Raw genomic sequence first — 124,283 nt, forward strand, 5'->3', positions numbered from 1 at the left:
GCCTAGCGATTATAACAGATATTTAGGGTTATAGTACATCATTCATAGCAATACAGCAATCTTCAACATTTGTCTAATTACTTCACAATGGCAAAAATTAATGTAAATCACCTTTTCCTTAATACATAAAATACTCGACTAAGCATAAAGAAGACTAACATTGATCTTAATCAATAAACGATGCCAATTACTTTACACTATTAAACTTGGTGATTTTTATATTACTGTACAAAAATTTGAAATTTTTTTTCCATGCTTTGTCACGTTTAATAGTTTGCAAACATGTAATTATGCCCTATGTACACACTTAAATCCAGGTTATTAATATATATCAAAGAGCTGTGATCCTAATTATGACAAGTAAGGATGTCATTCATATTCATACCAGAGTCAAGCTCCTACTAGAGTACAATATGTAATGTAAAAGTGAGCAAGAAAAGTGTTTACATATATTTATATAGTATGATATAACATAAGTGTATCCAAGAATTGCCTCCTCATTACAACTGACATTGTGATGTTTCAAGTTACACTGTGATTGTCAGTTTGCCTCTCTGGGCAACCATGCTGTCTTCATTGACCTGAATGTTGGTCTCACACATTGCGTACACTTACACACAATTCTCTATGTATACCACAACACACTTGTGGTAGCACCGCAGAGCATGATACACAGCGATATAGTGAGAATTCAGGAACATGGAGCAGTGGTGGAACATGGAGCAGTGGTGGAGCATGGGATCAAGAGCCCAGAGTGGCAGTTGTACACGAGTCCAACTCGCGTTCTGTGGAGGTGGAGTGCAAGTCCAAGCTCACGAGCTCACATTGTGGCAGTTGAAGGGCAGCAATTGGAGATCAGAGGTTGAGCTCAGCAGTTGACCCCCGTGAGTTGAAGAAAATGGATGTCTTCATCGTCCTCCTTTGTAAATAGTTCTTCCTGAATAAATAAATCAATTATTTTCTCCTGCCAGTAATTGTAGAACTTATGATTATTACAACAGTGTTATTGATTATGGATTAATTATACATGAAATGATGAAGAAACATTCAGTGACTCCCGACTCTATCCATACAACAGCAGATGTTCTGTGAAGTAACATGTAATTATTTATATGCGTGAAACTTTGGGTCAGTAACACAAGTAGCTGATTGAATAGTTGCAGCCTTTGATAGGTGATTAAAATTACCCTGAAGCTGTCTGTCACTATAGGAAATGGCAATGGCACATAACGAGAGCAGAGGCATTTATCAGTTTCCCCCAAGCACCAAAAGACTAAGGTCTCTTCATTTCATTGGCCCATATGTTGTTGTGGGATAATCCTGAGGCTTTCAGCACTCAGCCTTATCATGGAGTTAACCAGATTGCAAATTCTAGTCTCCATTCTAGTACAGTTAAACAAGGAAATCAAGAAGTTGCTTTCTGATTTTCCCCGCTTCTCCACAAGCTTCACTATGCTGTTCCTCACTGAGAAATTCAGCATTCAATCACAAAGAAGGACATGAAGTTGTTGTACCTACCCCTTAGGTACCCACCAAACACACCAGAATAAATTAGGGCTTAGCCAACAGTGTGGAAATTCTTCATTACTAGCAACCTCCCTAGCACTGAAAATTTACTTTTACCATTTTTTTCATGTTTCCGTTATTGCTGGAAATATTAAATAAATACAAATTAAATTTGTTTTCTTTCTGTCTTTTTTATCTCTTGCTTTTAAATTGTTTTGCTTTCTGCACATTATTTTACATTGAGTTAAATATTTAAACTTGCATTTCCTGGTTTCGATTTGCAAAGTGAATTTTAACCCTTAAAGATAAATGAGTCAATGTCAAGTGAGATGCAAAAATTTTAAAGTCTGAATGTCAACTTCCCACTTGTGGATTCGACAGAGGCAGGATAGAAGTTGGGCAACCTGCTCCCAGGAGGCTCAGAGTATCATTTTTAACCTATTTCACAGGTTGAAACTCAGCCAGGGTTTTCAGGAAGATCAGTGGATCAAGAGAAGAGAGGCAATCTTTGGGAAAAAGGTTAAGTGCCCTTGTGCGCCAGGGTGCACAGAGTCCTTCCACCAGCCCCCAAACTCCCTGCTCTCTTGCCACTGGACCCTCCCACCATCAGACCTCCTTCCCCACAATCCAATGAACCTTGATCATTAGAAGGGGGAATCCTGGACAATGACTCAGAGGTTAAATAATGTGGCTCCTGCCTTACGTAAACTTTGAATCTGTTTTCTAGCCAGTAGCTTTCTACCCATGCTGGGGCTGGCCTTGAGAATCTGCCCCTCGTGAAAGGGGTCGGTTACTTTACTCCAATATGCTCACTGATGTCCCCAAAACTGTTGCATACAAGGTGTTTGGATGGTAAAAATGCTTCCTTTGATCTTTGATATTCAGCACTTTTTAGGCTTCACAGTTTTCTGCAATTGTTAACCCTGGATTATGTGAATAAAAAGGTATCATATTTTACAGAAATATTAATCAGGTTTTCAGAATCACAGCATTAATTCAACTAAACAGAAATGCTTTGGGACAAGCAACCTGAAAATGTCTAATGATAAAAGGATGGTTTATGACTGCTTTTATGTAAGAGGAAGGATAACGCTTGAGATCCAAAATAGGCAAATCAAGGTATTTTCTAAAGCCAGGGACAATGGAGGAGTAAAGGATTTGGGTGTCTAATTACACAACTCATTAAAAGCTATGTACAATTGTAAAGAAGAATCAAAAAGGCAAATGGAACATTGACCTTTATCTGAAGAAGCTGGAATAGTGGAGGTTTGTAATTGCAGTTGTGCAGAACCTTGATCTACATTAGTGGTTTGAATGAAGGGACCAAATAAATAGTATCCAAACTTGTTGACCATACAAAGCTAGGTACGAAAACAAGTTGTGAGGATGATACAAAGGGTGGAATTTTTTTCCTAATGGAGACAAAGTGCTGCGGCAGGCAGTTTCCACAGCATGTTTCCCTCTGGGCAGTGTGACGGAAATCACGTCCAATTTCACAGTCGGAAGCTCATTAATTATCATGGGCAAGTTTCACTCTGAATCACATTCATATATTTACAATGTTGGCCTCACTAGCTTGTATTCTCAATTGTGTTCCAGTCAATTTTGAGGCAGCAATCAGGTATAAGAGGCAACAATTAGGGAGGGGATCCATTAGCCTGAATGTTCACTTCCAGGTCTGAAGCATAGAGTCAGGACATTTCCCGGCTCTAGAAACCTGACCTAGGAGAAAATGCCCCGGAAGTTGGGACGTTCATTCCAGGGTGGTGGGATTCTCTGGGACTCAGGCCATGTGACCCCAGAAACGAGTGCAGAGGCTGTCAGGAGTGGAGGTGAGCGAGGCAGAAAAAACATTAAAATAGTAAATAACCATCCAACCCTCACCCCCACACACTCCTCATGTCCTATCAGTGCCAACCTATGATGCTTCATGCACTTCATCCATACCCCTCATGCCCTCCATGTTAACCAATGCCCCTCTACCCAACCTCCATGATCCCTCAAACCCTCCATGCTGACCTATACCCCTCCACCACCTTTCATAGCCCTTTATAGCCCCTATGCTAAAGTAGTGCAAACTCATTCCAACCCATGCCCCCCCACATACCACACTTTGCTCTTACACCTACCATGCCAACTCACCCAGTATTCACCATGAGGATATATCAGGAGTGATTAAATAAAATAAAGTTCTATGTGTCTGTTGCAGCATTAATCTGTTCGGAAAAAAACTCATAAAATCCCATTCAACACATTTATATTCCTTCAACTGCAGAATTTCTAATAAGAACAAATGTTTCATTCAAGTGTTTCATTCCTTGTAAAACAAACATTGGAATTTGTACTTCTACTTCAAAGAGTCTATAATCTACTCGAGCTATCATTCAGACTGTGAAATTAATAATCCTTGGTCTTATGTCAATAGACAGAGTGAAATAGCAAGGAATTGTTTTTCTAACACTCCATGCAGTTTTTTTTAAAGATTTAAAGGGCAAGAATTTTAAATGCCTTGACAGATGCCATTTGACACTTTTGACCGTTCGCCTTGACAATTTTCTTGCTAGTTCCGTTGATTTTATGTATTTTTTTACACACACTCATGTCAAATTTTAACAATCCCAAGGACACCTCATCTCTCACAAATGGAAGTTTACCTCCCTAAAATGGCATCTGACCTCCCTGAGTGGTGTCCTGGTACCAAATCCCAAGGGGCACCCTATCTCTCCAAAAGGGTACCCCACCTCTCCAAAGGACTCTGCTACTATCAGGTCCATTCTGTACAAGATGTGTTTCCCACTCCTGGCTAATGAAAATCAAGACATGACCGGAGGCAGCTGCTATTTTACATGGTTAGCTGCCTCCATGAAAAGCATGTGCGCTAAACCTGACCCGGCCCCATTCCTGCCTCCGTGAAAATGGTAGGCGCATGTTCGAGGGCCAGACTTCTGGATTTGAAGCCTTCTCTGCCATTTTTCACTTTAGTGTCTGCCTAAATTTCCATCACTTCCAGTAGATGGTAGAAGCGCCACTTTTGGATAGTTAAAGTAGTAAGGATGTGAAGCCATTATACTACTCATTTCCACTTCATTTTTGCTTTGCTTTAATCATTATCACCATCAACAACATTATAATATTTCCATCTTAAGTTGCTAGATGCTACATTGAAGATTTTTAAGGACATTTCAATTCAGTTACAGTTCAGATATTATTACTTTTGAGTTATTTTTGGCTATTTTGCCACTGTACCTACTTTGCCAGCCAGTGCTTTGCTAGTTGCCGAGTGTCAGCTATTTCTCCCATTGCTGATAGAAAGTTTCTCTTTGTGAATTCTCTCAATCTTTGTTTCTTGAAAGGAGGAGGAGCGACAGAGAATGCTGTCTAATACCCCACACCAGAGTATATGGGCAAAGGGGTTGTTATCTTCAGCGGTGTCAATCCAAGCATGGGAGTCATGCCACATGTTGTATGCACCCCTGAGGCCCACCCTAAATGTTTTATCAGTGGGTTCTAAAGGTTACCACAGCTGGCATTTCTAAAGAGGTCCTGGGCATTTCCCCCGAGAAAATATTGCATGTATTTACAAAACTCTGTGGCTGGAGTTTTACCAGCACGCCCGCCCTGATTCTGGCGCAGGCGAGGCTCAGAGAATGGCATTCTCCGTTGGCCTCGGGCAGGATCATACAAACCTCGGGTAGACGTGCTGGTAAAATTCTGCCCTGTAAATTGTAGAACATTTTTCACTTCACATTTGATAGCATTTTAATTCAAAAGGGGAAGGGGAAAATAAATTGGATAAATTTTCCGGTTGTATGATCCCAAGTGGAGTCTTGTCTGGCAGGCTAGAATATTGGGAATTCATATGAGTAGCTTAGATTTTTCCATTCATTAATTTTAATGAAGATAAATCATTGGCTTCAAGTAGATGATTTCCTGACATGAGCTGCTAGGAGTGCACAAAGGGAAAATTTATCCTGTTTCATTTATCCAGACCAACAGACCAACCAAGTAATCTCTTCCTTAATGTTGCCTGAACTCCACTATTCACTTAAAAGGAACACCTGCCTTCCTTCACTCACTGCTGACCACAGCACGAGCTCTTACCTGCCTGTATTTTTCACCTCATGAGTGACAGTGGCTGGAATTCTCTGACCTCGCCTGAAACAGGGAATCTCCATTCCCGCTACTATTAATGGAAATTTGGCTGAGCGCCAAATTCTCTGTTCTCACTGTCAGTGGCCCATACAACATTAGTGAATTCCTGTCTGTGTGCGCGGAAATCTTATGGCTGAAATTTTCCAACCTCGCCCATAGCTGGATTTCTCTGGTCCCTGTGAATGGAGAATTGGCTGAGTGCCAAATTTTTGTGGCCCTCACAAGAAGTCTTGGGCATGTTTTTGGAGTGGCCTGTAGTGGTTCCTTCAAAGGCCACAGGTTACAGCGCTTAACACCAGGACACATGTGTCTCATACACTCCATCCTATTTGTCCCTGTAAATTACAATTAGAGTCCTAACAATATTATGTGACCTCAATTTGCTTAATAAAAATGTCTACCTTCTGATACAAACAGGTGCTCTGGCTGCCCAGGAGAAAGTCCTCTTTGAAATGGCAGCAGTTGGAGCATCCCATTAATGGGTGAATAAGTCTACCAACCCATTTTGAGGGTGCTGCCACTCTTGTTACCAAATCATATGTCTTAAGTTATAAGTAATGCTAGTCAAAATTAGGCCCCAAATTATGATGCCCTTAGACAATGTAATTGTGTCCAAAATCTTGAATTGACTTGAAATACAATAGGTGAGGGTTTGCCATGATGCACAGTAAATGTGGAATAAGTTTACAGGTAACATTCTGTATCACAATGTTGAGCAGGAAGCATTCAGCTTCTTATTTTGTTGCATTTCTTGAGGTGCACTTTCTTCTAAGTCTTTAATGTATTAAATTTGCTCTTGAGGTAATGTTTGAAAGAAGATAATTATGATTATCGTTTTTAGCTCTTCACAAACTGGTGTCCCATATTTGTTAATTCACTCGCACCTTTTTTGTTTTACCAGAAGTATTAGAACATATAAACTTATTTTAATGGATGTTTTATTGATATTATTTTCCCCAACCAAAAAATAATTCGTCAGTAACTGCAGTGGCAGCACTTGGCGACAGAGGTCACTATGGGTTATAATTATTACTGCGTTATTCTCAGCACCAAGAGCTCCGTACAAACTCATTACAGTAATCACTGGACTAGAAGTCATGTCATGGGAATGAAAACCGAATTGAAAATTATGCTAAATAATGCAATCAAGGGAAACTCTTAAAGTACTTGAAACATCAAAAGGAAATTTCAAAATGCGACTTCCAAAGTGAAACATTTTCTGTACATCTTTTTTCCTTTTGAAGATACATTTGCAAAGCAGGTGTATCCTGTAACTGAGACAGCAAGGCATTGCCAATGAAAGCTTGCAATCAAAGAAAGATACAATTTACTTGGCGGATACAAAAGGGGTCTTTAAAAATGAAGAGTATCTAATAAAAAGAGAGCAAGGCAGAAATACATAGCTCGGGTAGAAAGTAGAGAAAGAAATACGCCAGAAAATGTTTTTCAAGATTTCACAGCCGGTTATCCAAGCTTCACTCAAACCAGGTGTAATCTCTGGGCCAACTCCAGATGTCAGCAGCTTCACGGAAGGGTAAGTGCTTCTCATTCAGCCCGGAACCCGAGTCCTTTTTCTGACCACAGCTGTCACTAATCTGAGAGGGACTGTTGCTGAGAGACAGCCTTCTGTCAGCCATTCGGCGGAACGGCAGGTGGCACAAGTCAGAGGTCATCTGTTTATTACACGGTAATGTCAACTGTAATTATCCTTTTTGTACAACGAACCCTCATTTAACATAGCCTGCCCACAATCTATTTCCAAAACACATGTCTGCTCCTTTGTGTTTGGACATAGGGCTCAAGCACCAAGCATGACTGAACATTCAAATGTTTGTGCTGAAAATAGGACAATCCTGTGAAGCTACATTTTCAAAATAAGATTGGTTATTTAACCCTTCAAGTATTGGATTTCTTTTCAATGTGAATCGACATACGCAGCTTTCCAAATTTGTTTTTACTGACAGTATTTGGGTAGACTCTCCTTTATGTAGGGGAAGTGGTAGCATAATGATTTTGTTCCTATGTTCCTATAATTATTAGGTTTAAGTCTGAGATAGACACATTTTTATTGAACAGGGGTATCAAGGGGTATGGGCCTGAGACATGGAGTTAGGCCACAGATCAGACATGATTGTATTGAATGGAGGAGAGAGCTCGAGGGGCTGAATGGCCTATTCCTGTTCCTATGTTGCCATTGAACTAGATGCTGAAATTTGAATTCAATAAAAATCTGGAGTTAAAAGTCTAATAATGACCATTGTTGATTGTCATAAAAATCCATTCTTACCAAGGAACTCTGCCTATATGTGACTCCTTTCCAGATCCATAGCAATGAGGTTGATTTTTTTTTAAATTGCCCACCGAAATGGCCTAGTAAACCATTCAGTTCAAGGGCAATTAGGGCTGGCCCAGCCAGCAACACTCATGTTCACTGAATTTAAAAAGACATTATCCTCTTTGCCACTCTGCAACTGAAAGGATGGGTATAAATGATAGACAGAGAGATTCAATATAGTTCCTGTGATTAATCGATGGAAGACATACTTCAAAAAGTGGGAAAGAGTCAGTGTCAATAACCAGTTCCCATTTTGTGTGAGGGTGTGCTTTATCATCTCACGCTTCCACAGAGCAGTCTGGCTAAGAAATCATGAAATTGGGTATTATGGGCTAAATGATTGTTTAGTTGAACTGTGGGAATAATTGTATGTATTTGTGCTCGCAAAACTCCATGCTGGGAACAGATTCACATTTTATGCATATGATACCTCAGGGGCATTGAACTTTATTTAAGCACTGAATGTACCATTATTTAGAAGCAACTTTTGTGACATTCCTCTAAGAAAATGAAACATTTCCAAAGCTGAAAAAATATACTGCTGCTGGGAATGTCTGTGATGACAGTCTTTCTTCTGCAATGTTTATAAGAAGCACTACAACTAAGTCAAGTAGGATTACAGGACAGGTGGTACTGGAACAGCAGTCAAATCATCATCTGCTTGCGCCATCAAATCTCAACTCATTTCATTTTAGCACTTCCTAATATACAAACGGGCACTTTCTCTTCACATTCCCCTCTTATTATGACAGCACTTTGGAATGGTTTCTCAGGCTACCCTGGCAATTCTTGCAGACTGAACCCAGTAAATATTATAGTTACTAAGACTAGGCTCTGACGTTTAAAAGTCATACAGTAATCAATCAATAAGAATTGGCTACTGTTTCAAAGTTATAAAGTTCCCTTGGAGTGGAAAAAAAGAAATTAAATACCCTTTGCTTGAGCATGACCAGTTGTCTGATTGCTTGTCTCAGAGGGGTACGGTGTCATTCCATTTGCACCTTCAATACAAGGCAGACCTATTTCTTCTGCCACTTCAAGACTGGGCAACTGCCTGCAATATTTAAGTGACCTTGTCTCTGGGATCTGGGACAACATCATCATCGGTTGAAAGCAGCTATTGCTTCCTGCTGCTCTCTGGCCAGCAGAATGGCGCCTTTACACTTCACATTGCCTGAAAAACAGGTTGTGCATTTCCAACATTTTTTGTTTTAAATTCAGATATCTAACATTTGCAGCTTTTCTTATTCATCACTAGTGCCTTTTTGATGTTTATTTACACTGATTTATTAATAATGTCAATAAATGGTGCTGCTCCTGAACATTTTATCTGGCTCATAACATGCAAGAGGATGTGACTCTTAGAATGTGTATTCACTTTGAATAAGGCCCTTGTTATCCTTGTGGATGAGTGCATAGCTATTGTGGTCTTGACAGAAACCTGGCTGATAGATTGTAGAACATAAAAGCAGAAAATGCTGGAAAAAACTCAGCAAGTCTGGCAGCATCTGCAGATAGGAAAACAGCCTTAATGTTTTGAGACTAATATGAATGACTCTTCTTTGCAACTGAAGAGAGGTAGAAATGCGATGGGTTTTATGCTTTTGAAAAAAGGAAGAGGGGCAGTTGGAATATAACCGGAGGTCAAGGATAGATTAGAGTGCTTTAATCCTGCATCAGTTTGCAAGACAAAGTACCTTCAGTCCTCCCAGATACAATGCAAAATGGCTGCTCACTGACGAGGGCTACCCCCTCCATACATGCTTGATTACCTCCCTCTCACCAGATGAGGTCAGAGAGACCTCAATCAAAGTCATAGAGCAACCCACAACACCACAGAGGGAGTTATCTGTCTCCTAAAGCAAAATTTTGCTACTAAGATTGCTCAGAGGGATCGCTGCAGTACATGAAGCACATCGGATTACGGGTAGTGTCTTGAGATGGATAGAAAGCTGATTAGCAAATAGGAAGCAAAGAGTTGGCATAAATGGGTCTTTTACCCATTGGCAGGCAGTGGCTTGTGGAGTACTGCAGGGATCTGTGCTAAGACCCCAGTTGTTCACATTATATATTAATGATTTGGAAGAGGGAACTAAATGTATTATCTCCAAATTTTCAGTTGATACAAAGCTGGGTGGGAGGGTGAGCTGTGATAAGGATGCAGAGATGCTGCAGTGTGATTTGGACAGGCTGAGTGAGTGGGCATCATCACGGCAGATGCAGTATGATGTGGATAAATGTGAGGTTATCCACTTTGGTAGCAATAATAGGAAGACAGATTATTATCTGTGTAAATTGAGAGAAGTGAATACTCAGTGAGACCTTGGGGGTGTCCTCATGCAATCAGTCACTGAAATTAAGTGTGCAGGTACAGCAGGCAGTAAAGAAGGCAAATGGTATGTTGGCGTTCATCGCAAGAGGATTTGAGTATAGGAATAGGGATGTTTTACTGCAATTGTACAGGGCGTTGATGAGGCCGCGCCTGGAGTATTGTGTGCAGTTTTGGTGTCCTTATCTGAGGAAGGATGTCCTTGCTATAGAGGGAGTACAGCGAAGATTTACCAGGCTGATTCCTGGGATAGCAGGTCTGTCATATGAGAAGACATTAAGTCGGTTAGGATTATATTAATTGGAGTTTAGAAGGGTAAGAGGGGATCTCATTGAAACTTATAAAATTCAACAGAATTAGACTGGACAGATCAGACAGAATGTTGCTGATGGTGAAGGAGTCTAGAACGAGGGGGTCATAGTTTGAGGATAGAGTAAACCTTTTAGGACTGCGGTGAGGAGAAATTTCTTCACCCAGAGGATAGTGAATGTGTGGAATTCACTACCACAGAAAGTAGTTGAGGAGAAAATGTTGTGTGATTTGAAGAAATTAGATATAGCTTTTGAAGCTAAAGGGGCATGGGAGTGGCTGGGGGGGGGGGGGGGGGGGCGCGGGGGGGAGATCAAGATATTGAATTTGATGGTCAGCCATGATCAAAATGAATGGTAGAGTAAGCTTGATGCAAATGGCCTACTCCTGCTTCTATTTTCTATGTTTCAATGTTTCTTAACCTGGTCAACCATATCAATACTGGAACTATACAAGAGCAGGCCAAAGGCTGAGAATTCTGCAGTGTATAACTGAGAGTCTTCTTCCACTATTGCCAGGTCCTGGAAGTCACATTCTAGGCATTAGCTACTCTTGCCACCTACACTCATTCCCTTCTGAGGCTCATTCAGGAAGGCTTCCTTTTTCCTTGGTGGAAACATGGCCTCTTTCCTGGTCTCCATCTGAACTTCCAGGATGGTGTCACTGAAAGAGAGATCTTTCCTGGTGTGATGTGACCTCCTCCTTGACCCTTGGCATTCCAATGTGATTGTCCAGCAGCCTGCAGTATATTGCTGCTGATCTTACCAGCACCGTATTTCTGGTCCGGTCAGCCTCTCGCCCATTTCTGGCAAGAGGCTGAATAATTGCCTTTGTGGCCCATCAGGAGAGGTTCTCCCCAGCGAGGAAAACACCTGCTCCCCATGAACGGGGAATAGTCATGTTGCCATCGCTGGGAGGCCCCCGGGGAAATCAAGGGCAAGGGGGTGTGCCCTTGGACAATGCCAGCCTGACACTTGACAATGCCCACCAGGCACCTTGGCACTGTGCCAGGGGCAGGGCCTGAAGGGGGCAGGGCCTATGGGAGCTGAAGGGATGGGGACTATGGGGAGTGGGGCCTGGAGGATAGGGAGGGAGGGGGCCCCACTACGCACTCTGCATCATGATCAGTGGGGTGGGGGGGGGAGGAGGAGGGCCCATTGATGCTCTGGTGGGGAGGGGGTGTGGGGGGCACGATCAATCTGAGTGGTGCGGGCTATATTTTCAGATGGTGTGGAGCTCGTGATCAGCCGTGGGCTCCCACAATTGCAGGGATAGTGGGGTGGGTTGAGACTGGCTTCAGCAGCAGAGGCCTGACAGATCTCTCTCCATTTGGCCTCTGCTGTTGCAATTGAACATATGCGGCCACAGAGGTCTGCACATGCCCAATAGCTCCCTCTGCTGCCTGATCAAGCTGGCTGGCAATTTAAGCCCTGCCCTCTGCCTCTAGTAGCTCGAAACAGTCTAGCCCATTTTTTCACGCACTAAGTGCATCAAATTGGGAGTAAAATCTCCCCCAAAAAACGGACATGCAACTCTCCCATTTTCACACCAGCTGGACACTTAGAATCTTTCTTTTAAAATTCCACCCAATTACTGACTTTCTGCAGAACCAGGTTAATCTTGAGAGTCTGGCATTAGAAATCATGGTATGCAAGTGAAATGTTCAGACCTGTTGCATCCTGCATTGGGCCTGAAATGATTGGCTAAATAATCAGAACAGTTTTAAGATGCTTGTTCACAGTTATTCATTCTAACAAAAAACAACCCCCAGCCATGTATCCTGGTAGAGGAAAGAGGATAGGATGTGATTCACACGACTGGAAAGCCCAGTAGGGCCATTTGACCTCAGTGCTGCGTTCAAAAAGTCCCAATTTTTGCTGGTGCAAAGTCTATTTCCTACAGTGTGTGACTTATAATTTTTAAGAATAGATATGAATATGCAAAAAAGGTGGATACAATTTATGGAACTGTTAAGTTGTCAAGTTATTTAAAACCCATGTTCTTTCAATTTGAAATAAACCACAACCTCCTGTGTCTCAGAGTTAAAAAAATTAATAGTCTATGCAATTTCAATAGCTGCTTGTTGACATAAGCTTGCGGGCTATCATTATAGTATTGTTACTGCTTGACTTCTTTCACAACGTTTCATTATCACAGTGAGAAGCATGTGGGTTCACAGTTTGATAATTCCAAGAAGTTATTATATGGTTAGTTGTCTTTGAAGTGGAGTTACTAATACAAATGTTTGTTTCTTTAATCAGGGGTTAAGAAATTGAATGATCTTTTATCAACTTTTTTTAATATAATGTAGTAGATACTTAATTTTAGTACATTTCAGCTTGGCTCCTGAGGTGGTCTTAATGGATACTGGGTGAGTTTGCATGGAGGGTGCAGGGAGAAAAGATGATGGATGGGGGCATGGGTTAGTATAAGTTGGTCGGTTGTCATGGGGCTATAAGGGGCCATGGGGGTGGGAAAAGACGCATAGGTTGGCATGGACTACGTCAGGGGCTATGTGAGCTAGTTGGGGCCATGAACAGGATATGGGCTGTAGGTGAGGGGGTGTGGCAGCTTCAGGGTTGTTTTCTGTTTTATTGGCCATGATTCTCTGGGGCCATGTCGCAGGGGAAGGGTCATAGCATATTTAGCACCAGGAAGAACTCCCTTTCAGATCCACCAGCCCTGCGCCCCAACGTATTCTGGTTCATGCCCAGCAATGGTGTGAACTAGACTAGCATCTGTAAATCATTTAAATATGCAGGGTCAGTTTGGAGCTGAATTCTCCCAGCTCCTGCAATCCTCCGACCCTCGGACACAGCGGGAACTCAATGTGAATCAATACTGGTCTCTACAAACAGAGACCAGTCATGAGGGCCATGCCAGGGGCTTGAACGCCATTGAAACCCCCAAGTGGTCAGGGACATAGTTGTGCACTGCCCTGGCATTGACCCCTGGCCTAAGAGGGAGTGCAACGTAGGTTTACTGGAATGATTCTTGGACTTCAAAGATTAACTTATGAGATTACACAAACTAGCATTGTATTTCTTGCAATTTATATGGTTAAGAGGTGATTTGATCACAGTTCTCCAGGCAATAAGGGGAGCAGATTTGGTAAATTAAGAGAAACTATTTCCACTGCCGGGGGTGCGCCGCTAGGATGAGGGAACACAATCTAAAAATTTAGAACTAGACATTTCAAGGCTAGAATTAGGAAATACTTCTGCACAGACAGGGTGGTTGAAGTTTGGAACCCAATTCAACAAACAGCAATTGATGCTAAATGAATTGATAATTTTAAAACTGAGATTGACAGATAGTTATTAGTCAAAATAATTGAAGGATATGCAACAAAGGTAGGTATATGGGAGTTGGGTCACTGGCCAATCATGATTTCACTGAATGGCAGAACAGGCTCGAGGGGCTGAATAACCTACTCCTGTTTCTATTGTTCATATATTTCTCGGTTGGAGAGCACAGAAATGGAGCAGGAGTTCTAGTTTCGGTTTTAGTTTTAGTTTAAGTTAGATTCATAAGGATGGATGTGACTGAGGAAAGAGAGCTCTCTGGGGAAAGAGGGAAATGGATGACCTTAGCAAGCATTAGACTGGGAGCAGTTGAGTGCCAAGGGCCTAGATGCTGAGGAGGTTAAGGGTGGATCTCACCAAGAAAATTAGGACTGAGGGAATGGGCAGAAACTATAGTGTATGGTGTGAGCAGAGTTGAGGCTGATATGAACTGGTGCATAGGAGGCTCAAATGCAAATTGTAGAATTTTATTTTGTTTAACATCAATCAGATATGTTAAGAATGTTAAGTGAGCTCATTGCAAGTATTTTATTGTGAGGAGTACATTGCAGCATCGGACTCTAGACTAGTACCCTGTTATGTCATTTGTATTCTGCAAGTAAGTTTTGCTAAAAGACATACAAAAGTTTTCCCTTTTACAGTTTTCAGTCATTCTGATCTCTCTCAACTGTTTATCTTGGCACCACAATAGTTTTCATTAAGAGGAGCATAATATGCAAATTCAAATAACAAACTTAATGTGGAAGCATATCCCTTCTATGGATCTTACCATGATATGGTGGAGGGGCTTGTGTGGGCCAGTGAACCCAAGGTTATGTTGTCTGGAGACTAATGCTCCCGGTAGGGTCTCCCTTCATGAACAGGCCTGGAAAGTGGCTCCAGACCAAACGCGACACAAAGCATCCAAGTTCTTAATGATGGATCAGGTGGAAGAAGATCCCCTTCAAATCCCTAATTCTCAGTGGTGGGTGGAGGTGCATCAGGAAGCCCATTCACCTGTCAGCCTAGATCTCCTGAGCCATGGCTCAAGCCACCTCCTGTTAAGTCTCCACATGGGACAGCTACAGGTACAGCAGCCTCCACACATTAAAAGATTCTGCAGGGGGAGGGGAATTTTCCACCCTGTTTTCAGTGTGCCGGGATGGTGAAGGGCACGGAGAATCAAGGGGGAGTCTCAAAATGACTTTAATGCTCGATGGATTTCTGCAACTGATTGTCCCCAATCTCCACCTGTGAGGTAATGGGGTTCCTGCCATGCAATGACAGGAACCCCATTTGAATGTATTAAATATGATTAGTGGGCCTCCCTGCTGAAACATCCCCCCACGGGGGAAAGTGCCCCCCCCCTCCCCCTTGTGGCGTGATGCCATGTCAGCCGGGTTTACAACAGATTTTTAAAAATGGAGAACTGGCGAACAGAATCTGCTGAATACGGACAAGGAAGTACTGGGAAGAGGGTCACGCCTGGACAGTGCCAGGAGCAGTGGGCTTCCATTGGGGAGGTCCAGGGTGGGCGGCTTCTGTGTCTGTGGGGGGCATTCCTTTTTTTAAACTTTTTTTATCTCTCAGGAACCTAAGTTGCTGGCGGGGTAGGCTCTGAATGAACCTGTTTCGCCATCAAGGTGTCGTAGAACCCGCCTCCTGGATTTTTCTTCAGAGTGTTCAAAACATCAGCGGGAAAAGCCGGCAAAGCAGCCAGTGGGCTACACACTGCTTTTCTCACCCGAGCTGACACAAATAAAATGAGAACATTCTGCCCTGTATGCACAGGTTCTTGTCACAGGTTATTCTTCCTTTCCTTTTTCTTCTTGCCTACTCTTTTCTCTCTCTTTTTTTTTTACACCCTGTGGCGACAGGTGAAAGGCGACTAATGTATCTGGCTTTAAATCCGCACAATGGCTGTGATACTTGTATACTTGATGGTTGCTAAGTGCCTGGATAAGACAGTGGTGCTTCTCGGTAACAGATACCATGACTGGGCAGACCTTCATTAAGATGTCATCTGCTCACCCACCATGGTGCCTTAAACATACCCCTTTCTGGCTGGACAACCACATCCAGCAGGATCACTCTTCAGCGATCGAGAAAATAAGAACACTGAAAATCCCTGAAAGAGTCACAAGCTTCGGTGCAGAGGGATCTGGGTGCCCTCATGCACGAGTCGCGGAAAACTGGTATGCAGGTAGAGTAGGTAATAAGGAAAGCAAATGGAATCTTGGCATTTAAAGCTAAAGCAATAAAGTATAAAAGTTAGGAAATGTTCCTGCAACTGTACAAGGCATTGATGAGACTGCACCTTGAGTACTGTGTACTGTTTTGGTCCCCTTATTTGAGGAAGAATGTAATGGCATTGGAGGCGGTTCAGAGGATATTCACTAGATTGATTCCAGAAATGAGGGGTTTGTCTTATGAAGATAGATTGAGTAGTTTAGGCCCATACTCTCTAAAGTTTAAAAAAATGAAAAAAGATCTAATTGAGGTATGTATGATTGTAAAAGGGATTGACATAGAGCTTCCTCTTGTGGGGCAACCTAGAACAAAAGGTCATAGTTTTAGGATGAGGGGTAGCAGATTGAAAACAGAGTTGAGGAGAAACTACTTCTCTCAAAGGGTCGTGAATCATGAAATTCACTACCCCAGAGTGTGGTGGATGCCGGGACATTGAGTAAATTTAAGGAGGAGATAGACATATTTTTAATTAGTAATGGGTTGAAGGGTAATGGGGAATGGACAGAAAAGTGGAGTTGAGGTCAAGACAAAATCAGCCATGATTGTATTGAATGGTGGAGCAGGGTCAAGGGGCTAAATTGCCTACTCCTGCTCCTAGTTCTTATGTTCTTATGTAAGCAGACCCTAGTCTTTATGACCTGGAATGTTTGTTCCTACCATGGACATTGAAGACAGACAAAGATGAACTGCCAGCATTGTAAGGAAACTTGCAAATTTCAAGATTGATTACTCTTAGATGGGCGAGGCATCTTGGGGAAGGTGTACGGTGGCTTCACCTTCTTCTGGAAAGACAAGTGTTCCATGGAGAAACACATTGATTGAGTTGACTTTACCATCTGGAATGTCAACAGGTTGCTTGGGTAACTGGTGAGGTTAAGCAAACAATCATACAAGTCCTCCACCTTTGTCTTCTATTATGGATGCATCACAACTGTGATCAGTGCGTATAGTGTGGTCAGTATTCTGGATCCTGAGGAGACCACCAAGGATCTGTTCATGCAGAATTAGACAGTACCTGATGTGGTGTCCCAAATTATAACAACTAGTCTTCCTCAGAGATTTTAGTGCCAGAGTTGGATGTGTCTGGAAGGGGATGATTGGGACCACGGGGGTAGAATGCTCAGACTCCAAATGTGCTGGGCATGAGCCTCTAATGACCAACTCTGTGCTCCACCAACACAACAGGTACAAGACAATCTGGCAGCTCCCCTATTCTTCAACAATGGCATCTGATAGCTTATGCCATCATCCACAATCAAAGCGGCATCTGCATCACAAACGATGCATGGCATAGATGACTGCTGGACCAATCATTGCCTGGTTCAGTTGATCATGAAATTATGGCCCACCCAATGTCAGCATAGGTAGGCGAAGGCTGCCCATGGGAGAGTCAACACAAACCCCCTCCGGGAAAGGAACATTCAAGAAACCTTCCAGCAAGTCCTTCAGTCAAATGCATCATTCTCCTCCAGTACATCTAGTGCAGCCATCTGGAATGACCTCAAGATGAGCATCCTTTCATCCTGCACTGGGCTCCACCAGTCACCATCATCAGAACTGATTTGATGACCCTGACACCACAATTGAAAATGTGCTTAATCAGAAGAGAGCTGCCCTCCTTCTGGAAAATTTGGCACAAAGTGAGACTCCAAGAAGACCTAAGGAATGCAGAGGTTGTCTCCATCTTCAAGAAGAAAAGCAGAAGTGAATGTGACAACTGCCGATGCATAGATTAACTCACCACCGTCATAGGCAAGATCCAGGCTGGAATCTGACCAGACAACCTACTTCCTCTTTCAGAAGCTGTTCTCCTGGAATCCTAAATTAACGCAGAAAATGCTGGATAATCTCAGCAGATCTGGCGGCATCTGTGGAGAGAAACAGAGTTAACGTTTCAAGTCCCAATGACCTTTCTACAGAACTGCATTGTGAGGCACGGTGGGTCCAATTTTTACCATTCAGTAGATCCAAGAGAAATGACGCAGAAAAACCAAGTTCTTGGCCTATACCAATGTAACAAAGGTCTTCAACTCAATCAAACGGGTCGCTCTCTGGAAGGTCCTGAGCTGCATTGGCTTTCTATGGAAATACGTTGAGGTTATGCAGCTTCTCTATGACAGAATGACTGCCGCTATTCTCTGCAATGAACTGCTCTCTGATGCCTTTCCTGTCAGAACTAGCTTCAAAGATGTGTGCTTGCACTCACCCTTTTCTCCATCTTCCTAGCAGTCATCCCTGACATGGTCAAGGAAACTTCCCACCAGGGGTTCAAACTGAGTAGATTCAAATTCGAGGGGAAGGATTTCAACACCACAGGCTGAAGGCAGTGATCAAGGTCTTGTACACAACCAGATGAGATCTCCACATGCGGATGACTGACTAACTGACTGGCACTCCGTCATTAGTCATTGTGGAATGTGGATTTTGGATTTTTTAAAATGCTGTTTCTTCCTTAGCCCTTTACTTTCCTTATCCCACCTTGTTTACCTTGTACTGACTTCACCCCCTGTCTCATACAGTCCCTCTCTCTCCCCCTTTCCTCCTCCTCTCTCTCCCTTCATGGCAAACATCTTCCTCACTCCGAGGGGTAGCCATTAGTTAGAAACATATCAAAATGTTTGTCACACTGATCTGATTTTTAATTTATTTGAATATGCAAATTCTCAATGACAAAGGTCTCCAATACATTGAATCAGGTTTTGATGTGTTTAAGAGATTAGCCATTGCTCACCAGTATGAAGTTGAATGCTCAAATTCCACTGACATTTTTAAAAATATGCAAACAGATATAATTCACTTCAGTGGTGAGATCACTGCCGACTCGGCCTGACTTTCAGACATTCATATTTACATAGCAACAAACCACAAATGGCAATTCGGAATGAGATCACCCTAACCAATGCATACATTCGGAATCAAAAACATTTTCCAAAAGGTCAATCCTATTTTAGATTTTCTCTTTCCATTTACAAGGACCCCAGTACAACTGAAATAAACAGAGCGCCTAATGCTGAAAAGGGACCAGTTTGTTCATTTAAAGAATTCATCAGGAACCTTTGCTTTCCTGCCAAACAATGGACAGCAGCAGACTTTTGCAAGTGTCTGCCAGATGATTCCCCCTTGTCACCCTGGTAATTGACTCCCATCTGGTGTCTGATGTACACAAAGGTTAGCACTGTGACAGAGGCAGGAGGGCATTTGAGCAAACCCCATTTTATAGAACCGCCCCACCACATGCTGCTCTGGCACTGCTTTGGTCTTTTTGAGTTGATTTCATTGCTTTGTTAATATTCAGCTTCTGATTCATTCAGAACCTGCATTCTGAGCTTCCTGACATTTTGTCTCTTGGTCTTTTTATTCATATAATGTGAAAACTTTGCATTCAAGACAGCTCTTCCATAAATGTACATGATTACACCTGCACAGCAGTTTCGCTGTTAACTGGTGAACAAAAAAAGCCCATTGTTTAGCTCACTTGTTGCCAATGAATTTGGTCATTTCCTGGCCTGGAGCAAGTTGTCTGGTTCGTTAATATCACAGAGGAGATGCATTTTTCTGCAGTGACCTAACTTCCTCACACACTCTCTATTTTCATTGCTCACTACCTCTAAATGGCATGTGCTTCATGCAGCTTATAAATTTTGTTGCCAGAACAATTTTCTGTTCACAGCAACAACCTTTATCTCCCAACATGGTATGTTGTTACTAAGCAGTGCTGATTTACCCTGGTAAGGCCAAGGCTTTAGCAGCAAATGAACTGGCTTTGTAGTTGCATGTCAGAGGTGCTCATCAAGGTTATTGACTTAAGTATTACGATGGGTTTTCTGTTCTTTGTACCAATCCATGCTGCACTCTTTATGTACACAGCTAAATACATTTTTTTGTTTTTCCTGACTGTTCAGTTGAAACTGGCTTACTCTAAAATTGTAAAAATCTACCCTTTTCTCTTTTGCTTGTAAACTGTGGTCTGACACATTATCTTTCTAAATCTTCCAGCTCCTACCTCTTTGACCAAGCTTTTGGCCACATGCCCTAAAGTTTTGTCATATTTTGCTTTATAATGCTCCTGTGAAGTGCCATGGGGTGTTTTATTATATTAAAGCTGCTTATAAATGCAAATTATTATAGATTTAACTGCTATTCTGCATATAATTTGATTTGATTTATTATTGTCATATGTCTTGGTATACAGTGAAAAGTATTGTTTCTTGCATGCTATACAGACAAAGCATACCGTATGTAGAGAAGGAAAGGAGAGAGTGCAGAATGTAGTGTAACAGTCATAGCTAGGGTGTAGAGAAAGATCAACTTAATGTGTGGTAGGTCCATTCAAAAGTCTGATGGCAAAAGAGAAGAAACTGTTCTTGAGTCAGTTGATACATGTTCTCAGACTTTTGCATCTTTTTCCCAATGGAAGAAAGTGGAAGAGAGAATATCTGTGGTGCGTGGGGTCCTTGGTTATACTGGCTGCTTTCCCAAGGCAGCGGGAAGTATAGACAGAGTCAATGGATGGGAGGCTGGTTTGCGTGATGGATTGGGCTACATTCACGACCTTTTGCAGTTTCTTGTGGTCTTGGGCAGAGCAGGAGCCATACCAAGATGTGATACAACCAGAAAGAATGCTTTCTATGGTGAGGATATGCCAAATTTCCTTAGTCTTCTGAGAAAGTAGAGGCGTTGGTGGGCTTTCTTAACTATAGTGTCGGCATGGAGGGGCCAGGATAGGTTGTTGGTTATGTGGACACCTAGAAACATGAAGCTCTCAGTCATTTCCACTTCATCCCCTAGATGTAGGCAGGGGCATATATTGTGCACATTGTATTTCTCCATTCACAGATAGACTTGCTTTATTCAACTGGAACATTCCTGCCGTTCACGCCAGTGGGATCTTCCGGTCCTGCCAACAAGAACCTCTGCCATGGGTTTCCCAGCAGAATGGGGTAGATTCAATAGGAAATCCCATTGCCAGTTGTGGGACCAGAAGATCCTGCCGCTGGTGAATGGCGGACTGCCTCCTGCGGGGAAGTCAGAAAATCCCATTGTTGTGGACAGAGTGAGAGAGAACTGCTGAAATCCCTGTCCCTTTCTCAACTGTCCCTTTCTCAACTGTCCACAATGAGTATACTTCTGAAAGAAAGACATGTTTTTTAAAAACCCATGAGTGTGTGGACAGTTTGAATAATGAGCAGCAAGCTTTTTGTGCACTTAAATAAATGGATTGCTTATTTATGCACTCACTTTGAAATCTGAAGCTATGACACTCAGTCATGCACACAAACACACTTCAGGAAAGTACAGTTGAAGAGAATAGTGTACTTTTACAGATTATAAAGCATGGAGTAGTTCATACTTGTCTTGTAGAAAACACACATTGCAGGCCTTATGAAGAAGATGTCTTCACTCCTGAAGGGTAGCTGAAGTGAATTCAACAGCCAAAGTCCATTTCAGGATTCTCTTGAAGGAATGAATCTTCTGCAGGTCACAAAGTTAGTTGCTGGCAGTCTCAGCAACAGGAAGTCAATTTGGTGTATTGGTGGGCCCAAAAAGGAGCAGGCTTGGAGACCTTACAATGCTATAGTCTTCAGTGCTTCAAGTGTAGATGTTATTGCCCTTTCTACCTTGTCTCTCTATAGACAGCATTTAAGGATTAAAAGGAGACAAGCATGGCTATTCTACCATGTGACTCCTCAATGTTCTTTTTCCAAATATGGTGGTGGTCTTGGGTTGATTAGCCACATCCTGTTTTATTGTTCTGAGACACTCCTTCTGATTTGGGGGTTGGGGGGTGATTAAGACCATCACTTTCTTTGTTGCAAGAGACTTATTCAATTCAGGAATGTCTCCTGATGGTTTCAGGGTTGGTACAGTTGACAATTCTTAGTCATGTATCTTTTTGTCCTTGTGAGGCAGTTTTTGAATACACAAGCCAGGTCATCTGACCTTTGGTAGCCATCTTTGCAACACATTGGCTTTCCTTTTTGAAAATGGCCAATTTCAAAGAGTCCAAACTGAATTAAGCATTTGAAGGTTAGGACTATAATATGTCTTTACAGTAGCTTCTTGTCTCCTTTAATCTTTATCTAAGCTGTCTCCATAAATTATCTTTATTTTCATCAAGTTATTCAAAAATCCTGTAGTTAAATTGACACATTCCATATCTGTACAGTTTCAATGGCAGAAGCCAGGGCATAACAATATACATACCAAAGACATAAGTTCATATCATAAATAATTTTATTTCTTTCATGTGTACAGACCTTTGTCATAACTGTTTTACAAAAAAAGAGTCCCAACAATGTAAACAATCCAAAACATCAGGCCTTAAAATTGGAAGCGCTAATCAGCCCTAATGAAAAGAGTTGTGCAAAAATAAAAAGGAAGAAATTGCATTTGTGAGGCACCTTTCACTACCTCCTGCATGTCCCAAAGTCTTTACTACCAATGAACTACTTTTGAAGTGCAATCACTATTTAATGTAATGAAATGCAGCAGCAAATTTGCACACAGCAAGGTCCCACAAACAACAATAAAAGTAACTAGACAAGCTGTTTTAGTGGTAATGACTGTTGTCCTTGACGCCAGGTGAATAGCACTGTGGAATCTTTTATATCCTCATGAGAGGGCAGATGTAAGTGTGCTCTCCGGAGTAGAGTTTGAAACGATGATCTTTTGACTTGGAGGCATTAAAAGACTTCAATCTAGTGTAAAGTTTTTGCAAGATACTACTTTTTTTTCAACTCTTTCCTAGTTTATTTCCTCACAACATTCGTTAACCCTTAGTTAGATAGCATTCAGCTTCTTGTCTTCTATAATCTTTATCTAAGCTGTCTCCATAATTTATCCTTACTTTCACCAAGTTGTTCAGAAGATGCGCAGTTAAATTGACACATTTCCATCTTGAACTGCGAATAGCTCCTTATCTGAACAGTTTCATTGGCAGAAGCCTGGGAACAGGTTGCCTGTTCACATTCTATGTTGATGGGATGATGCACAGCACAGATAACTAAAAGGGAAAACAGGGAAATGGGCAGGAGGATAACACTGAAATCACTATCTTCCATCTAGGCTTTTCTTGAGGTGAATCAGTACATAATTCTGTGTTTTTTGTAACATTAAACATATTTCCACAAGGTATAACTGGCACAGCAAACTATTGTTTGCTTAACTGGTTTTCTGAATTAAAGCTAAATAGAAGCTGTGCCAAAATCACAGCATGGGTTGTGCACAAGGACAGACAGCAGCTGAATCTTTCCATTAGTGTAACAGACTGGCTGAACAATAGGTCACAAATGCATTGCTTTATGGTACGCTTACTGCCTTTCACACTTGTAAATTAACATTTGTGAACTTCTTATTCTAAAAAGCCACAATTCAAGTACTGAAGCTGGACCCACCACGATGGTAGCATACGGCTTCTTTCTTTGAATTTGTCAAATTTAAATATGTGATCAAGATAAACCTGCTGACATAGAAATTGCATCATTTTGTAAGACCCTCTTCAATGTCTTGTTGCACGACTGAATCCAGTTTTCCCAACAGTAGTTTATTGTTCATTTATATAACATTGAACAAATCTAGTCTTTGCATTTGTTTGGAAGTTAATGGCCTATTTTATTTCATGTTTCTGGTGGGGTGAGCAAGTGGATTCTTAGCTATTCCGATCCTTTGACAATATGGACCATTTGTATTGTTTAACTCATAAATACAACACTTTGAGAACTTTGTGTGGGCAAAGTAAAAGTTATTTTATTAAACAATAATTATGTCCCTTTAGAACTGACGTAAAATATTGAAATTGCCTTAGCTGAATGGGATGTTTAATCACTATTTTGCAATAGGTCAATGATCTATTAAACTTCAATTCTTTAAGTCAAATTTGCACTATTGATAGAAAATTCTTACAACCAGTTAGATACCAAAGTCTGGTACATCGTATGCTTTACAATAATTCATGTGTTATGGGGCATGTTACTTAGATGGGGGATTATTAAAAGAATGGGGTGGGGGTGGGGAGATGTACTCTGTTATTCTTTCAGCTACAAAATACTTTTGTTAACTTTTAAAGAATTGTTGATTTTTTTTTCAATAAAGATTACAATCAACAATATGCGGATTAGACATAAGAGAAAAGTAATCATTACAATCTCAAAGTGCAGATCAACTAATGTTTAAGGTTAGGTATTACCCAGTAGATAAATTACAAAGATGGAGATTAAAGCAGCACTGCTATCCTTTGTGAAAGGGGTTACCCAACAGGCCAAATCCTAATCATCCCCTTTCTGGACACACAAAAGTATCCTGACAAGGGCTAACAATTCTAGGCTCTCCTTCATCATTAAATTATATAATTAGAATATTTTCCAGTTTCTCTGTAAAGTTGTTTTCCCAATTAGTCATCATTTCAAATTATAAATAAAACAGATAATCCTGAAAATAGTAGGCCAGGAGGCAGAACCAAATAGGATCCTTTTGACTCTGAGAACGAAAGAAAAGAAGAATGTGTTAGATAATTAAACATAATTGTGAGAGATTGCAACAAAATGTAGCAACTTTAAGAATAAAGGACAGATGGCCTGGTGTGGGATGGGATGTTAAACATTGTCTGCAATGTATGGGATAGTGTAAAAAGGGGCGGCTTTTGTAGCCCTCGTGACTCAACGTTGAGTTCAGCAGCTTTGAGTCAGAAACAGGGGAATTTATAATGGGGAGCAAAGAAATGACTGACCAACTAAATAAATACTTTGATTCTGTCTTCAGAAAAGAAGGGCACGAATAACGTACCTGAAATGTTGGACAACACAGGGTTTAGTGAGAGGGAGGGACTGAGGGAAATCAGTATTAATAGAGTAATGGTGTTAAGGAAATTGATGGGATTGAAGGCCAATAAATCCCCAGGGCCTGATAATCTACATCCTACGTTACTTAAGGAAGTGGCCTAGAAATAGTGGTTTGCATTGGTGGTTATCTTCCAGGATTCTATAGACTCTGTAATAGTTCATATAGATTGGAGGGTAGCTAATGTAACCCCACTATTTAAAAAGGGAGGTAGAGAGAAAACAAAGAGTTATAAACCAGTTAGCCTGATGTCAGTAGTGGGAAAATTCTAGAGACCATTATCAAAGATTTTATAGCAGGGTAAACAGTGGTAGAATCAGACAGAGTCAGGCTGGATGTGGAGGAATTTCTTCAGCCAGAGGGTGGTGAATCTCTGGAACTCATTGCCACAGAGGGCTGTGGAAGCCAGGTCATTGAGTGCCTTTAAGACAGAGATAGATAGGTTCTTAATCAATAAGGGGATCAAGGGTTACAGGGAGAAGGCAGGAGGATGGGGATGACAATCATATCAGCCATGATTGAATGGCAGAGCAGACTCGATGGGCCAAATGGCCTAATTCTGCTCCTATATCTTATGGTCTTATGGATTTACGAAAGGGAAATCATGCTTGACAAATCTACTGGAATTCTTTGAGGATGTAACTAGTAGGCTTGAGAGGGGAAGCCAGTCGATGTAGTTTATTTGGACTTTCAGAAGGCTTTCAACAAAGTTCCACATAAGGGATTAGCATATAAAATTAAAGCATGTGGGATTGAGGGTAGTGTATTGAGATGGATAGAAAACTGGTTGGTAGACAGGAAACAAAGAATAGGAATAAACGGGTCCTTTTTCGAATGACAGGCAGTGACTAGTGGGGTACCACAAAGATCGGTGCTAGAACCCCAGCTATTCACAACATATATTAATGACTTAGATGAGGGAACTAAAGGAAATATCTCCAAATTTGCAGACGACACAAAGCTGGGTGGAAGGGTGAGCTGTGAGGAGGATGCAGAGATGCTTCAATGTGATTTGGACAAGCTGAGTGAGTGGGAAAATGCATAGCAGTCCTCTGCTTGGTGTTAATCCAAAAATATTATTTTCTTTTGTCTGGCAGAGCTGCACTTCTTGTTGGTCTTCTTTCCTGGTCTGACTCCCTTTGAATCAGTGAATGTGCAAACAGCAAGAACAGCTACTTTCTCCTTTGTGTTTATTGAGTAAATCTTGCAACTTACTTTCAATAAGTTTCAACTTGAGCCCCTTCCCCTGGCAGCTAGTTATGCTTCCAATCCAATGAGGAAGGAGGCACTGCTATACCTGGTTCACTGGAATGAAGTGGGCCAAGAGATCAACTGTCACTAGGAGAACATTAAAGGGACAGTGATCATTGTCTCATACGTTTTAGACTGCGATGGATTAGGACAAGGAACAATCAAGTAAGAGTAATTAACTGGGGGAAAGCCAACTTCAATGGGATAAGAATGGATCTGGAGGCAAATGTTGGCAGCAGGAGCAGTAGCTGATCAATGGGCGAACTTCAAAGGACAGGTGATTCGAGCACAAGCAAGGTATATTCCCTCGAAAGGGAAAGGTAGGGCAAACAAATCCAGAGTTCCCTGGATGACAAAGGAGATCAAAATTAAGATAGGGAAAAAAAGTGTGCTAATGACAGGTGTCAGGTTGATATTACAATTGAGAACCAGGCTGAATATAGAAATTTAGCAAAGAGGTGAAGAAGTAAATAAGAGAAGCAACAAGGAAGTATGAAAAAAGACCGGCAGCTAGCATAAAAGAAACTCCCAAGTCTTTTACAGGCCTATAAATAGTAAAAGGGTGGTAAAAATAAGAGTAAGGCCCCAAAAAGAGGATTTACACCATGCAGGTAGAGGGCATAGCTGAGGTGCTGAATAAATACTTTGCATCTGTTTTGACCAATGAAAAAGATGGTATCCAGACCATGCTGAAAGATGAAGTATTTCAAACATGTGATGGGTTTAAAATTGAAAAGAAGGTGGTGTTGGATAGGTTATCTGGACTTAAAGTTGATAAGGTGCAAGTTCTGGATGAGATGAATCCAAGGATATTGAGGGAAGTGAGAGTGGAAATTGCAGAGGTGCTGGCTATAATTTTTCAGTCTTAAACTCATGGGTGGTGTCAGAAGAGAAGAGAATTGCAAACATTACACCCTTGTTCAGAAAAAGATATGAAGATAAACTCAGCGACATTCAGTTTAACTTTGGTGATGGGGATATTTCTAGAAACAATACTTCGAAACAAAATGAATAACAAATGTGGGTTAATTAAGGAAAGCCAGCATGGGTTTCCTAAGGGTAAATCACGTTTGACTAACTAGCTAAAGTTTTCTGATGAGATAACAGAGAAAGTTAATGAAGGTATTGCATTGGTGCGGTGTACATGGACTTCCAAAAGGCATTTGATGCAATGTTGTATTACAAACTTGTGAGCAAAATCATAGCTCATGGACTTTCAGGGATAGTGGCAACATGGAAACAGAATCGACTAAGTATTAGGAAACAGAATGTAGTGGTTAATAGATGTTTTCCCTGCTGTTGAAAGGTTTGTCGTGGAGGTCCCCAGGCGTCAATGTTGGAACCCTTGCTTTTCCTGATATATATTAATGACCTAGACGTTGGTATACAGGACACAATTTCAAAGTTTGCAGATGATACAACACTTGGAAGCATTGTGAACTGTGAGCTGGATAGTGGGCAAACAGGTGGCACATGAAGTTCAATGCAGAGAAGTGTGAGGTGGTAGGTAATGAGACAATACAAAATAAAAGGTACAATTCTAAAGGGAGTGGAGGAGCAGAGGGGCCATGGTGTATATATGCATACATAATGGAAGATTGCAGGACAGGTTGAGAGAGTAGTTAACAAAGCATATAATATTCTGAGCTTCATTAATAGGGGCATAGAGTACAAGAGCAAGAAAATTATGCTGAATTTGTATATGTCATTAATTGCCCTCAGCTAGAGTATTCCATCCAGTTCTAGGTGTGGAGGCATTAGAGACAATGCAGGGAAGATTCATAAAAATGGTTCCAGGGATGATGAACTTCAGTTACAAAGATAAATTGGAGAAGTTAGGACTGTTTAGAGAAAGAAAGGCTGAGAGGAGATTTGATAGAGATATTCAAAATCATGAGGGGTCTGGATAAAGCAGATAGGGAGAAATTGTTTCCACTCGTAAAAGAATCAAGAATGAGAGGGCACAGATTTAAAGTAATTAGTAAAAGAAGCAAAAGCAACAGTGGGAGAAATTTTATCATGCAGCAAATGGTTAGGGTCTGGAATGCTTCGCCTGAGAATGTGGTGGAGGCAGGTTCAATTGAAACGTTAAAAGGGGAATTAGACAGAAAAGGAAGAATGTGTAGGATTCCAGCATAAGGAAGGATAAATGGTACTCGGTGAATTACTCATTCGGAGAGCCAGTGCAGACAAGGTGGCCTCCTTCTTGCCATAACAATTCTGTGATTCTGAGGTCACATGAGCTTGTCTCTGGGCAGACTTTGTATTAGGTTAACCTCTCCACCATGCCATCTTACCTTGAATTAAAGTACAAAGTTCAAAACATAACTGTCTTATAATTTCCAGTGGTCTTAACAAGTGAAACAGCAACACAAAGACATCAGAGACAGAGTAAACTCAAACTGTATTATTGTCTAACTTGATCCACAACAGCACAGGAGATTGACTAATATATTTCATCAGGCCACTGATGAAATGGCCAGCTAGAGTATTCCATCCAGTTCTAGGTATGGAGGCATCTCTTGCCATAACAATTCTGTGATTCTGAGGTCACATGAGCTGAGAATCATGTGATTTTAATTGTCTGGTGTTTACTTGAGGATTACATTGCGGGGTCTCTCCAGGACAATGTTTGCACCCAGAGAAATGAAAGAGGAAATGAAACAGTCAGTTTGGTCATGGGTTCCTGGGTATTAATTATGCTGAGGAATTCAAGGAATTGTTCCGGCAGACTACTGGCCATGTTGGTTGGGATTGAAACTGTTTGTGGCCTATTCTGGGAGGAATTTTGTGTTCATTTCTAAGAATGTTTGGTGTATTTCTCCAATTCAAGGTCACTTGTTTGTTGTGGGGAGGGCAACACTTTATCAGAGTGGTGATGGTGGGGGCTGGTGGAATGGATAGGGAAGCATTGGCGGGGATTTAGTGACATTTCTACTTGCCTGCTTATTTGGAGGCCCTTCTTCTCCAGAACCATCAGGGATTGAAAAGTTTATTTATTAGTCACAAGTAAGGCTTACATTAACACTGCAATGAAGTTACTGTGAAATTCCCCGAGTCGCCACAGTTCGGCACCTGTTCACGCCAATGCACCTAACCAGCATGTTTTTCAGAATGTGGGAGGAAACCGGAGCACCCGGAGGAAACCCACGCAGACACGGGGAGAACGTGCAAACTCCACACAGACAGTGACCAAAGCCGGGAATCGAACCCGGGTCCCTGGCTCTGTGGAGCAGCAGTGCTACTGTGCCGCCCTGAATTATGCTGAATTGGGTCCTCAAGGTTTGTAAAGCTAAACATGTTCCTGAGTTTTTGTCTCGAATGGCTCAATGTGAAGATGTGACTGGAATCTATGCAGGACAGTTCCCTTTTGTCCACACACCCTCTTGGCTATGTAGATCTATGAAGATTATGCAGGCTGTAGTACAAGTGATGCATGATCTTAGTGTGGCCTTCACACATTTTGCGGTGGGTCATGATGTAAAGGACCTGACACCATTCATCTTGCCATTCCTTTTTCCTGAGTGGTTTCACTAAATACTTCCCTCAGGTTTTCAGTCTTGTCCTTGGTCATGGAGGCATGTGTGGGACACAGGGTGGAGACGTGCTCATAAGAGGCTGCCAGCGGAATGTAGGGAAAGCTGTTTAAGAGGTGTCTTACTGCCAGCATTCAAAACTCTTCTCCTTCTGTTACTCTGGGTATCCAAAAGGCGAGAATAGTGAAGCCAGTGGCTAGCTCACAACACCCTGCATCACCTATTCCAACAATGTCAAGGTCTATCCCTGATATCAACTGTGGAAGGTGGGTGCAAGATAGTTAGTAATGAAAGAGAGAAACTGGTGAAGCACCAAATGGAAAGAGCTGAAATTATTTTAAAAAAGGTATTTCTACCTGCAAATGCAGTTTAGTAGCTCAGATCAGTGGTTCAATCAACTGGTTTAGAGTGTGACGAGCAGCCTGAATAGTTTGGAGCATCTATGGAAAAGCCCACAATTTTCTCTGCTGCTTGTCTTCCTGCCCAAGCTGCAGAACATGATGGAACATGGCCACTCTAGCTTCCTTTTAAGCAAAGAGTTTACTCTTCCAGCATCTTCCACCAGCATAGTAAACCATCAATATTTCTATGATTTATTCTAAATTGTATGTGTAGGCTAAGTAAGAGAATCTAGACACCATTAGCCATGTACATTTTGGCAATGAATACCAGTGATATGAATATTACAATGACAGCAGTGAAACAATGCTAACTTTGTACAGAATAAATGTTTCATTGACTTCAATGTTTGAAATAGAATAATGTAGGCTTTCACTCAAGTTGTTCTTTGGTGATTCTGCTATTCACTGAACATGATTAGCATTTAAAACATATACTTACTGAGAAACACAAACTGCCCCTTTAAAAAAAGAACACCCTCAATCCACTGTCCTTGCAAATACTGTATTATTCATTTCTGACCTCTCTTTACAATTCCAAATAAACCTGTTGGACTTTAAAGTGATGTTGTGAGACTTCTTACTGTCTCTTTACAAAGTCGTTGAATGTACTGTCACCCACTATCCCCCCTCCCACCAACCAGATTGATCTCCCTTGATACTCTGATTCTACTCCAATCAGTCTTTCATGCCCTGTATTGTATCAAAAGTACACAGACAATATTCTTGGTAACTGTCATTATGATACATTATATTACCTCCTCCTCCTTGACCCATCTCCAACCTTCAACACAACATTCACTTCCAATCTCACTCTATTTTCCAGCTCAACACTGATGCTTTTTATTTCACAACTAGGGCGGCACGGTAGCACAGTGGTTAGCAATGCTGCTTCACAGCTCCAGGGACCTGGGTTCGATTCCCGGCTTGGGTCACTGTCTGTGTGGAGTTTGCACATTCTCCTCGTGTCTGCGTGGGTTTCCTCCGGGTGCTCCGGTTTCCTCCCACAGTCCAAAGATGTGTGGGTTAGGTTGATTGGCCATGCTAAAAATTTCCCTTAGTGTCCTGAGATGCGTAGGTTAGAGGGATTAGTGGGTGGATATGGGGGTAGAACCTGGGTGGGATTGCGGTCGGTGCAGACTCGATGGGCCGAATGGCCTCTTTCTGTACTGTAGGGTTTCTATGATTTCTATTCAGTCCGAGCCAGAACATCTGCAGCAACGGTATCTTTTACCAGCTCTGCACTGTGTTCTCCAGAAATCTCCAAATATCCATTTGTGACCCTCCTCCTGTTCCTCATCTACATACTGCCCTTCGCCCATCTCATCCAACTGTTGTTGCTGGGTCATCTTGGAAGATGTAGGATGTCTTACTCCTAGCAAGAGATCTGGCTGGAGACAAAGATCCTTTTTCAAAGTGATCTTTATTTACATACTTAACAATGTACAGCAGGGTGCCCAGATTTTATTGACTTGAGATCTATTTTTTCAACAGTCATCCTAACACAATCTACCAGCACAGTCTCCCCACCCTCCCCCACAGGGACATTCAAACATGTTGCACAATATAGATCCCATACTGCCTGTCTATCGATAAAAAGAAGAAAAATGCACCAAAAAGACCCTTGCCTACTATTTTGCAAAGAGTTCCTCCCCTAAAGGGCATTAGTAAAGCAGGTGGGGTTTTACAACAAGCTAGTACTTTAGTGGTCACTCGTTCCAGAATTTTAAGCTAGTTTAATTCATTGAATTTAAATTCTCCAACTGCAAGATGGGATTTAAACTCTTATCCTCCACATCATGAGTCCAGGCCTCTGGATTACAAATCCTGGGATATAACGTATGTTTCTGTATCCTAAGTAGCAGAGATTTAATGTTTTGTAATATTCAGCTGGCGCTTAGAGTCATAGAGGTTCCACTTATTCCATAGGTCCAGGATGGTCTTTTATTTTTAACATGAATGCAAATAAGTGAGGACAGTTTTGTGCTGTAGATCCTTGGCTCCCACGAGTGCGGTTGAGACCGAAGGATAAAATCTTACGACAATACAGTAAAGGCTACTTGTATTGCAGAAGGCTTTTGCAGTCAACAGGGGGAGGTGGGAGTTACATTTTATCAGCCTGGGTAAAATCTGTGTTCAAAGTTGGAAAACTGATGTTTAACCCACTGCCAACCCAGTTAACAGGTGAAAGTGTTCTAAATACATGCTAATTCCATTCTGCTTTTCGATATATGGGAAGCATCTTATGCAGGATTTTTGCAGCTGTCTTCACAAAAAATGCACAACAGTGAATATATAATTTAGCTTCTGTTGTATCATCATATAAAGTTTACTCTTACCTTTTCCACAAAGCATGTACATGGTGCGCTGTGCACAGAAAGTGCGCAGTCGACTGGAAATCGGCTCTCAGTCGACCATGATCAATGTTTTGGGCCCCTCTGTTGTACAGGATTACTAGGACAGAGCCACTGTTCATCTCTCAGATTCTCTTCTGTGTGACACAATTATTATATAACTCCTTATACACATGCTAAGTAGCTATTGTTTTAGAGTGGCGTTAGAGTTAATCCTTTACTCTATACCTCTCCCCAAGTATTTATCTCTATATTCTTTGTACACATCCTCCTACACTCGCTCAAAATCTCTGTTTTTACACTGGTAATCTTTGCGGTGGTTTCACCACAAGCATGGTTGGTGATCGCCCCAAGCATGTAAGGAGTTTTTTTTTGAGGTTGTTGAGGACCTGTTCACTCCAAATTCATTCTCAGAAGGTCATCATTTCCTGTTTCCATCAATATTGTTTCTGTAGTCATAGTTTCCTCCCAAGGATCAGAGTATGCAGCCCTTCTGACTGATGGTTTCTTGTTCATCAAAATCAAGGCACTCCTATTTCTTTGGATGATACCAGATTCTGTCCGGACAAGATATGATCTTGGTCATAGCAACCTTTCCCTTACGGTACCTTTTTGCTGCTGGTCCCTGGTCTATACCATCTCACCTCTTTCAAGTGCGGACAGGCCTTGAGGCCTTGTCATTTGCTAAAAGTGCAGGTTTGACCTGCTCTATAACCTTCTTTGTTCTGTCAGGTACAGTTGTGCTCCTTTACTGTGTCGTTTGGCATTAATGTGTGAGGAAGGGAAGGAAGTTGGGTTCTTGTCCTATAGCCCATCAAAAACTCACGTGGGCAAAGCCATTCTTCACTCGTGCTAGAGCGGTAGCTGAGCAGGGCTAACTCAAAATCATTATTTTATCTGGAGAGGTTGTTATTGGTACGCTCCGCTCTTTTGGCCTCTCCTATGACCTGAGGGTACCTTGGCATGGACAAATCCATATGATACTGCAAAGGATCAGAAATGCTCATTTGCGAATTGTATTCCATTGTCAGAGATGACAATGTTCGGAATGCCATGCATGGAAAAGATCCTCTTCAGAGAGGCTACAACAGCTTCAGAGGTGAAGCATGTAGCTTTGGCACATCGGTCCAGAGGTAATAATTATCTAAATTTGTAAGAAATACTTCCCCATGGAATTCAAATAGGTCCATACCATGGTCTGGATGGAAAAGAGGAGGTCACTATGGCTCTTTCTGCTCCTGTCTGTGAATGAGACTGGTGACGCAGTTGAAGACCGTGTATTTGATACAGCATAAAATACCTGACCTATGGGTTACTGTCCCCTGGCCCGATACTTGGTAATATCAAAATATCCTTAGTGAATTATCTGGAGGACCTCCAATTGAAGAGCTTGTGGAACTGCCAATCATTCATTATGGACAAAGAGATCTTCATTGAAGCTGATATGACAATAGTGTTCAAAGTACTGCCTCAAGATGAAGTTACTGGAAACATACTCTGACCATTGATCCAAGCAGTAGGTGTGAATCTGCATATCTTCCTCATCTCATATTTGAGCCTCTTGAAATTCTTGCAGATGCTTTGCTGTAGCTGGCAAATATTGAATGGTTAAGATTGTGAAGGTCTCAACTTATTCAGTGAAATGAGGAATTTTCTCTGGTACTTGGGATGAAAGGGTTGTCTTATGAGTAAAGGTTGGACCATTGAAGTTTAGAAGAATGAAAGGTGATCTTACTGAAACATATAAGATCCTGAGAGGTTTTAACAGGGTAGCTGCTGAGAGGAGGGTTCCCTTTGTGGGAGAGACCAGAACTAGGGGACACAGTTTAAAAATAAGGGTCTCTTATATAGTTTATTTATTAGTGGCACAAGTAGGCTTACGTTAATACTGCAATGAAGTTACTGTGAAAATCCCCTAGTCGCCACACTCTGGCGCTTGTTAGGGTACACCGAGGGAGAATTTAGCAAGGCCAGTGCACCTAACCAGCACGTCTTTTGGATTGTGGGAGGAAACTGGAGCACCCGGAGAAAATCATGCAGACACAGGGAGAATGTGCAGACTCCGCACATTCAAGCGGAGAATGTGATCCAAGCCTGGAATTGAACCCAGGTCCCTGGCGCTGTAGGGCAGCAGTGCTAACCACTGTGCTAATATAAGATGGAGATGAGGAGAAATGATTTAATTTTTATGTTTCTGATACTCTACTGTATCATTATACAAGACCAAATCACAAGGGTAACTTGGGATAGGCAACAAATGTCAACCTTGCAGTGGTGCTGACATTCTGAAAATGAATAAAAAATAAACAAAGTATATCCTCAATTTTTTCCCTCTGTCTGTGTCTCTGTGGTTCTGTCTCTGTCAATGTCTAAACATTATCCAACCTTTCTGCCTCTTTCCCACTCTCTTCATATATTTTGGGTGTTTTGTCCCAATACACCCCAGCATTTATTTTCTCCCTACACATGTGAACACTAGTGCAATATACCTGAATCCAACACAAACTGGAGGAACAGCACCTCATCTTCCAAATAGGCATGTTACAACCTTCTGCAGTTAATATGGAGTTCAGTAACTTCAGACTGTGAACTCTGTCCTCCAATTTTTTATTTCTATCAATTTATTTCTATTTCTTCGATTGATTCATTTTTCCATCCCAGCTTTCATCCTGCTTTCCATCTTTTTTCCCCTTACCACCATCTCCAGCCTCCACCCCACCCCCCTCAACCCCCACTAAGGCTATCTGTTTCCTGTTCCAGGTTGTCCTTTGTAACATTGTTTACCTTTGTTCTGCCATTTAATATTTTTAATGTGCCTCTCACAGCACCTTTCTTAGCCATGATCATCACCATTTATATATTTTTTGTCTATTTGTCCATGACATCTTTGTAAATCACCCTAACCTCCACCTATTTCTGGCCTTCTATTCAACCCCTAGTGCTCCAGCAGCCCCCCATAACAGGATAAATCTCATCCTATGTTCTATTGTCTTCAACTCTGATGAAGAGTCATCCAGATGTGAAATATTGGCTCTATTCTCTCTCCAGAGATGCTGCCAGACTTGCTGAGATTTTCCAGCATTTTCTATTTTGGTTTCAGATTCCATCATCTGCAGTAATTTGCTCTTTATCTTACCTGAATTTCTTGCTCTGTTTGAACATCTCCAGCTCCACACTTGCCTTATTGTCTTGCTCCTGTGCCTGAAATTTTATGCCTGATTTTGCCTCAACTTCTCTTTCCAACTAAATTTGTGCATGCCCCATTTCTAGGTCTTGTCTTTTCCTCTCTGTGTCAGAACTCACTCCCTTTCTGTAAATTCTGTATCTCTACTCCCTCCATTCACCTTCCATGTGAAATTGCCTGAAGCAGCAGAAATGGCAGAGGTTCACGAACAGGGATGTGATAAAGTTGAGCTTTTTTTGCCTTAGTGCACGCAGACGTAGATTCAGATAAACAAAGAGCAAGACCAGCGGGAAGATAAAAGAGCAGCAGCAGCAGTGGTGATATTAGAACATAAGAACTAGGAGCAGGAGTGGGCCATCTGGTCTTTCGAGCCTGCTCCGACATTCAATAAGATCATGCTGATCTTTTCATGGATTCAGCTCCATGTACCCGCCCGCTCACCATAACCCTCAATTCCTTTACTGTTCAAAAATTTATCTATCCTTGCCTTAAAAACATTCAAAAAGGTAGTCTCAACTGCTTCACTGGGCAGGGAATTCCACAGATTCACAACCTTTTGTGTGAAGAAGTTCCTCCTCAACTCAGTCCTACATCTGTTCCCCCTTATTTTGAGGCCATGCCCCCTAGTTCTAGTTTCACCTGCCAGTGGAAACAACTTTCCTGCTTCTATCTTATCTATTCCCTTCATAATCTTATGTTTCTATAAGATCTTCCCTCATTCTTCTGAATTCCAATGAGTATAGTTGCAGCCTACTCAGTCTCTCCTCATAAGCCAGTCCTCTCAACTCCGGAATCAACCTAGTGAATCTCTTCTGCACCCCCTCCAGTGCCAGTATATCCTTTCTCAAGTAAAGAGACCAAAACTGTACACAGTACTCCAGGTGTGGCCTCACCAGCACCTTACACAGCTGCAACATAATCTCGCTGTTTTTAAAGTCCATCCCTCTAGCAATGAAGGACAAAATTCCATTTGCCTTCTTAATTACCTGCTGCACCTGCAAACCAACTTTTTGTGATTCATGCACAAGGACACCCAGGTCCCTCTGCACAGCAGCATGCTGCTGTTTTTTACCATTTAAATAATAGTCCATTTTGCTGTTATTCCTACCAAAATGGATGACCTAACATTTACCAACATTGTACTCCATCTGCCAGACTCTTGCCCACTCACTTAGACTATCTATATCTCTTTGCAGACTTTCAGCGTCCTCTGCACACTTTGCTCTGTCACTCATCTTAGTGTCATCTGTGAATTTTGACACACTATACTTGGTCCCCAATTCCAAATCATCTATGTATCATCTATATTGAGCAGACTAGGATAAGTAAGTTCTGCGATAGAGGGCCATGGTATTAGCATGGATAGACAATTGGTTGACTGGTAGAAGGCACAGAGTGGGGATAAAGGGGTCTTTTTCAGGATGGCAGCCAGTAACTAATGGAGTTCTGCAGGGGTCAGTGTTGGGACTACACCTTTTCACACTATACACAAATGATCTAGATGAAGGAACTGAGAGCATTGTGGCTAAGTTTGCAGATGGCACAAAGATAGTCAGAGGGACAGGTAGTATTGAAGAGGCGGGAAGGTTGCAGAAGGACTTGGACAGGTTAGGAGAGTGAGCACAGAAGTGACAGATGGAACACAACATGGGAAAGTTTGAGATTATGCACTTTGGTAGGAAGAATAGAGGTGTAGACTATTTTCTAAATGGGGAGAGAATTCAGAAATCGGAAGCACAAAGGGACTTGGGAGAATTAGTTCAAATTCTCTTAAGGTTAACTTGCAGATTGATTTGGTAGTTAGGAAAGCAAATGCAATGTTAGCATTCATTTCACGAGGACTAGAATACAAAAGTATTCTGAGGCTTTATAAGGCTCTGGTGAGACCACATTTAGAAAATTACAAGCGATTTTGGGCCCCGTATCTAAGGAAAGATGTGTTGGCCTTGGAGAGGGTCCAGAGGAGGTTCATGAAAATGATCCTAGGAATGAAAAGCTTGACGTATGAGGAGCATCTGAGGGCTCTGGGTCTGTACTCGATGGAATATAGAAGCATGAGGGGGGGAATCTCATTGAAACTTACAGAATAATGAAAGGCCCGGATAAAATGGACATAGAGAAGTTGTTTCCATTAGTAGGAAAGACTAGGACCCGAGGGCACAGCCTCAGAGTTAAGAAATGGCCCTTTAGAACTGAGATGAGGAGAGATTTCTTTAGCCAGAGCATGGTGAACCTATGGAATTTATTGCCACAGAAGGCTGTGGAGACCAGGTCATTGAGTGCATTTAAAACAGAGATAGATAGGTTCTTGATTGGTAGATGGATCAATTGTTATGGGGAAAAAGCAGGAGAATGGGGTTGAGAAACTTATCAGCCATGATTGAATGGCAGAACAGACTCGACAGGCCAAATGGCCTAATTCTGCTCCTATATCTTATTGTCTTATCCCCCTCCAAAATCAGGCAAGTCCTTAAAATGTCTAAAGCATCATTAAATGCTCAAGATAAAAAATATCTTAGAATCTCCAGTGGCATTGATCACAGTAAATTGCTGGACACTGTGTTGTTGATTATGTAACTGTTTTTTCTTGCTATTGCCTTACCCATAAGTATTTGTCTCTATTGTCTGCAGCACATCAGAACTGTTACATACAATCCCATCTGATGTGCTGTCACACTATCCAACCCTGTCCGGTTCTGTTTGCTGCTTTATGTTGTTTATTCCTTTGTATATTTTACTCCCAAGTTATATTCAGTTCACCTTTTGTTTTCTTCTCTTTCCTCCTCACCTTTCTCTTCTCCCTTTCCCCTTCAGAGTTTCTCTTAGATATCTCATCACCATTCTTGCCTTTTGGCTCATTCTAAATGTCACCCATATTTCTCATATGTTGAGTCCCTTGAATTTGTGTCATGCAGTTCATAATTAGTTCTGTTGTTACAGACAAGTAACTTTACAAATTTGTAATGAGATAAATAACTGGTTAATTTGTTTTAAGGGTGGTGGTTAAGGACCCAGTTCTTTGAATAGTCATCTGTTTAATTTCTTATGCAAAAGGCAGCACCTCTGGCAATGCTGTGCTTCCCTGGTGTCATTCTGTTATGTGCTCAAATTCATTGCAATGTTGGACTCATAGAACATATTATCGACTTAGTCCCCAGGACCAGAGGTCTCACACGGCAGTGTACAGAGAATCTGAACAAATCATGAACTCTAGATTAACTGACAAAGTTTGCCAGGTCCCTTGAGATGAGTAAAACTCCCAGAAGTGACAGTTTACTGACCAAGTTGAATTCTGTGGCATTGTATGTGTCCAAACATGCTGGAAGGGAGTATAGTTTTGGCCAGCAGCATGTCTGAATCATTACCCTAATTTACAAATGAAAGGGGAGGGAAGAAATCAGAAATTGGAGATCCATTTCGCTGCTAAACATAGACCACAAAATTCTGCCCACGGTCATCAACAGTTGAGTCAAGTCTGATCTAGAGGCTGTGATGCATCCTGACTAGAACTGCACAGTAGCCGATCGGAAGATCTGTTAGGTGATCATAATTCTTAAAGTAATATGAGATTGGGGGGGGGGGGGGGGGGGGGGGGGGGGGGGGGGGGGGGAATGGACACCTGCGTCATCAGCTTAGACCTGGAGTTTTTGATTTGATTTGTCACATGTATTAGGATACAGTGAAAAGTATTGTTTGCGCACTATACAGACAAAACATACCGTTCATAGAGTACATAGGGGAGGAGAGGGTGCAGAATATAGTGTTCCAGTCAAGCTCGGGTGTAGAGAAAGATCAGCTTTATACATGGAAGGTCTGATGACTGCAGGGATGAAGCTGTTCTTGAGTCAGTTGGTATGTGATCTCAGACTTTTGTATCTTTTTCCTGACACAGAGCATATCCAGAGTGCGTGGGGTCCTTGATTATGCTGGCTGCTTTTCCAAGGCAGCGGGAAGTGTAGACAGAATCAATGGATGGGAGGCTGGTTTGGGTGATGGATTGAGCCTTCGCACACCTCGATGATAGTTGTGCTCTCCAAAATGGAGTTTTGGGAGAGAATCAGCAATTGGATCCAACTGCTCTATACAAACTGCAGCAGCAGTTTCGATCAATGGGTGGGAATTGGAAAGTTTTTGATCAAACCTGGAGTCAAACAGAGCTATCCTCACTCCCGTCTTGTTTGTGAGCTGTATCAAATCTTTAGCTGAGTCTATGAGGAAGAATGTAGAGCTAATAGGGATAAGAATCCCAGGCATTGGAGGCACTCAGGTCAAAGCCTCCCTTATGACATTACTAAGTTCTGCTCATTTATGCTGTTGGTTCACAGACCGAAGAATATTTGCAACAGGTTCAAATAGGCCTTGTAAGCTGAAGTAAATTGCAGCAAAAGCAAGGCTATATTCTTTGGGAACTGGGCCGACTAATCCTTTGTCTGCTTTGATGCCAGATCAGACAACCTGAAGATGCTGGGGATATGGTTTGGAGGGGCTGGAGTATATGCCAAAAACAGGAAGGAATGTACATACATGGAACAGAACAGGGCGCGTGAAAACAACAGTTCCTCTTCATTACAGATAGGAAACTAGTAATTAGATGTAAGGTGCTCCATGTTGCTCTATATGGCACAAGTCTGGTCCATACCCTACTCCTGCATTCACCCAAGCCAGCTTCTGCTTTATCTGGAGATTAAAAATTGACCTTTGCTGCAGGGTCACAATATTCAAATCTTTGGACAAAGTGGGGTAAGAAAACATACGCAATGTTATTCTTACACTAATGGTCACCTGTGTGTGTGCGGGGCTGCATCAAGCTGCCTGTAGATTCTTGGTATACAAACATCAAGTCTATGTGCTGAAGTTCTATCTGTCCCTGCTGTTGCAGAGAATGGGTCAGGCCACATTGCCACAAAATACCCAAATCAGTTGGATACTGCGGCATCAACTGTCCCTTGAAAAACACCTTTGACAACAAATCCATCATGCTGAGATTGTGCACATAATGTCCTTGAAGCCCTGCAGGCAAAGGAGATAGTGGATACTAGCGGATGGTTCCTTGAGCATATGGTCTAAGCTATTTGGCAGAAAGCCTTAATGCCAGAACTTTCAAACAAGCACCAAGATGTAGCTTAATTGGTGTGTTTTCTGCACAGCAAGTCTAAGAGCTGAAGATGTGCAAAAACTTGTAGTCGTTGCCAGAAAGGATCAATAGGAAAAGGTCATTGTCTAAGGCCCTCCCACATTAGTACACAGGGGGACTGGAAGCAGTGTAAACCCCCTGACTGTATGCACCAGAGAATGGTTGACAATAAACATAAAATGTACATTGTAAATATTATCTATAATGGCATGTGCACCAAAATAAAATTTTATATTGCACTTGATGTAATGTACCTTTTACATATTTTATGAGTAAGTATTCTTTAGACAAAGAATAGACCATTTGATTTCCTCCCTATCCTGAAGGCATCAAGACCAGTTGTACCATTAAATCCCTAGTGAAGGAGGCTATTCACCCTATCGAATCTGCACCGACTCTATGGAAGAGCATCTTACCCAGCGTCAACCACTCTCCTCCCCTCTCCACGCTCCCCGTGCATTAACCATGTCCAACTCATCTAACCTATCCATATTTGGACATTAAGGGGCAATTTAACATAGCCAATCTACTGAACTATACCTGCCAAAAATCAAGAAATTCACCACAGACCAGGCAATGAACCTGGAACTTCTTAGTTTGTAGTGAATTGGCACATGTGGGTTTTCAAATTCTTTAATAGAAAAAAGTGAAACTCAGTTAGCCCATCTTGCAATCTATTTCCTACATCTTTTTTGGTTTACAGTACCACACTAGGTTGTTACTTGGGCTGCAAGGAAGAACTTAAGTCCAGTGTGATGAAATTTCCCATGCATGTTAAAACACTCATGCCCTGTTGAATAATTTGAGTAGTTTGGAATCAATGATGTGTGACTAGCAGAAGGTGAAGCCTGCATTGTGTGACTAGTGAAGCATGATGTTAGGACAGTGGGCTCAGACACCAACTCAATTTCTAATTAATTTTGTTTGTCTGATTTTAGCTATTTTTCACTTTTACTTTTCTTTTCAGATAAAACTTTTAAAAAAGGTACACAACTACATGATAGCACACAGCAATTTATTTTGACAACATACATATGCTCTACATGGACAGTTGGTGCACCATTTTTTGATCCTGGCAAAGGACATGCACCAGTCTAATAAAAGGTGACAACAGATCACTGCAGAAGCTTAATCCATTTGGCAGTATAATGGCATAGCTAAATAACCTTTCTGTATTTATGCAGCATCTGCGAATAATGCAAGACTGATAATCAAAACTGGTGTTACGCAAATCTGGAGAGACTACGCAATCGGAGCAACTGCAGGATTTATCTAACTGCTACATGTATGACATTCAAAACTTCAACCCTGCAGAAACAAAACCACCTAAAATAAAAAAAACAAAAACACAACCTTCAAAAAGTGTCCAATTAAAATGTGCTTAGCCAACACAGCATGCAAGATAGAACCATCACACATAAAATAGCTGTTAAATGTTACAGAATCACTGTTTCCATCATACAAACTATGTACATTCTATACACAGTGCATCAGATGCTCCCTTTTCCATCTCTCAGTAGCAGCAAGCATAATCCTGCTATTGTCCATAGCAGTACAACTCAGGAGAGGAAAGAGTGTCTAAATATTTTATAGCTATTTAATAACTATGTACTATTTTGTTTTTTTACATGTCAGTGCTACATCTCCATGCACACATTTGTACTCTGCAGATCCATATAACTAAAACTCTTCTACAAAAAAAAATGCATACATAAATTTCTTTAAAATAAAAGTGCAAATATCTTCAGTTCAGGAAAGTTGAAGCTAATGTTTTACCTAGGCATGGGACCAAAGGTTCATTTTAAATCTGGGAAATTGGTTTTTAACATTCAATGAGATCAAACAAGTTGTTCCTTTCTTCTGAGATACATTTTAAGATTAGACGGCTTGGTTTTAAACTTATATCATAAAGTAAACAAACTTAATTTTTTTTAAAAAATCAATACTGATCTTGAGGATATGTTTATTCCCTCCGATTTGCTGCAATATGCTGATACCATGAATGGCATTGAAGAAACTTCAGTGTTATGAAGATGACACGTCATTGTAGTTACATGAACTGCAATAAGGTGAGGCAATATGAAAAATGCACTAAAGATTTAACCCAAAAGATTAAAAATGGCTAATTAGGTTTGTACAACGGAAATATGCAGAAGATAAGCAAAATCAAATTAATCTGATAGAGTTTAAAAGATTGCTGAAGTTGTAGCGCAATATATATAATTTCTTTACTGCTTTAAAGTTGCTGAAAAGATTCCCTCTCACCATTAAATATATAATGTAATGATAATAATATCATTATGCCATGAAAAGGATACCAATCAGGTGTGATGTAATGAAAACAAAAATAGACGAACATCTTCTGGACTTCTACCTCCTCCCAAAACTGCAACCTTTTTTCACCAAAAGTAGATTGCAATTGGTGGAGTTAATGCTTTTTGTATTAAAGAGAACATCTTTGTTTACAGTACATTTATGGAAGCATATATTTTGTGAAAAACTGGTTAATTATGAATTGCAATCTTAAGGTGCAACTCACTAATAATGGACCTGCATGCAATATCTTGCTAAAAAGAATAAACAGCAGACTAGATCAACAGCAGCATTTAATGTCCTTTGGTTGTTCAGTCAGTTTTCAATTTAACAAGGCAGCATTTGTGCACATCCATTATTGGTGAAACATTTAAGTGCAGAGTATGAATGATATTGCAATTGTGACTATAGATTGGAAAGTGGAATGGTACTAACTCATCTATACTTACAAAGGCAGGATATGCTACTGTAAGAAGCTTAAGAAGGAAGTTTGTGCGCAGTTCATGTTTTTTCTTCACCCACCTCCTCTGCTAGGAGGTATGGTGAGAAGTGGTTGGGGGTAGGGGGGTGGCGGCAGCGGCGGAAAGCAGTGCAAGAGCAGTTTCAAGCAGGAGCTTTAATCAGCAGTTATTTTATGCAAAGGTAGATTAGGAAAGTTTTCTCCCTTCTGCCCATGCTTTGGATCCAAGAACTCAAGGGAATAAGGAGACAACTGAAAGTGAATACAAATCCCTGCCCCCCCAATTAACCAATCCACTTCAATGGTTATATCTCAAGATATTTGCATTTGTTAAGTATCTAAATATGAAGAAAATGCATGTTAACAGATGTGCATATTTTGCAATGTGTAACCAGCAGTAATCATTTCTTATAAACAGGAATCAACAGCGAGTCCCTGGGTGCGCGATCCATACACATAAATACTATTAAGCTGAAAATAATTTAAGAAAATGTACCCTTTCCTCTCAATTAACAACTTTTCCTTGCTTCTACATACAATACATTCAAGATGCTATCTCACGTTTCAGAGACTTGCGTTAAATACTGGAAAAAAAATCTTCATCCTGTCTACTTACATTATAAAAACACTTGGTTTTAAGCTTCACTTACATTTATTTGATCATATATTAACATATGTTCAAAATAAAGGATACCATACAATAGGGAATTCTCTTGGTTTTGCCAATTGCCAAATATCCGATATTAGTTGGTTTAATTTTATGCTTGATTACAAGCAACAAATCTTAATTGGTCACGGTTCATTCAGAATTTGGGTCAGTTGCAAAAATATAACTACATGACAATTACCCATTATATGACATTATATCCATCAATAGCATTTAGTCTGTTCTTTTTACAGCATATTCAAGACAAAAGAGTGCAACTCAAGACAGTACTTTTCTCCACCTTTACATCCATTGTGTTTCATTTGGCTTTAAATATAAGCACATATTACATTTAGCAAAAGCAGCTTCATTTTAGTTTTGGTTAGGTTTTTTTGTACATGTCAGAATTTTTAAACAGACTCTAACCTCTTCATAGAAATCACACCTAGGTGGGTTAGGAGTTAAGTTTATGATAAAAGACTTCAGCTCAAAATCTGAATCAGTTTTAGTGTAGATTGATAGGGTTTCCTCAGTGGCGAGTTATAGGATCAGACTCCTGCTTGTGTTGCTGCCATTATATGCATTCAGGTACCTCCGAGCCTGTTCAGTCATTATTAGCTGATCTTCTGTCTTCCCACAAGCTACTGCTTCCCATTCACTGCTCATCTGTGTGTTATACAAAACAAAATGAATCATACATAAGAAAAAGACATCCTCCAAATTTCTCTAAAACGATCCCTGAGATTTGTGGCAACTTAAAAAGCAACCAGAGTAGTTAGTTATCCATTAATTCATTGAATTCATTAATTCTTCCTATTACCATCTTACAGCTTTTTAAAACCCTCCATTCAAATATCTCATCTCCAGAAGCTGCCACTCAAAGAGCTGGCAATGTCAGCTAGCCAATTACATTCTTGTGCAATAAGGAGACGTTATCTAGCTACAATTATGCAATGTGCTGTCGCTATCTTTTCATTTTCAGTGGAACCACTTCCTCCCATGATCAGATCCTACATACCTTGCATTGGGAACAGAATCAGGCCCAATATCTACTTATATGGTTACAGTAGTGTATTGATTATGTTAATGAGATTTGAATCCCAAGGCCTGGACTAATCATTCAGAGACCACAAATTTAAATCCCACCATGAGTGTTTTAAGATTTAAATTTGAAAGAAAAATGACTTGCATTTTTCCATGGTGCATTTTAAAAAAAATCACAAAGCACTTGATAGCAATGAAGTACTTCTAAAATTTAGTGAGGGCTGTAACGTGGGTAACACAGCAGCTAATTTGCGGACGGCAAACTCTCACAAACGGCAATAGGATAATGACTAAATAATCTATTTTTGTGATCAAGCTCGAGTGGAACTTGAATCTGAAACTTTGTGACTCAGAGGTGAGAGCACTTGCGACTGAGCCACAACTGTGGAGACCAAGCTCCGATTTTACCCTTATTTGCTAGTTGGTTCTCTTGCTTTGTGCTCTCCTCTTAATTTATTACATCTTCTCTGTTTTGAAAAGGATTTTGTTATTAAACCTCATTGGTGATAGTATCTACATCCTGATAGGAAATCTTTTAGTCCTGAATATATCCCATAAAAAATGAGTTCTTTATCATGCAAATATAAGCTTTGTACCATTACTAGTTGCCTGTTCTCCCCTTGGTATAGCACTTCTAGCAATACAACCTGCTCATTTCCCAACAAAAATGAACAAGTGAGCTTCATTGCCAATTGTACCAACAATTGGTGCATTTGGAAACAGCTAATGCATCCAAAATGCTCCAAGCTACTCCACAAGGAGGACAAAGGATATCCCTTTGGTAAAATGTGACTCCCAGTAGATGGTGGAAAGCTTAGCTTTGGTCCCTTGCTCATCAAATATAGTTCTGTAAAAACTTTTAACACGAACACTTGTAGCAGATATCTCTATCCTATAAACATTTAAACTCCAGAACATTCTAGACTTTGCAACCAATATGTATTGGGTCCTGGGCACAAATCTACTCTCTCGAGGTGATTTCCATTTATTTGCTAGGTTTAAACTTTGCTGTGACCTCCAACATCACCAGAGCTTCCTACCAAGACCACTCTTCTGTTAGACTGCCTGTATTTCAGCACAAGGCTTGCTTCTGCGGACTGAACTAGCTTCGATCATTCCTGCTGGTTCCTATATTGCTCAATATTTTACTCCCATATTGAACAATCCCTTCATTGATATCCACTTGCTTCCCTTGTCTGTAGGTTTTTGATCTGCTCCACTTGTCCTTCAGAGAGTGCCATCACCCTAGCTGGATTGACTCAAGTTTCTGCCACTGCTCCTGATTTGTGCACCCCCTTATCTTCTCTACACATATTTTAGACTAGCTATCTCATCCAAGCTGATCTTCAGGATTTGCCTTTTCACATTTCCCTGAATTTACTGTTCATAGATAGGTTTCAATTCCACTGTTATGCCAGATCTACTGCCGCACACTCAGCTCATCTCCAATTTTCTTTGCCTGTCCAAAAGCCCTTAGACATTGTGCTGCCTCCCAAACGTTTGCCCATTCAGATCAATGTCCAGCAATGCTGAAGAAGGGACAGAAACCGGATTGGAAGAATGCAAAGGTACAAGTGGCGTCCTTTGTAACCATAGTGTATTATCCCTCCTCAACCTCAGCAGGTTTAAACAGAGTCACCACACCATTCCACCTTCAACACTTCTCCATTACTCAGCTCAGTCTTGATTGCTCTTGTTTAGTTCTGCTCTAGCCGAAAGCATCTCAAGCAACAACTTAATTTCCTACCTTTGCATCATTATCTTTAGACTCCCACAAGGGTCTATCCTTAGCACTTGGGTCGACAAACCGGCCATTGGCAATATTATATGGAAATGTGGGGTCAGCTCCCACATGTATATTGATGATACCCAGTTCCATTTCTACACCACATTTCCTGATTCTTCCAGCACCCATGCTGTCCCTAACCAACATCAGTCTTTGACCAAAGTATTGGTTATCCCTCTTAATATCTTCTTCTTTGGTTCAGCATTCATTTATCCTCATGTGAAGTTGACTACTGCTATATGTACATTTTTGGTTTTCGGAAGACAAGAAGCTTCAAAGTCAGCATTGAAGATGACTTTTAATATCAAATACATAAAAATATTACACTACTTGGTATTATGCCAACCTCTAGTGTTGGGAAGCCAGTCTACAGGATTGAATGCATTGCAAGAAAAAGCTTCAATGGACATTAGATAAGTTGCCTAAAGTTACTTTTGAAAATCCTGAAACCATATGCTCCAGATCCTCTCAGGATGTCCCCTTTGATGGATTGGCAGCATGAGATAATATTGACTGGTTTAGCCTTACAGTCACAATGGAGGAGGACATCCTGGATCTGGCCAGTCACCAGAGGGCTAGATTGGTTGGCAGAGAAGAGGCAGGAGTTAGTGCTGGCAGTGGTCTAATCTGCAGGGACAGGGAACGGATGGATGTGCGCACAGAGTAATGGGTAGCGATTACATCTGCTCCAAGCATCGTGTATCACACTCACTGACAGTCGAGGGAGTTGGGACTGGCTTTTACTGTCAGCTCCTGTACAAAAAACATGTACTGAGATACACTGAATTCAAAAACAAACTATATGTTAATTCTTATCTTGTTATTGTGAGTGTCTTTGCAGTCCGTCTGTGTCTAGAGAAAACAGGTTTTGCAGCTGTTATCAAAACTGGTTTTGTTTGCTGTGTACTTTTCAGGAATGCAGTCAATTTTCAGTGAACCCAGCATGCCTTCTGAGTTTTAAAATGTAGTCAAGTTTAACAGTCAATTTTTTAAGCTTAGCAGAGTTAGTTACATAGGCAGAAATATCGTCAAATGATGTATTTGCAAAAATGAAGTCTTTGCATAGACTGAAGCAAACAGGGCTAAGCATACATAGGATCCCTCAGTCTAGGACATTACCCTGAGGAATCCGTGCTGTGATGGCCTGGAGGCGAGATGATTGACCTGCAACCACCACAACCATCTTCCTCTGAGCCAGATATGACTCCAACCAGCGGAGAGTTTTCCCCAATTCCCATTGTCTCCAGTTTTGCTAGGGCTCCTTGATGCCATACTTGGTTAATTGCTGCCTTGATGTCAAGGGCAGTCACTCGCACGTCACCTCTGGCATTCAGCTCCTTCATCCATGTTTGAAACAAGGCTGTAACAAGGTAAGGAGCTGAATAATTCTGGCAGAACCCAAACTGAGCACCTGTGAGCAGGTGATCACCAAGTAAATGCCACTTGATAGCACTGCCGATGATTTAGAGTAGACCGATGGGTGCGGTAATTGGCCAGCTTGAATTTGTCCTGATTCTTGTGTACAGGACGTACCTGGACAATTTTCAACTGGTAGATGCCAGTGTTGTAGATGCACTGGAACAGCTTAGCTAGGGGCACGGCAAGATTTGGTGCACAAGGCTTCAGGACTATTGCTGGAATATTGTCAGGGCTCATAGCCTTTGCAGTATCCAGTGCCTTCAGCCATTTTTTGATATCACGGAGTGAATCGAATTGGCTGAAGACTGACATCTGTGATGCCGGTGGGCTCCAGAGGAAGCTGAGATCATCCACTTGGCACTTCTGGCTGAATATTGTTGAAAATGCTTTAGCCTCATCTTTTGCACAGATGTGCTGCGCTCCTTCATCATTTAAGGATGGGGATATTTGCGGAGCCTCCTCCTCCAGTAAGTTGTTTACTGATCCACCACTATTCACGACTAGATGTGGACTAATCTCTGATTATTAGTCCAGCAACAACACCACTAAACAATCCAATTAAAACCAATGGTAATTTTCAAATGCAAAACAATGGCAAAATCAAATTCCCCACAGGAGTTTTTGGGTATATCCACGGAATGGTTGGATGGACGAGGAAGAAGTGGAGTTGCGTGCGGATCGATGAATGTGCAATAGACTGGCTAGTGGTTTTGATAAAGGAGTAAGAAGTCTAACAACACCAGGTTAAAGTCCAACAGGTTTATTTGGTAGCAAACGCCAGCTGGACTAACTTGGTGTTGTTAGACTTCTTACTGTGTTTACCCCAGTCCAACACCAGCATCTCCACATTTTGATAAAGGACACAGCTTACCAGTATGGAACACGTTCAGACCCCATTTAAGCAATGCGATGATGTGCAAAGGAATAACACTCAAATTGCAGTTATATTGGGGATCTAACATCTGTCGTTCAACCTTTGGATGTGTGTCTCAACGAGCCATTGAGAAAACACGTTCATGCCAAATAAAATGGGTGGATGCTTGACAGAGAAAAAAACCTTCAGAAAGAGTGGAAATATGCATGCTGTCCAGTTTGCTGTTTTGTGCGGTTTTGTCATCAAATCATGAGATGCTATTAATGCAAGATTATCAGATTGTTAAAAAAAGTAGAATATCAAATTTAGTGGATGGCAAGAAAGATGATTTGTTGTGGCATAACAATTCTGAAACAAAGCACATCAGATCCAGAGTTGGATCCTTATGATTATGCCACAGCCAAAGTAACTCAGAATGAATTCAATGAACTCGTCATCAAATGGTTAAGACAACGTATTTGACGGTTTTTAACTATTGTGGGTTGAATTAATTCACTGTTATGTTTTTCACATTTCAAAATGGCAACCAACTGCAGTATCACCTATGGTTTACATTTTATACTGGTGTACAAGTCAACATAAGTTTGGAAGGATTTTGAGGCTTCAAAGGCAGATTTATAGGCCGCAATCTATGGTACCTTCTCAGTGCTCTTCCTCATCGTTGAGATGTAGTCAACTATTGTATTCTTTGAACTGTTACTTGGCAGCCTGAGGGATTGGCATTGACCTCAGAGAAAGAGAACAGGAACTGAGGGTGAATCATACCATCCTTACTCCACACCCAATACAAGCTCAGATATTGACCTCAGTGGATTTGTGCGAGTTGGCTGAGATGGTTGCACCAACTGGTTTTAAGCACTGGACAATAGTCACACCAGCTGCCGGAGCCATTGATAGTCCAGGCCTTTGATTCTCGGGGGAGTGTGGGAGACCAGGAAGATGCTGAGCCCAGGCAAATGAGGAGCCTCTGTAGTTGTCTGTGAGACAACAGATGTTGAATATCCAAAGGGAGGTGCATGAAATTCTAGAGGGCATACACACCTCAGGTACAGACAGCGAAGGAGTCCATCCAGGCCACATGTGCTGCAAACACACACTCACATTTGAACATGCAACTTCCATCATCGAGACCGGCGACTCTCAGGCAAGAGCCAGAACTAAAGCTCAATTAGGGATTTCTGGTTATGCATCCAGTCCTACAAACCCACATACTGTCAATGATCTCAGCCATGCAGAGTCCCTATTATTCGCTGGTAAACAGGGAGGGTTATTGGTACCTCATGGTGACAGAGGAGCTGACTGCATCTAGCAGTGCGCTTCTGGTGATGAAAGCAGCTCCCTTGTCCTTCTACCAGTGACACCAGCACTTCAGGATGCCACAGTGATAGAAGAGACCGTCACTCTCCTCATGTGAGCAGAGCACGCCCACCAAGGTCATCTATGCCAATAGGACACCATGTACTATAGCCTGCCTCCAACATCACTGGCAACAGTGGAGTAACACCCTGGTGCAACATCTGTCAATTAACAAAATAATTCACTGTAGACCCAAAAGGACTAAATATGGGTGTTCACTGGGTGAGTAAAGCTGAGAGTTGTATGGTTCATCTGGTCTTTATTTGACACATTCTGTGGTTGTCTCCTGTTTATATAAGATCTAGAGACTACCTTAAATTGAAAAGGGTTGCAATGCCATCTCACCTTCAAATGAAAATCAGATGCCCTTCTAAGAGATGTTAATAGAAACAAGCCTTTCAGATGTCCTCAGCATGTGCTTAATAGGGCTCAGCAGAAGTCAGATGGCACGTCCATACTGCTGGTTGGGAAAGGCTTGCATAACCCCAGCTGAAATCAGTGCCTCTCCCTAACAGAGTCTCTGGTGGCCACCAGGTGTGCTACCATGGTGATGTGTCACCTTATGTTCTTCCTCGAAGTCATTGTTGAACCTAACACAGAGCTGCCAACTTTCTAACTCCCACTGCCATTTAACGTTTACTTGCGTGTTGATTGGCAGTGGGCGGGACCTCTGCCCGTCCTTGGAAGATTTGCCAACAGCCCTTGAACCCAACCAGGCAGAATGCTGCAATGGACAGAAGTGATGCAGCAGCCCTCTGCCCGAGTCCTGGGACTTTCAAAAAGATAAGTCTCAGGGGTGGGAAGGGTGGTGTCATGGGCCGAGCGGGACGGGACAACTCTGATGAGCCTTCAGAGTAAGGAAAACCTCCCTCTCACCAAAGATGGGGAAAAATGCAAATGTCACTTTCCCATCCTGCCTGCACCCATCAACCTAAACATTGAGGCTGGGAGGGTATCTGGGAAGAATCCCATCCATTCAGTTTGATGCAGCCCTCCCCCAGCTCAGAACCCACCTTGGGGAAGGGGTGTGGGGGGTATAATTCTACTCAAGATTTCCACTCTTCTAAAAATGTGCCAATCACTAATTTGAAATAGTGGTGGACTGAAGATTACAAGATGTTGCAAAGATCCCTGCTGATCCTTGAAAGGACCCTGAGGCATAGAACTTTAGAGCTGCCATTACTTTTAGTGCCGCAGGTGCTGAAATGCCACCCACACAGTTGGAACTTATCTCCCCAGAAACCATGTTACAGATGGATGTCATCACCTAAATGGAGACACGTAGTTTTCTGTGACACTGACACTTGGTCTTATGGAAGGAATTAGAATGATGCCTGTACACCCTTCCTTCAAGGTAGTGTTTTCTCCTTCTGCGTACTTCCCAAAGTTCACTTCACTGAGCTCCTGGGCCTTCAAAGTTACCACGAAGCTCATAATGCTGGCAGGGTGGTTGTCCAGCCAGCAGCCCTCCTCTCCCCCTTCCTTCACTCAAATTACAGGAGCCTCCACTGGAATGGACTATTCCCATGACACCATTGGCTTATTTTGCTGCAGCCTGCCCAGTAATTGCCCTTCCATGGTTCATGACCCACTTATTGAGTTAGTCTCTCACAGTTGATCATTTCATTGGTGTAACAGGAAACTTGTCAGTGAAATTGTTTTACTTTGTGGACTTCTACAGATTAGCTGCAGCACTTTAAGGTGCTGGCTTTTATCTGCCCTAAAGCCCTTTGGAGCACCCACCAAGACTCCCAGCTAGTTGTGCAGCCCCTGCAACAACCATTAAATCACTTGAGCTATGCAAAATGCCAGGGAATTGGTAATTTAATTGTCTCAATTATGCGATAATTGGCCTGAGATGGAAGGAGTGAGGGCTTCTGACTTTTGGACCTGCTTACCTTCCATAATAGAAGAATCAGGCTAATCTGACATCATTATACCCACATTTATGTGGATTGCAAGGGACGTCTGTCTGCTTCTCAAACACAAAATTCTGTCTGCTGTGCACATTGGGCTCAAATAGCCAGAATTGAAGGTATTTAGGATATATGGGAAGACACATGATCAAATTGTAGTTTCTCCAAAAAGGTTTAAACCAAAAACACTATTCTGATTTTTGCCCAAGTGAAAAAAGATAGACTACAAGAGGAGTTCATTAACCAAATTAATAAATAGCAAGTGACATGGCTGAAGTAGCATGCCTTGCCTGAAGTTGAAATTTCTTAACTCAAGAATATAATCAGATTCTTCCAGTTGTCTTGTTTGATTACTTCTGTGAAACATGTATAATGTTAAATGAAGGAATTCTTTTCCTGTAATGCATACAGACTTTCAGGGACCAATGCCACAGCTTACCAGTATAGAAGTTTCAAACCATATAGCTTTTGAAGTATTTTGCTGCTTTATCTCAGACAAGATAACATTTCTGCTCTGTGTACTTGTGGTGATGATGTCCGATTTTTCAGGTAAAAGTGTCCTCAGTAATGAGCTGGTCAACAGGCTCTCAGACTGTAAAAGAGGCAACTTATTTCCCCCATTCTTTCCTAATGAAAAGGGCATATAAGCAAGCAACTTCTAAACTTACCCAATGATTCATGCCAAAGACCAGTGGACATGCAAGACGAATCTAGATTGACTCACCTGTAATTTTTCCCCTCCCTGTGAAAAGTGGCCTCAAAAGTGCAAAATTTTAAAAAATGCATCTTTTGACTAGAACAATATTTACTTTGATAATTTTATGATTTGCCACTTTTTTCTCATTCTCTCCTAAAGGTACTGACTCTTGTTAGGCGCCAAAAGGTCAGACACACAAATCCAGCAAGAGTCATCAATAGCAAATCAGGAAAACCAGCTTATCTGATTTTGCCCTCCCCTTATATGCAGGAAGACTAGACTACATGAATGCTCTGTCAGTGCATATTGAACTTCTTTCAAAGAAGAGTACAACTACATTTATGTTGCACAAACTATAATTCTTCCCAATTTACGTGAACAACCCTTATATTGCTGTTTTCTTTTACTTCTGTATCACAAATCTTGCAAACAAATTTAACTGTTAATGCCAGCCAAATCCATCTTTTCATCCTTGCCACAGCACAAACTTAAGTCACAAATCCTCTTCAGCCTCCTCAATTGCTTGTCTTCAAAATGATCAAAAACACCATCTTTTTCCAATGATCCTATTCTGTTGTCCAGCTCAGTGGAACTGCCCTTCCAATCTTGGATGAGCCACAATTTCATCCAGTAAAAATCTCCCCCTCCACTTAAGCTCAATTCTTTGGCTAAGTATTTGGTCATCTTTTCCTAACGTCTTTTAATTCCTGTTCAATTTTGTTTGAGACATTCTTTATAGTGGTGGGACAGTTTCAACATTAAAGACACCAAATAAATGCTACATATTGTTCTTGTAACTTGAATGACTTATTCCAATAGGTTTTTTTGCCTTTTGCGGGAAAAGGTAGTATATGTAAACAAAGTAACCTCCAATGCAAAAAAAACTCAATGAAGAGTGTCACTAATCTTGCAGTGGTTAGCATTGCTGCCTCACAGCTCCGGTGACCTGGGTTTGATTCCCGGCTTGGGTCCCTGCCTGTGTAGAGTTTGCACGTCCTCCCCGTGTCTACGTGGGTTTCCTCCGGATGCTCCGGTTTCCTCCCACAATCCAAAGATGTGTGGGTTAGGTGCCTTGGTCATGCTAAACTGCCCTTTAGTGTCCCGGGATGCTAGGTTAGAGGGATTGGCGGGGTAAGTGTGGGGTTATGGGGATGGGGCCTCGGTGGGATTGTTGTCGGTGCAGACTCGATGGGCCAAATAGCCGCCTTCTGCACTGTAGGGTTTCTATTGCTTTTCATAGTACACAAGGATGCAAAATTTCATCAATCCTCCTGAAGAAATTGCATTTTCTAAACTCAACACATATTATAATGAGATGTATAAATGCATACATCCTTTCCAAGAACAAAAATGATCATATCTATGGTGGACAATCCACCTATCTTCATTCAATTGTTTTATACAAATGGAAGTATGTTTCACTGGTATGAACCAGACAAGAAGAGTGCCAAAATACTGACTCTGAGCTGACATCTTACGGCAATCATTCCTGAACAAACTTATAAACTGCTTCAAAGAGCTTTGAAATGAACTGTTCACATGCAAGAGAACAACCATTCAACTTACAAATCCTCACTGAATAATACAAAAGTTAAAGATTTATGTGCAATCATGTGATGATTCCCTTTAGTGGAAGTGTAATAACTCCACAGAGGCAAAAGTCCCGTCACCAAGTTACTTTATTTACACCATTCCTCTGTACACAGCCAGCTCTCCAGTTCCCTGCTGAATGCAGGCTGGGAGTCTGACACATCTGCTTTAAATAGGGAGCATGAGGCTCCCTGATTTAACCATCAACTAGGACTCATCAGGTATTTCTTTCGATACCAATCAAGTAAACAAACTCAAATTAACTTAGGGACAAAGTAAAAGGGGCGGCTCCCCAAAAGGAAGGGGGGAACAGCCCGAACCAAAAACAAAGTCGAAAGGAAACTTAAAACGTCAAACCAAAAGGTGATTATCGGGGTCGATAATACACCCCAGCCCCTGCGGTGCCCAGCGGTCGAGGACTCATCAGGTACTTCTTTCTGGGTACCATCAAATTAGACAAAATTAAATTAACTTAGCAAGACTCATCAGGTACTTCTTTTTGGTAGGGAAGACTCATCAGGTATTTCTTTTCATACCAAACAAAAAAACTAACTCAAATTAACTTAGGGCTTCATACTCTAGCAAGCCAACCTCATTAGCCTGGCTGAAGTCATTACAGGAAGAAACTGGAGGGGACCGATAAAACTGAAGCATTGCAATTCCTCTGTAAAGAGCAAAACCTGATGATTTTAAAAAATGCATTAATGGAATGTGGACATCACTGACTAGGGACCATCATTTATTGCTAATCTCAATTGCCCTGGAGAAGGTGGTGGTGATCCGTCTTCTTGAACCCTTGTAGTCCATGTGGTGTATACACCCACAGTGCTGTTAGGGAAGAAATTCCAGGATTATGACCCAGTGACAGTGAAGGAACAACAATATAGTTCCAAGTCAGGACAGTGTGTGGCTTGGAGGACAACCTGAAGGTGATGGTGTTTCCATGCATTTGCTGCCCTTGTCCTCCGAGATGGTAGAGGTCATAGATTTGGAAGATGCTGTTGAAGAAGCCTTGGTGAGTTGCTGCACTGCATCTTGTTGATGGTATGCGGGTGAATGCTTAAGGTGATGGATGGGGTGTCGATCAAGCGGGTTGCTTTGTTGTATATGGTGTCGAGTTTCTTGAATGTTGTTGGAGCTGCACTCACCCAGGCAAGTGGAGACTATTTCATAATTTTTGGCAGCAATTAATGAGCAAGAGCCAAGAATGCCATGTAGAGTTGGCAAAAAAAAGCAATACATCAAGTACCTCAGTTCTCCTTCTGTTACCAAGAAGCAACTTAGAATCCTGCCCCATCCATCCCATGGAGGGAGGCGATGGCCTAGTGGTATTATCGTTAGACCATTAATCCAGAAACTCAGCTAATGTTCTGGGGACCCGGGTTCGAATCCCGCCAAGACAAATAGTGGAATTTGAATTAGAAATATATATATGTCTGGAATTAAGAATCTACTCATGATCATGAAACGATTGTCAATTGTCAGAAAAGCCCACCTGGTTCACCAAGATGTTTTAGGGAAGGAAATATGCTGTCTTTACCAGGTCTGGCCTACATGTGATGCCAGAACCATAGCGATGTGGTTGACTCTCAACTGCCCAAGGGCAACTAGGGATGAGCAATAAATGCTGGCCAGCCAGTGACATCCATGTCCCATGAATCAATATTTTTTTAAAAATTGGACAAGCAATTCCAAATCTCTCCTCACCCAATACCACATCCCTGACCCCAAAATCCCTGAGAAGCAGTCTGAGGCTTTTGACCCTATTAAGAAATTTCACCCCTCACAACTGAGGGGTGATTCAAGACTCTTCCACTGCCAAAGCCTCAGAAGAAGCAACGGAATCCTCACTCTCCAACTGGTGGGCAACTCTATCCTATCCTTGAGAGTCGATGGTTAGGAATAGAGGGGTTGTATAAGTAACACGGAATCAAGATTCACAGAATGAAATTGTCACATATCAGGTGAACCTTTAAAAAGGAAAGAGTTATTGATAATTCCATTTGTATGTAGAGGTTGAATGAACAATGGACCTCTAAATAAAGCAGCAATCCATTATGGAATGAATCTAAAGCTACCATAATACCAAATGTGAATAAATGGCTCCAAAAGGAATTTTATTTTAAAGGATAACATTCAACGTCTGGTTTCAATTTTTAAACAAATGCTAAAGTATCATCAATTCTTTCAACAGATAGCTAAAAGGATTTTCCCTGTAATCCTCCAGAGGCTGAGACCTTGATCACAAATATTTCATTTGGATAGCTCTGCTAATTCTAAACACATATTGAAATGAATGCTACTAAAAAATACAATCAAATCAGTTGCAGGAGGAAGTGTGCAGAATTTTTTTTTAAAATTTCATAGTGAACTCCTTCAAACTTAGTTAAATATACTAAGCCGAAGTTGAATTTTTCTGCATTAAATCCAACGCAATCTTCCACTTTACACAGCAAGGTCGCACAATAAAGAAGAAGAAGAATGACCAGTTAATCTGTTTTGATTGCATAATAAAGAATAAATATATGCCAAGCCACTGAGAGAACTTGCTGTTTTTTCAAATAATCTAAGCGTCCTTTATGTCTAAAGAGCAGGCAGCGGGGTCTTCAGTTTTACATCTAAACTGAAAGATTGCACCTCTGACAAAACAGTGTTCCATCAGAAGTGCAACAAAGTTTCAGTTAAATTTATAGAATGGGATTTGAATCCACAACCTTCTGACCGATAAAATATCAACAAGCTAAACTGATACTATTAATGAGACAACATGCCTATTTTTAGTACAGTAACTGCTATATGGTACTGCCAAGTACTGCAAGTCGACTCAAACGGCTCGACATGAACACAGTCCATGGTGCAGTCTGTTAGTGAAACACACTTTTATTGTGCAAGCTGTGGCTGTTGAGTGGACAGTTTGTAGTGGCAGGTTATACCGCTAGCTTGCTGAGTAAATGGATAGTTCCCTACAAGAAGATTGTGAACTGGGAAAGGAAGGAAATTAATAGCCAATGGATAAGTTTACTAGATCTTGTTTTGCTCATCTCTTTGGAGTTCAGGTAAATAATAAAAACAGCAAGGATCCAAGATCAAATCATCTACTTTGTCAAGAAGAAATCATGGGGAAAACTTAAGAATAAAACCAGGAAAGAGGTGATCAGAAAGAGAGCATTTTAAAAGATTTAATTTTCCAGTGATAGAAATAATCTCAGAAAAATTGTAAGCGTGCAATTTTATTAGCTCACAGAGCTTCCCCACTGTAACACATAGTATGAATAGTTGATTTAAATAAAACTATTTATATGATAAGGAAAGTAGTTAAGCAGATATCTGAAAGAAACCACTTCATAAACCAGGTGAAGCAATGATAACTAATATGAAAGTTAAACTTGAGCTAATTGCAATAAGTTGTTTTGCAAATTGTAACAGTTCTCATATCAATTCTCTCTTTAAGGCATGCCAGCGCTTAATTAATTTGCTTCCAAGAATGACTACTTTGCAAAGTTTCCAATATGCATTAATAAACTCACCTGTGCGTCTGAAACAGAGGTCTGTGTGAACTTTTGAGTACCAAGGTCATCCTTGATCCATGTGTCTAAAACAAGAGATTTTCGTACTTTCTTGAAAGGAGCGTGCTGCGATTTGTTAGGGGTGGGGGAAAACAACAGGAGTAAAGATGAATACCATGAATTTGCAAATTAGTCAAAATAGCCATAATCATAAACTATTCAGGCTGCAAGAAGAACTAAGAGAAACTACATTAGCACCTCTTGCTCACAAATTTTGAAGATGGGATCCATTTCTTCTCCAAGTAATATGTCAGTGCCAGTCTCCTTCTTCAAGACCTCTCGAATATCCTCTTCTAAGTGCGCAAGTGACTGTGGCTGGGTAGATAAAGGAGTGATTACATTTTTCTCATTTAAAATTATAGCAGGTGTTTAAACTGTTCAAACGGCTTGGAACTATTATAGTTCAAAATAACTTTAAAACCTCCTTTTGTGTTAAAATGTATTTGTTCCTTTATAAAATATAGTATATGGTATATGATCAAGAATTAATTTTTAATACAAGTCCTCAAAAGGCAAAATATTTTTAAAACATTTGTGACTCCACAGAATTGATAATGTGAAAAGGAGCCAAGTAAAGAAATTGACAGGAAAATAGTTAATAAAATATTAACTTCAGTCCTTGCCAGACTCCATGACCTAGCTATCAGGCCCCAACCTCTCCCAGACAACTGTTTGAGACTGATCTAGATTGTTCAGAACCTTGGTGTCCATTTGGCCTCAAGATGAACTTCTAACCAGAAATCTGCACTATTATTCAGACCATCTCTTTCCACCTCTGTGGCACTGCCCAACTCCACCCCTGCCTCATTTCATCTGCTGCTGAAACCCTCCACCCCATGCCTTTGTTATCTATAGACTTGGCTACTACCACACAATTCTGGTAGCCTCCCAAGTTGCCATACAATGGGAGTCATCTAGAACTCTGCTGACTGTGTCTAAACCTGCACCAAGTTCCCATGCCTACTTACTGACCTACAATCGGCTTCTGGTTAAGCAATGGCCATGCTATTATGCGGTGGGGTCCCCCTGCGGTGGATGCAACAAGCCAGCCAAAGGTCCATTGACTCCTGCGGGGCAAGATCCTGCTGCCAGGCAGGGCTAGAAAATTCCAGCCTATGTGCCAATTAATGCATGTAATATAGGGTGAAATTCAAATGAACAACAGAACATGACCTTGCTGGATTGTGTGCATGCAAAGTGAAGCAAAGAGCTGCAGCAGTGATCCACAAACTATTTTCCAATGTGACCCCACTTTACCTCACTACCACCTTCTCAAAGCCAACTAGAGATGGTCAACAAATGCTCACCTAGCCAGTAGTGTCCACATCCCATGAAAGAATCTATTTTTTAAAATTCTTGCAAATTCACAAGATTCCAAATGCCAGCAACTACAAAACACCAATAAACCTGCATTGACATTCAGTATAATTAAAGTTCACATATTATGGCTTGACATGTATAAAAATATTAAAAAATCTGTTTTTAAAGTACTTGTAAAAATTTTACTATTTGTTATCCTCAAGTTAGGTTTCAAATAAGCTCTCCATAATACCCTGATAAAAGACTCAGTGAAGCCCCTCTCTCCCCCAGTTGCATATTGTAATCAGCCCCCCTCACCCCAGCACACTCAAGCCCTCTTCCCAATAATTTGCGGGATCACAAATGATTGAGAGAATGGCTTTTGAGAGAAGTTGATCTCAGGCAATATCTGCACAGCAACAGAGACAACAAAATGTCAGATTAAAACAGATGACAGAAGTGATAAGCCACACACGATTAAGCATTTAGATGCAGTTAAACAGAAACATTGCTGGGAAAAAAAAAGATAGCCTGAAAGTATAAAGAACAAAACTGCTATTAAAACATTTAAATGCAGTTGATGCGGACAGAGCATTTACCATGCAGTTGTCCAGCTTACAGATAGCAGTGCAAGAACTGTAATAAACTAAATTATTTCATCAAGATGTGTAAATTGAAGAAAGTGTACACCATTGCAGACGATGACGGACTTTTTTTTGGGTGCAATTTCCAAAGACAAATAGAAGATTGGTTTAAAAATTGCCAACATGATGGTAAATTTCAAGCTTGACACAGGTGCACAAGCAAATGTCACTGCCATAAGCCTATATTAGATAAGTAAAGAAAACAGCTAAACAAAACAAAAGTGAAGCTGACTACTTATACAGGTGAAGAAATTGCTGTAGAAGGCAAATGCACACTTAAAGTGAACTATAAAAAGTCTTAAGCACTTCCATTCATAGTGAATAATGACTGTCATCACTGATGATATCCTGATTAAATACACAGTTTTCAGTGGATTGGTTGCCTAAAAGGAGAACACACCATCAAGATTGACGAAAACAATGACATTCAAAATACACCCACTCAGGAGAGTACCGGTAACGTTGATAGACTGACTGAAAGCAGGGTTAAACAGAATGGAGAAACTTCACATCATCAGGAAAACTGAAGAACTAACAAAGTGGGTTAATCCAATTCTAATCATAGAAAAATTAGATCTCTAAGAATTGCAAATCTGTCTGGATATGGGACACTTGCCTTTATTAATCGAGGAACAAATTACAAAAGCAGGGAAGTTATGGAGTTGTATAGAACTTTGAGGTCACAGCTGGAGTATTGTGTGCAGCTCTGGTCGCCACATTATCGGAAGGATGTGATTGCACTGGAGGTGATGCAGAGGAGATTCACCAGGATGCTGCCTGGGATGGAACATTTAAGTTATGAAGAGAGATTGGACAGGCTTGGATTGTTTTTGTTGGAGCAGAGGGGTGACCCGATCGAGGTGTACAGATTATGAGAGAGATGGACGGAATGGATAAGGAGCAGCTGTTCCCCTTAGTTGATGGGTCAGTTACGAGGGGACATAGGTTCAAGGTGAGGAGCAGGAGGTTTGGGGGTGGGGGGGGGATGTGAAGAAAAACATTTATACCCAGAGAGTGGTGACAGTCTGGAATGCACTGCCTAGGAGGGTGGTGGAGGCGGGTTACCTCTCATCCTTTAAAAATTATCTGGATGAGCACTTGGCACATCATAACATTCAGAGCTATGGGCCAAGTGCTGGCAGATGGGATTAGGTGGGAGTTTCTAATGCATCGGTGCGGACTCAATGGGCCAAAAGGCCTCTTCTGCGCTGTATGATTCTATGGATCCAGGAGACCTAAACCAGGCTGTACAGAGTCTTCTTCTGTAGAAGGATCATTCAGATCTGAAATGTTAACTCTGTTTCTCTCCACAGATGCTGCCAGACCCACTGAGGTTATCCAGTATTTACTGTTTTTTGTACAGAATGCATTATCAGTTTCCCACAGTAGAAGAGATCACGTGCAAGTTAGCTGATTCCTTTGGGTGCTCCGATTTCCTCCCACACTCCAAAAGATGTGCAGATTAGGTTGATTGGCCATGCAAAATTGCCCCTTAGTGTCAGGTAAATATGTGGGGTTACACATATGCCCTCGGTGGGATTGTTGTTGGTGCAGGCTTGATGAGCTGAAAGAATCCCTACATTGCAGAAGGAGGCCAATGATTCTATAAATACTATTGAGTCTTGGATGCGAGTTCAGGCTTCCGGCAGGTCAAGCTGGATGAATGCATTTCCTCTCTTTGTACCTTTAACACTATATGGGTGCTACAGGTTTTTACGCTTACCTTTGGTATTAATTCAGCTTCTATGATGTTCCACAGAACACTGAAAGCAGCTGTTTGAAGGGTTAGAGGACGTGGAAACCTATAATGACAATGTGCTGGTCTGGGGAGCCATACGAGAAGAACATGACTACAGACTAAGGCAGGTGCTGGAAGAGCAAGAGAAAGGAACTCCAAGTTGAAGATGGAAAAGTGCAAAGTAGGTCTTTATGAAATCAAGTACTTGGGACATGAGGGACTGAAGCTGGACCACAGTAAAATCGAAGCAATCAGGAACATGGAACTCCCAGAATGTAACAAAGACTTGGAGACGTTTTTGGGAATGGTGACCCATCTTGGGAAATTCATTACAAGAAGCTTTGAGCAGTCCAAAGACAATACTGACCCAGACACCAGAAGTTTGTTGTCAGTCAGCTGGTCAATATATCAGTGGCCACTTCAAAGACCAGACTGGGAGCTGTCCTCTTGCAAAATGCAGTACCAGTGGTGTATTTTTCAAAGGCAATGACTGAAACACAACAGCATTGTGCCCAAATAGAGAAAGAAATGCTTGCAATGGTGTTTGGCCTAGAATGCTTCCACCAGTTTGTCCAAGGTGAAAACATGGAGGTGGAATCATAAGTCTTTGGAACCTATAAGCCCCTGAACACCAAGAATCCAAAGATTACTACTGCATCTGCAGAAGTACCAGGTCAGAGTTAAATACAAACTGGTAAAAGAAATATACATCACAGAAGAGGACGACAAAAAAGCAGAAGCACAGGTTCACATACTGACAAAGAATTTCCCGTGGCTGTAACCAAACTGGAGATCAGAGAAGCAACCAAGGACAATGCTATTCTGAGAAAACTGCAGCAAATTGTGCATACTGGTTATCCCACACATTAAAGCAAAACCCCTTCTGCTGTAAAAGAATACTGGAACTTTTGTGAGGAACCTTATGTAGCAGGAGGGATACTTTTCAAGGGAGAAATTCCTACTACACTAAGGAACGAAATGCTGCAACCGCTACATGAAAGTTACCTCACAGAGAAAGATGCAGGAGAAGAGCTCGAGGTGTAATGTATTGGCCCGGAACAGGAGCACAAACCAGTGAAATAGTGAATGTGTATATAGTGTCCAAAAGTACAGTAAATCACAACAAGAATAACCTCTTCAACCACCCAGTGTTCCAGAGAGGCCCTGGTAGAAAATTGGAGTGGATTTATTCACATTTAACAACAGCGAGTACCTACCAGCAGTAAATTATCACTCAATGCTTTTTTGAGTCTGTACTGCTGAGAAATAATAGTAAGAGCATCACTGTAATAAATCATTTGAAATCAATTTTTGCTTGCCATGGCAAACCTGAAGTGCTTATCTCAGACAACAGTCCACATTTCTCAAGCATCGAGTTTTGTAAATTTACACAGGACTGGGGGTTTTGCCACACAAAGTCCCAAATATCCACAATCCAGCGGAATGATGGACTTATCGTGAAGAAGGTGAGCCAGCCCCTACCTAGCTCTGCTGGACTTCAGGAATACCCCATTAGAGGACATTGGACAATCTCCAGCACAGCTCCTGAGGGGGAGAAGACTAAGAACTAAGCTTCCAATGGCTATTTCCACAGGCAATGAGTTACAGTGTGTCGACCCAGCTCGAACAGAGAGTGCAGAAACAAGATGCCCGACCTCTGTCTGAACTGAATGGGCGGCACGATAGCACAGTGGTTAGCACTGCTGCTTCACAGCTCCAGGGACCTGGATTCGATTCCCAGCTTAGGTCACTGTCTGTGTGGAGTTTGCACATTCTCCTCGTGCCTGCGTGGGTTTCCTCCGGGTGCTCCGGTTTCCTCCCACAGTCCAAAGATGTGCGGGTTAGGTTGATTGGCCATGCTAAATTGCCCCTTAGTGTCTTGAGATGCGTAGGTTAGAGGGATTAGCGGGTAAACATGTAGGGATATGGGGGTAGGGCCTGGGTGGGGTTGTGGTCGGTGCAGACTCGATGGGCCAAATGGCCTCTTTCTGCACTGTAGGGTTTCTATGATTCTATGAACATGGGAGACAGTGGGGATTCAGCAGGAAGGGATCTGGAATCCTGTTGTTGTCACAGGAATCACAGGAGAGCCAAAGTCTTAATAGTGCTGACTCCAAATAGATAACAGTATAGGGGAAACTGGAAATTTCTATGGAAAACAAATAAAACACAACCCTGCTCCAAATCAAAAAGTGCAGCTGAAGATCAAGATCCAGAATTCACCAGTGAAGCAATAAATAACCAGACAAAATCTGAGAGTCCGGAAAACTATCTAAAGGGTGAAAGTGACAGAGCTTGAGAAGGTTCCTTTTCCTTCAAAATCACCTCTGTCGCCCTTCAGAACATCCAGTGGAAGAATTGTGAAAAAGCCAGAGATACGAAGATGAGTAAAAGAAAATACAATGACCAAAATAAAAATGAGAACGAATAGTTAAGAGACTATGGGTGATTCTCTGGCTTCCCAGCTGCGTGTTTCTCGGTGGTGGAAGGTGGCGTGCTGTTTGCTGATCTCGCCGCTGTCAATGGGATTTCCCATTGAAAGCACTCTACACCACTGGGAAACCCGCAGACTGGGGTGCGCTGCCAACAGAATAAGAGAATCCTGCTGGCATGAGCGGTTGGAGAATTCTGGCCTTTGCGTACTTAAATAAGCTATACTCACAGCTTGTTTTGTTCTAACAGAAACAAGTGTTTTTTGTGTTTAAAAAAATGGAAATGTCATGATAATAGCAGAATGCGGTTGTGGGCTTCAGTATTGAATACTAAAGAGTGCACTCTGTATTATGTATGGGGTCACATGACCTGGGGTTGAAGGTCAGACAGCATGTTAGAGATGGTCAGGATCAGGCTTCAGATTCACTACAGATGTGTGTTCAAGCTAAATGTGTTATCAATAAAAATTACTTAAACAGCAATAGTGTCAGTCAGTTTGCATCCTAAAAGCGACATTCCCAACCCTTCCGACACACATTCACTCACAACCCTGAAATTTAGCAACCTCTTTCCCCCATATACTCACTCACAGCAGCCCCTCTTCACAACTACCCCTCAATCACAGCAGTGCCCCCCTTCCTGAACCGATTTCCCCCAACTCATGATCATCTGGCTTGGTGGTAATGGTAGAATGGGGGATATACTGGGTCACAAGGTTACGGATTGTGGCCAAGCCCAATTCCGCTGCTGCTTATGGCCCACTGTCCTTCATAGATGCTCAATCGAGTTGCTAGATCTATTTGAGCCATTTAGCAAGATGGTAGTGCTATACAACATGATGTAGTGGATTCTCACTGTGAAGACGGGACTTCATCTCCAAAAGGACTGTGCGGTGGTCACTCCCACTGATACTGTTATGGACAGCTGCATCTGCGGCAGACAGGTTGGTGAGGATGAGGCATCTTCCTCACAACTCACCCTCCCACCTAGCTTTATGTCATCTACAAATTTGGAAATATTACATTTAGTTCCCTCATCTAAATCATTAATATATAGTAAATAGCTGTGATCCTAGCACTGACCCTGCAGTACCCCACTAGTCATTGCCTGCCATTTGGAAAAAGACCCATTTATTCCTACTGTTTCCTGACTGGCAACTAGTTTTCTATCCATCTCAATACACTACCCCTAATATATGCTTTAATATGTATACAATTACTTTCCAAACTTATTTTGTATGAAGGAGTTTTATGCCGTCATATCTTGACATAGTTGCTAGGCTGATAATGTTTATGCAGCCTTCCATTGAAGGACAGTAGGTATGACTGCAAAATCCAATGGATAGTAATACTCAGCTGTTTACATGAGAATGCTTCATAAAGTGAAATAACAATGGATAACTGAATGGAAGAACAAAAGAAGTGAAAAACCTCAAGACAGACAAAAATGTGCTGAACAGAACTAAGCCAACAAATATTAATCTACAAAACTGCACTTACCACCATTCTTAGAGGCCCATATTTCTTTTCTTGGGCAGCAAGTGCATTCTTAAAAGGGGTAGGTGTTCTTGGTGTGCTGTCTAAAACAGTTCGTCTTATTGTGGGGGTCCTGAATCTACAAGACACAGATTGCAGTGTTAAGTACCAAATAAATGTCATTAGGATGTAAAGAGCAGTTTCTAATCACTTTAATTGTAATACGAGACGACATTTGTTTTTGAAGCGAGGGAGTGGAAACAGAGAAATCAGATTATATACTTGAATGGATTTTACAAATAACTGCTCAACAGCAAAGAAAATTTGATTTGGTCAATTAGATTAATGCTTTGTTTTTTTCTGAAAAAAGCTGAGCATCCCTTTGAATCTCTTGACACCAAGCTAATAAACTTATAAGTTGGCAAAAGTGAGAGCATTCTATGTATAATAAATGATTAATTCAGTCAAGTTCAAGAGTGTCACAAATATATTTATTCAGATACTAGCTTATCTCCCCTAGGAGTTACTCGTGAATAGTTTATTGAAAACAAATAGCTTCTAGATTCAATTTGCTATCTAAATCACTATTATTACATTGATCACTTGCAAATACAAGATAGCTCTATTATTTTATAATCTATCAATATATTGGAAGGAAATATTGAACCTTCCCTCCCAATTTATAATCAAGATAACACTTTGTAACAATAACTTGCATTTATATCACCGTTAATATAGAAAAATGTCCCAAGGCTGTACCAGAGCAGACATGAAGGTATTAAAAATATTGAAGCCAATTTTTTAAAAAAGTGGACACTGAAAGCTGTTTATGGTGACTGTACCATATCATGTGACTTGACAGTATGTAGCTCCAGATGTTCCTGAAACTTAAACGAATACCCAAATACATATGGGCAATCACAGCCACTTGTGAAAAATCACACATTCCTTTGTTAAAGATGGACCACCAACAGAAAGGACCATGAATAATAGAGGAATCAAAACTCAATGGCTGCTAGATGAATAAGAAATGGATCTCATTGATCTTGAATTTTGTGATGGCTCCTCATGGCAACACATTGACTGTCTGGAACTCTCAGGGTGTGAAAAGCCACAAAACAGATGTTTACGAGTATGACACACCACTTCGTTTGGAAAAGGACTTTGGACGTCATAGGTCAGATGAGAAAGGCAGCCATGTTTGTTACCCGCTTTCAAAATACAACAAAATTGTTCAAAAATAGGTATCATCAGAAACACTATCTAACCCAAGAGAACTACACAGCCAAGGTAATACAAAGCTATAGTCTTAAAGTGGGCATTAAACTCCATTGAGTACAGAGTTCCTCATACGTCAAGCTTTTCATTCCTGGGATCATTCTCGTAAACCTCCTCTGGACCCTCCCTGGGCCAACACACCCTTCCTTAGATACGGGGTCCAAAATTGCTCACAATACTCCAAATGTGGTCTCACCAGAGCCTTATAAAGCCTCAGCAGTACATCCCTGCTTTTGTATTGTAGTCCTCTCAAAATGAATGCTAACATTGCATTTGCCTTTTTAACCACCAACTCAACCTGCAAGTTAACCTTAGGAAAATCCTAAACTAGGACTTCCAAGTCCCTTTGCGTTTCTGATTTCTGAACTCTCTCCCCATTTAGAAAATAGTCTGCAACTCTTCCTACCAAAGTGCATAACCTCACACTTCTGCAGCCTCTCCTCCTCCTCCTCAATACTACCTGTCCCTCCACCTATCTTTGTATTATCTGCAAACATAGCCACAATGCCCTCAGTTCCTTTATCTAGATTACTGATACATAAAGAGAAAAGTTGTGGTCCCAACAGTGACCCCTCCGGAACTCTACTAGTCACCGGCTGCCATCCTCTAAAAGGACCCTTTTAATCCCAACTCTCTGCCTTCTGCCAGTCAGCCAATCCTCTATCCACGCTAGTACTATGGCCCTCTAACACCATGGGCTCTTATCTTACTCAGCAACCTCCTGTGCAGCACCTGGGCAAAGGCCTTCCAGAAATCAAAGTGGATAACATCCACTGGCTCTCCTTTGTCTAACCTGCTCGTTACCTCCTCAAAAGAATGCCAACATGTTTGTCAGGGATGACCTCCCTTCGATGAAACTATGCTGACTTTGCCGTATTTCACCATGTACTTCCAAGTATTCCAAAATCTCATCCTTAATAATGGACTCTAAAGTCTTACCAATGACTGAGGTCAGGCTAATCCAGCTATTACTATTGCTAGTAAATCTGACAACTAATAAAGCCTTACAATTACTAATAAATTACATGAGTTTCGAAGAGAAACAAGCAAAGTATTCATCAGTAAATCACTTATGTTTTCTTCCATGAAGACATGTGCAAGTATTTGTTTAGTTTCTCTGCCATTTCCTTATTCCCCATTATAAATTCTCTTGTCTCTTCCTGTAATGAGGGCACATTTGTCTATGTCAATAATCTTTTCCTTTTTACATACCTATAGAAGCTTTTCCAGTCAGTTTCATGTTTCTTGCTAATTTACTTTCATACTATATTTTCTCTATCAGTTTCTTGATTCTCCTTTGTTGAATTCTAAAATGCACCCAATCTTCAACTCATTACTTTGTTTTGGCAATTTTATAAGCCTCATCCTTTAATCTAATGCAATCCTTTACATCTTGTTAGCATGGATAGATAGCCTTCCCTGCTGGGTTTTTCTGCCTCTAAAGGAATGTAAATTTGTTCTAAACCATGTACTTTTTAAAAAACTTTTTAAATGCTCACCATTGTCTGTCGACCATCATATTTTTTAATGTTGTTTCCCAATCTACCACAGCCAACTTGCTCTTTATATCTTCATAGCTTGTTTTGTTTAGATTTAAGACCCTAGTTTTGAATTGAACCACATCACTTTCAAACTATAAGTGGATTTAAGTCCCTCATTAATACTGTATTACCCATGTTACATGAACTTTTAATTTTCTGATATATTAAATGCCTTCCATTACCACTATTTGGTGGTCTCTAAGCAATTCCTACTAATGTTTACTGTCCCTTGCTGTTTCTTAGCTCCACCTAAACTGATTCCACATCTTCTGATCTGAGATCCTCTCTCACTAATGTACCGATGACCTATTTTATTAACAACACTATCACACCTCTCCCTTCTGGTCAATCCTTCCTAAACATCAAATAACTTGAACATTCAGTTCTCAACCTTGGTCACCTGCAGCCATATCTTTGTAATGGCAATTAGGTCATAGTGTTAACTTCCACTTGTGCTGTCAATTCATCTACCTTATTGCGAATGCTATGTGCATTCATATAGCGTGTCCTCAACTCTGTATTTTCGCAACCTCTAGTCTTATCTGTGAGCGCACACTTATGCTCTGTTCCTTCCTGCCACACACTGACCAACATTTCCTCTTGGCAAAAGTATCAAAAAGTAAAGAACTTGAAGTTGGGGGAAGAATAGGTAGGTGGGGTTACCTTTGTTTGGTAAATCAGCAATTACTTATTGCAATTTATGAGCCATCAGCTATTTTTATTCTAGCATTTTTCTGTCCTGTTCCACTTCCTTTTTTTCCTTGTGTACCCTTCTGTATGATACATAAAGTGCATTTCCTCTGATAATTGGGTTGCGTAGGCAATTCTATTTAAGTGTTTGGCTGCTTTAAATTTTTTTTGAACGCCCGCTAGAGGGAACACCGCACATAAGAAAGACATTCTTGATCTGAAATGCCTGGTCGGTTATGTCTATATGCAGTCAGGGATATCTTTAAGTGATGCCTGCTCTCGGAGCCTCCAATTTAGCCCATGCATTTTTATCCTTCTGTCCATATCAAAACAAAGGTACTCCTATTGAGTATTCCATGACTACAGTCCATAGAACAGAGCTATGTAGAGGCAGTAGCAAAATTTCTGACTCAAGACGTCCTAAGAGATCACTATTTAACCTTCAATAATAGCACACAAAATGGTTCTTCAGTATTGCATCCACCTCAGGGATAGCTTGCAGCAACCCTTACTACTATTGATAGATTGGTGATCATTATTTATAGCGGGAAAGCAGGGATGGGGAGGAAAATGAGGCACAAGGCAAATCTTTGTTTAAATGTGACTCTAGTCAGCTTATGACAGTTCTTAATGGAATTGGTGATTTTTTTGTTTTAAATGGGAGGGGAATGCAGGTATTTTCCTGTGGCAAATTTGAGGCATAGGTTTGAAGAATATATTTAATTCTGTTGACTGTCCCAAATCCATTTCAAAACAGGTACTGATTCAGAAAAGAAGCCAGCCTCTTATCTTCTGCGGGCGCAGCGCAGAAGTAAACAAAGAAAAAGTTTAATTGCAAAAATTAAAATTGTGATCTGAATTTTTGGACCCACTTGCCAGAAACACGAAACAACCCTGGGCAAAGGTGGGTCAATGAACCATCCGAGCTATTCCAATCCAAAGCTCTTTACAGAACCATATTATAACAACAAGCTCCTTGAATATTATGAATGCATTCTAAATATTGTATGGTTAGTAATCTGAAGACTGCATATCGTGAATGTAAGACTTCGTAAAAGGTGGTTTGATGTAGAGATGGGAAAAAGCAAAATCTTTCCAAATAGTAATTGTCTATCAGGAGGCGGGAAGACCTATAACTACTCACCCTGCATTTTCTTTTTGAACTCTAGGCGTTTGGTCTTTCCGTAACGGAGTTGTGACCAGAACTTTTTGTCCACAGACTGGAGTTGAAGTAAGTGCTGGATTATCAAGGTTCAGATGATCATTGCCAGTGCAGATATTAAAAAACTGGAGTTTCGGGGCAGGAAAAAAATAAAAAGATTTAATTCTCAAGTTCTGAGATTTTCAAATGTTTACAAACAACTGCAATTATGACAAAAATAAAACAGATTGCTGGAAGTACCCAGTAAGTGTGTCAGCATCTGTAAAAGACAGGTTATCATCTAGTTAAAAAATTTCACCACAACCGTTTCCAACATAGGGTGAACACCTGAAATGTTAACTAACTTGTACTTGCCACATGTTGACACACGTGCTGTGGTTATTTCCAGAAATTTTGTTTCAATTACAATAAAACCATCTTTGAATAAGGATACCTAGTTTATCAGCTTCTTGAAATATCATTGTCAAAAGCCACAAACTCATTTCCATTTTAAGCTTCTGCCCTATAATATTCATCTAACTCATTTTGAATGATTCTAAAGATCAAACGTTTATTGCATTAGATAGCAACCTATTCATAAATTAACTATGTATTTTTTCGTACTTACTTGGCTAATCTTTTCCCAATTGTGAAGCAATAGTGTACAATTTTTAAATAAAAGCAAAATATCACAAAATCAAAAACAAAAAATGCTGGATTAATTCAGTAGGTCTGGCAGCACAGAAACAGTCAACGTTTTGAGTCCATTGCCCCTTCTAAAAATCTGTTAACTGTGTTTCCCTCTCCACAGATGCTGCCAGACCAGCTGAATTAATCCAGCATTTCTGCTTTTATTGTGCAATTCTTAGTTGTTTAAAAAGTCAGTTAAACCTAATTTAAATATGCTACACTTACTTTTTCTGTACTAAACTAAACCATGTCTAAACAAAATTTGAATAATGCTAAAAACTAAAACTAAAAGGATTTTAAATATAAACAGTGATGTCTACTCTACTTATTACATTAGCTATGAGAGTTCTACCTGAGAAGGAGAAAAGGGCAGTGCTTTTACTGGAGTACTTTTTGGGCTCGTTGTGCTGTTGTCCATGAAGGAAATGCTGTTACAGTCACTGGATGGGGACGGGCCAAGCCGAAGTCTCCTCTTCCTCCTCAAAATAGTTGGTGGTGTACTGAACTTGGCAACAATAGGGGACGTTATAGGAATGAGTTCACCCTGCCCGCTGCTGTTACTGCAAGTACTTCTGCTCAGATCTGAAATGGCATGGCCATCAAAGCGATAACCTATTCCACCTCTGCGCTGCAAACGTTCAAATTTAGCCGGAGTCTGTTTAGCAGATGCCTTTTCATTGACTTCAGAGAAGTCAAAGTTAGTTAGCTCATTCCACACTACAGAATCCTGAGAAAAAGGAAAAATCTAGTTACACTCAAAACTATAAAATCTATAACAAAAGGTTTCATTTTAATTCACATTTAGAATCAGCAGTATGGCCATCAAATAACGGTGCAGGATATACGACCTTTTTTTAAAGTTAGCATTCTTAAACAAACTTTCTAGATCATGCAAGTCCCTTTATTGGTGGATAAGAAATAGAGAGAAGAAAGGTTGTTGCAATTTGAATACAAGTAGATTGATGTCATCATATTCTATTGTTATGGTTACAGTAGTTGTTTAGTTCTACATTATTGAAGATGTGGTCTGTTGGTGATAAATATCCAAATTCAGAATCTTCAGGTTCCACATACAATTGATTACACACAATAAAACCTTTGAAGAAAAATAAAAGCATAAGTAAGCAAGTATTTAAGTTTTTAAAAATATATCAAATTAACTACAGTTTAATTTATAAGTTACACATTTATTCGAAATTGCCATAATAGCCAGTTTACTTACTTTTTAAAATTAAAAATGCGTGCCTCTCTCTCACTATCATTAATTCAATGGGTATTTCAGGTTCTCTCATACTTTTGTTAGATTAGGGTTAATTTCAAGTATTTCAGCATTAAATCCAGTGGGGGAGGGAGGGGAAGGACCACAAGAGAAACAGTTGCCCAGATGATTGAATTTCTCAGGTTGCTCTCAATTGCATGCGGCAAGCAAACTGACAGCACTAAAATTGTTTCCTGTAAGCTGCTCAGCAATTAGGAGTGGGAAATCACGCACTGCTGCAGGGTCTTAAGATTTTGCAGCAGCTTAAAGGGAGATGACATTTTGTGCTAGACCAGTGAAGCAACACTGCAGAAAGATGTGTGGAATAAAGAAGGATTCTAGAGATGGTAGTTGAGAAAATTCATTAGAGGAAAATGAACTCATCTCAGGGCGGCACGGTAGCACAGTGGCTAGCACTGCTGCTTCACAGCTCCAGGGTCCCGGGTTCGATTCCCGGCTTGGGTCACTGTCTGTGTGGAGTTTGCACATTCTCCTCGTGTCTGCGTGGGTTTCCTCCGGGTGCTCCGGTTTCCTCCCACAGTCCAAAGATGTGCGTGTTAGGTTGATTGGCCAGGTTTAAAAAATTGCCCCTTAGAGTCCTGGGATGCGTAGGTTAGAGGGATTAGTGGATAAAATATGTGGGGGTAGGGCCTGGGTGGGATTGTGGTCGGTGCAGACTCGATGGGCCGAATGGCCTCCTTCTGCACTGTAGGGTTTCTATGATTTCTATGATCTCCTTCTGGGTGTAAACAGATAACGGCACATGGGAATGCAAGCAGAATTTTCTTCATGACTTGGGCGCTGTGCAGTGAGAAATGTAACTATCTCACCAAGAGTACTACAGCAAATTCCCTTTCACAATTTATTATCTCTGCACAGCCTTGCAGGTCCCTACCTGTAATCAACTCCTTCTAGTTTTCCATTAGTTAGAAGGGAAGTTTTCACTGCATCTCTTTCCTTCTTCATTCAAAAGCTCCTGCCCTCAAAAAATACCTTGCCTTGGTCACACTTGTAGCTTCTTCCTGTCATCCTCTATACTCAGAGGAGCTGGCTCACTAAAGCAGAAGATTGAAACCCCTTGCCTAGGGCACAAAATAATCCATGTCCATTCTTGTTTCTAAAGAAGCTTGCACACAACAACCAGCGTAAGAGGTCCTATCACTTTGAAAAATCTCACTCCTCCTGAAGAGATTGACATAATACGAAGGCAGCATTGGCAATTTAAGGTGAAGTGGGGCTGCCATTTTACTGCAAATAAACTACAAATCTACAGAGGGAATCAAAAATCTTTCACTAAAGCTAGAGTCTATGCATAATACACATGGAAGAAGTATTAAAAGTGCACAAACCATTGCCAAGTACCATTATTAGGTAACCAAATGAATTTAGTGTTACTACATTTAATTATAGGAGAGGACAAACTTACTGCTTCAATTAGTTCAAATGTCTTAGCAAAATCAGGAATTGAATGTAGTGTATTGAGGGCTGAATTCTCCTCTTGTGCAAGAAAACGGTTGAGGGATGCCTGCTGTAAAGGTGTGCTTGTTCCCTGGAGCTGCTCCTTGGTAGAAGTTTCAGTTGCTTTATCCTCCAGGCTACTCAAGGTACTGGATAAACTTTCATCACCAAAAAAACTTCTTGACCAGCATGTAAAGTCAGTAGCATCTTGTGACTAAACAAAACAATTAAACAAAAATAAGCTTATTCTAAAATCATTTGTTTTACAATAAAGTTATTTTTACAAAGAATTAATTTTAAGATATCGTAGGAGCAATTATTTGATCCACTATGGTCAAAACCACAAAATAGTGTTCCATCAAGACAAAATTAATTCACATGGAGAATATCCATATCCAATTGAACACAAAAATGTTTTAGCTCCTGAACAGCTGCCTCCATGACATTTAAAATATGCTCAGTTTGTCAAAACATAAAATGGTTTTGGTGTATGTTCAATATTTGTAGAGGTATGTCTTAAAGTTAAGACCACAAGAGCACAGGAGTTCTCCATAATGTAATTAAAATTTTAAAGACTCATATTTCTTAACTGAAATTCTAACTATGTAATATGGTTTAGAAGGTTTCAATTTCCTCAGCCTGAATTGGAAACTAAAGTGTGAAACTCTGCACACATTTGCAAAACATGTTTCATAACAAATCTCCAAATGCAGCTACTAAATTTGCTAGATAAATCACCCTAAATGTTTGCAAAAGTTCTGAAACATTCTGTCACTAGTACAAGACTAGTGTTAGACTCCTTAAACAGCTGTGTAAACCAGCTTTGCCAAGGATGTAATTGCTAATAGCAGTTTTCCTGGAGTCATCTTTAGTTCAATGAATGTGTGAAACATACAACACTTGACAAATACAACATTCAGTTTCACGTTCAAATTACAATCTGAAGGCAGGTGCTTTAAGTGCTTACTTATCCAACTAGCAAAATTCAGAGTTAGTTGCTAAAGGAAAGCAAAACACCAACAGTAGCAAGTTCAATCTTACCCAAAGATTTGACTATCCAATTATTTATGTCCAAAATGAAAATTTGACACTTTTCTCCCCATTGGACTAATTAATTCAGGGTTTTAATCATACAATTGGTTAAAAGATCTTTACCACTGGTACCAAACAGCATGTGACTATGACAAAGGTAAAATAGTCTTCCTCATCCTTCACTGTTTGCCTGCAACCGTTAACATAGTTGACCACACCATACTTCTCCCATGCCACTCCACCATCCCCCAGCGGATTGGGACTGTAGTTGCCTGGTTCCATTCCTATCTAATTGTAGACAGAATATCATCTGCAATATCTTGTCTTCCCACTCTCACACTAGTAGCTCTGGTGTCCCCAGAGGATCAATATCCCCCCGGGCCAGTTTTGTTTTTAACCTACATGTTGCTCCTCAGCAACTATATCTGTAAAAACAAGTTTTCACACATGCGTTGGCGATATCCATTTCTACTTCGCTACCTCCACTGTGGCTAATTTATCACAATTTCCCCAACATCCATTACTAGACGAGCAGAAATTTCCTCCAATTAAATATTGGGTGGCACGGTAGCACAGTGGTTAGCACTGCTGCTTCACAGCTCCAGGGACCTGGGTTCGATTCCCGGCTTGGGTCACTGTCTGTGTGGAGTTTGCACATTCTCCTCGTGTCTGCGTGGGTTTCCTCCGGGTGCTCCGGTTTCCTCCCACAGTCCAAAGATGTGCGGTTTAGGTTGATTGGCCATGCTAAAAATTGCCCTTAGTGTCCTGAGATGCGTAGGTTAGAGGGATTAGTGGGTAAATGTGTAGGGATATGGGGGTAGGGCCTGGGTGAGATTGTGGTCGGTGCAGACTCGATGGGCTGAATGGCCTCTCTGTACTGTAGGGATTCTATGATTTCTATGATTGGGAAGACCAAAGCCATCGTCTTTAGTCCCCACCACAAACTCCATTCCCTAGCCACTGATTCCTTTATCTGGCAATCCAGAGGCTGATTTGATATCATAACTGACCCCAAGGTGAGCTTCATAAGAACAGACGTAAGGAATAGAAGCAAAAGGCCATCAGATCTCTCAAACTTGCTCCGCCATTCAATAAGATCTTGATTGATCGGATTTTGGCTTGAACCCCACTTACCTGCCTGCCCCCCCATAATGCACAACTCCTTTGCTTTGAATATATGTTCCAATCACATATGCACACCATCATGAAGACCACCTCTTTCCACCTCCATAAGTGCCCGTCTCCATCTTGGGGCTGCTCACTGCTGCTGAAACCCTCCCCTGCTTAGTTTTCATTAACTATTCCCACGCACTAATTTGATGTTCTATACTCCATCAACCGGAGGTCATTCAAAACTCTGCTGCCAGTGGCCTTGTATCCTATTGACTTATCAACCCTGTGTTTGCTGACTTACAATGGCTCCCAATCAAGCAATGCTTTGCTTTTAAAATTGTCATTGTTTTCAAATTCTTCCATGGGTTCACCTCTGCCTATGACTGTAATTGCTCTAATACCTCCTTTATCAGTTTTTAGCCAAACTAGTATCGCAACAACCACCTTTCACCGAGTTTGGTAGCATCTGCCTCTAGGTTTAGATGTTTTTGTCAGAGGGCCCCACCCCTCCTCATATTACATTTTTAATATTTATGTGTCTATAGAAGACTCTTGGATTACCTTTTACATTAGCTGCCAGTCTCCTTACTTCTCGCAATTCCCCTCTGAACATCCTATATTCAGCCTGGTTCTTAGTTGTATTATCTACTTACATCTGTCATATGCACCTTTTCTCCGGTTCATTTTACTATTTTGACATTCAGGGAGCCCTAGCTTTGGTTGCCCTTCTAGCCTCGAGGAAATGTACCTGTCTGTATCCGAACTATCCCTTTCGCAAAGGCAACACATTAAGTCCTGCTTACCAAAGTTTACTGCATTTTAAATTATTTATTTAAACAGCCAATGTTACACATCTCACGTAGGGCAACTATTATGAAAGGTGTTCACCGTGGTCATGTCTGTCTTCACTGCCCTCCAGCATTCAGATCCAGATCCATAGAGCAGGACTGACTTTACCGTTGTAGAGTCTGATTTTGGCCTTAAGACTGTATTGTTAGGATTTCCTGATGTATTAAAAGAGGGTCCACTGAATTCCCTCGAGATGGTCCGATGTTGTTTGACACATGATCCAGTCGATGGTGATGAGAAACAGAATAGGAGAGAGGATGCAGCCCTGCTGCACTCCGGGCTTCACTTGTCCAGGAGTGTGGTAGCTCACATTCTCACGAGGAACCCACGCAGCATGGAGAGCATTCAATGCAAGTTACTCTAAAGGTTACTACCGCACTGAATGGCAGCGGATCCTTCCAGTGCTCCATTGGGGACCTTTACAGAACCACACAAGGGAGATGACAGATGTCTCTTTCAGCAAAGCTCACCATTACTTGCAGTTCCACATGGATGAAGCAAACCAGACTACCAGAGCTTGGGGATTTTCTATGATCTCAGGTTTTCAACAACTGTAGGGTGCCATCGACAGCACACATGGCCTTGAGCGCTCCCCGGCAGCCTTGAAGATTCATTAATAGAAAATGATTTCACTTTCCAACGCATTTGTGATCACAGAAAGCAGATCTAACATGTCAGCACAGCTTTCACATTTTGAGTCAATCCCAGGTGCCAGAGATATTTGAGTGGCCTTGGGGATGGCTCCTCGGCGATAAGTGGCTCATACCACCCATTCATCAGCTACAGAGTGCAATTAAGAGATAAAATGCTGCACATTCTGTCACAAGGTCCTTAATAGAGCAAACTACTGGCCACTTAAAGACACGTTTGCAACGTTTGGAACGGTCAGGCAGAGTTCTGAACACGCACGACAGAGTGTCACACATCACTGTTGTTTGCTGTGCCTTGCACAACCTAGCGCTATAAAGCTGGGGGGGTGGGTGATGTCTTGCCAGAGGGAGACATTGAGGAGCTAGATGTCTCCATGGATGATGACTCGGAGGTCGTCAAGGATTCAGACCAGACACATGAGAAATGTCATTGCATGGGCACAATGTGGCATACATGCCTGTGACAACGTCATAGTTACAAGATTTCAAGGGAAATAAGGCGAAGGGAAGTTTTCAGAATCAATGTTGTCTTCAGGCTTTGATACAGGGGAACAACAAAATCTTAATTTTCAGCATCACCACATCAGGAAAGCTCCTCAATCTCAATGATCATGGAAGCAGTACAAGTCACCTTCAGCACTAATAACAGGGTCATCCTTGGAAGACACAGTAGCCATGGGAACCATATGGTCACTGTGGAATATGACTAGCACTTCACTATGCACCTCCTTAAAACATCTACACAGTGCAGTCCTTTCAACCAAGCACGTCAGCACGTATAGCAACCTTCAAGCAGCTGAAACGCAATTGCACAAATGCCAGTATGACAACAGCTTAGCAAGGCAGCACTAACAGGAAAAACATTAGTCAATAGTTAGCACTTGACTGTCCCAAAGGGGAGCAACATCTCTCATGGATGAATAATGCAGAGGCTTCATCTTGCTACTGAGCCTCAATATGCCATTGGACATCAGGACAAAGTGAACTGTTACTCTACAACATGCGCTCAAAGCTGCGAGTTATGTTGGCATTGTCCTCAGAGTGACTCAGCGGAATAGTTGTTTGATTATTTAAAAACTCACAAACCTGCAGTTCAGAAGCCTGCCAAGTCTACGTCCTGCAGTGCCTTGGCATTTGGGAGAGATGTGACCCAGTCAGTGTTGACACAGCAGTCAATGACAACTTTTTGCCTTCATAAATCCTGCTGAGGACTCAGGAGATGTGCCAAAGCATTGTAGTTCTCAACATTTTCCATCTCACAAAGGCCAGTGCTTTCTTTCCAAGTCAATGAGTACTCAGTCATACAATAAATTCCACGTTGAGTTGAGTACTGTGCCTTTACTGAAGGATCCTGTACAGCATCACTAGGAAGCTTTTCAGGAGCAAAGTAAGATCCTCACAGGGAATTAGACAGCTTCATCAGAATGAGCACACACCTCTGACATCACAGATGCCTCTGAAATGTCTGCCTCTAGTAGACTTTTCAATGTCACCAAGTGGAAACAATTTCCATCGTTCAGCATCATGTATGGAGTGGGAACTAAAAATGAAAAATGTTCAGCCTTAAAAGCAGATATGAAAATACGCTGCATGGAGGAATGGAAGTCTACGGTGCTCGAAGATGAATACTACTTTTCTCAAAATCTCACTGCCATAAAATAAACACCATCACAAAAGTGCATGTCAGAAAAAATTCTATCGTTCACCACACAACATATTTGTTACATTTACAAACTACAGACATCAGTGCGACAGCATCAGGGTAATCACTACCACTGATGAGCAATTCTCCTGAGACCAAATATTACCTGCCTGAGATACAAGGCCTTTGTTCACGTTGCAGGTATGAAAATAAAGACTAACCAATGTGATGAGATTGAGTGAGAGTTAATGCAACTGAGATGTCCAGTGGGAGCATTTTGAGTACATATTTTTGTCCCTTGAATGAATGTGGGATCTTGCATCACATTGAATATCCTGAGACTTGGAGTGCTAAATGCAGACTATATTTACAATAGTACGGATAATATACACAGTGAATGAACATCCGTGTCACCATTGTGCACTCAAAATTTTGTTCCCTGCTGCTACATCTAGGTCATGATGTGGAGATGCCGGCGTTAGACTTCTTTCTGTGTTTACCCCAGTCCAACACCACCAGGTTAAAGTCCAACAGGTTTATTTGGTAGCAAAGGCCACTAGCTTTCGGAACAGGCTGTTCCTTCGTCAGGAGGGTGTCCAGGCATTGGGTTCATGTCACACTATCTGTAACCCCCACAACCTGCCTGGATGTACAAAATCTCACTAGCTGTCCTGTCTGGAAACAATACACGTCTCTTTAACTTGTGCTTACTGCTCCCTCCACTCACATTGTCTGTACCTTTAAGACTTGATTAGCTGTAAAGACTCACATTCCAATCATTATTCATGTAAATTGAGTTTGGGTCTTTGTGCCCTGTTTGTGATCAGAACTCCCACCCACCTGACGAAGGAACAGCCTGTTCCGAAAGCTAGTGGCTTTTGCTACCAAATACACCTGTTGGACTTTAACCTGGTGTTGTTAGACTTCTTACTGTTGCTACATCTAGGTGCCACCCTTCCCATGGAGATTTTGACGTGCTCTCATGCTGCAGCCACAACACCAGATAGAACATGGATGGACTCCTCCATCCTTCGGTCCAGTCTGGTGACACAGTCTCTGACAAGTCTGCCCGATGTTCCCCTGCCTGACTCTGCATCTCCAGCATTTATTTTAGGGCCAATCCAGAGGCTTGGCATCAGACTCCAACTCAGCAAGGGCCTGGTCTCCAGCAGTCTGAATGTCAGAGACCTCAGTAGTCACTGCCTCCACCTACTGTGGACTTGTATCTGTGAGGTGATCACCAGATTGTGAACCCAAACATACTCTAGAACTAAATTCCACTGAGATACTTGTATCTGTGCTGGTGGAAGGTGCAAGTGAACACAGTGACAGATCTTCATCAGCTAGTGTTCTGCATCCTCATCTGAGCAGGTCTGGGGCTGGGGTGTTGCTGGAGGACATCCTTCACCTTTTCCTGCGGGAATAGAGGGTGGGTGGAAAGCGTCCTCAACTCTCAGACAGACACTGTACTCTTCGCTCTCTCCATTTTGTTGTGGACAATTATGTCTTGCAAAAAGACAAATGGATTGTTTGTGAGCACTATGGACGAAAGATCAGTTCAGAAACATGCATGCCTTTTCTGTAAGCGGAGTCCTCCCCGTTAAGGGATAGTGAGTTTAAAATGGATGGCAAGCATCAAGTGCTAACGTTCAATCCCCTGGTCATGTGTGACATCCCTGTGGACTCCAACCCTTAGACTACCTGATGCCTTTATGGTAGTGCGTTCAGAGTGAGCAGAAGTTTCACTTACCCCACTGGAGCACATCAGATCATTCATATTTTTTCGGAACTACAGGACATTCCTTTTTTGGTTCCTAAAGGCACTCACCTTCCTGGCCATGTCATCCCAGGCTGGCGTGGTCAGTTAAGGGGACCTCCTGCTCCCACCCAGGAGGAAAGAGGACCTTCTGCCTTTCCTGGACAGTCCAGAGGAGAATCCCCACGGAGGCCTCACTGAACTGCAGAGCAGAGCATTTGGTTCTTTCAGATCCCATGGAGAATCTGAGCAATGCAATACAAGTGTTCACTCATTGTATATTATCTGTACTGTTGTAAATATAGTTTACATTTAGCCCCCTCCAAGTGTCAGGTATTCAATGGCCTGCAGTGAGTGAATGTCTGTGTATGTCCTGTTTAAATATGGTGTCAGGACTTCGACCTCTTGAAGTAATGGCGGGGCAGACGAACCCTGGCCTGCCTTACCACGAGATTCAGCAAGTTCCTTGCTGATGTATAATCAATGAGTTGAAAAGCCAAAGATTGCACAGCTTCATATGACCTAGCAGGAATCACGCCATCTTTCCTGCCTGCAACTGCACTTAGTCTCCAGAATGGAAAATTCCATCCTCTGTCTCTAATCAATGATGCCGCCTCTTCCCCTTTCTTTGCTGAACACTTTCTGTGCAGAAATATTTAATATCCAGTTCTGCTGGGGGGTTTTTGTGCCGGATCTATTACTGGCACATCATCAAATTCTCATGTGGCTGTTTTATGTTGAAGATATTGTTGTCACACTCTTGCTGCATTCTCAGACCAAGTTAACTTGAAGAGCCTAGGGACAAATTACCTTAACTTCCAAACTTGCATTGTTCCCCACCATGACAAGAAATTTGATCAAAGCAATGCACACAAATACCGTGCAATCAAAATATACACTAACTTCATAAGTCAGCATATGCTAGCCTTCAATTCAAAAAATAATTTTGAAAAATTAAGCCATTTAAAAAGATCGTAAACATCTTTACTAAATCAAACCATGAATCCCAAAGTTACATCTTTATTGAGTCAAAAAACTTTTTTATGCCTTCATGTAGTTAGATGTTATTTTACTAATTTCTAACATACAATTCTAGGGCTTAATGGAACCAGAGCATCACAATGAAAGGCCAAATAAGAAAAAAGCACAGATGAAATAGTAAGTCTTAGATGAAAAAGGCTAAGCAATCTAAAAGGTTGAGAGTGTACAGAATCCTTACAGCTCCTGCTCGTTTTCTTCTGACTTCATTTTCTGCTGACATTAGGAGGAGTTCAAGTTCCTTTATTCTTTGTTCTTTATCAGGATCATCATCAACATATGGTTGCTGAAATGAACATGTAACAAGAGAACAAAAAGGAAAAGAACAAAATGGAGAGTGACAGGGAGAGAGAGAGAGAGACAGAGATGAAGATGTGAGGTTTACTCTTTCTTTCAAGTGCATGATCTATTGCAAGGTTATCAAGTGCATGAACTGGTGCAAGGTTATCAATGATAACACCGTCTTTAAATTTTGGTGCAATGGGTTAATATGAAATTTTAACAAAATTAACCAATCAAGTAACACCACATGAAAATGGTAGTAAAATATTTTACTGCGGATGCTTTAGCCTCAGTGCAACCGGAATCACAGCTTTGAAGGCGGATGCAATTTTTTGATATTTAAAGGAAACCAGAAATTTTAAAATTGGCTATTATTTATTCCATATTAATTTATGTAAAGCAGAGTAAATTGAGTTTTGAAAACACATTGAATCCAGACATAGTATGAGGTATCATGGATAACCAAGACAGAACAAGTTGCAATTTATATAGATAGAAAAAGTTCAAAAGCTCATTGCATGTGACAAACAGAAATATATTTTACATAAATGTCTAAGCTTAAACCTTACAATTTTTTTAACGTCCGCATAATGATATATGTATAAAAACTAAACAGTTGCGAGTAGTATGTATTCTTAAATCGCACTAAAATCAAATTAAAGAAAAATGTCATGTCTTACTTGAGCAAAACCTGTTGTCGTATTTTCTGTGCAAGATTCTTCTGCACCCAAGTACTGATGTCTGAGGGCCTGAAAAAAAACCAAGATACTGTAAATCAATTTTAAGGCTTTACAAGATGCAATATCAAAACCAACATCAAATATGCTATTTTATTTAAATTCATAAATTACTCAGTTAAACAAAGTGCAAGTCATTTACTTGCGTGGACACAGGAATGAAAAACTGGTTCTGGAACTGCACGGTGTTCAGAGGTGTCCGAGGTGGCACTTTCTGTTGTATGCTTGGAAGCAAGTCGCATTTGGGAGCATCCTGCAGATATCCTTCCTGTTCAACTTTCCTTCTCATTGTGGAATTCCAATGGTTCTTGATTGAATTATCTGTCCTGTATAGATTTAATATATTTGTATAAAACCAGATAAAATTCTGTACATTATTCTACAGTAAACAGCTAACAGTAAACAGAACACTTGGTGAAAAAATATACAGTACTGAGCTTAAGTTAAAGAATTTCGAGCATTCCCAATTTTAAAATGACAGTACAAAATGTGTACATCACTTTAAATATAGGAATACTGCAAAAATAGTTAAATGGCAATCATTCTTTAAAATATATACACGTACTTGTGAACCAGAATCATTGTAGGAAGGTAGGGAGAGTGCAGAAAAACATGGTAACACCTGGAAAATCCAGTCTTCTGAAGGCCATGCTGATGTGAATAGCAGGGTCCTATTTAAATATGCTGTAGTCTCCTGGCCAGTTGTTGGGAATGCAAGCAAGCAACAGCTCTTAGTTAGCTGGCGAGTTTACAATCACCTGCTGCCCTTATCCTTCTAGGTGGTGGTGGTTCCAGGAATGGAAGGTGTCGACAAAGAAGCCTTGGCAAGTTGCTGCAGTGCATCCTGCTGCTACTATGCACCAGCTATTGAGTGAGTGAGTGCTTAAAGGTGATGATGGGTGACAATCAAGCAGTCTGGTTTATCTTTCATAGTGTTGAGCTTCGAGCGTCGTTGGAGCCACACTCCTCCAGACAAGTGGACAGTATTCTATCACACTCCTGATTTGTGCCTAGTAGATTGTAGATAGCCACATTTCTTGTGCCTAGTAGATTGTAGTTCCACATTTCAGATTTCCAGAGGTTTTCAGATTTCTGACCTGTCAGAAGCCACAGCATTTATGTGGCAGGTCCAGTTTTTTTCTGGACAATTAATTGCAACCCCCAGGATATTGATGGGGGATTCAGAGATGCAAATGCTGTTGAATGTCAAAGTGAGATGGTTAGATTCTCTTGTTAGAAATGGTCACTTCCTGACATTGTGTGGCAAGGATTTCATGCCAAGCCTGAATTTTGATCAGGTTTTGCTGCATGTCAGCACTGAGTACATCATTGTTTGTGGAGTTGTAAATGGAACTGAACACTATTCAATCATCAGTGACCATTCCCACATTCAACCTTAGGTACAGTCCCCTCAGTCCTGCATTGACCACCTCCCTTCTCATAATTGTCACCTTTTTTGCTCCGCCCGAGGTTAGATTCCTGCCACTTTCTATACTCTCTGTAAACCTCTGACTCTAAAAGGAGTATTATTGACAGCATTGTTATTCAAAAGAGTGATTTTACCAAAGTATCCACAATTTTTTGGGAGACAAATTACTGGAATCCAATTGTCCTGAAGGAAGCTTAGAAAGAAGTCAACACTGATTTCAATTTCCCAAAAACCTACAGAAAAAGAAAGTTGCGAAAACGGATTGGATCCCATCTTTAAAGAGAGGGAGGCAGGGATTAGACATAAAATTATTGAGCAATTACTTTTCAGTTGTTGATAATCCACTGGAGTTTGTAATGCACAATAAATTTACCAAGTGTTTGGGGAGACAAAAGCTGGTCAAGTCTAGTCAGCAAGGACTCCTAAAAGCCAGGACACGCTTGCCCAACCTAATGCAATTATTTGAGGAAATAACAAAAAATTGGTTTAAGTGAAGAAATGGATGAGATTTTTATGGATCACCAATAAACATTCAGCTAAAGTGCCACATAAGAAACTTATAGTGACAATAAGAGCAAATAGAGCCAATGGGAATGTGGTCACATGGATATACATATGGTTGGAGAAAATAAAGGGAAGTTACAGTTACTTGTAATATAAATATGCACCAAGTAGTGTTCCACAGGGATAGGTATAGATTGAGAATAGAGGGGACATACTGATATTTGCTGATGATACCAAACTGGAGTATAGAAAATTGTGAACACTTGAAGAAAACATAGGCGAGCCGAATGGGCAGACAGCTGTCAGATCCAATTCAGCATTGAGAGGAATGAGATAATACATCATGGAAGTAAGATTAGGAAAATAAACTTCTCTTTACCCCAGCTCTTTGCTTTCTGATCTCTACTTTTAGAAAGAAACACCACTGATATTCCATTCTTCAGCATAATTTACAATATCTCACAGTACAATATCTTTACAAAATCAGAAGAATACAGATTTCCTTTAACTTTCTTGGGCAAAACAGAGCTTTTAAAAATTGTAGAAATGTACCTTCCAGGAAGCAACTTTGCAATTTCAGCCCAGCGATTTCCTAGACGCTTATGTGCTTCATAAATGATCTTGTCTTCCTCTTCTGTCCAAGATGATTTTTTAACTTCAGGATTTAAATGATTGTGCCATCTTTCCCGACACTGTTTTCCAATCCTGCCTTTTAGGTATTTGGCAATCAGTGACCATCGTTTTGGACCATATTTCTGAACTAACTCAATTACCTATTGGTGGTAGGGAAAAGAAAAGCCAAAATTTTGAACATGTCACAAGTAACTGATTCTATACTTCATACATTGAATTCAATCAGGGTCAAATTACTTTTTGCAAAAATCAAAACACTAGCACACAAAATAAATCCTACGAAAGTCTGACAGTCATCAAACGGAAATGAGAAAAGATCCTCTTTTCCGCTCGCTGCTTGATGGTCTGAGTATTTCCAGTTTTTATTTCATAATAATAAAGGAACATAAGAAACATGAGCAGGATCCGACCATGCAGCCCCATGAGCCTGCCTGTCGCCATTCCATGCCATCATGGTTGATCCTGCTCCTCAATTCCACTTTCCAGCATATACCTTGACTCCCTGAGACCCCAAAATCTACCTATCTCAGCCCGAAATATACTCAATGGAATATCCATAACCCTTGGTAGAGGGTTCAGCATCAAAGATTCAAAACCCTTTGAAGAATTTTCTCATCTCAAGGCTAAATGATCAGCCCTTTATCTGGAGGTTGAGACACCGTATTCTAGATTCCCCAGTCAGGAAAATAACCTCTCACTGTCTGCCATATCAAGCACCTTCAGAATCTTGTATGTTTCAATGCAGTGACCTCTCTTTTTCTAAACGCCATAGAGTATCAACCCAGTTTACACATCCTCTCATCATCAGACAATCCTCTCATCCTAGAGACCAATCTAGTGAGTCTTTACCATACCAAGTATATCTTTCCTTAAATATGGAGACCAAAACTATGTACAAGTTTGGAACCACCAAAACCCTATACAATTGTAGCAAAACTTCTTTATTCTTGTACTCCAATCCCCTTGCAATAAAGGTCAACATTCCATTTACCTTCCTAATTGCTTGCTGCAATAGCATGCTAACTTTCTGCATTTCTTGTACAAGTACATCCAAGCCTTTTGAACATCAACATTTACAAGTTCAACACCTTTTAAAATATATTCTGCTTTTCTATCCTTACTACCAAAGTGAATAACCCCACATTATACTCCATCTGTTACTTTGTTTTGTCTATTTACTTAACCTGTATCTTGTTGCAACATCTTTGTATCTTCCTCACAGCTTATATTCCCACCTAGCTCTGTATTATCAGTAAATCTAGATACATTACTGTTTATTCTTCATCCATGAAATTGTAAATAGCTGAGGCCCAAGCACCACTCCACTAATCTCAGCCCGCCAATTTGAAAATGCCCTATTTATCCCTACTCTTTGTTTCCTGTCCATTAATCAATCCTCTATCCATGCTGAATATTATCCCAGCTCCATGAGCCTTTGTCTTGTGCATTAACCTTTTTTGTGGCACCTCATTGAATGCAGTTTGGAAATGCAAGTATATTTATTGGTAGTTCATCATCGATTTTACTAGTTATATATTAGAAAATATATTTGTCAAACATGATTCCCTCTTTGTAAATCTGTGTTAACTTTATGAAATAAGAAGTAGGAGGCAGTCATTTGGCCTTCAGAGCTGACACCGCCAGTCAATAAGATCATGGCTGATCTGATTGTGGCCTTAACTTAAAATTCCTGGCTGTTCCCTTTATTCCCTCGTCAATCAAAAATCTGCCCAACTCAGCCTTGATAATATTCAATGATCTCGCCACCACTGGAGGGAGATGAACCCTTGCAATTCTCCACCCCAGAGAGAAATTCCTCTTCATGCCTGGTTAAATGGGAGACCCCTTATTTCAAAAAAGCACTTCCTAGTTTTAGATTCCTTCAAGCAGAAACAGTCTCTCAGCATCTACCCTGTCCAACCTCCTCAAAATCTTATGTTTCACCTCCTGCCATCAACCAAGTAAATCTTCTCTGAACTGCCTCCCAAGCATTTCCCTCCTTAAATAAGGCAACTTAAATTGTATACAGTATTCTAGGTGTGGCCTCGCCAATGCCCAATACAGTGGTAGAAAGACTCCCTTACTTTTATACTGCATTCCCCTTCCAATAAAGGCAAGCATTCAATTTGCCTCAATTACTTGCTGGGCCTACACGTTGACTTTTTGGTGATTTGGTACAAGGACACGCAGGTCCCTTTGTATTGCAGCATTCTGCAGTCTCTTTCCATTCAGTTTCAAAAAATTGTGGATGGCACCATGGCACAGTGGCAAGCACTGCTGCCTCACAGCGCCAGGGACCTGTGTTCAATTCCGGCCTCGGGTGACTGTGTGGAGTTTGCATGTTCTCCCCGTGTCTGCACGGGTTTCCTCCAGGTGCTCCAGTTTCCTCCCACAGTCCGAAAGATTAGGTTAGGTTAGATTTAGTAATAATAATTAATTTAAATTAGGCAGACTGGCCATGCCAAATAGCCCCTTAGCGTCCCAAGATTAGGGGGATTAGCGGGGTAAACATATGGGATTGCAGGGATAAGGCCTGGGTGGGATTGTTGTCGGTGCAGACTTGATGGCCCAAATGGCCTCCTTCTGCACTGGAGGGATTCTATGATTCAGTGAAGTGGTAATCTGCTTTTTGTATTCTTCCTGCCAAAGTGGACAACTGCATTTTGCCCACATTATACGCCATCTGCCAAATTTATTCCCACTCGATTAACATATCTACATCTCTTTGCAGATTCTTTACATCCTCCTCACAACTTGCCTTCCTACCTACCTTGGATTTACATTCAGTCCCTAATACAGATCATAAATAGTTTCGGCCCAAGTACTGATCCCTGCGACACTGCACTAGTTAGTTTGCCAACTAGAAAATGACCCATTTATCCCGTCTCTCTGCTTCCTGTTAGGTAGCCAGTTCTCTAACCACGCTGAAATCACCCCCAATACTTGTGTAGTAACGTTTTGTTGCCTCGTATAGAATGCCTTTTGCGAACCAAGTACACTACATCTACTGATTCTCCTTTATCCACTCTGCTGCTTACTTCATCAATTTTTCTTTTTAAAAAAAACCATGTTAGCACTGCCTGATTGCTCTACCCTTAATAATGGATTACAGCATTTTCCCAATAACAGTCTTTAGGCTCACTGGCCTATAGTTTCCCGATTTCTGCCTCCCTTCTTTCTCAAGCAGAGGTGCTTACAACTAATGCATCCACTATCTCTGCAGCCACTTCTTTTTAGACCCAAGGATGCAGATCATCAGATCCAGGGGATGTGTCCCTGACTTCATGTTCTCTCATCTTATTCGTTAGTCTATTATGAGGGACTACCAGCGTGCTAGATGGGATAGATTTAGAATAGATCAAGCCTCAAGTCCCATTAGTATCTACATTACTTTTTCTCTAATAATACTGATTTCTCCAAGTTCCTCTTTCCCTTTTACCTCTTGATTTACCTCAACTAAGCTGTAGCTTCACAAGATTGACACCTCATTTTTGGGTACTTCTGGTGGAACTCCTACACTTTTAATTGAACCAGGGTAGATTGGAGAATATGCCTGTTCACGTGGTGAAGGATTGTGCGGCTGCTGCTGATGACCCACAGATGCCCAGTTTTGAGCCACTTGATCTATTCTAAATCTATCCCATCTAGCACGCTGGTAGTTCCTCATAATAGACTAACGAATAAGATGAGAGAACATGAAGTCAGGGACAAGTGGCAGGATAGACTGCTAGCTCCCTTCATAACAGAAACCAGAGAGTAGGAGTAAAGGATCGTTATTCCGGGGGTACGGAGGTACAAAGTAGTGCTCCACAAATACCAGTGCTGGGACCACTGATATTTACAATTTAAATTAACAATTTGCACTTACAATGGGCAGGATTCTTCCATCTTGCTGCAGGGAACGCAGATTTGGCTGAGCGCCAAATTCTCCAAACTCTCTGGCAGCAGCGACAGGGCGTGAATAGCTGGAGAATTATGGCCAATTTCTAAATTTGCAGATGATGGTCAATACTCAGGAAGATTACAATAAGTTACAGGAGTTTCTTAATAAACTTGCAGAATGGGCAAATAAAATTCACAGATAAATGTGAGATAGCACATGTTGAACAGAAGGTGCAAGTCTAGATTGGGTAGAGAAACAAAGGGATGTTGGAGTACCAATATCAGTCACTAAAAGTGCACTTTTAGAGTACTATGTGCAGATTTGGTCATCATAATATAAAAAGAACATACACAAAGGACAGGAGAGGATGCAGAGAAGATTTAAATGATGCTACCAGAAATGAATGGGTATATACATAAGGAAAGGATCAATTAAGGCTGGGTTGCTTTTCTCCTGAAGAAAGGTTGAGGGGTAATTTAAAATTATGACAGGATAGATGTAGAGAGAATTTTTCCTCTTGTGGGGAAGGGCAGGACTAGAGACTACAAGACAGTCACCAAGCAATCAAATAAGGAATTCTGAAGAAAGGTCACCACACTAAGCTGAGAATATATAATTCACCACATCAGGGGAGTGGTTGAAGCACTCTGTACTTAACCAGAAGCTAGACAAGCACATAAGAGAGAAGGGTGATAACGGCAGATTAAGATGAGAAAAGATGGAAGGAGGCTCAAATGGAGCATAAACACCAGCACAGTTGGGCCAAATGACCCACTTCTGCACCAATGTAACACACACAACGAATTGTTTTTTTCAAACCAAAATAATACAGCTTTTGAAGTGCTTTTTTTGTAATACATGAAATAGGGAATATTACAATAATCTGTCTTCAGGCAGGAATATTCTTGGCTACAGGAGTGTCAAGCAGAATAAACACCCAATGTAGGAGATGGTAATAATAATGGATCTGGTGCCAGGGAATGAGGGGAGTCAAGTGTCAGTATGGGAACATTTAGGGGAAAGTGATCCCAATGTTATATAGTTTAGATTGGTGAGGACCAATACAGAGTAAGAATAATTAATTGCAGGAGGGCCAACTTCAATGGGGTGAGATGGGATCTGGCTCAGGTAAATCAGGTAAAGACTGGCAGACAAAACTGTATCGGAACAATGGGCTGCCCTTAAAGAGCAGGTAGTTTGTGTACAGTAAAAGGAACATTCACACGAGGGGAAAAGATACAGCAAGTCCAGATCTTAACAGATGACAAAAAGATAGAGATTAAAATGAAGCAGTAAAAGAAGTCAGGTGTATAACACAGTTGCGGACCAAGTTGAATATAGAAGGTATAGAGGGGAAGTGAATAAAAACAGCAAAGAAAGTGCATGAGAAGAGACTGGCAGCTAACAAAAGGAAATGCAAAAGTTGTTAACAGGCACATAAATGGTAAAAGTGTAGTAAAGAGGAATGGGGCCGATTAGCAACCTAAAAGGAATTTATGCATGGAGTCAGGGATCACAGCTGAGGTACTGAATGAGTACTTCCGTCTTTACCAAGGAAGATACTGCAATCCAAGTCATAGTGAAAAAGGAAGCAGTTGAGACTACTTGCGACAGAGTGGAGGTATTAGATAGCCTGGCTATACTTAAAGTTGATAAATCACCAGGACTGGATGGGATGCATCCAAGGCTACTGAGATGAGTAAAAGTGAAAATTGGAGAGGCACTAGCCATAGTCTTCCAATACACCTTAGATACAGGGATAGTGGCAGAGGACTGGAGAATTGCAAAAGCACACGCTTGCTAGAATAAAGGTAAAGTCACCACAGTCCCAGAGGACCATAGGCCGGTGGTGTTTCAAGCTGAGGGTCACCACACCTCGGGCAAGGTTGAAAGGTAGGCCTTCATGAATAACCTCAGCCAGTACAGGAATTGAACCTGCGCTGCTGGCGTCATTTGCATTAACCAGCCAACTAAGCGAACCAACTCTCCTATAGAATAAAGGCTGCAAGGATAAACAGATCAACTACAAGCCAGTCAGTTTAACTGGATGGCAGAAAAACTTTTAGAAATGATCATCTGGGATAAAATTAGCAGTCACAGACAAGTGTGCATCAATTAAGGAAATTTATGTTTAGGTTGCTTGTTGAGTTTTTTTAAGGGGGTAAACAGAGATCTTGATGAGGCTAACACAGGTGAAGCAGTATACATTTATTTCCAAACAGCATTTGATAAAGTGCCATTTAACATGCATGTCAGCAAAATCAAAGCCCAAGGAATAAAAGGGACAGTGGTAGCATGGATATAGAATTGGCTGAATGACAGGAAACAGGTTAATGGCTGTTTTTCCGACTGGAGGAAGGTTTTCCCCAGCAGTAGTGTTAGGTCGCTTCTTTACTTGATAAATAAATTACTTAGACTTGGGTGTACAAGGTACAATTTCACACTTTGCAGTTGACACAAATCTTGGAAATATTGTGAACTGTGAGGATATTGAAAAACTTCAAGAGGCTGATCAAATGGGTGCACAACTGGTAGATAAAATTTAACTCAGAAGCGTAAAATGATTACTTTTGGTTGGAAGAACGAGGAGATGCAAACAACAAAGTAAAGTGCACAAGTTTAAAGGGGTGCAGGAGCAAGGGGATTTTGGAAGTATGTGTACGCAACTCAGAACATGACAGAACAGGCTGAGAAAGCAATTAATGAAGCAAATGGAACCCTGAGTAGGGCAGCATGGTGGCACAATGGTTAACACTGCTGCCTCACAGTGCCAGGGACCTGGGTTCGATTCCCAGCTTGGGTCACTGTCTGTGCAGAGTCAATTATCATGAAAAAAAATCCTGTCACCACACTTTAGGAAGGGTAGGAGTACTTGAAAGGGTGCAGAGAAGATATACGGAATGGTTATAGAAATTAGGTATTTTAGCTACATAGTTGAGTTGACGAAGCTGAAGTTGTTCTCTTTCAAGCAAAGGAGATTGAAGAGAGATCTGATGGAAGTATGCCATAGAAACGTTACTGACTGCAATATATTTTTAAGAAGTTTGAGGTTTATAATGCTCTTACCTTTTGATCTTCCTCCTTAGTCCAGGGTCCTTTTATTAGTTCTGGATTCAAAACTTTTTGCCATCTATGTTGACATTGGACATCTGTTCGGTTCTGCAACAGTTCCAAAATCCTTGGTTAGCAATATAAACCAGAAATGTGCCAAATTTCAAGTTAGTTACATTAACCAGAGGGAGATTCTCAATGTGGATTTACAACTAAAAATCCAATTCACTGAAGAATGAAGGAATTTAATAACATGCTCGCAGAGCTCTTATGGAGTTGTACCCTCACTTCGCTCGATCTCTGCAATCTCCTCCAGCCACACAAGCCTCAGATATCTGCACTTCTATAATGCTGGTCTCCTATGCATCCCTAATTTTAATCGATCCATCACATTGGTGTTCACACCTTCAGTTGCCAAGACCCCAAACTCTGGAATACCCTCCCTTGCATCTGTTTTTCTAACGTGCTTTTCTCCTAAGACACTACTTAAAACCTACTGTTATGATCTTTGTGTGGAAACCAATAATCACAATAAATGCTGGCCTAACCAGCAACATCCACAATCCATGAAATAATTTTTAAAAACATGATTTGAAATCATAAAACATTAAAAATACTTTCGCTTACAAGAAAACGATTAGCAATGAAACTCCAATCTTCTGTACCATGTTCCTCTACCAACTTCTTTAACTTCTCATCCTATTTATCACAAATGAGAGAATGCAGAGTATTCATTATCCATGGTCTAGAACTGCAGAGATTACAACAGAAACTAACAGCCAAGAATTTAACTGATTTAGTTGAAAGTATCTATTAATTGGTTCGATCATGAGAATTCAAACAAAAATTCAATCTTTAGCTCTTCAGCAATTTATCAGTGCACTCAAACTCGGGGTTCGATTCCCTGGCCCACCTGCTCATGCGCAAATTACACTGGGGTCAGAAAATGACAGGGGAGGGGCCATAGCGTGGTTAGCATCAGCAAAAATGTCCTTTGGGATTCTCCCTGATCTTGCACCTGACATAATCCAGCGAAGGCGCAAATCAGATTAGCATATTTAAATAGCAATTTAGATATACAGAGTCGATTTGGAGTTGAGTTCTCCAGCTCTTGCACTTCTCACTCAGGTGCAGCAGAAGTCCGGCACAAATCACTCCAGTCATGATGGCCATGCTGGGCAGCTTGAAGGCCAATAATGCCCGTGTAGTCGGGGGAATGCCTGGGTAATGCTCTGGCAGTGCACATTGTGGGGGGGCTCTCCGAGGAGCCAACGTTGCCAGTGTCTTTAGGACCAATTCCAAAAGAACTTCCGAGTATGGGCAAATTCAGTGAGAATCTCCCCAGGCTAAGTGCAGTTGGATTGCGAACGGAATCGCACCAACGCACCCAGTGGGAATCTCATTGGTTTTCCCACTGGGGACAACACTTAGAAATGTTTTGGGAGAGTTCCACCCAAGATTTCAACTATAAAATTATTTCTTGTCGAAGTTAGGTTCTATAATTATTCAACATTATCTTCATTTTGTATCGCAATAGCTAAATGGTAGATTATAAAATTTTAAAAATCATGCAGATATTGAGGTTATAGAAATAATTTTTAAAATGTACATATTCTACGAGGACCAGATTTACCTCATCAGGTATCCATTTAACTTTGTTACAGAGCTTCTTTGTACCTTTCTGTTGAGGCATGTCATGGTCACGATCTTGGAATAGATGTTCATCATCATCATCTTCACTGTTTCCAAAAGATAGATGTCCATACATTATTATTTTACATATTGAAATTAGTCACGAAAACCTTCAAGATTAGTCAAATCATTAAAAAAAAGTTAAACGTCCTAGGTTTCACCTTCTCTCCCAAAAAACAATACTAAAGATTCAGAAGGAACAAAAAAAAAAGACAGGATAATTCACTTCTTTGTAGGGCAAAAAAGCAATCAAATTGTCAGTGGTAGATTGTAAATTCTTTAATCTTTATGGGATAGATAGGCAAGCATCAAGTCCGATTTTCCTTGGTTATAGTTCTATGGGTATCTCAGACAAGTGCCCACACTTTATTAACCACATTATGAATTTGCCAGCAGTGACAGTAACAAAAATTTAAAATGAAAGTAAGGTAGAAATCTGCCTATCAACAGTAACAAGAATTTGAAATGGTCTAAACAATAAAAAACTGCCTGGCAACACTAACAGCCATCATTTCCAGGAGCAGGCAGGCTTCTCTTTTTTTTAGATCAAACCAAATAAACAAACTCAGATTAAGGAACATGGTAAGAGTATTCCAAAGGCATGAGAGCATCTAAAAATGATCACGTACAAATTGCTCTAGGAGTAGAAACAGTTTACTTAGATGACCACTATAGAAAGATTAAGCTCTTCAAGTAGAGACCGTTTACCTAAACGACTGGTGATTCAGGGCTACAGAAATGCTAAGCTCCACAAAAGGAAAGAATTTGAGATTTGTCGACAGCCACCTTTCGAGTTTTAAATAATGAAGGGAGAAAAGAGATATATTTTGGAACTTAATAGTTTCTACATAAAGTGTGTTTAGTTTTTATTAATTTGTGGGACATGGGTGTCGCTGGCTGGCCAGCATGGATTGCCAGCCTTACTTTCATTTAGTTGCCCTTGTTCAGAGGGCAGCTGAGAGTCAACCACATTGCTGTGGCCCTGGAGTCACATGGCCAGACCAAGTAAGGATGGCAGATTTCCTTCCCTAAAAGACATTAGTGAACCAGATGGGTTTTTAATGACAATCGACAATGGTTTCATGGTTATCAGTTGGTTCTTAATTCCAGATGTTTTTTTAATTAATTCAAATTCCACCATCTGCCATGACAGGATTCGAACCCGGATCCCCAGAACATTAGCCGAGTTTCTGGGTTAATTGTCTAGTGATAATACTGCTAGGCCATTGCCTCCCCAATAATTATAATAGTTATTCATGCATTTAGTGTCCTAGAGTATTGTAGTCCATTCATTATGTATTTTTCTTTTAAGTTATTAAAGAATATTTATTAAGTGTTTATATAACAACTGGATTGGTTCATCACTGCGGTTTTATGTGGCTCCTCACAATATTCCAAAAAAAACATGATACACCACCACATACCAGTGTTTCAAGTTGGGACAACTAATAAGCCTGAACAAAAAGTAATTGGGATAATACGAAGAACTGGTGGTCATTAAGCCCCTCAAGCTTGTTTTGCCATTGGATCAGATGACAGTCAGTCAATCTACACATCCATACCTCTCCACTTTTTATCCACATCCCTTGATATTCTAACTTAATAAAACTCTGCTAGTCTAAGTTGTGAAAATTTCAAATGACCTATGATCCACAGCTCTTTGGAGGAAGAGATTTCAGGATTTCCACTACCCTTCATGAAAAATGCCTAGCTTCCAGACAATATCCCAGAAAAGATAGTCTTGCATTTATAATATGCATTTTACAAATACAGGATATACGAAAGCATTTAAAGGCAATTAAGTACTTTGAAGTGTAATCATTGTCATAATGTAGGATACTGTTATGTAGTGGCATTCCAGGCATTGTTAAGAGACTTCAGACTTTGTTAGGAACAAAAGGTATTGATTAAGAGAAACTTGATATCAGGGTTTGCAGCCCTAGGCTTCCTTGGAACAGCCTACTCAGCTGCTCCAGTCCTTACATTCTTACTACGTGGCTTCCAAATGCATTCTGCCCGAAAGCAGACTCCACCCTCTGGGGTGATCACTCACTCAGTTCCCATTGGTCTCTCAAGTCACGTGACCTTCTTCTGCTGCGATGTCTTAAAGAGACAGACACCATAATGACTACAGATATATAGCAGTCAATTTGCACATAACAGATTTCCAGAAACAGCAATTTATGTTTTAGTGATGCTGATTGCAGGATCAATATTACCAGGATACCTTGCTCTTCATCAAAATAGTGCTATTGGATCTTTTGCACCACCTGAGAGGAGAAGGAGCCTCTGAAAGATGGCACTTCCAACAGTGCCACACTTCCCCATTAATGCACTGGATGTCTTGCCTGGATTCTGAGCTCAAATCCTGGAGTAGGTCTTCTAGAATCTCCCCAGTGCAGAAGGAGGCCATTCGGCCCATCAAATGTGCACTGACCACAGTCCCAACCAGGCCCTATCCCCATAACCTCACATATTTACCCTGCTGGTCCCCCTGACACCAAGGGGCAATTTATCATGGCCAATCCACCTAACCTGCACACCTTTCGACTGTGGGAGGAAACTGGAGCACCCAAAGGAAACCCATGCAGACACAGAGAGAAATGCAAACTCCACACAGACAGTGACCCAAGGCCAGAATTGAACCTGGGTCCTGGCACTGAGGGGCAGCAGTGCTAACTGTGTCATCGTGCTGCCCCTAAAGAATTGAAACCCATAACCTTCTGACTCAAAGATGACTGTGCACCCACAAAAATAAGACAGTGTTCATTAGCCCTTTTTGTATTCATCATTAGCTTTTTAGTGATTTGTGTACCTGGATAACGAAAATTCTTTGCTCCTCCATAGTTCTTAATCTCTTTCTATTAAGAACACATGCTGAATTGTCTTTTTTGGATCCAAATGAATGGCCTCATACATCCCCCATGTTGAACTCCATCTTCCACAATTTTAACTTGTGAATCTATGTCCCTTTGCAATTTCCACCTTCTGTCAACACATCTTAATGTGCCTCCTCGTTAAAGTAATCTGCAAACTTGAACATATAACTTTATATTCCTTCTTCCAAAAGCAATTGACATGGTGAACATAAGGCCCCAGCACAGATTACTAGAGAAAATCACTGGAGGCCATTTGGCCCAACGAGTCTGCACCGACTCTCAGACAGAGTATCTTACCCAGGCCCCCGCCTTATTCCCGTAACCCCATACATTTACCATGGCTAATCCATTTAACTTACATATCTTAGGACACTAAGGGGCAATTTAGCATGGTCAATCTGCCAAGCCTACATATTTTTGGACTGTGGGAGCACCCAGAGGAAACCCACGCAGACATGGGGAGAATGTACAAACTCCACACAGACAAGGCTGGAATTGAACCCGGGTTCCTGGAGCTGTGAGGTAGTTAACCATTGTGCCATCATGATAGTTAAAGAATATTTCCTTTATCCCTATTCTGTCTCCTACCTTACAACTAGTTACAAACCCATGACACAAAAATTAACCCCAATTCTGTGTATCTTTATTTTTGCTGATATTCTCTTGCTTAGAATCTGATCCATATGGGCAACATCCACAGACACTCCACTATCCACCAATTCATGAACTCTTTAAAAAAATCAACTGGGTTAGTCAGACATAGCCTTCACAAATCCATGTTAACGCCCTTTGATCAACTCATACTTGCTCAAATGCTCAGTCATTCTAGGCTCAATTTCAACTCCATCAAAACACGTGCACTTAGTTTTTAACAAAAGGCCAGTCTCTGATGATGGATTCCAATAATCCCCAGTTTGTTAAACTGGCAGGTCAGTAGGTTCTGCCATCTCCCTTCCTAACAAAAGGTGACATTTGCAAATTTTCCAATCCAATATGTAAAATTCTGTAATCAAGAGAGAATTTCAAAGTTACAACCATTATAACTTTCCCCACTTGTTTTTTTATAATATCCCAGGGTGGAAACCATCAGGTCCTGAAGACTCATTTATCTTCAATCCCATTTCTTCCTCTATTGCCATGCCCTTTCTTACATTAAATCAACCATTTCCTTCCACGAATTATTTTTTGTACTGCTGGTATTTTATCATTTTCCTCCACCAGGAGAATGAATACAAAGTTGGGCCCATTGGCTGAATGGTAGCACTCTCACCTCTCATTACGTTCAAGATCCACTTCAGAGGTGTACAATTTAATCCAGGTTGACACTTCAGAGCATTATTGTTTGCGATATCATCTTTCATGCAAGATGTTCAACCAAGATTGTAAGAAATAGGAGCAGGAGCAGGCCATTTGTCCCAGCCTGCTCAGACATACAATCATGGCTGATCTGATCTGATTGTGGCCTTAGCTCTACTTTCCTGCTTGTACCACATAATCCTCAACTCCCTTGCAAATCGAAAGTCTGTCCAATTCAGCCTTGAATATACAAAATGACCCAGTACTGCTCTCTGGGGTACAGAATTCCTAAGACTAATGATCCTCCAGGAGAAGAAATTTCTCATCTCTGCTTTAAATGTGTTATGGTAAGGCAGATGGTAAGTGCCGAGTTGCCCAAATCCTAAAGTGAAACTTGAAATGACTGTCAGAAAGGTTTTGTAATTTGTGTATTACAAGGAGGTTTTGAAATCAGGAAGTAACTTCTCAGACCAATTGTAAGGATTTTATATCAAAATGAAACATTTATTAAAATAAATAAAAAATACACTTAAAACACAGTTAACAATTTTTTCAAAACATTTCCAAGACAAAATGTTGGCTTAAAAAACACTCAGCTAACCACCAACCCCCCCCCCCCTAATTTACTGGAGTTCTTTGAAGCCGTAACAAGGAAATGGGATAATGGGGGCCCTGTAGATGTAGTATATCTGGACTTCCAGAAGACACATGATAAGGTGCTGCACAAAATGTTAATACACAAGGGAAGATCCCACAGGGTTGGGCTAATATATTAGTTTGGTTAGAGGATTGGCTAACCAACAGATAGCAGAGAGTGGGGATAAATAGGTATTTTGCTGGTTGGCAAGCTGTTACTAGTGGCATGACACTGGGTTCAGTCCTTGGGCCCCAACTATCTACAATCTACATTAATGATAGAAGGTACTACGCTCAAATTTGCAAACATTAAAATAGATAGAAAACCAAGTTACAATGAGGAAATAAAAAATTTATAAATGAATAGGAATAGGTTAGGTGATTGGGCCAAATTTGGCTGATAGAATTTTAGGTGGATAAGTGTGAGGTTATTCATTCTGGTCAGAGGGATAAAAAGGCAACTTATCTAAACGGAGAGAAACTTCAAAATGTTTCACTGCAGAGGAATCCGAGTGTCCTCATGCACAAATCGCAGAAAATTAGTATGCAGGTGCAGCAGGTAATAAGGAAGACAGATAGAATTTTGGCAGTTGGGATGTGCTGTTGAACTGTATAGAACATTAGTGAGACCACATCTGGAGTACTGTGCACAGTTTTGGGTCCCCTTGAGGAGCGTGTAGTAATTCAGTTAAATACCAGTTTCCCATCACCAACATCCTTTATTGTTCACCAAAGGAAGGAGCCGCACCTGTGGCTTACAGTCTGATAGTCTTCACCTCAGGACCTACAATGCCAGCAGCTTGTACACCACGAAGTCCATGGAGAAATCTACCGACGAATCCCTGTGGCCTTCGTAACTATAACATTCCTCCTCCTCTTAGGTTCGTGCCTCTCTCAGCACCCCAACTGCAAGAAGGTCCTTGGCGCTCAGCCAGACATCTGTTGAAGGCGGGGCTGGCTCAGATAGTGTAAACCAAACAGGGGATCTTCCCTTTTGGAGAGAGTGTCGCAGCATTACTTATGCGGGTTCCTCCTCAGGTTCTGCTTCAGTCCAGAGACCAACTTCTGCAGCCTCCATACCTTCACTATCTGGAGGGACCAATGCTGAGGATTGGTAATGGCAGTGACCATCTCCATGGCCGGTGGCGGGTGCTGCTTGAGTAAGGATTCCTCGATTCTGAGATGGTGCAAATGCTTCTTTAAGGTTTTATCCTGAATGTCAAGTTTCTAAGATACTGGTCCCATTTTCTCCATACCAATCCCAGGAACTCATCTAGGACCATCCCCAAAGTTCCTTACGTGCACCAGATCACCCATTGCAAAATTTAATTCTGTCCTTGCAGAATTGTAGTTTCTTTTTTGGTTTTCTTGTTGGGACTCCACCCTCCACAACAAGTTTGGGAATAGCAGGCTCAATCTGCTACAAAGCTGTCGTCCCATTAACAGCTCCACTGGATCAACACCTGCTGTGTGAGGTGTGGTCCTGTAATCGAACAAAAATTGTGTCACTCTAATCTCCATGGGTGCCGCCTGTTGTTTCACCATACCATTTCTGAAGGTTTGCATCGGCCGTTCTGCCAGTCCATTTGATGACAGGTGATAAGGTGCAGTTCGGACGTGTCAGACACCATTGGGGAGCATGACGTTCTGGAAATCACCGTTAGTAAAGGCCGTGCCATTATTGGAAGCCAGGCTTCCCGTATTCCATGTATACTGAAGCTTTTCGTAATCTTTCGATCATAGCCTGAGAAGTAGCAGAGCTCATGTGATGCACCTCCAACCACTTAGGGTGTGTGTCTCAGGAGAAAGCAGGAACAGCCCAATTGGCCCTGCTGCACAGGAGGAGGAGGAAAGTGTGGAAATGCAATTGTTATAGGGGTCTCAACTGTAAGAGGAATAGATAGGTGTTTATGTGGTCACAAGCGAGACTCTAGGATGGTATGTTGCCTCTCTGGTGCTCAGGTCAAGGATGACTCATATTGGCTACAAGACATTCTGGAGGGGGAAACAGCCAGTGGTTGTGGGACACATCAGTACCACTGACATAGGTTAAAAGAAAAGAGATGAGGTCCTAAAAGCCGAATATAGGGAGTTAGGAAGTAAGTTGAAAAGTAGCACCTGGATGGGGAGGGTTCAAACTAGATTGGCAGAGGATTGGCAATCTAAGCAGGGTGACAAGGGAAAGGGAAACAAGGACAGTAATAAAAGAACAGTAAAATGGAAGAACAGTAGACAGGGTAATCAAGAACGAGAGGCAAACAGTTCAAAGAAAAGTTATGATGATTAGAAATGGCAAAAAGGCAAGCCTAAAGGCTTTGTATCTTCATGCACAAAGCATTCGGAGTAAGGTAGACAAACTGACGGTGCAAATCCAGGTAAATGAATATGATCTCATTATTTGATGAAAAATCTGATTTTGTTCAATGAAAATGTGATTTCTTTCCAGGATGGGTGACATCCATTACCCCCTCTAGTGGCCATTATTTATGTACCAATCTCAGAGAGTGGCAGTAGCAGTCCAAAGATGTGCGGGCTAGGTTGATTGGCCATTCTAAATTGCTCCTTAGTGTCCCGGGATGCATAGGTTAGAGGGATTAGTGGATAAATATGTTGGGATATGGGGATAGGGCCTGGGTGGGATTGTGGTTGGTGCAGACTCGATGGGCCCAATGGCCTCTTTCTGCACTGTAGAATTCTATGATTAGTTCAGTACAAACTAGGGTTAAAACCATTGATTTTTCTAGACAGCTCAACCACTCACCTCAGGAGAGCATCTACAGTCAGGTCCAAAGTACTTTTGGAGAATTTACAGCATCATAAAGAAAGGTTAAAGGTGTTTTTTTCCTGGAGATCATAGCATTGCTACTCACCAGGATTCTCTAACTATGGAATACAGACTGTTATTTATTGTGGATTAGGAATTTCCAAAATAAACCTTGCACATTCAACAAACATTGATATTCAATGGCATTACCATTGCTGAATTCCCCACTAAGAAAATCTTGGGGGTTACCACTGACCAGAAACTGAACAAGCCATATAAATACTGTGACTACAAGAATAGGTCAGAGATTAGGAATCCTGCTGCAAGTTACTCACCGCCTGACTCCACAAAGCCTTTCTACACCTTACAAGTCAAAAGAGTGATGGAATATTTGCCTGAATGAGTGCAACTACAATACAAGAAGCTAGACACCATCCAGAACAACCACAGCTCACTTGATTGGCACCATCCACAAACATTCAATCCCTGCACCACCAACATACTATGACAGCAGTGTGTACCATCTACAAGATGCACTGCAGGAATTCACCAAGCCTCTTCAGGACTGCACCTCCCAATCCCACAACCACTAACATCTAGAAGGCCAACTGTATCAAATTGGAAACACTACCACCAAGAAGTTGCCCTCCAAGATACTTATCATCTGGAATTGGAAATATATTGCCTTCATTGTCACTGGGTCAAAATCCTGGAACTCCCTCCCAATCAGTGGTGTGGGTGTACCTATACCACATGGACTACAGCAGTTCAAGAAAGTGGCTCACCACCACCATGTTTTCAAGGGCAAATAAATGCTGGCCTAGTCAGCCACATCCGCATCCCATGAACGAATTTTTTAAAAATACCGAGCTAAGAATTTGAAATAAGCATATTTAACTGTTTGAGGACCGCCTTTCTTCCTCCAGCCGAATGTGGCCTTATGCAGTAATGGGAAAAAGCTTAGTTGCCATCATTGATAATCCTTATAATATAAATGAGATATGTCAAATAATCATCTGCCTATTCCAAGCCTGATTTTTTCTTAAACCTACAACTTTTGAAATTACTACATCGTAATGTGATAAAGTTGCAAGTTTTTTGCAATGAAAATAGTGTTTTGTAAAAAAGGAGGATATTGAGGCACCAAGACAGTTTCATCCTGACGTCTTAGGATCTGCAAATACACTTGAGATGTCTGTCAAGAGACAAACAATATTCCTTCAAATCTGATTAATGACGTTAGTGAGAAACTCAGCTAATGAAACACAAGGAGGAAACAACAAAAGCATTTGATGACCAGATGAACTTGCTGGTCACTTACTCAGTGCAAGATGCACTTCAGCTGCCTGGATTGATCTGGAAGCATCTTCCAGTACTCACCATCCAGGGTCTCCAGAATAATAGTGGTGTGCTACGCTCTGCACATTATTGAAGACTGGCTGCTGTGGGAGGAACAAGACACAGAGCATCCTTCAATGGTAAACAATTCAGGGTGGATGTGGCGTGGAACGAGGAGTCAGGGCAAAGAAAACATTGCAACAGAGTTTCTCACCTTGCTACCCAGATGCCAGGGAATCTCTGATTACCACAAGGTTCCACCATTTGGCTGAAACAATAAACCCAACCAACAGAAAATCTTCACCACCTGCTCCTCATCCATAAGCCCCCACTAACCAATACCACTGACACAAAGCAGTCCTCAAGCACCCATTGTGTATCCCCATTCATTGGTAAGGAGGTAGGAATTCTACATCAACAGGGATGAAGTGGAAATAGTCGAGAGCTTCAAGTTTCTAGGTGTTCACCCAACCAACCTGTCTGGTCCCTCCATGCCAAGCCCCCCAACACCCTATTTTCTCAGGAGGCTAAGGAAATTCGGCATATCCGCTACAAGTCTCACCAAAGTTTATAGATGCACCATAGAAAGCATCCTTTCTGGTTGTATCACAGCTTGGTATGGCTCTTGCTCTGTCCAATACCGCAAGAAACTACAAAGGGTCATGAACAAAGCCTAGTCCATCACACAAACCAGCCTCCCATCCATTGACACTGTCTACATTTCCCGCTGCCTCAGAAAAGCAGGCAGCATAATCAAGGCCTCCACGTATCCTGGACATACTCTTTTCCACCTTCTTCCGTCAGGAAAAAGATACAAAAGTCTGAGATCAACTGACTCAAGAACAGCTTCTTCCCTACTGCCATCAGACGTTTGAATGGACCTACCCCAGACTAAGTTGATCTTTCTCTACACCCTAGCTATGACTGCAACACTAAATGCTGCTCCCTCTCCTTTCCTTCTCTATGAATGGTATGCTTTGTCTGTATAGCACACAAAAAACAAAACTTTTCACTGTATACTAATACATGTGACAATAATAAATCAAATCAATTCAGCTGCTGCCTGAAGGAAGGTCAATGGATAAAAAGTGAGAAATGGGATTGCTTTCAGTGGAATTCCCACTTCCATATCCCTTTCTACCAGTCATCCCTCTATTGGGCCAGCTACACGCTGCAGATTAGTGACATTCAAGTCCAAGGTACAGGTCATCCTACTTAAAATGCCAGACATACTGGCATTCAGACCCTGCCTAGTCGTACATGGGTTAATTTGACTGCTGCAACTAATGTTCAGAATTGATCACTCAACCCATGTCAAACAACTTAATTGCAATGTTCTGCCACTCATGCTCAAGACGGACTCATCCGTGTTCTTTGCAGTCTTGGACAAATTACACAAACCACCTTGCTGCCCCTCAATATTTATATTTTTCCTCAACAAGCCCCAGGAGACAGCATCTATTCCCAGCTGCTCCTGTCCTCACTACCTGCGCTTAATCAATCTGCCAAACCAGACCCATCGAAGTGCAAGTATCTGAGCTGTGCATGCTAAGTATTCATCCTGTAACAATCCTCAGAATGAATCATAGAAAAGCAAAATACTGTGAATGCTGGAAATTGGAAATAAAAACAGAAAATGCTGGGTAAACTCAACAGGTCTGGCAGCATCTTTGAAAAGAGAAACAGTGTTAACGTTGAGCCCATGACTCTTTTGAACAGCTGTCAGGAAGCTTTAACCACTTCCTCAATCAAAAAGATAACTGCTGCTTTATACCAGTCTATTATCTGTAAATATCTGTAAAGAGCTAGGAACTAATTATGTGCAAGTACTCCAGGGAATCACATTTCATGGTCACGCTAGAGACTCATGTGATGTGTAACAGAACTAGTCAAACTTTTTTGTACAAGGTAATATAGTAAGTATTAAGCCAAAAGAGCTCTAATCTTTCCACACTTAAAATGTGATTACCACCAACATCAGGAATCCAAAAGGCAACACGAACACGCAAGTCCAGTGGCAGCAAGTGTCTGCATTTTAAATTAATTTAGTGTGCCAGAAGAAAATCGGAGAGAGAATTGTGCAAAAGCAAAAAAACAAAATGTCACCTTCAGAGTTGTTGAATTAAAGAAAATAGAAGACTACTCTGCCAAGCAAAATACATCCTCCAAGTGACCAGGATGAAATGAGACAACAACTCACTGTAGCAAAGAAGAGGTCAGCACTTTGACAAACATGCTCTTATCTGACAAAGTGAACACATACAGGATCCAACCTAAACTATCATAACAGAAAAAGGTAATAGATGGGTAATAGTCAAGCACCTGTTTCACCCTTCAGCCTAATGAATGAACAAACACAACATTTCCTGCCCTCATTAAGAGTCAATGACATGACTTCAAACAATTGGAATAGTTCTTATAATCCTGAACACAAAGAACACAACCAACTCCTTGTGTTTGCTTTTGTAAATGATTCCATATCACATTAAGTCTATCTCAATAATTTAGATTACTTTTTTTTATAGAATATAAAACAATACATACTGTGGATCAGCTGGAAACAATATTTCATCTAATAGCAGATGCAACTACCCGCACAAGAAACATATTCAGCCTGTCAATGATACATTTTCCAGATTTCAGAAAAATCTTCATAATTTACTTAAGTTCTTGAAAACAATGACATTTTTTGCATCTTGAATGGAGCAATTTTTTCCAGAAATGTGGAATTGTTATTGGAAATAAATAACCGCCCAAGTCTTATGCAGTTTCATTCTGTGTTGCATAACTTAAATATTCTACATCCCACTCAACCTTTCGAAATGATTTAGGAAGAAAATCTACAAACTGATAATCTATGCTGAAATTTGAAGTTCTCAAATGAAAATGTTTTGATATATATTTCACTCTATCATTGCTCCCAAAATTGCAGTCCTAATCTTATAGCTGCTACAGAGCAGCTCCCTCACCTGCACTGATCCTGTAGCATTTACATTCACCCCCCCATGACTCCACTTCCAATGCCCCTTGTTAGACTACTGATACACCAGATCCAACATCTGAGGCTAAAATATGCTTCCGCAGGCCCAAGGTTGATTCTCCATTACTCTTCTGCCATCAAATCCAACCAAACCTTGGATAAGTAATTGCTTAGGTCCGAAGAAGTCTTTGTAGTCATACGCAAGTTAACTAAGTCTTTATTGAATATAGGTGTTCCCAACTGGGGTCTGCAAGACTCTTGCAAAGGTTCCGCAGTCGGTATAGCCACAGGTCCCAAGATCAGAGCGTCCTGCTGAGAGGTGAGCAAATGGGTGAGGGAGTGGGCGCACAGCTTCAAATAAATTCTCAACAATGGCTGCCTGACTTTAATGCAAATTCATCAAATCCTACCTTTTGCTGGTTAGGTTTACAAAGTTGCAATTCTCCCAGAGTATCCAATTAATTACTTATAATTTGTTCAAAGTGAATTCAAATATCATGTGATAAGGTGTCTACTTGGTTTTCAGTGACAGGTTTTTATCAAATTGCACTTTTGACTGAATTTTTAAAAGATTTCTCAGGACTTGTTGTAGCCTGCAATTTCAAAAGATTTAGCTGGTGCTTGCTAGGTTTGCTGACTTTGTGTTCTGGGATTTGAAGCTGGACTTCCAAAGGAGATGCAATGGAGTCTTCTGCTGCAGTAAGGAATTTTAAATTTCTGCCTTAGGTTTCCAAGTATTTTTTTGAAGCTTTTTCCTGGCCATTTTTCTTCTGCACCTCTGCTTGTGGAGCTTCTTTTCAAGTCAAAGTGCTTCACTTTTTAAAAAAAATATTAGCATTAGCTTTTCTCCAAATTTTCTGTAAGGTTTTAAGCTACTGCCACGTTGTAAAATACTGTCCACTTTTGAACTAAGCTGATCCTTTTCACTGTTGAAGTACATGTACCTTTATCACTTTGATGTAACTACTCTCAACATTCTCCTCTTTGGATGAATCACTCACTCCCACATAAGTTCCAATTTTTAAAAATCAATGTCAAGTTATCCTGTCCCAATCAAATCCTGCTTGTCAGCACCTCCATTCTTTCTATTGTGCATTGATTCTCAATCCCCGAGCAGTAAATTCAAAATCCTTGTCCTCATCTATAAATACCCATCATATTTTTGCAGCTCTATTCCTCCTTCTAAAAATTCTGTTCCACTGACCTTCCATGTCTCATCTCTTACTCTGCTTCCCTAACATTCCTATCACTATTTCCACTTGTAAGAACCACCTCAAATCCCACTTAACAGCTTTCTAATCCTTTACTTTTTAGTTTGAACCCACTTCAGTTTTGCCCATATTTGAAGTGCTTTGCAAAGTTTTTTCATAACTTAGGCAGCCATGTTTCAGCTTATCTCTGGAGTTAGAAGGCTGCAGGGGTCAAGTCCACTGCAGAGGCTTGAACACAAAAAACTAAGCTCCCTTTAGTATTCAGGGCAGGCTGCACTGTCAGAAGTGGTATCTTTCAGATGAGATGTTAAGTTAAACTTCCATCTGCTCCCTCAGGTGAGTGCAAAATAGCCCATGATCATATTGAAGAACAAAGTACGTCTTCTGGTATTCTAGAGAGCATTCAACCCACAACCATAACCAACAAAACAATTTATCTGGTTATTTCATTACTGCTAGTGCACATGGCAAGGTCACACATTGGCTGCATTTCCCTACATTGCAAGTGGCCACACTTCAAAAGTAGTTAAATGACTGTGATCCACTCTGGACATACATCAAGGTGGCAGTTACACAATTGAAGCTTTCTTTTAAAAAAAACTTTAAAATAAGGTAGGAATTCCACAAGATGAACAGTTTTTAAATTACAATTAACCTAGGTGTATAAATTAGCAGTAACAAGGCGATACAGCCCTCAGCCTTGCTCTGTCATTTAATAAATTAATGGCCGATTTTCAACCAACTCACTGTCACCTAATTCTCATATTTCTCCATTCCTTAAGAGTCTGAAATCTGTTAACCTTCATCGTGAATATACTCAACAAATGAGCATCCACAGCTGTAGGGTAGAGAATGTCAAAGATTCACAACCCTGAAGAAATTTCACCTCAGCAATAGTACAAAACAATTGGCTACAGATAGGGATGACCTATATCTCTGTGACTTCTTGGAGAATCACTTGCTGGATGAACAGGTCAAGTGTATCAAGCTACTATGAGACCATGCAGCCAAACTGCAGAGATTGGGCGCTCCTGAAAACTGAGACAGTACTTTTTTTTTATAAGCACACCTTGGGTAAAGACAGCAGCTTGAACACCTGAACTGTTTATCCCTTGCTGCTGGCAGCGCTCTGTAAAAGCTCAGTACATGTTTAACTTATGTTTGTAGTCTGTCCAATTTTCACACCACCTAATTATATAATTGATTGTAAACTTGAACGGGTTCGATTTAGCTATAGTTTTTTTGTTTATTTATTAATGTCACAAGTAGGCTTACATTAACACTGCAATGAAGCTAGTCACTGCACTCCAGCGCCTGTTCGGGTACATTGAGGAAGAATTTAGCAAGACCAATGCACCTAACCCAGTACGTCTTTTGGACCGTGGGAGGAAACCCACACAGACACAGGGAGAACATGCAGACTCCACACAGACTGTAACCCAAGCGAGGAATCAAACCCGGCTCCCTGGTGTAGTGAGGCAGCAGTGCTAACCACTTTGCCACCATACCGCCCATATATTGGTGGATTATTGAAGTGTACTTGTAGAAAACATTCCTTAGCTCATCTCCAAAAAAAGCAACAAGAACACAAAAAAATTATGAGAGACAGGAGCATAACTAGCTGCAGAATCTGTAAAACAGATTCAAGCAATGCCATTCAGCACCAATAATAAAATACAAACTAGGTTAATGTTAGATAGGGTGGCAATTCATCCAGTTTTAAAGCATATAGTCCGTTTTTCGGTAGATCTGTCTCCACCTGCTTTTCTTATATTGGGTTCACTCAATACCCAGATCAACATGGAGCCCCAGTACACAATGCTGGCCCAGTGTCAATGAATTTTCCTCACTGGCTGCTGTCCTGGTCCCAGCCCTTGCATAGTAACAGGCTCCCAAATACAGGCACTATGGTAACAACTGAATGTTCCCTCAACACTGAACACAAGGTGGCAATGCACAACAAGGACTGCCAGCACAGAAGGGTAACCCCAAAACAGACATGGGATGAAGGGTTCAGCAGTCTTTCACCAAAGGAAACTTAACCCAGGATACTACTGGCTTCAGTCCACAAACGCCATTGACAGGTTGGTCCAGGATAAAACAAATCTCACACTGTGCGGTGCCTCCATGGGAACATCCAGACCCTTTAAGGACCCCCCCCCTCAAAAAAAACTCATTAAAAAAAATCAAGACACCTCACCAATTAACGTGTACTCCAACACAGCAATCTTCCAGGTTCATTTTGTTTAAAAGGGATCCTTTATTTTCTGATACCTTAGTGGATTATATTTTTTAATGAATTATCTGGAGGGGCTTGCATCAGTCACACGACCAGCCTGTTTCCAAACCCTCCCCTTGTTTACAATTGGGAGAACGTTGAACAGACTGATGTCCAATATTCTTGAGCTTCTTTAGGGGTCACTCTATTGCTAGAAGTACTATGTATCTTTCTGTTCTAAACAAATAAAATGCACAAACATTTACTCAATAAGTTCAACCATCCATGTTACAGAATATACCCATTCAATAAATCAAATGTTGGCAATGAATTTCAATTCTTGCAGCATGCAAAGCACTAAACTATGAAAGGGCATTGCAGTTATCTTAAGCAGCATAGCACCATCTGGTGCTTGCACAATGTTTAGAGTTTACACCACACAGCAAGTTTTCTGAGACATTTAGATCATAAAGACTTGGGCAAGATCAAAACATTGCACAAGTTCAAACAGTAATTCCAAATAGAGGTGATTTTTTAGTAATTATTTGCTGATTATGCATAATTTTGTATGTGCAAAGAAAGCAACAAATGGAGGAAATGATAGCAGCATGGGGCAGGGATAATAGAAAATCAAAAAAATGGGAAAGGAAATAGACAATGCAAGATCATTGGAATTGGTACAAAAGACTAAACTGCTCTGACATTGCATTAAACCTCAAATCAATTCCTATGGCACAATTTTTTTTAAATTCATTCATGGATCGCAGGAGTCACTGGCAAGTTTAGTATTTTGTGCCCATCACTAACTGCCAGTGAGACTTTGGAAACAATCTACAGCACATGCATTCTTTTTTAGTGACAAAGCCTCAGGGAATTCTACATCTATGAATCTAATGTCTGTTGTAAAGTTACGAGCACATGCCATTAGGGACAGAATTACTAAGCATTTGGAAAAATATGAACTATCAGAAAGCATCCATTTGTAAATATCAAGTCATGTCTAAATAATCTATTGAATAGAATCATAGACTAGTCATAGAGGTTTACAGCATGGAAACAGGCCCTTCGGCCCAACATAGTTTCAGGATACTAAGGTGGCAGATAAGCAAGTGTCTATAGATGTTATTTATATGGAACTTCCGGAAAGCATTCAATATGGTTCTGCAAAAGAGGTTGTTAGCAAGAATGAAAGTGAGTTGAATTAGAGGCAACAGTAAGATGTCTCAACACCAGGTTAAAGTCCAACAGATTTATTTGGAATCACGAGCTTTCAGAGTGCTACTCCTTCATCAGGTGAGACTCTGATGAAGGAGCAGTGCTCCGAAAGCTCGTGATTCCAAATAAACCTGTTGGACTTTAACCTGGTGCTGTGAAAGTTCTTACTATGCCCAGCACAGTCCAATGCCAGCATCTCCATGTCATGAATTAAAGGCAAATTATTGGCATAGGTAGGTAATTAGTTGGGGGGGGGGGGGGTCCACAGAGTGTGAATAATGGGTATATATTCAAACTGGCAGGATGTGATTAGAGGTGGCCCCTAGGGCAGCCTTAGCTTTTTACTATATTTATCAATGATTTAGGTGAGGGAACAGATTAAAGACACAGTAAGGGGTGCACAATAAATAGCACAAAGTTGCAAAGGGACACGGATGGATTGAGTGGGGAAAACTGGCAGATGAAATTCAGTATGGGGAAGTATGAAGTCATCCCATTTCAGGCCTAGGAAAGTTAGATCAGCATAACTTTTAAAAAGTGAAAAGCTAGGATCTATGGAGGAGCAGTGTGATTCAGGGATCTATGCCCGGAAATCACTAAAAACTAGTGGGCTTTTAGTAGGTACAAAAATTAATCAAAATGTTAATAGCATGCTAGTCCAATCTAAAGGAGGCTGAGATACAAAAGGGGTAGAAGTTGTGTTCGATAAAGTTTAGACTGCATCTGGAGTACTGAATTCAATTCTCTGCACTGCATCTCAAGAGTATATCTGCACAATTCAATAAAATGCTAACAGGACCAAATTATAATGGCAAATCGTATACACCAGACTTGTATTCCCCTGAAGATTAAGGGACGATCAAATGACAGTATTTAACGTGAATTATCGATTTGATAGGCCAGGTAGAGAAACTGTTCCCTCAGGTGTGAGAACAAGGAAGCATAACCTTAAAATTGGACAGTTCAGGGGTAATGGAGTACTTCATCATGCAAAGGGAAAAATGTCTGGAACTCCATCCCCAAAACATTGTTGAGTCTGGATGAATTGAAAACTGAGATAGATAAGATTTTTGTTAAACGGAACCAAGCAAAGTAAAAGGAGTCACAATGAAAATCAACCATGATTAGGGAAAAGATCTGAGGGGTCAAATGGCCTATTACTATCCTTAAATCAGACAAAGTTAGATGCTGAGCCATTAGATATTATGAGGGGTGACAAAAACTAGGTCAACACAGGACTTAGGAGGAGTAGGCCATTTGGCCTTTCAAGGCTGCTCTGCCAGTCGATAACAGCTCGGTTGATTAGATTGTCCTCAACTCCACTTTCCAATCTGGCCCCCATAACCCTTGGATATCAAAAATCCATCTAAAACAGCCGTAACAAATTCAATGACTCAGCCTCCATTGCTTTCTGGGGAGGAGAATTTCACAGACTAATGATCCTCAAGAGAAAACAATTTCTCCTTGTGCCTTAAATGGGTGACCTCTTATTCTTAAACTGTGTTCCCTAATTCTTATCTTCCCCATAAGAGAAAACATTTTCCCAGTATCTACCCTATCAAGTCCCATCAGGATCTTAAATATTTCAATAAGATCACCTCATTCTTCTAAACTCCAATGGTTAAAGGCCCAATCTGTTCAACATTTCTTCATAAGATAAACCCTTTATCCCAAGAATGAGTCAAGTGAATGCTTTCTGAACTGCTACTAACATCATTATATAGTACTCGATGTGGTTTCACCAGAGATTGGCTTTAATTTTTTCCCCAAAAGTAACAAAAATACAGACATAATGAGCCTGAATGGATACTTCCTACAGTGCAAATTGTGTTGAATGAGGGCAGAATTTGGGTCTGGACATAGCTGTATGAGATTTCCGTCCCGTTTTCTGACAGATCAAAGTTGGTGCTTCTTTTATCCATTGCAGTCTCCTCACATTGACATGAGGGGAGCTGGAAAGATGACTTCAACCGTCACAAGGGGGAATAAGGTGCTTGACGGATTGGTGTAGCATGAGAGTAAAAAATAGTTTAGGTGGGGCCAGACTAAGAGGGATTACAATAAGATCTAAATTAGGTTTACAGTACATGGTATGATAAATAAGGTGTGCAAGCTGCAGGTGGAGATAGCTACATAGGAATGTGATTTTGTGATAATAACAGGGGCCCATCCTTAAAAAACCCAGATAGGATTGGGTGCTAAATATTTCTGGATATAAGGCACTTAGGGAAGGAAAGAAAGGAGGAACTGTAGCAACATTGATTAAGGTGACAATTAAAGTGTGGGACAGATGATGTTTTGAAGTCAAGGGCAGAGTCAATTTGGTTAGAATTAAGAAACATTTGAGGTGTCATCTCACTACCAGGTGAATTCTATAAGCCACTAAATAGCAAGAAAGATATAGAGGAGCAAATTTGTATGTAAATTATGGAGAGGTGCAAAAGCTACACAGTAGCAACAATGGGAGACTTTAATTATCGTAATATAGACTGGGACTGTAATAGTGCAAGGGGAACAAGAAGGGTTTCTCAAGTGTGTTAAGCAGAATTTATGAGGTTTTTTTGGCCTAAGAGACAGAGAGAGCAAGAGAATAAAAGAACAAATACCAACAAGGTTAAATATAGAAAGTTCAGCAGGAAGTGAAAAAGAAGCAAAGAGGGAGTATGAGAAGAGACTGGCAACTAGTATAAAAAGGAATCTAAAAGTCTTCTGTAGGCATTTAAAAAGTAAAAGGGTAGCAAGGGGAGCGGTGAGGCCAATTAGGATCAATAAGGGACATATTAAAAGGAGGGCATGGCTAAGTATGAAATGAGTACTTTGCATCTGTCTTTATCAAGAATAATATGCTGCTCAAGTCATGGTGAAGAAGGAAGAAGTTCAGGTGCTGAATGGGCTAAAACGTGATGAAGAGGCATTAGAAAAGCTGTTGTACTTTAAAGTTGAGAAGCACCTGCAGCAGGTAGGACGCATGAGGGAAGCAAGGGTGGAAATTGCAGAAGCATCAGCTATAATCTTCCAATCCTCTTTAGATAAATGATACTGAAATGACTGGAGAACTTCAAATGTTACACACGCTTTTAAAAAGTGTGTGAGGATTAAGTTTTAAAGTTTATTTATTAGTGTCACAAGTAGGCTTACATTAACACTGCAGTGAAGTTACTGTGAAAATCCCCTAGTCACCACACTCCGGCAGCTGTTCGGGTACACTGAGGGAGAATTTAGCATGGCCAATGCACCTAACCAGCATGGTTTTTGGACTGTGGGAGAAAACCGGAGCACACGGAGGAAACCCACACAGACACGGGGAGAATGTGCAGTCTCCGCACAGACAGTGACCTAAGCTGGAAATCAAGCTAGGTCCCTGGCGCTGTGAGGCAGCAGTGCTAACCACTGTGGCACCAGTGTATTACTGGTAGTTGGAAAGCTTTTAAAAAAGATAATTCAGGCCAAAATTGATAAATTCTTGATTTCTCGAGGAATTAAGGGCTATGGGGAGAGAGCGGGTAAATGGAGTTGAAATCAACCATGATTGAATGGTGGAGTGGACTCGATGGGCCGAATGGCCTTACTTCCGCTCCTATGTCTTATGGTCTTATGGTCTTAAATGTGGATTCATTAAGGAAAGTTAGCACAGATTTGGCTAAAGCAAACAGTGCTTAACTATCCAAAACAGAAACAGAAAATGCTGAAAGTACTTGTCAGGTAGCATTCGTGGAGAGAAAAACAGTTATCTGACCTGCTGAGTATTTCCAGCATGTTGTTTTTATTTTGTGTTCAATAAGTGTCACACAAGTATATCAGGAAAAACTAACAAATCTAATTTATATTATTTGTCAGCAAAGTTGAATCCCATAGGATAAAAGGAATAGTGGCAACATGGATATGAAGTTGGCCGAGTGACTGGAAACAGAGTTGAGGTTAATGGCTGGCACACGGTGGGGTTCGCCAGGAATCAGTGTTAGGACTCCAGTTATTCTTTATCTATATTAAAGACCTAGACTTTGGTACATAGGGCACAATTTAAAAATTTACAGATACACAAAACTTAGAAGCATTGGTAACTATGAGGAAGTGGGTGCTCGACTTCAAGAGAACATGGGTAGGCTGATGGAATGTAATGCAATGTATGAAGTGATATATTCTGGTAGGAAGAATAAAGAAAGGCAATATAAACTTTACAGAAGATTCAGAAAACATTGAGAATGGTTCTTAGGATGAGGATCTTGAATTATATGGATAGATTGGAGAAATTTGGTCTGTTCTCCTCGAAGAGAAGGTTGAAAGGAAATATGATGCAGGTGTTCAAAATCATGAGGGATCTAGACAGAGTCGATAAGGAGAAACTATTTCCAATGTCAGAAGAGTCTAGAAACAAATGACGCAGATTTAAGGTGAATGGCAAAAGAACCTACTGTAGCATGAAGAAAATCTTATTTTAAACACAGCAAATGATTAGGATCTGGTATGCACTGCCCAAGAGTATGGTGGAGGCAGATTAAGTTGTGGCTTTCAAAAGGGAATTGAAGAAGCACCTGAAGATAAAACCATGCTGAACTACAGGGAAAGGGTCGGGGATTAGGACTAGATGAGTTTTTGCAGAGAGGCAGCATGGACACATCAGGCTAAATAGCCTCCTTCCATCCTGTTCCATGACTCAATTAATCAGTTTATTTAACTGATCATTTCAGATAAATAAAATTCAGGTAAACAATTTAAAGTGCCAGGAGTATCAGGAAAAACTAACATTTGATTTATATTTCTGCAATTTCTCTTACAGGATAGAAATCCTATTCAAGTTGCTATTTACTAAACTATCCTGATCAATATATTTAACAAGCTTTCAATAAACATACAGTGGAATCTCTTACGATTTAAGGCAGAAAAACCTAGAATTTAATTTGAAAAATAGTTGGCCTTCCTCTCCTCCTCTAATCCAGCACAGAAAACAAAACCTGGATAATGTTATTATATCATTTCATTTGTATCGAAACGTCAGATCATGGCTAACCTAACCCTCCAATAAACCAGACATCTAAAACCTGCAACGATTTTTGCTGAATCCTTGTAATTGCAACTATTGGCTTACAGTATTGCCAATTTTACTTTTTGGCCAGCTTCTCTGATCAGTTTCACAATGATACTGTATTATGCAGCACGCCCAGTTATGATGTGGCAGGTTACATCTGCAAGAACACATGGATGGGTGACAAATCAACAGATCAAAGTTTATGAAATAATTATAACCCAATTCACACGTTATACCTGCTGCTGCACTCCGCATACTTCACTGCCAAGTTTAACAGCTCCCAGGCAACATTTTTCAATTGGATAGGAACGTGCGTAAACAGCTTACTTTTGCAAAACCAACTAATCACGCCATGGCAATTATTCGTTCATAGGTCACTTCGAAAAGAAGCAATCGGTCTTTATTTTTTTTAAAAACACATTATAGGAGAAAAGCTGCCAAGATCGCAGCCCCAGTGTTACCCGCAGCAGGCAGCAAAAGCACATTTCATCAGTGATCGAAATGCTGCCGGATTCTCCGCTCTTATGGAGAGCTTGGTGAGAAGCTGCCGGCTGCGCACTCAGTCACTCACCTCCGAGCTCGCTTGGCCATCACTGACTGACAAGGACGGTTTGTACCTGCCGACTCTCACTCACTGCCTTCTCTCTCTCTGTCTCTCTCTCACTCACTCACTCGGGGGTTCCGAGATAGACAGTCTCCAGTAGTTAAGACATCGGCTGAGGGTTGCTGTTGGCTGACTGAGTGCCAGCAGTGGAGTCACCATATCCCCGCTTTGCCCCGGTGTGTGTGAGTGAGTGTGTCCCGCTCACCGCCCGCTCCTTCAGCCGCTCTCCGGCTCCGTTTCTATATCCCGCCAAATCTCGCGCCCAGCCTCCCTCTCAAACATTCCCCGTCAACATTTGAATGTGCGCACGCGTCCTGACCGTTCATAGGCCGAGCATCTGCCGAGGGGGAGGGAGGGGGGAGGGAGGGGAGGGGGGGGGGGGGGAGACAGGCACGCGCGGGACGCCAGGGGGGGGCGGGGCGCCGGGGGGCGGAGCGGGGCGTACACGTCACGCCCCGCAAAGGGGCGGGGTCGCCGCGGAGCACTGTGGTCTTTGTAGTTCCTATCGCGCAAAGGTTGACGGACCTTTAGCGACAGCGCCATCTTGTGTGATGGTTGTATAACAGGGAGCGGAGCGGAGCGGGCGCAAAGTGTCAAAAGCAATATAGTGCGGATACTTTGATTTGATTTATTGCTATCACATGTATTGGGACACGGACCATGCAAAGATCCGTTGACCTCGGGCGGAATTTTCCGACCGCACTTGCCCCAAAGCGGAAAATCCTGCGCGAGGCGGACGAATCTTTGCATGGTCCGTGTCCCGCCCACTGCAATTTCCATGGCAGGGTCTGACAGCTTCGAAGGAGAGAAAAGCAGAGATAACGTTTCTAATCCACCTGACTCAAGTTTTTTCTGCATTTTCTGTTTTATTTTTACAACAGCTGCATGCAGTATTTTGTTTTTATCTCCGTGATAGTTTGCATGCGAGGTTGGGTGCCTGTTCCAGCCAATGTCCCCTGGCATTTCACACAGTAAACTATAGAATATAAACTAAATGGTTTCTGTGCTACTGCTATCTTTGTGTTGCTGTTTTGCCTGCTTCTCTTTATATTCACTTGAACAAGCTGACGAGGCTTCAGCTTAACATTTCACTTAAAAGATGAAAGTAAGTCTTGCATTTACAGAGCCTTTTACCTGCTTCAGGACCCCCTCAATGCAACTTAAGAGTCAATTAGGTAGATTTTGAAGTTTCAACATAGAAAATAGGAGCAACAGTAGGCCATTCGGCCCTTCGTGCCTGCTCCGCCATTCAATGTGATCATTCATGGCTGATCCTCACTCCTACACTCTCCCTATAACCCCATGATGCCTTTAGAGTCTAGAAATCTATATATTTCCTTCTTAAATATATTCAGTGACTTGGCCTTTACAGCCTTCTGTAGAATTCCACAGGTTCACCACTTTTTAGAGAAGATGTTTCTCTTCATCTCAGTCCTAAATGGCCTACTCCATATCCTGAAACTCTGACCTTTGTTCTAGATCCCCCCAGCCAGAGAAAACATCATCTCTGCATCCATTATATCCACAGTAAGAAGTTTAACAACACCAGGTTAAAGTCCAACAGGTTTATTTGGTAGCAAAAGCCACACAAGCTTTCGGAGCTCCAAGCCCTTTCTTCAGGTGAGTGGCACTCACCTGAAGAAGGGGTTTGGAGCTCTGAAAGCTTGTGTGGCTTTTGCTACCAAATAAACCTGTTGGACTTTAACCTGGTGTTGTTAAACTTCTTACTGTGTTTACCCCAGTCCAATGCCGGCATCTCCACGTCCATTATATCCAGCCATGTCAGAATTTTCTATTAAATCCCCTCATCCTTCTAAATTCTAATGAATACAGGCCCAGTCAACCAATCTCTCCTCGTACGACAATCCTGACAGCCCAAGAATCAGTCTGGTGAACTTTCATTGCAGTCCCTCTATGGCAAGTATATCTATTCTTAGATAAGGAGACCAAAATTGCACACAATATTCCAGGTGTGGTCTCACCAAGGCCCCATACAGCAGCAGTAAGACATCCTTGTTGCTGACTCAAGTCCTCTTGCAATGAAGACCAACATACTATTTGTTTTCTTAATTGCCTGCTGCACCTGCATATTTGATTTCAGTGACTGGCGTACAAGGACACCCAAGTCCCTTTGTACATCAATATTTCACAATCTATCACCACTTAAATAATACTCTGCCATTATGTTTATAACTTCACATTTATCCACATTATACTGCATCTGTCATGTATTTTCCCACTCACTCAACTTGTCTAAATCACCTTGAAGCCTCTTACCCTCATTCCCACCAGGTTTTGTGTCATCAGCAAACTTGGAAATATTACTTTTGGTTCCCTCATCCAAATCATTGATGTATATTGTGAATAGCTGGGACCCAAGCAATGATCCCTGGGGAACCCTACTAATCACTGCCTGCCAGTTTAAAAAAATACATATTTATTCTTATTCTCTCTTTCCTTTCTGCTAACCAATTCCCAATCCATGCCTCTTGTAATGATATTTGGTTGAGGCTTACTCCCTCAGTCGCTTACTCCCTCAGTAATACACTATAGTGTCCACATAGATTACATGCTCAAATCCCTGGAATACGATTTGATTTTCAGGATTCAGGTGAGTGTTTTGCTATTTAGTTTAGAGAGGAATAGGGAGAGGGAAGGTTTGAATTCATGGCTGAGGGGATGGTGCAGGAGGGAGGGGTTCAGGTACTTAAGCAATTGGGGCTCGTACTGGGGAAGGTGTGACCTCTATGAGAAGGATGGTCTACACCTTAATCAGAAGGGGACCAATATCCTGGGGGGTAAATTTGCTAAGGCCATGCAGGGAGGTTTAAACTGATTCGGGGGGGGGGAGGGATCCTGAGTAGTGGGGCTGAAAGTGAGGGATGCATGGATGGGGACTGCAATGCACGGCATTGCAGAGGTGGGGTGGAGCAGGGTTTGAAATGTGTATACTTCAATGCCAGGAGTATTCGCAATAAAGTGGGTGAACTTGCAGCGTGGATCAGTACCTGGGACTTCGATGTTGTGGCTATTTCAGAGACATGGATAGAGCAGGGGCAGGAATGGATGCTGCAGGTCCCGGGGTTCAAATGTTTTAGTCGAAGTAGGGAAGGAGGTAGAAGAGGGGGAGGGGTAGCATTATTGGTCAGAGATTGTATCACAGTGTCAGAGAGGAGGTTTGATGAGGACTTATCTGTTGAGGTAGTATGGGCGGAGATTAGAAATAGGAGAGGAGAGGTCACCCTGTTGGGAGTCTTTTATAGACCTCCTAAAAGTTCTAGAGAGGTTGAGGAAAGGATTGCGGAGTCAATCCTGCTTAGGAGTGAAAGTAATAGGGCAATTGTTATGGGGGATTTTAACTTGACTAATATTGACTGGAATTGTTATAGCTCTAGCTCGTTAGAGGGGTCAGTTTTTGTTCAAAGCGTGCAGGAAGGTTTTTTGACTCAGTATGTAGACAGGCCAACTAGAGGTGAGGCTATATTGGATCTGGTGCTGGGAAATGAGCCAGACCAGGTGCTAGACTTGGAAGTTGGTGTGCATTTTGGTGATAGTGACCACAATTCGGTTACGTTCACCTTAGTGATGGAAAGGGATAGGCATGAACCTCGGGCCAGTGGTTTTAGCTGGGGGAAGGGTAATTATGAGGCTATTAGGAGAGAATTAGGAAACATAGGTTGGACTAGGAGATTACAGGGACTGGGAACGTCCGACATGTGGAGTTTTTTCAAGGAGCAGCTACTGCGAGTCTGTGATAGGTATGTCCCTGTCAGGCAAGGAGGAATTGGTAGGGCTAGGGAACCGTGGTGCACCAAAAAAGTTTCTTTGTTGGTTAAAAAGAAAAAGGAGGCTTATGTTCGGATGAGACGTGAGCACTCGGGTAGTGCACTAGAAAGCTTTAGATTGGCTAAGAGGGAGTTGAAGAGCGAGCTTAGAAGGGCTAAAAGGGGACATGAGAAGACTTTGGCGGATAGGGTTAAAGAGAATCCTAAGGCGTTCTATAGGTATGTCAAGAACAGAAGGTTGGTTAGGGCAAGTTTAGGGCCAGTTATAGATGGCAGAGGGAAGTTATGTGTGGAACCGGAGGAGATTGGTGAAGCATTGAACCAATATTTCTCTTCGGTGTTCACGCAAGGGGACATGAATATAGCTGAGGAGGACACTGGGTTGCAAGGGAGTAGAATAGACAGTATTACAGTTGATAAGGAGGATGTGCAGGATATTCTGGAGGGTCTGAAAATAGATAAATCCCCTGGTCCGGATGGGATTTATCCAAGGATTCTCTGGGAGGCAAGAGAAGTGATTGCAGAGCCTCTGGCTCTGATCTTCAGGTCGTCGTTGGCCTCTGGTATAGTACCAGAAGATTGGAGGTTAGCGAATGTTGTCCCATTGTTTAAGAAGGGGAACAGAGACTTCCCCGGGAATTATAGACCGGTGAGTCTCACTTCTGTTGTCGGCAAGATGTTGGAAAAAATTATAAGGGATAGGATTTATAGTTATTTGGAGAGTAATGAATTGATAGGTGATAGTCAGCATGGTTTTGTGGCAGGTAGGTCGTGCCTTACTAACCTTATTGAGTTTTTTGAGAAAGTGACCAAGGAGGTGGATGGGGGCAAGGCAGTGGACGTGGTATATATGGATTTTAGTAAGGCGTTTGATAAGGTTCACCATGGTAGGCTTCTGCAGAAAATGCAGATGTATGGGATTGGGGGTGATCTAGGAAATTGGATCAGGAATTGGCTAGCGGATAGGAAACAGAGGGTGGTGGTTGATAGTAAATATTCATCATGGAGTGCGGTTACAAGTGGTGTACCTCAGGGATCTGTTTTGGGGCCACTGCTGTTTGTAATATTTATTAATGATCTGGATGAGGGTATAGTTGGGTGGATTAGCAAATTTGCTGATGACACCAAAGTCGGTGGTGTGGTAGACAGTGAGGAAGGGTGTCGTAGTTTGCAGGAAGACTTAGACAGGTTGCAAAGTTGGGCCGAGAGGTGGCGGATGGAGTTTAATGCGGAGAAGTGTGAGGTAATTCACTTTGGTAGGAATAACAGATGTGTTGAGTATAGGGCTAACGGGAGGACTTTGAATAGTGTGGAGGAGCAGAGGGATCTAGGTGTATGTGTGCATAGATCCCTGAAAGTTGGGAATCAAGTAGATAAGGTTGTTAAGAAGGCATATGGTGTCTTGGCGTTTATTGGTAGGGGGATTGAATTTAGGAGTCGTAGCGTTATGTTGCAACTGTACACAACTCTGGTGCGGCCGCACTTGGAGTACTGTGTGCAGTTCTGGTCCCCACATTACAGGAAGGATGTGGAGGCTTTGGAGAGGGTGCAGAGGAGGTTTACCAGGATGTTGCCTGGTATGGAGGGGAGATCCTATGAGGAGAGGCTGAGGGATTTGGGATTGTTTTCGCTGGAAAGGCGGCGGCTAAGAGGGGATCTTATTGAAACATATAAGATGATTAGAGGTTTAGATAGGGTGGATAGTGATAGCCTTTTTCCTCTGATGGAGAAATCCAGCACGAGGGGGCATGGCTTTAAATTGAGGGGGGGTAGTTATAGAACCGATGTCAGGGGTAGGTTCTTTACCCAGAGGGTGGTGAGGGATTGGAATGCCCTGCCAGCATCAGTAGTAAATGCGCCTAGTTTGGGGGCGTTTAAGAGATCCGTAGATAGGTTCATGGACGAAAAGAAATTGGTTTAGGTTGGAGGGTCACAGTTTTTTTTTTAACTGGTCGGTGCAACATCGTGGGCCGAAGGGCCTGTTCTGCGCTGTAATGTTCTATGTTCTATGTTCTATGTTCTATTTAAGTCTGGCTGTGGCCTGAAAATAACATTCTTGGCAGTCTTCAGAACTGAGAGTACTGAAAAGAGAGCCCAGTGTCTGGCAGTATGTGCGTGGAATCTCAGGTTACAGAGTCAGAGATATACAGCACAGAAAAAGGCCCTTCAGACCATCATGTCTGTGCCAGTCAAAGACAAACCACCCAACCATTTTCCAGCTGTTGGCCCATAGTCTTGTATGCCTTGGCATTGTGAGTGCACATCTAAATACTTCTCAAATATTATGAGGGTCTTGACCGCCACGATCCTTTCAGGTAGTGAGTTCCAGACTCCCCCTACATCGCCTCAAAACCTTCTGCCCCTTACCTTCAATCTACGTCCCCTAGTCATTGGTACTTCCACCAAGGGGAAAGGTTTCTTCTTTTCTATTCTATCTATCCATGCCCCTCATAATTTTATACATCTTAATCATGTGTACCCCCCCCCCCCCCCCTCAGTCTCCTATGCTCCAGTAAAACAACCCCAATCTATCCAATCTCTCCTCGTAGCTAAAACTATCCAGTCCATGCAACATCCTGGTAAATCCTGCATCCTTTCCAGTGCTATCACATCCCTCCTATAGTGTGGATTTCAGAACTATACATTAGCTATGGCCTAATCAACATTTTATACAGTTCCAGCAAAACCTTCCTACTGTTAAACTCTATGGGCGGAATTTTATGAGATTGTTTCTAAGTGTTGGGCGGGCGTGAAACTGGGAGAGTTCCAGATCTGTTTTGTGGGTGTGTTTTCAGGCCCTCATACACACTCTAGATGCAAAATTTTGAGTGGGTCCATTGCTCACTGCAGAAGCCTGTGGGTGGGGCTTAATGCGCCCGACAGCCTGTAGAGGGAGGTATTGTGCATGTGCAGACTTCTGATGCTCGTTAACAGCAGCAAAGGTCTGACAGACAAAGAGCGCTGTCAGGCCCCTGCTACTGCAGGCTGCCTCAAGTGCCCCCATCCCCTACACTGCAGTCGCGGGGGGCCCGCAACCTGAGATGCATCGCCTGCCACCCAGACCAATCACGGATTCCCCTCCCTTCCCCACTGATTGTGGCCCTGCTGCCCTTCCCCAGCAATCGTGGCCCCGCTGCCCTCCCCCAGCAATCGTGGCCCCGCTGCCCTCCCCCAGCAATCGTGGCCCCGCTGCCCTCCCCCAGCAATCGTGGCCCCGCTGCCCTCCCCCAGCAATCGTGGCCCCGCTGCCCTCCCCCAGCAATCGTGGCCCCGCTGCCCTCCGCCCACTGATCGTTGCAGAGTGGCAGCGGGGGGCTCCCCTCCTTCCCCCACTGATAGCTATAAAGTGGAAACGAGCCCCCTCCCTCATTAGCCCCCGCCCCCCCCACTAACCCTGCCCCAGCACTGCCTGGTCAGCATTGTCCAGGTGCCCAGTGGGTATTGCACAGGTGCCAGGCTGGCAGTGCCCAAGGGACATCCCCGTCTAGCCCTTGGCTCCCCAGGGGGGCCTTAATGGCTTCCAGTTCCACTGGTGAGGCCAAAATGACCGTTCCCCGTTCATGAGGAGCAGGTATATTCCTCGTCGGAGAGAACCTCTTCCAGTGAGGCCATAAAGGATGATTGAGCGCTGGTCTCTCTAATCACATTAAAATGAGCATTTTAATAAATTTAAATAAATTAACCAGCCTCTCACCCATTCCCTGTGAGAGGCTGACCGCGCCATGGGGTCATAAAATCACACCGGTCGTGAAAACTGGCACCAATCGCTAATCGCTTCACGCCCCACTTTATGACTGCCTCGCGCTCATTCCGCCTCATGTCTCCGCTAATAAAGGTAAGTATACCATATGCCTTCTTAACCACTTTATCC

The 124,283-nt window shown here is 41.4% G+C and overlaps 1 protein-coding gene across 2 annotated transcripts; it reads right to left on the reverse strand.

Annotated features, from left to right (window-relative positions):
- Nucleotides 1–41,859: 41,859 nt before the first annotated feature.
- Nucleotides 41,860–116,917, reverse strand: mybl1 (v-myb avian myeloblastosis viral oncogene homolog-like 1). Of its 2 annotated transcripts, XM_078216279.1 has the most exons (15): nt 116,595–116,788; nt 94,402–94,507; nt 93,396–93,467; nt 92,784–92,876; nt 85,754–85,974; nt 83,411–83,594; nt 83,212–83,280; nt 82,431–82,535; nt 74,138–74,383; nt 71,806–72,180; nt 70,767–70,909; nt 66,138–66,252; nt 58,723–58,839; nt 58,486–58,590; nt 41,860–44,942 (listed from the first exon to the last, which is right to left on the reverse strand). In XM_078216279.1, the coding sequence occupies exons 1-15, from the start codon at nt 116,612–116,614 to the stop codon at nt 44,817–44,819; spliced, it is 2,097 nt and encodes a 698-aa protein (XP_078072405.1). In that variant the 5' UTR covers nt 116,615–116,788; the 3' UTR covers nt 41,860–44,816. The 2 variants fall into 2 exon arrangements, with proteins under 2 accessions (XP_078072405.1, XP_078072406.1); XM_078216280.1 differs by lacking the exon at nt 82,431–82,535 and having other exon boundaries at nt 116,595–116,917.
- Nucleotides 116,918–124,283: the final 7,366 nt, after the last annotated feature.

This window comes from Mustelus asterias, chromosome 7 (assembly GCF_964213995.1).
Source record: "Mustelus asterias chromosome 7, sMusAst1.hap1.1, whole genome shotgun sequence".
NCBI classification, from domain to species: domain Eukaryota; kingdom Metazoa; phylum Chordata; class Chondrichthyes; order Carcharhiniformes; family Triakidae; genus Mustelus; species Mustelus asterias.

Coding starts and splice junctions, on each gene's coding strand:
- mybl1 (XM_078216279.1), bottom strand. CDS start 116,614: ATGGCCAAGCGAGCTCGGAG. Junction 94,508..116,594: donor ATGGCCAAGCGAGCTCGGAG/GTGAGTGACTGA, acceptor TTTTGGAAACAG/TGAAGATGATGATGATGAAC. Junction 74,384..82,430: donor GAAGAAAACGAGCAGGAGCT/GTAAGGATTCTG, acceptor TGTTTTGTTTAG/TCACAAGATGCTACTGACTT.